The sequence below is a fragment of the Dipodomys ordii genome, unplaced genomic scaffold (assembly GCF_000151885.1).
Source record: "Dipodomys ordii isolate 6190 unplaced genomic scaffold, Dord_2.0 Scaffold39, whole genome shotgun sequence".
Lineage (NCBI taxonomy): Eukaryota > Metazoa > Chordata > Mammalia > Rodentia > Heteromyidae > Dipodomys > Dipodomys ordii.
The window spans coordinates 1,104,379-1,248,557 of record NW_012267255.1 but is presented as its reverse complement, the minus strand read 5'-3'; the positions used below and the strand labels follow the sequence as shown (position 1 = coordinate 1,248,557).

The 144,179-nt window shown below is 33.7% G+C and overlaps 1 protein-coding gene across 1 annotated transcript; it reads left to right on the top strand.

The window, feature by feature from the left end:
- Window positions 1-31,435: 31,435 nt before the first annotated feature.
- Adgrl4 (adhesion G protein-coupled receptor L4) lies at window positions 31,436-140,246 on the top strand. The gene is made up of 16 exons (XM_013018370.1): window positions 31,436-31,551; window positions 32,878-33,027; window positions 79,391-79,543; window positions 85,464-85,613; window positions 85,992-86,062; window positions 87,608-87,787; window positions 87,890-88,073; window positions 89,812-89,928; window positions 95,063-95,262; window positions 96,967-97,140; window positions 98,293-98,496; window positions 101,108-101,328; window positions 101,455-101,521; window positions 137,530-137,621; window positions 139,120-139,288; window positions 139,629-140,246. Exons 1-16 carry the CDS (start codon window positions 31,530-31,532, stop codon window positions 139,689-139,691), a joined length of 2,217 nt encoding a protein of 738 aa, XP_012873824.1. The 5' UTR covers window positions 31,436-31,529; the 3' UTR covers window positions 139,692-140,246.
- The last annotated feature ends 3,933 nt before the right edge of the window (window positions 140,247-144,179 follow it).

The window sequence follows — 144,179 nt, the reverse complement described above, 5'->3', positions numbered from 1 at the left end:
CAGGAGGCTGAGATCTGAGCATAGCAGTTCAAACCCAGTCCAAGCAGGAAAAGTCCACAAGACTCTTATCTCCAATAAACCACTCAGAAAACCAGACGTGGAGCTGTGGCAGAGTGCTTGCCTGGAGCTGAATAGCTGAGGGACAGCACCAAGGCCCAGAGTTTATGCCCTGCAAAAAAACAAGATGATGCACAGAGGGGTTATAGTAACATAAGTCAAGTAATAAGTGCATTTCTTTTGGGACAATATCATCCCTTCCCTTGTTCTCTCCTAATTTTATGTTCCTGTCCCCTGCCACAAGTTGCATAGTTCATTTATAACATAGTGTCTAGTATCAGTGCTGCATTACTTCACCCTTTGTCCTTCCATTGCTGTGCCCTTCTTACCCTACTAAAGAAAAATAAATGAACAAATAAGAAAAATGTAAAGATAACAAAAACAACAAAAAGCCCTCTTGTTTCCATTTCCTGAAATTTTGATAAATATTATTTTATGTCATCAGAAGCATGTAGGCATTGTGCCTTTGTGATCCTCCCCTAAGACTATGAATTTTCACTGTAAATTAATATTGATCTAGAAAAAGTCAAATTGTTTTTAGGTTTTTGAAACAATTCAAAATACAAATTATCTAGAAAAAAAATCTAACTTTTTCATTGGTAGCCATCTTGTGTGCTATTCAATGTTTTACTCCTGTTCTAAATTTAAGAGAAAACCAGACACCACAGAATTGACTGAAAATTGTGCTTTTTGTTTGGGCTTCAAAATGAAAATGCATGGGAAGTTGACTCAGTGGTAGAGCGCTTGCCTCACATGCAGGAAGCCCTGGGTTCGATTTCTCAGCAGCACATAAGCAAAAAAATCTGGAAGTAGCGCTGTGGCTTAAGTGGTAATGCGTTAGCCTTGAGCTGAAGAGCTGAGAAACAGCGCCCAGGCCCAGAGGTCAGCCCCCACGACCAACAACAGCAACAACAAAAAAAAACATAACAAAAAAGAAAGAAAGTTCATAATAAAGCCTTTTAAAGTTATAATTATTTGTAAAGGAATTACTAAAGTGCTCAGTTCATCAAATGCATTTTTCAATTTTTATTTTTATTGGAAAGGTGATATACAGAGATGTTACACTTACATAAATCAGGTAATGAGTACATTCGTTTTTGAACAGTGTCCCCTCTTCCTTCATTTTCTACCAGATTTTTCCCTCCCACCCTCCCACAAGTTGTGTACTTCATTTTCAATATAATGTCTACTGAGTAGGAATGCTGAATTATTTTATCTTTTGCCCTACCATTTCTGTTCTTAGACTCACTGTCCCCAAATCAAATAAACATATATGCAAGATAAACAGGACACTAAAAATTCGCACAGTGAGACCAAAGGAGAAGATATTTAAGAGAGAATCACAGAGGCTCAATAACTATCTGCATATGATCATATAAAATGATGCTTATCAAAATGAACTCCAAGAATTGGAAACAAGAGGTTTATTTATTTTACTTTTTGTGTTTTTTTTCTGTTTTACCCCTTTTGCCAGAACTACTTTTTTAAGCTTTACATTGTTGGTATCAAGATAAAAGCTTGAAAAGTTTCAATAAAGATTTGCTTTTTAGGACTAGAGTCAATTTTCCAACCTTATCTGTGTTTCCCTGCATTCACAGAAGCCCAAAGCAACCTCCACCAAAATTAACTGATTGTTTTTGGAAAATACCAAATGTAACCCCTCTTTCCCTAATATAACTTTTGTGATAATTTCTAAGAATATGTGGGATCATGAGAGGATACATTCTAAACAGCTAGAGATTCTGAACACGGGCTTCTTTTATTTTCATGATTTTTTTTTTAACTCAGGGTCTCAGGCTTGCTAAACAGGCATTTATGTCACATCCCAGCCCTTTTTGCTTCTGGAGTTTTTTTATATAAATAAGTTTTTTATTGTGAAAATACTGTACAGAGGGGTTAGAATCACATGAGCAAGGTAATGAGTACATTTCTTATCAAGCATTGTAGCCTCCTCCTTTTTTCGACATACTGTCTTGTACATCTCATTGTTTCAATGGGTCCACCTGTATCTCTATTTAAACAATTTGTTTTTTCCCTTCCCCTCCCCAAATTATACCAACATCAAATACAGTGAAAACAGGGGTTATACCGTAGGGGAGGGACATACAAAGCAAGAAAAAAATCACGTGGTACCTTATAAATACGTTGTTTTGTTTTTTATATGAGAGAATAATATCATAATGAGATACACCACCAGAGGCATCCGGCTGTTCTTCCATAGCATATCCATGTTTTGATTCTTCTGTATTGGTTTCTTCTCTTTTTGCAGTGTTTTTCATTATTTAACCTTCATTTGATAGTTTTCTTAATTGGTGTTTTAGCTGTCATAGATAGATGTTTTATTTCAGTGTGTTATTTACTGGTGCTTTAACATTTCAATAAAGTATAGAAATCTTAATTTCATTAGATTCTTTTACACTTCAACCTTGAAAAAATAATTTTCTCAAGTATTTGAGCACCAACACAAAGGGTGTTAACAATTTTGATTCAATCTATTCAGTGTGAAAGAAAGGTTGTCTATTCCTTATCCTGTGCATACCTATTCTGATTGTCTTTCCATTCAGAAACTCTCAACATCATTTGTATTATTTACTTTTCTACTTAAATTTGTTATGCCCTTTTTCCTGGCATCATTGATTTCAGATGAATAATCAGAAATAATTTGAGGCATTGTACTGCATTAAATTGAATTGCCCGTATATAAATATACATATGTGCATATATACCTATTGTGTAGTTAAACAGATATAAATTAAGAGTAATTCATCGTTATTCTAGCAGTAGGCTTTGTTACCCTGTTAAATATTTAATCAACTTTCTGAAATTATAACTTTCTCCAGATTGTGGATATTTTCAAACATTTTTGCTTCAAATACTTTTTCAAATATTTGAGGATTTACTATCCTCTCCTTCCATGAATACAAAGACATGAAGATTAACTCTGTTGTTGTTTTCAGACAGTTATTTTTTTAATGTCTTTCTGATCTTCAGATTGGGAAATTCTATTGACCTGTTCTGAAGTTCAATGATGCTGTCCTCTGTCATCTGCCACCTAATATGAAGCCCATTCAGTGACATTTGTCAGTCATTAGCTCTTTCAGTTCTATGTAATTCTTCTTGGTAAATTCTTCCTTTGGTGATAACTCTAGATTTTTCTTTGGTTGTAATACAATTCATAATTGATGAGGCATTTGTTATTATGGCTGCTTTAAAATTTTGTGAGATAGTATCAAGATCTGATATTTTGAAATTAGTGTCTGTTGGTTGTATTTTCTCATAGCATTTTTCTTCTTTTAGTCAGAAATAAAAAAAAACCTTTTTTAGAGAAATCATTGGGAGAAATACATTAGAAATGGAATAAATTATCCATTTAGGATTACCTAATTTTCTTTGTAGACAAAGTGTGGATCAGCACATTTTTAAAACTCATTATGATAAGCTCAAAGAATATGCAATATTAATTTAAAATTTTTAATCCTATAAGGTATTTTATACAGTTTCTAACTGTTGGGAAACTGGTTTTAAAAACTACATTTTAAATATTTCATAGTATTTGATAGAAATAAATTCTGTCTATTTAAGTTTTTCTATTGAAATTGATTATGCAAGTGAATATCTAATTGAGTTGAATGATGAGATCATAGGTTACCTATTATACCATAGACAACTTCTAATTGTCTCTTCCTACTTCTACCCTGAAACAAAAATCAATTCCCTAATTTTACTTTGGGAGTAAGTGCAAGAATTAAATATACATACACTGGGTATAGCTGCACTTTTCTAGATGTGGCCCAATCATTTCTATAGTGGCTGTGCCAACTGATTTTCCACAAGCCCTACTTGAGTTCCTCTTCCATATATATGTGACATTACTGTACAAATTTTCCCTTTTAAAAAACCTTCATTGAGGTGCAACGGTTAACCTCATTGTGCCCTGCTTACACTCTCTTGTAAACCCAAGGCACTGTAGACAGCTGGATAATAGCTCCACTTTCCTTATTCCTGGTGAAAATTTCCATTAACCATAATGCAGAAATTCCAAAACATCATTACTTCTAGATGGAATTATAAGGTCAGCTCCTATTTGAACTCTATTGCCATTAAGGAGATAAGATATGAAAAGCTCACATCTACAGTGTTTCATTGCTGCAGGTGTAGGATGGAAACTCAAACAAGAAAAATATCTGAATGTTAACCTTCTGTCGCATCTGCCAACCACTGATAAAGAGTGGGTGGAAGATCAACTCATCTCCCCTTCACTACTTGGAGTTCAGTGTCTTGAAAACATTGTTTTCTTTGTAATCTATTTTCTAGTATCCTGGCAAGAACATAAGCCTAATCTCTGTTCAGTCTATCTTAGTTGGAAAGAGATACTTGAAATAAATTTGAAATCACTGGTTTCTTAAAAGATAAATTTGAATTGTCTTAAATGAGTGACAAAATCTACCTTACTTACATGCAATTGTATGTGATAATTTGGACAGAGAATCTGAGTAGATATGTTTTTGTCTCAGAATTTCAAATTTTATAACTTAGACAAGTCCTCAGTAAATGCAATCCAGTCAACATCAAATTTAATTTTGTCTAGAGTTTAGTTAAGCATTATAAATAATTCAAAGAAAAGATAAAATGGAAACAGAAAAATATTAACTGTAAACTGAACATTTTATTATTTATGTGCAATTGTGGGTATAATCTATAGTTTAGTGAACAATATTAGAACAGCATAAATTTCTTAATTTTTGTAATGATATTGTGGTTATATATGAGGTTGATTCAAATAAGCCTTGTGAAGGGAATTCAGAATTTTCACTTACAACTTGTATACATTCTTTGTGCATTTATATTCATCTCAATGTAAAACACCTGTAGAAAACTAAAGCTAGATCCTTATATATCACCCTGCACCAGAATCAACTCCAAATGGATCAAAGTCCCCGCAGTAAAAGCAGACACCCTGAAAACTTTACAGGAAAGAATAAGAGAAACTCTAAGACGAAATTTTCTTTAAAAAGACTCAGAAACACAACAAATCAAAGAAAGGTTGGACAAATGTGATTGCATGAAACTGCAGAGCTTCGGCAGAGAAAGGACATAGATAACAAGATCAATAGAAAGCCCACGGATTGAGAGATCTCCACTAGCCATACAACAGACAAGGGTCTCATATCTAAAATACACCTGGAACTCAAATAATTAAATCCTCCAACAACAAAACCTCAAAGAAACAAATGCACAATTAATAAATGAGCTAAAGACATAAGGAGAGACTTCTCTGTAAAGGAAATAAGAATGGTCAATAGACACATGAAGAAATGCTCAACTTCTCTGGCCATAAAAGAAATGCAAATCAAAACAACCTTGAGGTTCTACCTCACCCCAGTTAGAATGGCTATAATCAAGAACTCTAATAACAAAAGATGCTGGAGCAGATGTGACTAAAAGGGAACCATACTGCATTGCTGGTGGGAATGTAAACTTGTCCAGCCACTCTGGAAAGCAGTATGGAGGTTCCTCAAAAGACTCCACATAGAGCTCCCCTATGACCCAGCACTCCCACTTTTGGGCATTTACCCAAATGATCACAAACAAGGCCATACTAAAGCTACCAGAACAACTATGTTTATTGCAGCATTATTTACCATAGCTAAGATGGAACCAACCCAGATGCTCCTCAGTTGAGGAATGGATCAAAAAAGAAGTATTGCAATAATAAAAATATTAACATGAGATTTTTATACATAAAACAATGCCCTACTAATATGTCCAAAATGTCATGTAAAAATAAATACGTTACAACTTCTGTGTCAAAAGAAATGTATCTTAGAAACATCCCAATCAAGTAAAATGTTTTTAGACTAATATATACACCTTGGTGCCCAGTGTGTGAGGTTCAAACAAGCTATTTAAATTTAAGTTACCACTTAACTTAGGGAAGTAATAAGCAGATGAGTCAAATAAAAAATATTTTTCTTAGAAAAAAAAAGAAAATGTGATATTTATATACATACACATATATATCATAAAATTCTATGCCTCCGTCAGAAAGAATTACATTGCCCCATTTGTTAGGAAATGGAAAGACTTGGGAAAAAATTACATTAAGTCAAGTAAGCCAGGCCCAAAGAAACATAGGTCTCATGGTTTCTCTTATTTGCAGTAACTAGTATATGTCTAGGACAAGCAGAAGAGGTCAAAAGCTATGTACATATGGCCATATAAGATGATGCTAAGCGAAATGAACCACAAGACAGAGACACAAGAGGTTTTATCTTTCTTGCTGTTGTTTTTAATGTATTTATAATGTACTATGTGATTTTTTTTGTTTCTTTTGGATGTTTCCCTCATGGTTTATCCCGTTTTCACTGTATTGGATTCTGGTGCCTGCATCATGTATATACATTTTTCTAATTTAGAGAGGGGAGGGGAAATAACAAAATGCCGAAATAAGGATCCAGGTTGACCCACTGTAGCAATGACATGTACAAGACACTATGGTGAAAACGAACTTTACAACTTCCCGGGTGGCGGGAGAGGGAGGATTTGGGGAGGTTGGGAGGGAAGGGATGGTAGGGGGGAAAAAAGGAGGGGGTAACAGTGCTTGGATAGGAAATATACTCATTACCTTGCTCCTGTAACTACAACCCCTCTGTACAGTATCTTTACAATAAAAATATACATTTAAAAAAACTGTTCCCTGAATTCTTAATATCAGATCCCCTAACTGGAAAGTTTAGAGTCATCCCCATTCTTAATTCCACTCCTTACCCAATTAGTCATCAAAACATGTTATTTTTAACTCCACATTCTCTTTTGCTTTTTACAACGGACTCTTTGCTCAAAATGTTGTTAGGTCTAGCTTCAATAATTATAGCAACCTCTACATCAGCTTCCTAATTCTATGTCTGAGAAGAACTTAAATGCTTCGTCAGTATGTTGGCTTGTACTAACTCACATCATCATTTGACATTTTCTTTGTGTTTCTTCATTGCAATATATTTCACTTGAAAAGTCAGCTAACTCTTTACAGAATGTCTTTGAGACATGAATATATAGATGATAGATAGATGATAGACAATACACACATATAAACACACATATATATAGGAATCTGCAAATTGCTCACATATTAAGATGATAATGCATCATTACTTGCTAGGTGCAAGTAGTCATAAATAATTGCTTTGAGGAAGATTATTTTACTCATATATTTTATGTTCATAGATTTCTTGTAATTTCCTTACATAAAAATAGTCTCTAGTGGTATCACTGAAACCCAAAACACAAGAAATCCTTCAAGCCAAGTCCAAATTTGAAGTGGTCTTTAATTTCTACTTTATTCAATGTAATATAACCACACAGGGTGAAACCTGTTAATTCTTATTTTGCTACCTTCAGTAATTCCTTTAAGCTATACAGCTATAGCACTGCCTACAAATTAATCCCAAGTAAAATAAGTCAACCTTAAATGATTGAATTGCCTTCCTGCATAGCTATAATTACAACTATAAATGAGTATACCCACAGGTACTTGAGTAGAACTAAAGCAAGAAATGTTTCCAAAAGAAGATTTTTATAACCTCAATGGCAAGAAACAATAGAAAATGTTTAAACTCATCTGTGACCTTTAAAATACCTACACAATTTTGTCACATTTTAATGTTATTGATGAGAAGGAACCAAAATATTAGCATGGTTCACAGCCATTTAAATTAACAGCATTTCTGCAGAAGCGTTGTCCTTTACAAATCACTAATTTAACATGTCTAAATTCCTAACTACTACTTTATTTATTTTTACATGCAAACAGATACCCCACATTTCTTCACTTAGACGCAGCCATAAGATATCTTAAGCTTTTGATCATGAGCTGAGGATACTTTTCTGATGTTTGGTTAGATGTTTATAAGGCTTATAGAATGAAAATAAGGATGATATCTTAGTAAATTTCCTAGTTTGCAATAAACAGTAAGATTCAATAACCCCACTCTCAGTTTGGATAAAGGGGAATGGTGGATAACTAACTGAATTATCAGAATTGACTTGGTATTATAACTGTTTTCATAGTTTTGGTTATTTCTTGCTGGGTTCCATTAAATGGCATAGCCCTTGTTTCTTGATAGCTTTGTTCAGTAAGGAAAATCTATATTGGGCCTTTAAGCCTCAACTAATTGCCAAGGGATAAGGTTAGAGATGACTGAGGATCTCTGCATATTTAAATATTCAGAAACCAAAGAAGGAGGAGGAGGAGGAGGAGGGGGAGGAGGAAGAGGAGGAGGAGGAGGGGGGAGGGGAGAGGGCGAAGGAAGGGGAAGAGTAGGAGAAGGTGGTGGAGATGCTGGTGATGGAGGTGGTGGTTCTTGTTTACATCCCAGATAGTTTGCCTGTTCACAGGAATGTTAACTAAGAACCTTGGCTTTCAATATTTAAAGTGAATGATCTGACTCTTGCAGAAGAGTTATTCTGCAGTAAGGGCTGTGTGTTCTCCAAGCACTTCTGTTTCAGTTCTGGGGGCACTTGGCATAAGTACCCTCCACTATTATTTGCAGCTTGAGTATACACAGCTGGAATGGCAATGGATTTGTTATTTGTAAAACATCCATGAATTTCACCACAGGCCTTCTACCAACGTGGAAGCATCTGTGAATCAAACTGTTGCCCAGCTGTTCATCCACTACCTGCAGGTTCTCATAGTAGAAAGTCCCTGGTAAGACTGCTGGTTACACTACACTGCCAAGAAGTCTATACAAAATCGCTCCTCTTGCACTACCCTTTAATGCACAAACACCCTCAAAGATAAATCCTTACGATTCTTTTTTTTTCCTCTTTTTAAATTATGACTCTGGAGTTACTGCCAGACTTTCTTGAGCAAATCTTCATTTTCATTTGAACCCCTTTAGCTTCCCAATTTATGAAAAAGGTTCTCCCTTCCAGGCAAAAAACACCTGAGTACTTGCTTTCTCACACAAAGAATAGAGAAATTTTCCATGAAAGCAAGAATCAAATGCTAACTAGAATAAAAACAAATGCCAGACTGAAGTTGTTTTAGGCCTTATCTTCAAACGCACAATTGCTTCAGGATCCTTAAATAAATAGCTTTTCTTAAGTCTCAGGAAATTTTCATTTCTTTAACAGTGACACACATATTTTAGGTTTTAATTAAGAGCTTTGAATGATAATAATTTATACCATTGTACCACTGTACTTTTAAAAACAAATTGCATGTATAAATCACTTGGTAAAGGGAATGTAACAGCTTTACTTCAGAAAATGGAAAATAGCAGACTGTCTTCATGTTTAAAGCAAAGTAATAATATGCCTAAATTTGCAAAAGAAACTATTATTTTAAATTAAACATCACCTAATAACTACAGAAAATGAATGATTGATTACAAAATTTGTCATTTCAACATACTTTTACAAAGGTTAATGAAACGCATGCAGTAGTTTGCTTCAAAGTTCAGACATCATCAGTGATTATATTCTGTTTAATAGGCCCCAAATTTCATTAAGATGTAACTAACTGCTGTAATCTATGAGGCAATAGCTTTCTATTTTTTTTTCCACTTTAGAGATCTAGAATTCCTTAACAAAAATTTCAGTGGTTTTCTCATTTAGAAATTTTTCTCTTATGTGTTTAGCTTTGTTAGAATCTAAAACCTCCATGGCTAATATCTTGAGAGCCTAATTCAATAAACAGCTAAAAGCAAAGAGGACTAGTAGTGTGGCTCAAAGGGTAAAGGTTTTGCTTAGCAAGCTTAAAGTAAGAGGTCAAGAAAGGAAATCATCACGGCACTGGGAGTTCAGTGTTTCAAAGCACTCAAGGGGCCTGGGTTAAATAATCAGAAACATAAGAAATCATCCATTAAAATGTAGAAGAGTAATTGTTAATAATTGATATATTCAAAACAGGAAGGGATAATAGTTATTGAGTTCAAAGGTAGGAAAGGTTAGATGTAGCCCATCTACTCTGTGGCTGATTATTGATACTACACATGATTTCTCCAAAGAAATTAAAAATCTCTTCACTATTTTTATTCTACTTCATATTGCTGCTTTATAGTCCTTCCCAAACTCAGTGACCACTAACGTATTTACTAGATAATGTCCACCCCACCCACTCACATTCACAGAGAATTTCTCTATAATTTGTGATACTACTTGACAAGGTCACAACTGAAACATGGTCTTATATGAGGTCCCATAACTGCTTAAGATGCTTTTTCATATAACATATGCTTTTAATATTTAGTTTTCAAAATGCCTTGTTTTGCAAATGGCAATGTATTGTGTGAAAATTAAGTGGACTAGGTACCTTTTTATTTGGCTTTAAGATTGAAATGTTATATAAATACTTGCTAAATATAGTCAACATGTAGATAGTTTTGCTGGAAGGCATTCAAGTATATTACAGAAGTATAGCTGGGAAATCCAATAGTTCATTTAAAATAGATGTCCTGTAGACAGAACAAGAAGTTGTACATGTAACTCCTGTCCTCAAACTCTAGTATTTCTGGAAGTAAACTTCTTGAGAAAGGATTAATTTTGTATTTTCTGGCTCTTGGTATTTTTGAAAGCAAAGAAAAATTATTAGTGATCTCATTGTTTCTGTCAATGCTACTAACACAATTGCCACTACTTTAAACAAATTCCAAAACAACAAACAATTTCAACTGGTTAACAAGGAATTCGCTGGAATTTAGAATTTAAAAAAAATCAAACAAAACTGATATAAACCTTTCTATGCCCTCATTAGTATACAATAAATGTAGAAGAGTATTTATCTTTCCAGGTAACTACTTTCCCAGTGAGAAGGAATTTCCTTAGTTTAAATTACACAAAAATCACAGAGTTGGCTTACAAGTAACATTATAAGTATAATGCAAGTTTCTTTGACACTAACCTTGTGTTCAGACCATTCTTTCACTAGGGTGCCTAATATATGGGCAACCAGAATGGACCATTAATTTTTGAAGGGTACTAGGATACCATTTAAATCCCCAGGAAGCAGCAACTTGCCAGCTCTTATACAAACTACTGGATGAAGAGTTTAGTCTTACAGAGCCTTTTGTAGACCTTCACTTATTCTGGAAACAAGTTATGTTTTTAAAGTTTCAAATAAATATCACTGTCATTTAGTATTTGAACTTGTTTTGTTGTTGTTGTTGTTTGTTTGGAAAACCAAACAAACCTGTAACCTAGTATGCTGTACTCAATGGCCTTTTATTGTGGGATGTTTCTATGGTAGAATAAGATAATCATCCTGAGTAAACAGTCAAATTATGATGGCAGAGTTTCAGGAAACACTATATGTTTACTACTGAAACTAAGTTTATTTCAACACTCAAAACCTCTCTAAAATTGATATAATTTGAATCCCTGAGAGTATAGCTAAGAAAATATAAGTGAATGTGTTATTATACACTTACTTTTCAAATCAAAGTACATATAACAACTAAATTTTCTTACCAAAATGGCAGCAATAACAATTCAGATTCATTGAGATTAACTTTATTTGCCCATGTAGACTTGAAATATTTGCATAAAAAGATCAAACCGAAAAGAAAATGTTTTGGAACTTGAACACAGGGCCTAATGCTCTCACTTGGCTTACTGGCTCTGGGTTGATGCTCTACTACTTGAGCATTCTTATGGCTAAATGGAGATGGAGTCTCAGGTAATTTTCTGCCCAGGCTGACTTTAAACGCCATCTTCCAACTCCCAATCTTCTAAGTAGCTGGAATTAGAGGTGTGAACCACCAGCACATAGCTGTATTGGGAATTGTTTTTTAAGTTTGTAGAAATTTTCAATTACAATACTACTAAGAATGCAGAGTTTATAACTGTTATCTGGTAGTCCTGAAATGTAGCATTTCTTCTTGAGCTTTGTGGGGTGTTTTTGTTTGTATGTTTGTGTTTGTTTTACAAATTATACTTCTCTAGATTTAAGACATACACAATGAAAAGAAGAAGGACTAGAGGAAGGAAAGAATGATCAAAGAATTGTGGAGAGACAGAGCCACCAGGGAAAACACAGTGTCTCCTCCTCCTGTCTGATGCATTTTTTTTCTGGCTAAATGGAGGAAGGATAAGCAAAATAAAATTAGATGATTATCTATTTCCAAAGGACTCCAACATATATTACAACTAATAACTGCTAATGTAAAGCAAAGGTTGAAGTCTCTTACTCCTTCAGCCTTTTCTTCCTCTTGCTTCATCTTCTTTCTTTTTCTTGGTTTTCTGACTTCTCATTCTTCAAATATATTTCCTCCTGTGGTAACCAAAGGCAAACTTAACATCTGAAGCACATTATCTTGCTGATGAAAATCTTCTGCTTATTAATTTTAAGAAAACAATTATCTGTACAGTTGGAAACTATAAGAAACATACAGGGAATCACTGAATCATACTTTTATAAACAATGGTTATTGAGTGATCTGTTGAAGGATAGTAGAATATACATTTTGAAGATAAATTGAAAGTAAAATTAATAAGAATAGGAAACTTTAAGCAGGGCACTTAAAATTAAGTTGGACTATATGATTGTAGTTTAAATAAATATTTCTTGAAAAAGAATTATGGTGTTTGGGTGATGATGGTTTATATATATCAATCATCTTAAACAACTTAGGAGGTTAAAAATGAAAGTATTATGACAAACAGTACAGTAGATTCTATCTCAGCAGAAAGAAATTAGGCACAGAGATACATAAGAGGTATGGCTTAGTGGAAGTGCAGCAAATAGGAGTTCAAACCCCAGACCTGTAAAGAGAAATTCTTAGTATTTAAAAGCATTTTTCTGATCGTTGTATTTCAGATATTTCTAAATCTAACATTGAGAACCTAATATATTATTTTTCCTTCTGGAATGAAACATAAAGAATAATTGCTACTTTGTATGGTTCTTTCATTTTTAACTTTGGGAAGAAATTAAAATGTCTATTTTTATTTCTCTTTATTTCTCTAAAGTTCTTCAACTTCTGCCTTCAGTTTGTAAACATTGAGGGATAGTGCCTATAAATATTCAGCTACTTGAATAAATTAAGTCCAAATACACTTGAAAGATGCTTTGATAATATTGCTTGTGAGCTGATGTTCTTACTAGTTTATGTTCAAGAATGAATTCATGTCGTTTAAACTAATTTTCGAAATGCTTGACCAAAAAACAATATCTTGTACTCAAGCTGTCTTATACTCAAGACCACATTGTTCACAGGAATGCACTACTGGATTTTCTAGTAGAGGGTTTTTGATCATTATAAGAAGCCAGACTGTTTTGTATACCTTGTTAGACAAAAACCATGAATATTAAGCCGTTATTTTTACATTAGCAAATTTTCCCAAAGTGGGTTTTTATCATTTTAAGACATTTTGTTTTGTGTGTTACTCTCTTTTTGTCTAATCACCTCTAAAATTATGAACACTACAAGAATAATACATGTTGAATAACAAAACAGCTTGAAATATTCATAACTAAGAAAGCAACTGTTAAATGTTCATAAACAAAGTTGTTTGGAGACTCCTTTATTAATTTTTAATTTATTTTCAGTCAATTCCTTATTACTTCCAAATTCCTGTAGGGGATTCTGTTAATTAGTCATGTGTAAAATATTCATTAAAACCAGCCTCCTATTTTCTTCTTTTATTGCAAATTTACATTTCTAATCTTATAACCAGAATAAATGCCATTGGGTAGAGGAAACACATTAGTTTTGATCAGCTACTTAAAATAAGAAATTCATACAACAAAAAGATATGGTGATATAAATTAGACTAATATCGAGATATTATATTGGTAGCTCCTGTTGTTAAACTAAAAGGTGTTATCTACTCAGATTTGAAATTTATTCAACATCACCTAAAACACTGTTTGAAATCTAGTAAAATAATATAAAATTATACGTACTTATCATGTTCCCCTTTAACTTTGTACATTAAGAATATTTCAAAATCAGTAGTGAGTTTGTATAGGGATTGAGAGTTATTCTAGAGTAGCAATTTTCACATTAAATTCTAATCATCGCTTTGCATAAATTTTGCTAATGTACTGCTTACATTCTTTACTGTTTTCTGAGCTTTTAATTATTATTTTAGTTTAAAATAATCTTTCTTTTAAAAATATGCTATTTTAATTTCATTCTACAAATAGTCATATATATTAGTGATATATATATATATAGAGAGAGAGAGAGAGAGAGAGACACTGATTTTCCCATAGCATGAGAAATCATTACTAAAGCATTCAGAGATATTATTCTAAAAGAAATATTTGCCAGAATTGTGAACAATGTTTCCAGTGTATGGAAAGTTAATATAAGACTAAACTTTTTCTGTATAAAAACAAAAAAAGAAAAAAGCCAGGAATTGGTGGCTCATGTCTGTAATCAATCAGGAGACTGAGATCTGAGAATCAAGGTTCAAAGCCAGCCCAGACAGGAAAGTCCAATTGACTCTTATGTCCAATAAACCACTCAGAAAACTGGAAGCGGAGCTTTGGCTCAAGTGGTAGAGTGCTCACTTTGAGCTGAAGAGCTGAGGGACAGCACTCCCCGCCCAAAAAAAGAAAAAAAATGTGTTTTCAGATACATCTCATACTATTTTTATGACATACTGTAGATAATCTACATAATCACATCTGTTCTAGAAGACACAATCCAAATGTTATGACAAAATTTTAGTATGTGAAATACAATTGTTCACTGTTATTATACTAAAATTTATCTAATCCAATTATCATCTACAATAATTTCACCATTTTGATTAGGAAAATAGCACAAAATTTAGTCCATAGTAACACACACATAAACTAATCTAATAGTCTACATTATACTATTTCAGAAAAGTTAGTTTACCATTCCATACTGGTAAAGAATCCATGCTATGATTTTACAATTCCATGAGCAATCTTCTTCAATGCCAGAATTACCTAACTTAAGTAAAAACCTTTAAGAGAACTTAAAAGTTTTATCTCATCTTGAATTTGTAACTATTCTTGGCTATAAATGCTTTCTACGATTCAGTTTTCAAATCAATTTCATATCTATGATGATGGGGTTGTAAGTTCTGGCTCAATTCTTCCTTTTGGGCAAATCTTTGAATATGGTTCAAATATTTTAGGTAGACAAAAAAAATCCTGCTTCATTTCCAAATTGCTCTGAGGTTCCCTTAATACATCCATAGCGCATGAATATTTATGCATTTCTGTTATCATAACCTAGCAAATTATGCCAGCTCCCCATGTTCTACCTATAAGCTTAAAAAATCGTGTCTACCATTGTTTCTCAAAATGGCTTAAAATCCTTATGTAAGTGGAAGCAATAAATTTCTACTCATTGTTCCTGTAGAAGCAATAATATTCTTTCCTGAAGATATCATTAATGATGCTAAGTGTTTTAAAGGAATTTCTTAATAGCTGTGTGTCTTGTACAAGAGCAATCTGACAAGTTTACATCCATTCTCAATTGTGCTGGTATCTCTTTGAAAGAACTAGTAACCAGTCTTTCTCAAATGTATAAGAATGCTATTTTTCTGAAAATATTCTTTCTTGGATCCAAAGAGAATTTCAGATGTAAGCCTTGACTCTCTTTGAGATAAAATATCCCCACAGAAAGAGCTTCCCACTTTAGATACTGCCCTATGCAGCTTTTTTTTTTTGCTCTCCCAACATTGTACTCCATTTCTACAAAAAAATTTTTTCTTACTTTTATTTGAAAGTACTGACACTTCAAGAATAAAGAACATTGGATTTTACATTATTCTAAAATGTGCCCTCCAAACTTTTGTAAGTTATTAAAACAAAATGATAGCAACTTGATGATCAAAATATGTTTTGTTTTTACTGTAGAATCTAGGAAAATAATTTAAAACAAATTTCATAATTGCTATAAGTACTTTTTTCTTCCAATAGATACAAATTTCAAAAATTACTAATAAAGTTAATGATGCCACGCAGTTATAAAAGAATCTAATAACTCAAATACCATGACTGAAATTATTAGTGAGTAAACATATAGAAATTATGAAATGACCAGCTTCAAAAGCAGGTAATAGATTTTGTTTCTGTATTTACATTTTTAAAGAATCAATAATTCAAACGCACATACAATATCGCAGAACAATTAAAATCATGATAGTGTGAGGTTACACTGCTGGGATTTCTTCATTGTGAATACTATTTTTTTCACTTCATTCGTATATACAAAATTCAATAGTATATACAAAATTATTTTCTAAGCCAGGTACCAATGGCTCACGCCTGTAATCCTAGCTACTCAGAAGGCTGAGATCTGAGGATCATGGTTCAAAGCCAGCCAGGGCAAGAAAGTCTGTGAGACTCATATATACAATAAACCACCAGAACAACGGAAGTGGTGCAGTGGCTCAAAGTAGAATGCAAATCTTGAGCTGAAGAGTTCAGGGACAATGTCCAAGACCAGAGTTCAAGCCCCACAACCGACCCCCCAAAAAATTATTTTCTAACACCTATTCAAACACTACTAACAACTTATGCACAGAAATCATCAAAAATATATGGTTCTAATTTTAACACTGAACAAATTTTATTCACATTGAAATATACTTTTTAAGATAAGATTCAAGTTGGAAAGGGAGGGTTTGGAAGAGAATCAAAGATTGAGAATTCATCATTGCAGAATGACATTTCTTTTGACAACATAACTCAATTGCGGCTCAAAAAATAAATCATTTATGATTCAAATGCTGTGAATATTTATTTAGTGTCATACCTGTCATTTGTCTGACATTTTTCCCCACAGATAGGGAAGTTTATGGTATATCTCTTAGTATACAATCAAACTATTTCCTGCTGGCAGAAAATCAAAAATAGTGAGTAAAATGAAATGGGCAGCAAGTGTGTCCCGATAATCAAAAGTTTTTATTTTTTTTCCTGGTACCTTACGACTGGCCTTGAAGCCAAACTTTTGTAACTCAAGTGCAACGTGAGAGAATTCTATCCAGCCAGTAGGTGGGTTTGTTTTTTATGCGGTTTAATAAAAGAATCAAAGTCTCAGCTATTTCTAAAAGCGATAGACCTGGTGGTCTCAAACAATCTCTGGTGCTTATATGGTCATGACTGTCCTGACTTTTTGTTGCTGTTTTTTGTTGTTTCTGTTATTGCTGTTTTTGGAAGACCTAGAACAGAGACTAAGTAGGAATTAGAAGAGCTTCTAAGAAATTAAGTTCGAACAGACACTACCAGATTCTAAGTAGGAATTAGTCATATATAATTCAATTACAATTTACTTACATTTTAGAACTGTTCAAATTAACTTCCCCAGATCTTCACTGACTTGGATTTAATCATGTCATTGGAGATCGGACACAATGTCAAAATCATTGTGTTGATGCTTTTAACAAAACATTAGCACTCTTTAAAATGAAGTAGTAATTTCTAGCTCATACTCTTTTGGCAAGGATTGACAGAAGTTTCACATATAAATTACGCTGTCAAATAAAGCTTTATTCTTATATATTTGATTACAGTGCTGGTGGTAGCGATTATTTTTGGCCACTTTAGCCAGATATATTTCCATCCAACTTAAATGGATTTTGTGTAAACTATTCTGCATTAACCAGATAAAATGTCTAGATTTATCAGAGAATTGAATCTTAATGGAAATCTGCTGACAAAAATAATGAAATCAGTATACAAATCAAGTCACTATAATAAGGTTGAATATATAGGGACTTCAGGACCTGCTCATTCTATAAATCTTATACTTGATTTTCTTACATCTATGAAGCATAGGGTACTTTCATGTGGCAACAAAATTTTGCATTTATGAGCAGAATTAGAAATTGGGATTGTTCAATAGATTGTTAATAAAATAATTATTATATAAAATTGTGCTATTTGAATCTCATATTATTTGGCATTGTTGTTGCTGCTTTTTTTGCAAGTATCTGGGCTTGAATTCAAAGCTTTATTCTTTCCTGGCTTGCTTGTTTGGCTGATGCTCTACCACTTTAGCCATATCTTCAGTGCAGCTTTTTGCTGGTTAATTGACAATGGATCTGTTGGATTTTTCTGCTCTCACTAGCTTCAAATGGTAAGCCCTGGAATCTCAACCTTCTGAATATATATCTGAGCCATCAGAATCAGGTTTTGGTTATGGATTCATGATTTATGTTATTTGATCTGCTTAATTCAAATAATCTTCATTCCCTCTCCAAAAGTCACTAAGGGAGACAGGACAGTCATTACCATTCCCACTTTATAGATAGTGAAGCTCATGATATATGAAGTCACATTGTGTATAATGAATAAAAATGAGATGTGCTTCCCTAGGTACAGAATCTATACCTATATTATTCTGCCGAACAAGAAACAATTTCAGGGTTAGCATAACACATCTCCTATAAAGGAAAAATCCACTGATCAAGGAGAAGATGAATTGCTACTAAAAATAAGTGTACCCATGTTTTAAGAGATAGTCTGAATTGTTCAGAGATTGAAAAGTTTGATTCCAGGGAGTAATGTGTGAATGTGAAAAGTTAACTCTTCCTCATTAAATATGTTAACAAATGGTAGACACATTATTATGCATTCAAGATTTCAGATCTTAAATATGTCTCCTTAGCAAATTGTGTTTGTATTTCAAATATAATGTTAGAATTGAAAATATATATAATTGTAATTTCAGATGAAACAGACATAATATCAATTTACATGTGTGAAAAATGGAACCCGGTAACTTGAAGGATAGATGGGGTTGGAAGACTAAGAGAACTATGGAAAGAGTAGCATTGATTAAGATACACTGAACTCACAGAATGATACCTTGAATTAAAATGCTTTTGTACAACTTTTTAAAAATAATAAAATATAAATTATTTTAAATGTGATCACTTGAGGGAAGCTCAAACAATATTAACTAAATGGTAATCTAGCCATAAAACCTCTAGAGGGGATGGGAATGTAAGTTTAATCACAGGCATATTTTATTTAAAGCAAATTGGTTCATTTAATAAAAATATGTTTACTCCTACTAATATTGATTGCTTTTGATATATTATTTTAGTCAAAAGAATAACAATTTACAAGGCTTTTTGCTACTATATAAAGAAATATTTTAGAAAGATTTTATATTCATGAATTTTCTGATAATAATATGCTATCACTTTAGATATTGTTCATAATATTTGAAATACAGTGATAGGGACAATATATCATTTGTATGTCAAATATTTTAACAGTTTTTACCATATATTACTATCCATGGGAAAACATTGAAATGAATTGTGGGCAGTAAAATGAAGACACAATAAAACTTATTTACTTCATTGTGCAAGCTCAATTTTGGTGGAAAGGACATGACAATTTATATAGTTTCTTTTTCTTAGTTTCGTGACAGCAAGGATCTACCACAAGATTATTAGCAGGCAAATAAGATTTGCTAAAAATAATTTTTTGCATGATTCAAAACTTACTCCTGGATGGACCTTATATCTTCAATAAATGGAAATAAACACTATATCTTCAATAAATTGAAATTGCTTTAATTCAGAGCCTGAAGAACATCACCACTGCATTTGAGTATTTATTTTTAAGAGTTATGATAAATTACTATGATAAAAGTTATTGAAGCATTATAACTTAGAAAAATCATGAGATAAATGGAAAAGACAAAGATGAAGTGGGGGATAGAGAGAGAGAAACAGAAAGAGAGATGGGAGAATTGAAGAGAGGGAGAAAAAAAACATCCTGATGCTGTAATAAACAAACTTGCCCCTATGGCCTTGAGTTCATTTCATCACATGCATAGAGCAGCTTTTCAGTTGATGGAAGAAGAAGTAATTCACAGGTTCCAAAGATTCTAGTCACACTCCCCAGAATGAAGTCTGGCCTTCCTAAGAACTCTCTGACAATATGAACCTTGGCAGAACCCATGTGGAAATTTATTTCATCTGTTTTCATTTTATACTGTCTATCACATACATTTGATGACTAAATGAAAAAGGAAAAAATGAAATTCTACCATATGAATTTCTACTAAATATCATTTTAGCTATCGGCTGTCACACCTGCTATTTGATGCATTCCTGGCAATTGACATACTTACATATTTTTGCCACCTATACCATTTTCTGAAGCGTTATTTATTTTGCAACAAATCCAATTTGTTGAAAGTTTATTCAAACATTTTAATACATACTAAATGTGTGTGTGTAATTTTTTCCGTCTAAATGTATAAAGTATTGACTAATGTGTCTGTTTTATGCTAAAATGTGTGTGCATATTTTTTTTCAGTCTGAATGTTTAAGGTATTGACTAATGTGTCTGTTTTATGCTAAAATGAGTCACTATTTTTCCAGGATAAGGTTTAACAGCTCTGCAGACTTTCTTTAGAAACATGCAGGTCAGCACATGTGCTCAGATTTGCACACAATTTCAGGAAGTAGTGAGGCTCTCTGATATCTCTTCATAAGCCCCTCCCAAATCCTGAAGCTCCATCAAAAGTCTCCAGTCTGTCAGAGACCTCCAAAACTTTATCGTCACACTCATATACCTATTCCATTTTTAACAATCCCCAATGTAATATATAATCCATATTGGATTATTCTCTTAAATAAACCATAAACATATAAAAGGCAAGATATAAAAACTGAAATAGAGATGTACTGAGCAATATCTGATTGGTTACTTGTTGAGACAACTGCACAGCATCATTATCTTTATTCTTGAGTGAGTTCATAAGTGATTATTATATGTTTCACAAAATGTTATTTCAAAAAAGGCTCCTTGTTGTTTTATGGCTAAATTGTGTAGGAATGATTTAACAGTCACTGATTTTACTCTTCACAATATTTCATTCTGGAAACATTCTACTTCCAAAACCAATATCTATATGTCACCATAAAAAGATAGCTTATCAACTGACTCCTGACTGGGCAGATTTTCATTAAGCTCCAACTTCTTGGTGAGAAATTCAAAACAAAAAAAAATAATGCATATAGGTTTTGATTTCATCTTTCAGTTTCCTCAGTCATACTCAGCCTTAAATAATCTCTAAACTATTTCCATTTATTTAAATATTCATGAGATTAAAAACTTTAACTATACATTAAGATGTGTGTATATATATATATATATATATATATAAAGATTATCTTCTGGATTGCTTTAATGTTCTCTTTGGCACTCTTAGCTTTGTAATTTTAAGAAAAGAAAATATAAAAGAGAATGTCTACCTACAATGATATTCTCTTTTGGAATTTTCTTACTAAATATTTTCAGTATTTAGGCTATTTTCTTTTATGAAAAAATATGTGTCATACATTTCTCATCATTCACTTCTAATTTATGTAGATCATGTCAAGTAATATATATCTATATGAATATTTGGTATCAACCTTCCTTTATATCATAATGCTCAGTCTTAAATTAATTGACTTGACAGTGTACCACCTAAATTTCCTCTGACAGATTGTTTTAAAAACCTACTACAAATGCTCTTTTTCCAAGTCAATAGAAAATAGGAAGTCCTCATCAGCCACAAATAATTACTTCACTGTGCATGAACGAGCCCCATCCCCACCCTTGCATTCTGAGTTCAGAATAAATCCTGGAAATAGAATTCATTTTGCCATAGAATAATAGCTACTTTGACATTTCTATATTTAGCTTACTTAATCTTGTTAGCCATAGAAAAAAATAAAAAGACTGATCTAATCATCCTCCTATTTGAATGACTTCATAGATATTGACTCCTGATATGAGCCCATGCCTCACAGGCCTACTCTGTAAGGTTGATAGTCTGTGTGGTGACAAAGTGTTTGGGAACGGAAAGTGACAGATGTAAGGCACATTAGCGAAATGAATAGTCACTTCTGCCCGCCAGTTGAAGCACTTTTATCACAGCAATTTATCATGAACAAGATGGTGATTTAAGAGCAAACATTTGAAGTGCAGTACATATCGCAAAGCAAGTGAGCAAATTTGAAATTATAGCCACTAAACTGGTAACCAGAAACTTTTTAATGTAGGCACATTGCCAAAACATTTTTATCACTGATTTTAATATTGTGAAATTAAACTTAATCTCTTAAAAGGTGAATAAGCTATGACAGAGATATTTCTCAATTTTCTTACACAACCAGGGAAGATATCTTGGTCAAGAATTGGAGGTACTTTTATTTTTTTTTAATTTAATTTGCATAAGTTAATTATTCATTATTATTTTTACAACACACATTGTAACACACTTTGATCAAATTCCTTACATTTATATTACTGTTTCTCATTTTATTTTGTTTATTTATTTAGCTTTTATTTATTTTTTAAATTTTATAGTTATGTGGTCTTACAAAGGAGTTGACATTCAATAAAATAATATATGAATACATGCATCTTAATCCCTTTCACCATTCTCCCCAACCCTCCTAACCCACTTCTTCACTCAATTTTCTTAATTTTGTAGAATATGAATTGAATTTTATGACAGCATTTCCCATCCATCCTGGCAGTATTGTTTTTTTAACACATTAATTCACACAATGTATTGGCAGTGATTAATAATTCATTCAACAATTATCTGAAAACATGCTTATAGCCACTTATAACTAGTTTCATTCCAATTATTTGCTTTTATAAGAAATGGTATTTTAAAATTTATGTTAGGATACTAAGATTAACAAGTTCTCTTAAAATTTTATAGAGCCAAGGAATTAATATTTATAAAGTACATTATAGTTTCTACTTTAAAGGTGTTAAATTTTAAAAATATACGGTTCCAATAAAAAAGTAATGTGTGAAATTTATTGAACTAAAAACTACTTGATCTTCATGTGTAATTAATCATAGGAATTATATTGATAGGGATTGAAAATAGCCTAGCTCATTGCAATTCAACAAGAGTTAAGTGATTTGAATACTTAAATGAGAGACCAACTTGTTTAAGCAACACTAACCTAAAGAATACAAAAATACATAAACATAAAAGTTACATTTTCTTATATTTTATATGTGCTGGCTCTCTTCTGAGTGGATATATCTCTAAGTACTTAAGTTTAAAAGAGCAAATACCATGGGAAGCAGAAGAAAGATACCGGCGTTGGTTTTAATAGTTGTAAAAAAAAAAAAAGCTAGCATCATTTATTCATATTGCACTGTTCCTGATATGTTACAGTCTTATTATTAAATGTGAGAAAGGAAAACCACATGTACATAAATATAAACCCCTAATTGAGGAGCACTGCATATATTCTCTGACCAGTGTTATTCTTTTTTCTTACCCAGAAGAAACTACATTGTTTGTGCAAAATTCCCTTGCTTTTTATTGTTCCAGTACAAATCCTCTATAACAGGAGTTGTATTTGGAGACTTAACAAATGTTGGCTGCTCCCTTCTGCTAACATCATTTTTTCCCCTTTCTGTATTGTTTCTAAGCTATATCCGCTTTTATTTGTTTTATTTTGTTGTATTTTGTTTTATGTGAATATGCTTGTTTACTAGCATTTACTTAGAAATATATATTTACAACTGTTATATAGATTGTTTTAAGTGGTTTTGTTTCTGTTTGTTTTACAAACAGAGTTGCTTTGATCATCTTTGTTTTGTCTCCCAGAATGAATGTCTAGGAACTTCTTGACTTAGGCCTCTGTAAACAGAATTAATGAGTTACAAGTTATTTTATTTCCCTACCATGATCTGCTAAAATACAAATTTTCACTTGACCTACACCCACACTAACACAGGGATCTTCTGGTTTCTATTTCTGCCAAAGAGAGAGGCAGCTACATATTTAGCTGTTAACATTTTTGTTTGACTCTGGCATAGCCACCCATGCCTATAATTGCAGGACTCAGGAGGCTGGAGCAGGACCAAGAGTGTGGCTTTAAGTAGAGTAAGCAGGAAAAGCTTCATTCTTTTTTTCCATCAAATCATTCTTTATTCTTTAGCCACATCTTAAGTAAACTCTATAACCTTCTCTTTACTTTTTTTTTATTGTGAAAATACCATACAGAGGGGTTACAATGCTTGTAAGGCTTCATTTTAAGGTGATTTTTAAACATATACCTGAAATCAACATGCAAAGTGCCTGTACTGAGCAGGTGACTTGAAAGTTAATTGGGGAATATTTTTACACAAGATATTTCCAAATAAAAATATCTGAGGAGACCAGCACTGGCCTTAATGCAGGAGCACAGGAGTTGAGAAGCAAAGGAAGTATAGTTATAGCAATAGAAATGACTACACATTATTGTAGGCCCTGGGAGTTAGCAGATGGGCTTAGGCTGTCACAAGATGGTTCTAAGCAGGGTGGTGTCATATGATGTCCATTTTAAAGGGATCACTCTGGTGCTATGTGAGGCACAGTAAACACAAATACTCCTAATAATGGGAGCAGAATTAAGAAAGTGATGGAGGAATCCAGAAGATGGCTACTGATGGCTTAGATCACTATCAAAGAGATCTTGTCTACAAAAAAACATTTGATCTTCAAAGGATTGGGGAAAACAGAGCTCACAAAAATGTAAGAATGAATTTTTCTCTCGTGTGTGAGAGAGAAGCCAAAAGTGATTGGAGGATTCTATTATCTGAGTAATAAGATGGAACTGCTCTGAATTGAAAGTGTTGCATTTCAGTTTCAGATTTCATCTATTTGGGGAGGGGAGATTGTTTGTTGTTTTAAATAATGAAAAGATTCAGAAAACTGTTTGGAAAAATGTCAGCTATATGTATGTGTGTGTGTGTGTGTGTGTGTATGTATGTATGTATGTATGTATGTATATATATATATATATATATATATATATAAAACCTAAATGAGATGATCACATTATGGTGAAAGGTTTAAACATAATACCAGAAATACAAATTGCTATGTTCCCAACCATCTTATTACCTGGACACTTCTGTCACAGTGCATAGTGCATAGTTTCTCCACAGCAATGAAACACAGAAAACAGCAATGGTTTGATTGTGACATCACAGTCCTACCATAAAAGCAGGAATACTCAAGGACAGGGTCAGGAATGTCCTTAGAATACAACTCAAGATCTGTTTTCTCCAACCTCTATATATTAACACATTTCCTGCAAAGTAATTGATGTGGAACAGTGATATGCATGGGAGTTAGTCAGAATGCTAGTCAGAAACCAGACCAAGGAAGTGAATGTGTTTAGCCAAACAAAATGGCTTAGAGTTGCTTAATAGAATATCATGACATTTCGTGTAAAACACAGCACAGATTTTTCTATAATTGATATTCAGATGTTTTCCTGACAATAATTGGCCAAGCTACTTGGCGACTTGTTGAGGACACCCTGGAAAGAGGAAGTTTGTTTTCCTGTTGCTCCAACAGGAAGAGGTGGATCTACTTCATCAAGATGCAGTACCAAACTATTAGAACACAAACGTAAAAAGTGGAGTAAATTAGTACACAATACTCTTCAAAGTTGAATATCTATAAATAAAAGTTATGTATGTATTTATATGTGTATCCTCATACTGAATTTTGAGGGGTTAACAAATCTATTATTATTAGTCACAGACAATTCACTTTTAAACTACTCATTTAACAATGAAACCACAGGCTTTGGGATAAGCTCTGGGCACTGACATTTACTGGTAGATGGCATTGCACACATGGTTCATTGCTGTGTCTTTTCAGTTCTATTGCAGTATAATTAATTAATAAAATTACTTTAGGAATAAAACATGTTATTTTGATATACACATGTAATAGCTAATTTAATTAAATTGATTAACATCTATCACTATACATGATTACTTTTTCTGTGTGTTTGTGGTGAGAATACTTAAGATCTACACAGAAAATTTCAAGGAAGCAATCTATTATCAGTCATGAGGCATTATTGAATGACTGGTTTCAGGACCTATTCAAATAGCAAAATCCATTGATACTCTAGTTCCTCAGTGAAATGATGTGGTATTTGCACATATCCTATGCATACCTTCCTTTGTAATTTAAATCATCACTAGATTATTTATAATATCTTATAAATGAAATACATGTAAATAGTTTTTATATTGTATTATTTAAATCACGCTGCACATGTGAGTATACAAACTTTTATTGAGTATGGAACTGCAGTAGGCTCTGTTGTTAGCTCTAGTTTTCATGTGATGCTAGCTCTCCTGAGTTTGCTCAGCCTCCATAATTGAAACAGCTACCCTATGTCCGGCATTCTGTTCTTGATCACCACCATTATACTCTGTTTTTAAAAGTCTGGCTTTATTAAATTCCACATGTGAGATCATAAACTCCTTGTCTTTCATATTTGATTTAATTCAGGTAGTCTAATGTCCTGTTTCATTCATATATTCACAGTAAAATAATTTCCTTCCTATTTATTAATAACAGTATGTTATATCAATTTCATTTTCAGATTCAGATTCATTTCTAAAATGATAGTGCATATTCATCATATGTGATAACTGTACATTAATTTTTGTCCACTGGGTATTTAATGTACTTTACTGTAACTAGGGCATTATGAGTTTTTACTATCTGGTAATTTTATTGAAAATACTAGTATATGTACAATTTTGTATCATCTTTATAATGCAAGAACTATTTAAAACAGTATTTGCAATCATTCTAGTACTTCAGATTGTATTTAATAATCAGTACATAACATTTTAATAGTTTTATGGCATCCTATTAGCTTTATAAAATCTGTATGAATTGACTATACAGTATAATTAATATGAAAAGCAATTTAATTATTAATCTATAAGTCTATCCTGATCTATGCAAATAAGTATAAGTGGGCAGATAATATTTTAGAGTTTTAAATCTCCTTTTAGAAGTACAAGTTTACTCTAAATTATAAACATCCCAAATTATTAGATTATTAAAAAATAACAAAACTGATACAGTTTAAAAGTGCAGCAAACTTCCATCTATTCCTGAAAAAATTGTAGAGTAGGACATAGAAACATTTCTTTGTAGCAGAAAAAAATATATAGCTTTCTATCACTGAAAGAGTTTGCAACTCAGGAAAATCCTAACTCTTAAGTTCAAAGATCTCAAGATTATCAACTCAGTGACATATTAAGATGAAGGAATTAATGTATTTGGAGTTATTTAAAACCTTGTTTCTGCATCATTCTATTGTGAGTCAAAAAGCTTTGTCAGCATTGGGGAATAATCTAAAGAAAAAAAAACTATTCATGAGTTTACATTAATAATATCAACCTCTTCTTTAAGAAACCTTTTATTTTTTTAAAAAGTATCAAATACTTAAAATTGAGGTAGTTTCATGTAATAGTTATATTTTAATCAGAGATAACCATTTTAATTTAACTAACAAATTAAAAAGCCCAAAATATGCAAAGAAGTTCAAAATGCACAATGAATTTGAGTATAAAAGATGCACTAATAAGCTATGATCTCCTAATCAATATTGAAAAAATGTTTATTGCTTCTAGTATTGTTTGGATCCTTAGACATCAAAATAAGTGAAAAAAGTAATAGACATTTATAGACAAATATAGTTCGTTCCCTTATAGACCATATTGACATAATCTCCCATGGTAAGACTTTAAGATATAGGAGTAGGCACCTTTTAAGAAATTATTAGGATTCTACCACCTTCATAAATAGATTGATCAATTCACATAACTAGTAAGATAAACCACTTATCTTGGGCCAGTTTGTAGGTTTCTTGCAAATTCTTCATCTCTCAAGATTCCCTGAGCCACAATGAGGTTCTGTAACAGCAACATCATTGCCAGAATTGGCTCTATGTCTCTTAAACAAGATCCATGGGACAAAACACGGTAGATCTTGGTATCCGCCATATAGGGTTCTAAAGAGACTTCCATTGAGGAAAAACTAAAATATTCAGGATTCTTCAAGTTAAATAGTTCCAGTTCAATTTTGCCTTATGTACGATAAGTTTGAGCGTCCATCACTTGGAACTTCATGGAGTAGACAGAGATACAGAGGATCATGGTTTGTCATCAAGACCTGCATGCCTTAAAATACAGATCGCTAATTGAAAAATTGAAAAATAACCAAAGCAAAATGAACTGAAGGCAGGGATAAGCACTGGAAACCAGGAAAAGATGAACATTGCATGATGAACATGAATTAGGACACAGGTTTTGAAATTAAGCAAGGAAATTAAAAACATTTTACATTTTATTGTTTCCTGCACTTTAATTATTGTGTACTTTTTATAGACTACTAATGATAATACCTCCCATGACTGAGTCACATGATTCATAGTTGAGTAATATAGTAATAGGCTCAGAATTGATAATATATAATGCATTTGTTATCTTGGCAAGTTCCTTTACTTTTTAAAGACTTCTTCAGTGCTGTGCAATACTCAGATCAACCACAATGTTTTGTACCATAAAAGCTTTCCATAAGGGGCTGGGAAGGTGGATCAGTGGTAGAGTGCTTGCCTTGCATGCATGAGGTCCTCAATTCGATTCCACAGCAACACATAAGCAGAAAAAGCCGAAAGTGGAGCTATGGCTCAAGTGGTAGAGTGTTAGCCTTCAGCTGAAGAGCTGAGGGACAGCTCGGGCTCAGAGGTCAGGCCCCTGGCCCAACAATAAAAAAAAGAAAGAAAAAAGTTTTACATATGACAATAGGAGATATACTTTAAATTCAAATATCACTGTTAGGTGTGAGCATTTTATTATGACAGTTCTACAAAATTAATCTATACTGTTGACAGCCTTATAAGTCCTTCAGGAAAATAAAAAAACAAAACAAAGTAACGGGATGATAGTTAGCCATTCTATTGACAAGGACAGTAGGGAAATGGAACAAAATTAGTATATTTACAGAACAACCTCTAAGACCATAATCATATGGTTTCTCTCAAATGGTATAGTAATGCACCACAGAAAACTGTAAACAAGATGCGTCTCTTCAACCTTATCAATCTTAGCTCTGAAAGTAAAAGCAATGCATAAAATTAATCTCAGCTGGCAAAAAAGGAAAATAGTCAACAGAGAATTGGCAATTTTAGTGATATGGATTATTATTACGAAGTTTTCAAAAGTTATTTCTTTGAAGTAAAAATATAATATTGCTCTCGAAAATATGGCTTTGTAGTGAATATGAGAAGGTACATTGTTAATGATAGAATTCTATAAGGAATAAAAATAAATTGAGCAATAATTATAAAAACAAATCTGACTATAGTCTTTTAATGGAAATATCAGCATTTTATCTAATACAGACCAGCTAATGAACACTTGAGATACGTTTTATGTATCTTACTTGTTTATAATCAACATCAAAAGTGCCTATATTATAGAAAATGTGAACTACTGATACTGGAATCTTATTTTTATCTTCTAAATTAGTTAGGTAAAATGAAATTTTGTGTCATTTGACATTAGAATACTTTCAATTTAATACAACAAAACAGAAGTCATCTCTTTTTTGCATCAAAGCTAATCTTCATCCTGGCTTTCCTGTCAATAGTTCTAAACTTTTAGTACTCATACAGCTAGAAGACTTTCACAGTCTCAAATATGTCCTTTACAATCTAAGCAAACATCAAATTTTGACCTTAGTGACCTTACCAGACCATCAATTTGGTTCTTATCTAAACCTTTCTAGATTGTGCCACAATCTTCCCACCCCTAACATTCCTACTCATGTTGAAGCTGTTGGCAATTTTTGGGACTACTCTTAGTCTATTCTTGCTCTTTTGTGGTTGATATTGCCTTAAAATGTATGGTTTGGACTGTTGTTGGAAGTTTCCCACTGAATTACTATCTGGCTTAAAGAAAGAGAAAAAGGGGGAAAAAGGAAAGAAAAATATTATCAAAAATATGTTATCCTATCACAGGCATTCAAATCATCCCTTCAAACTTCCGTAATATTGCTATTTAATGTTCCACTTTCTTGGAGTACCTTTCCAAGGGCAGTACCACTCACTGTAGAATGAATATAGTGGGGACTTACAACAAAGCAGCCTACCTAGAAATCAAGACCAGCCACATATGCTAGGTACCACACTGAGAAAAGTGCATACCCACTCTGTGACCCAAATGATTCATGTACTGTAGAGTCAGTCTCAGTAACTGTTTTTCCCATCTCAAATTAAGCTAGAAAATGTCTAAGAAAATGCTGTCAGGAGTCAGGGAGATATGTCTCTATGTAAGTACTTGCCCTTTGTGTCATTGTGACTTTTTTCAGTTGTTGTTCCACTGTTTTGTAGCTCCATGGAATGCAGGGACCACAGCTGTTCATCTTTGGGACAGTGCTCTCTGTACCAAGTAGATACAGTCAATATTCAATGAAACATAAAATTAAATATTAAATTAAATGTTAAATTAAACATAAGGATGTGGCAAAGCTGTGCCCAACTAGTTAGAGCAACAATGACTTGAGCTGAGACAGGGCATGAAGAAAAACACTTTGCTTTAAATTCACTTTATTAACACACACAATATAATTTCTTCAACTTATATACATCAGTAGTCTGGATTTATGTGTCCAGTTGGATGAATTTTGGTAAAAGCATGTACTCAACGCATTCATCATCTCAACTAAGATAGAATATTACCATTACCTGTAAGTTTTTCCTTTGTGCCTTTCTATGATCTGTACCCCCAGCTTCCCCTAAAAGCAGGCAACCAACCATCTGCTTCTGTCTTTGAAATTGTTATGCCTGTCAGCTATTTTTAATATTTTAGCTAGGATCATCTACATGTTCCAACCTGAAATGATATTTCTATAAATCAAACAATATAAGGAACATACAAAAGGAAAATGTATGCGCCGGATAAATTGTTCTGGAGATTAGGATCAAGACCCGCTTTTACTTCAAATTTTATTTGAAAAAGAAAAACAGTATTTAGTACTTCGTTGTTTGTTTTATTCTGGAAACCTGGCATTATTGTTTGCTGGAATTGTTTGGTTGGTTTGATTGTTTTTTTAGTTGTTTTAACCTCAGCTCTAATCTTCACACCTTAGGAGCCCCAGTCCTAGCAAGGTAAGTACTGAAATGCCTGGACTCAAGTTTCTGGTCCCATTGTTTTTAATGGATATAAATTAAGCGAATAGAGAAGGCTGTATTAGGGACATTTTGGGTGCCAAGGAGGGTCCCTAAAGCCTTTTTAGTTGTGGATGCTTTCCCAGGACAGGCACCCCCTAGGCTTGGGAAGAATTCTGCTCATTGGTTACAGGCTGCACTTTGGAAGCAGAGCCCAGGATATGGGATTCCTACTTTGGGGTGGGTCTGCAATCATACTGGTGGCCACCCTGCAGGGAATGGAGCCCAGGTGGCCTGGGGAAAGGGGCTGGTGGCCGGACATGGCCAGCAGACTCTGGGTTTGACACATACACTCTCACACAAAAGAGGCCGGAAAGTGTCCCGGAGGAAACCGGTGAGTCAGAGGGAACGGAGCCGGGATCCTGCGGCGCCCGCCCAGCCACCCAGGGAATAGACCCGCACTGCCAGCCTCCCACCACCACAGCTACCGCCACCTCGGCCACCGGCCACCACCAATGAAACTCCTCCAGCTCCTAGGTGAGTGCCTGGAGCCCCTGGCCCCTGCAGGGGTGATCCTTTGTAGGGAGCAGGATTGTTTTTACTCCCTGTAGCTCAAGTGGCAAGTGTGTTTGGCAAAAGACTAGGAGGAAAGTCAACTTAGTATTACTCAGGATGTTTTTCCCCCTTGGCCTTCCAACTTGGGAGCTGAATAATCTAAGCTCAGGACTGTTGCCTTTGTGTTCCTCTTAAATCCCTCAAACTCTCCAAGTCCCAGACTTTGATCTTTCTTGCGAACTCCCCCACCAAAACTTGGGAAATCCAAACCATTAACCACTTGGGGGAGGTTTCCTTATTTAAGGACATGGCCTGCCTAGACTTTGGGTTCAGGAAATATACCACCAATTTGATTGTGCTGTACAGAAAGAAAATAAATCACATCTCTGAAGGGGTATGTGTTCTGGTGTAGATGGTGTGTATATGTGGACTATGTGTAGTCTAATATAAGCCTGACATGGAGAATTTAATGTTTAAGAATCTCTTGGCACAAGAGAAGGACAATTTATCTCAAATGACTGTTTTTGGAACAATGACTTAACATGATTCATAGCTGTTCATCCCCAAGCAGGCAAGGAACGTCCAATGCTTTTTCTTATCTTTTCCTCACAGTCTACACAGTCTCATTTCCAATCTTATTTTCAACAATTCCGAAGGAAAATTTCTTTCCTTACAATTCCGTTGGTTGTACTTGGGTGATGTTTCAGTTTCTGAAGGATCAGTCTTTACGCAACATGTTGAATTGTGCTTTAATTTCCCCAAATTCAAGGAAGATCTAAGAGAATTTTGTTAGGAAAATAAAATAAAGAATTAATCTCCTGAATTGATTGCATCTTTTCTCGTGGATGTTAAATATTGTTTTACAATAACATAAAAATTTGACTTTGAAAGAACTCCATCTGTAATCTGCCTTGCTTTTTTTTTTAGAAAGTAAACAAGCAAACGAATAAATAATTCTCAAGGAGACAATTAGCATCTGCTTTTGAAAAGGATTTCACTTTAGGGCAAAGAATGATGTTGGATCATCATGAGACTATGGTTTTAATTATCTTTTATGAAGCTGGAATTTTTACTGTATTTTCCTTAGTTGAAATTTTCTAAGTAACATTTGAATTTTTTTTAAAGGGCTTTAATCATTTTGCTTGATTGCTATTGTGCTATTGTATAGGTAAATACTCCCTTGGGAAAATTTTATAATGCATACACTTAGATGTAAAGGAAGAGAATATTTGTATTTATTGAACTCTAACTCAACAATTTGGAGGGAGAAAGTTTTTTTTGAAAAGATGTATTTCTTTATTTTATTAGTGTGTTTCTCCACTTTGTTGAATTGTTCCCATACTCAAAATTGCACCAAAACACCCTGTCTGCCAAATGCAAAATGTGAAATCCGCAATGGAGCTGAAGCTTGCTACTGCAATGTGGGCTATTCAGGAAATGGTGTCACCATTTGTGAAGGTAAACAACCTGCCTTACCTCTTTTGATCTTATTGTAAAACTAGTCTGATGAACTTTCTTTTCTGTCCTCCAGAAATTATTATGTTTTAGGTTAAACTTTTAGAGTTCATGCTATGGAGAAAAATAAAAGCTGAGCAGACAAATAATGAGTTTGAACTTCCTATATCAAAAATTTTTATGCTTCACTGCAGATGTTTTTATATGCTTTTTGGTGTGAACATTAACAATAATTCTGTTCAAGCTGGAAAACCCAGGAACAAAGAGCAGAGTCAGGGACTGTGAGAACAAGAACAGAAGATTCTTGAAGTCCATTATATACTGATATATGAGATACTCAGATAGTTTTGGTGTTTTACTACCTACACATAAAGACAAAATTAAGAGTTCTGAGATTTTTCTCATATATACTGTAAGTGTAGAAAATGGAGAGAGAGCAGGCCTATAATACACACACTCGGAGAAGACTGGGGCAGAAGAATTGTGACATAGGAAGATCTTGTAAGAAAAAAAAGAATAGAAAGAAAGAAAAAATAGAAAAGGAAAGGAAAAAGAAGGAAAGAATGGAAGGGAAAGAAGGGGAGGGGAGGGAAAAAAGAGAGGGGAGGAGAAAGGGGAGAGGAAGTGGAAGAGAAAGGAAGGAAAGAAAGAAGGGAAGGGAAGGAGGAGTATGAAACACAGAAAGAAATCAATTTTGAAAAGACATTCTTTTCTGAGGTACATTCTTTTCATAGAACTGTTTGAAATAACATATACTTTTTCTAACTAAACCAGAAAATTATTCAGTGTAACAATTGCATATACATAGTTCTTTATAACATAAACAGATTGATCTCATGATCCAATTTGAAAGCATCTTTTAAAAGATGAAATATACAGTATATATTGACTAATGCTCATCATAATCAGATTAAAAATGAACAGCAGAGCTATGGTTTGTTTAAGAGTGCTTTAGAACAAATGTTTCTGTCTTTACATGCAGCCAAAATGTGTAATCTACTATTGTGTAAGCACTACATAACTCTTTCCATAAACACTTATCAATTTTATTTATATTTAATTGAATGGCATAATGGAAAGTTAACAGCTGACTGATCTTCAAAATATTACATGAGATATATTAATATGCCTCACTTCAAACTGGACCATAGTACTCTTTGTTTGCTTGTTGTTTTTTTTTATGGTTGGTTTGTTTTAGTGCTAGTACTAGGGCTTGAATTCAGGGCCTCACACTCTTGCTTAATTTTTTCTTCTCAAAGCTGGGATGCTGCCATTTGAGCAATGCCTTCTCTTTCAGCTTCTTTGCTGGTGACTTAGAAGAGTCTCAAGGGCCTTTCTATCTGGACTGGCTTTAAACCAAGATCCTCAAATCTCAGCCTCCTGAGTAGGTAGGCTTGTAGGCAAGAGCCACCAGCTCCTTTTTTTCTTTTTTTTTTTTTCTTTTTGTTAGTCGTGGGACTTGAACTCTGTGCCTGGCTAGCACTCTACCACTTGAGCCACAGTGTCACTTCCGGCTTTTTCTGTTTATGTGGTACTGAGGAATTGAACCCAGGGCCTCATGCATGCAAGGCAAGCATTCTACCACTGAATCACCTTCCCTGCCCAGCCACCAACTCCTGACTACAACGTTATACTTCTTAAGCAATAATGACTTTTTACTTAGATATTTATCATTAGTGTCATTATTAAAGTCAATAAAGTACAGAAAATGTTTTTTATTAGGGGACAAACAGTACTTTCAGACCTTTGAATTTATTTCTTTTCTCAAAATAAAATTTGCTCTGGGAATTATTTTTAAGTTTATATTAAACTTAAATTCCTCTTCAACTTAAAGAATATCACATGTTCTCCTTTTTTGTCAGTCACAGGGCTTGAACTCAGGGCCTGGGTGCTCTCCCTGAATTTTTTTGCCTCATGGCTAGCACTCTACCACTTTGAGCCACAGATTCACTTTAATTGAAAGGTATACTAAGTTCAGGTGAAATAAGCTGCAATACAGTGTACAAAGGATAGCCAGTCGTAGTTGTTTTATTGTTTGTTTGTTGGGTTTTTTTTTGGTCCATTGTGGGGTTGAACTCTGGGCCTGGGTGCTGTCCCTCAGCTCTTCAGCTAGCGCTCTACCACTTGAGCCACAGCAATTCTGACATCAAATATCTGAAATGAAAAGGGCAGGTACTTCCTTTGTTTATTATTACATTATTGCTGATAATACTAGTTTTGATGGAGGTCCAGACAATAGTCTTTTCTATGTGAGAGAAACAGGATCTTGAAAGCTGATGTAGATTTTCCTGCACCCCAAAACTGAGTGGTAGAGTCAGAACTCAAAAACTGAGATTTCAGCCCTCTTGGTATTACTAAACATCAACATATTTCTGACTGGAATAATTAGGGTAGTCCAAGCTTTTGGAAAATTGGTAGGAAAAGGTCATTTTAATAAGAGTTCATTATTTTAATAGCTATATTGACATAACAGTATTTTCGATTATCTTGATGTTGATGAGCATTATACAAAAGGAATGGAAAGTCAGCACAGTGCTTCACATCTAAACTCCCAGATACTTGGGGAGGTGTTATCAGGAAAATTCTGATTCAAAGAAAGCCTGGGCAAAAAGTTAAGGAAATCAGTCCCAATAGAAAGCCAGCCACTGGTGTGCACCCATAATTCCAACTATGTAGGAGTTAGATAGAAACATCATATTCTTCAGCTAAGCCAAGGCAAAAGTGCAAGGCTAGATCAGAAAAGAAATAACTACAACAAAATGGACTCAGGGACAGGAATGAAGTAGTAGAGCAATTGTAAGTGCAAAGCTCTGAGTTCAAATCCCAAAACCAGAAGGAAGTCAGAACAGAAAGAAGAGTGGAAGGAAGAAGGGGAAAACTAAGGAAACGGAGAAAATTGTTAAGAAAAATATTAAGATACATTTAAAAGTTTTGAAGCTGTTGATGATATTTGACTCTAAAAAGAGGTCATTTTAGTTTTGAAACATATATTTCTCTTGCTATTCTTTATGGGTTATTTCACTTGGTAAGAAATTTTCATCAGAATATAGGAAGTGAGAGATGGCTCATCTTCCAGAAACTTTATGAGTATCTAGAACATAATATTGTTAACAGTGACTGTAACATGACCTTCACTGTTGTTCTTTAGAATAAAGTGAGCTATAAGAAGTCACAAAGAGGAATAAGTGGAAACATACAGCAGAGGGTATGTGGATCTGAGAACAGATGTGAGAGATAGTCCCTCTACTGTCAGATAACACTTACTACATACAGGAGACTGTGTTGGGAGTTTCATGGAATTAGAGTGAGAAAAGCCATTGCTCCAAGGATAAGGGTAGGAACTGTCAAATATTGACATAGCTTTTTACATAGGTATAAATGTCTTTGCATAGCTTGGAACATGACTATTATGAAACAACATCACAAGGAAAATAATAAGGTCCTGATAGCAACACTGGAAAAGACACATTTTCCATTTCAAAAGCAGTTTTCATCAAAATCTAATAAGCATAGGCTGTAGAACTCAACTGGGAAAAAGTTATAATGAACTAGAGAGCAAACCATATCACAATAGTGGCCAACGAATTATAAGACTTGACCTGTGGATTCAGAATGTGCATGATGTGCCAATTCAAACAATTCACAAGAATTGCTGAGGACAAACTTTTACTTACATAAAATTTATCCCTTAGTAATAAAAAAGTGATGTTCATCAAAATAAGCAAACTAATAGATATCAGAATAAATGTGAGGCATACAAAATGTGTGTGCAGATAAGTGTTATGTGTATTTGCACATCAGTTCACATAATTAACTATACTTTCTAAACTTTATAAGTAATAATTAAAGATTTCAATATTTAATGAAGTTATCATTTCCACAATAGAAATGTAAATAGAAATGTATTCTGTTTATTTTAGTACTGCATTTCTATACTATTTCACCTTTAACTATGATACATAGACACACAGGTTAAACAGTTCTAACCCAAAGATCTAAAATATAAAATGTTCTACCATCAATAGCCTTTTGAATGCCAATGTGATGTCACAGTAATAAATTACACATACTCATATGATATCATACAATACGTTGGAGATCACAAATTACATTGCAATTTTATAGCTGTGGAACTTCTGGGAAATAACATACCAAGAATGAAGAATGAACCAAAACTTCTCAGTTCAGATAACCAAGGAGAAGCAATGTTTCACAATAACCTCTACACCTCTCCTTTTATTGTCTTAAGCCTTCCCATTGGGCATCTTTTCATACATATTTCAGCTATCATTCTTTGCCAGTTCTCATAGTTCATTTGAAACTTTTCTCATCCTTGTACATTTTATACTTTCTTCCTACCTATCACTGTTTCTAGTTTATCTTACCCCTTTTTATTTTGTGTCTTCTTTTTGAAGTCCTCAGAATGAATTGGCTTTTGATTTTTTGGTAATACTTAAAATATTTGAAAAGTTGAAAAATACATATTTCAATAATATTACATATACATTTTGGTCCATATATAATATATACGGTGAAAAATTCCTTCAGATTTTTGTGAGTACATGTATTTTTTGCAGTAACATTTCAGAGGAAGTTAATAAGTGATAGTACTAAATATTTGGAAAAGTACAAACTCCGATATGCTTCTAGATGCTGATGTATGAAACATGTTCATGTCTTGTACTTGTGTGGGGTTTCTTACATAGGACTGGAAATGCAATTTATTTAGGAAAAAAATTATCTAACTTAACTCAAGACTTCCATTCCAGGACACACAATTTCTGTGAACCTCATCCAAACAAATCAAGTGCCTTTGCCAATTCCACAAAATTATTTCCATTGTACTAGAAAAATATGACCTCTTTCCTCTTCTCAAGAAGGGTTGAACAACAGAGAGAACAAAACCTACCATAATAATTTGGTGGAATTTCCTCAAAAATATCCACTCTGGAAGATTACAAATTTCATGAATTATTGAAAGAAACAAATCAAACAATAAACTATTGTGAAAATATTATGCTAAAAAGAATAAAGGGAAAGGGGTTTGTGTCATTTGAACTTTTCTGGTCAGTTCCAGAGTTTTATAAAGACCAACTTTCCCAGAACAGATTTTTCAGTGTCAGTGTTGCAAAGTCTCAGAAAAGTTTCACGTTTACTTTTTTGTTGATCTTACAAGGCAATGAAACAATTAATGACATAATAATTAGGTATCTCTTTTTTATTTTTTAAAATTTTATTTTATTATAAAGATGATCTAAAGAGGGGTTACAATTACATGAGTAAGGTAATGCGTACATTTCTTGTTGAGCAGTTACCCTCTTCTTAGATAGTGGTTCTCCCACTATCTAATTAGGTTTTCTTAAGACTTTCAAAGGTTTAGTATGAACACATGATTTTTATTTTTTTTTCTTTTTCTTTTTCTTTTCTTTTGGTCGAGTGGCTTGAACTTTGGGCCTGGGTGCTATCCCTCAGCTCTTCAGCTCAAGGCTAGCATTCTACCACTTGAGCCACAGCGCCACTTCTAACACATGATGTTTATTTCCCATGATTAATTATCTCAAATAATCTATGATGAAGCATCATAAAATGTTTCCTTTCATATAAGCATTAGTTATTTTTAATCATGTTCTTATTAGTAACATTGTGATGGATTTAATGCTTGTCTAAAACCAAAAAATTAGTATTAACTAATAGCACAGTGATGAAACAATCAGTAATCCAAAATTCTATATTAAATCCATTTTAAATTATATGCTTCACAGTATATTTTTAAGTTCGGCATCAGAAATACTATCTGAGTTAGGATGCAGAATTTTTCCCCCCAGGTGAAAATATTGCTCTATTTTAGGCTAAACATCAATTTACAAGTTGAACAGACAAGATGATCTTAGTATATAAACACATGCCCTATAATAAGTGTTGATGGTAAAGGACCAATGCAATAAAATGGAATATTATTTTGTATAATTAGATTTTATTTTGCATGCAAAGTGAACATGGGACCTATGCCACCTAATAGTTTCAATTTAATCATCTCTTCAGTAGTTGCTAAGATATTAAATTAAGAAAAACGTCATATCCTGAATGCACAAGGCCCTGGGTTTGATTATAGCACTGTAAAGAGAATAGGAAAGGGAGAGGGAGATTAATGGAGAGGGAGGGAGAGGGACAGGGAGAGATGAGAGAGGGAAGAGAGAGAGAATTATATCACTTGATTGTGAAAGCTGAAAAATTCTAGGCTATCTGCCAGATATAGAACCAGAGAAGCCAGTAAGATGACCCAGTTTTGCTTTGTTCTTCATTTGTTGAGATGAGGTCTCTCTAACGGTGTTGACATGACAAGCTCTGAACCTCAATTCTGACTTCCACTTTCCAAGTAGCTAGGATTACTGGTGTGAGTTGCCACGCCTGTCTTGCTTTGTTTTTTATAGCTCTGCTATTGGATATGTTTTAGGATTTCAGACTACTCTTCAGAACTGGAGACTTTTCTTTGTTCTAAGAATGTCAGTTACCAACGTTATGTCCCCTTAAAATCCCCTTACCAGCCTACTACAGAGACATGATTTTTGCAGTAAATTATTTGCCTACTATTTAAACTACTTTACAGTTATTTTTTTCCTAAGTAAGTTTCAGATTTATAGTTTAATAAAAAAAGGTACTACTGAGGTTAATTTTATTGCTCTCTGTAAACTAAATAATATTCTAAGCACTTTACATGTATTTGTGAATTTAATCCCAGTAACACTCTAAAGTAAGGACTAGTATATCATTTTGTGGATTATGTATGGATTAAACAAAGAATTGCTTCAAATAGTTCTATAAGGTAAATCTACAATAAAGGAAATTAAACTTAACCAAGGTAAAAATAAATCATATTCATTCTATATACACCCTATTTATTCTTTCCTCTACAATAGTATAAGAAATATATTAAAACTTTCTGCCTAGTAAATGCCCTGAAATTAGACTGTTTGTAAGTTTTAATATCTTGATGAAATTCACAAATGATTAATAGCTGTTTAACTCTTTTCTATCTACCCATTAAGCCAAGTGAAATGACAGTAAAAGAAATAAATCAGGGCCTGGAAAGTATCCCAAGTGGTAGAATCCCTTGAACTCAAGGCCCTGAGTTCAAATTTAGTAGCAGGACAAACAAGAGGAGAAAGGAATCAGTGGGGGATAAGAGGGAATAGGAAAAGGGATCAGCGGTAGGCCATGAGAATCCACACACTAAGAGTGATTCCTTCTGCAATCTATAAAAGTGAATAGCTGCTTAGTGCATATAGGGGCAGGTACAGAAAAGTGCATAAGAGCTCAAATTTTAAAAATATACTTCTATCATCTATGTAGTTGTACAAAGGAGTTGTCATTCAACAAAGTAGTATATGAATGCAAAGATTTTTGAAAAATGTCGCCCTTTTCATCATTCTCCCCCATCCCTACCCACGCCACCCCTACCCTCAATCTTCTTTTTTGTTGAATTGTTATTGTAGAGTTGGTATACAGAGGGTTATGGTTACATGAATCAAATAATGAGTAATGAGTACAATTCTTTTTTAACCATGTCTCCCCTTCCATCTCTCTCTCTCTGCTGGTTTTTCCTTCCCATCCCCACCCACAAGATATCAAATTCATTTTCCACATAATGTTTAGTGCATATTACTGTTGTATTTGTTCACTCTTGTTCTACCTTTTATGTGCCCCCCATTATTCTCTCAAAAATAAAGTAATAAGATAAAAGGAAAAGAAAACAAGACTGCGACAATGGTAATTAATAAATGTCCCTTGTTTCCTTTTTTGGAGTTCATTTCATAGAATACTATCTTATATGATCATCTGCACATAGCTACTGATTCTTTGTTCACCACTCCTATGCATATCCTCCTTTGGCCCCAGTGTGTGAATTTCTAGATTCCTATATAATTTATCATGCATATATCAATATTGTGCATATAGTTATAATATATAGATGTATTATTTAAATCAGTCAGTGTGTTTACTTGTAGATTTATAGGCACATTCTAGTTACCACAAATCAGGGAAATCATATAGCCTATGTTTCTTTGGCTCTGGTTTACGTCACTTAATATAATTTTTTCCAAGTCTTTTCATTACAGATGGTACTACTATATCATTCTTTCTGATGGATGAGTAAAATTCCATTTATATATATTCCATTGTATATTTTGACATTATATATATAACTGAATTATAATCATCAATTAGAATTATATATATATATATATATATATATATCACATTTTCCTGATCTACTGAGGGATATCAAAACTGAGATTTTTAGCTGGGTGCCAGTGGCTCATGCCTGTAATCCTAGCTACTCAGGAGGCTGAGAGCTGAGGATCGAGGTTCAAAGCCAGCCTGGGCAGGAAAGACATAAGACTATTATCTCCAATTAACCACCAGAAAAGAAGTGGAGCTGTGGCTCAAGTGACAGTGCTAGCCTTGAGCTGAAGAGCTGAGGTATAGGACCCAGGCACAGAGTTCAAGCCTTACCACTAACAAAAACAAAACAAAACAACAACAACAACAAAACCTAAAAACCTGAGATTCCAGGAATGTGGACAAAAGGGAATTCTTTTGCACTATTAGTGGGAATGTAAGCTCATTCAACAGCTCTGGAAAACAGTGTGGAGTTTCCTTAAAAGACTAAACCTAGGAGAGCTCTATGTGTAGTCTTTTGAAGAACCTCCAAAGTGGTTGAACAAGTTTAGATTTCTACCAACAATACAATAGGGTTCCCTTTTGGCCACATCCCCTCCAGCATCTGTTATTAGATTTCTTTATTATAACCATTCTAACTAGAGTGAGTTGGAATCTCAATACTGTTTTGATTTGCATCTCTTTTATGGTTAGAGAGGTTAAGCATGTCTTCATGTGACTATTGGCTATTCTTATTTCCTCTTCAGAGAAGTCTCTCTTTAAGTCTTTAGCCCACTTATTAATCTGGCTATTTTCTTTGAGGATTAGTGGTCCCTTATTTGCACTAGTCTACATCTAGGACAAGCAGAAGAGGTCAAAAGCTATATATAAATGCCCATATAACCTGATGCTAAATGAAATGAATCCCAAGATAGGAACACAAAAGATTTTATCTTTCTTGTTCTTCTCAATGTACTTATAATATACTATGTGATTTTTTTTGTTTCTTTGTATGTTCTTCCCCCTTGGTATAACCCCTGTTGTCACTGTATTTGATTCCAGTGTCCTACATCTTGTATATACATTCTAATTTGGGGAGGGGAAGGGAGATAACAAAATGCTGAAATAGGGATACAGGATGACCCAATGTAACAATAAGATGTACAAGACACTATGTTGAAAATGAACTTTAAAACTCTGGTGCAGCGGGGGAAGGAAGGGGGGGGTTTGAGGAGGTGGGGAGGAAAAGGTGGTGGTGGAAAAACAAAGGCGGGTGTAAGAATGCTCAATAGGAAATGGACTCATTACCTTGCTCATGTAACTGAAAACCCTCTGTACAGTATCTTTACAATGAAGAATATTTTTTTTTAAAAAAGACTAATCATAGAACAGCCCTATGACCCAGCAATCCTACTCCTGGGTATTTATTTACCCAATGGACCACAAACCAGGCCGCAATAAAGCCACCAGTATGAGCATGTTCATTGCAACTTTGTTTACCATAGCCAAGATATGGAATCAATCTTCTTAATTTTGTACAAAATTCATTGAATTTTGAGTGCATTCTCCCCCCTTCCTTTCTTTATTCCTCTATCCTCCTCCTCTTGATCTTCTCCCACACACTTTCAATGACCCTTTCCTGGTGTTTATTTTGTTGGGCTGTGAGTTAGCTTTTCTAAGGAATTGCATAGTTTTAGTTCTTACCTGAATCTACCGTATTTCAGTTAATGAACTTATGTATACTTGAATACCACCTCAAAGGGTAGTGCATATTTATATAATTATATATTAATTCTAGCTTCTACATATGAAAGAAAATATACATCTTTTTTGTCTCTGGGACTGATTTACTTAATGTAATTTATTTCCAGATCCTCGCATTTCTTTGCAAATAGTACAAAATCATTCTTTCTAATGTATCAGCAAAATTCCATTGTGTTTATACACCATATTTTCTTGATCTATTCATCCACTGAGTGTTATTTAGGCTAATTTTTTACCTTAGCTGTGCTGCAATGAATGTAGCTGTGCTAGTAGCTTTACTGTATCCTTGTCTGTAATCTTCTGGATAAATTCCCAAGTGAGGAATTGCTGGGTCATAGGATAGTTCTATGTTTAGTTTGTCAAGAAACCTCTGTACTTCTTTCCAAAGTAATTGAATAAGTTTTCACTCTCAACTATGTACTAGGATTCATTTTTACCAACATCCACACCAGCATCTATTACTGTTCATATTCTTGATGATGTCCATTCTAACTGTAGTGAGATAGAATTTCAGTGTAGTTTTGATTTGCATTTACTTTATGGCCAGAGTACCCCATTGTCTCAAACTTTTTTGTTTAAACTCATCTAACTTGTTTCATTATAATAGTGCAAGTATCTCATTTTCCCCATTCTTTTAAACTGATCTCTGAAGCTGGCAGGATCAATGCAGGAGATGTTTTCACCTACTCTTCAGATTTCTCCTTAGTCGTAACCATTGTATACCACAATTCTTCATGCTAATTCAAAATGTAACCTTAGATTTCTCCCAATATTACCAAGCAGATGCACAAATCACTAAAACTTGGCATATAAATGAAAACTTTTTTCCATGCTTTCTCTGATATCTTCTTACTCCTCTAAAATAAGTTTTGGGGTCAGTCTTCTTAGCACACTTTTCTTTTACAGTGCTACAAGGTAAAGCATTGAAAATGATTAATATGAGAACATTATATTGGAATCACTTGAACAATTAAAATGATTTGAAGGCTATAAAATCATAATTTTTGCATTTTCTTAGCTATTGGGGATGTTTAATCATGTTTAAGATATGTGTGCTTCAGAGTATTTCCTCTGAATCGCATGTAGGTATCCACTTTGGGAGAAGGAGCATGATGTGACATCATAATAACGATGTAACTACTGCTACAAAATGTTATCTCATGAAATGTGTTCTTGTGTTGTAATTGTCAAAGAATTTCTGAGTGTTTATGGTCAGCATTTGCTCAGCGAGGCAAGTACTCTCTTCTGGAAGAAACCTATAATTGAATATTTGTCTTTTATTAGTAGGTATCAAAATGGGGCAAAATAATCATTAGCATGTGTGTTTGGGAAAGAAACTGGGCTCTTTCACTATGAAGAATGGTATTGACTGAGAGGTACTATCTAAATGCTGTACAATATCACTTGTCTTAAAGGCCTTTAAAGTTTATTAATTATGAATTACTGTGTTTTGCATGTTGAGTGATTTCATTTTATTTTATATTATACATCTAACTGATGTACATTTTCAGAGTTGGATTGATTTTCTGGAATTCTAACAATGACTAGTTCTTGTTCTAGCTTATATCCTCTGAAACTATCAAAGTATCTTGGATCCAATATACTAAATGTTACAGTTCTAGTGTTTCTTGCCTATGGTAAATTGATTAAGACATTGTGAATGATGTATTTCTACTTGCATGAACTAACCAGGCACTTAGCTTTGGGGTGAGGTTTACATATTACCAAGGCTGATAAAGCTGGACAACCTAATCCTGTAAATAAAGTCTCATCCCAGATATTTTGCTACAAATAAAGAATACCTATTATAGCCCAGGTGAAATTTTACATTAATTTGCACATAAAAATGCATGTTTGGTTCCTGCATAATATCTTTGTTTTTCTATTTTATGTTGTATGGTCAACTATGTAAGGCTGAAATTTAAATTATTTATTGGACTTTTTGAATATGTTCAAAGTTAGGAAGCAGCATATTCTGAGGTTCTGTCAGATGTAACATTGGCAATAAAGTCCTCAGCTGTTCTTCTATTTTTTCACCACTTTGATTTGATTATTCATAGTCTTTAAAAGCCCTGACAATTAAGAAGAGTGAGAAAAGGTAAAGTTAAAGGAGGGATGTGTGACAATGTTAAAAGAGGTGACATCAATCAAGGTATTAATAAACAACTGTTAAATGGCACTGCTTTGTGTAACTACTAAAGATAATATAAAATTTCTACTCCTCCTCTGTATCTACATCTCATTGTCTCATTCCTTCAAGATTCACATAGTGGTAGGCACCAGTTGCTCACACCTAATTCTAGCTACTTGAGAACAGGAGGATAATAGTTCAAGACCAACCTTGGCAGAAATGTTCGAGACTATTCTTCACATATAGCTAGGTATGGTGGAACATACTTGCCATCCTAAGCTACGTGAGTACGATATTGGGAAGATCAAAGTTCTGGGCAGTTAAGATAAGTCTTCAAGACTTCATCTCAATGGGTAGAAGCTGAGCATGTATGTCCATGTCTCTCACGCTAGATATGATGGGAAGCAATCCCTAAAAATTTATAGTAGGGGAAATACAGTCCAGTGCACACACCCAAGCAAGAAGTGAGACTCTAGCTCAAACAAAAGTAGTACAGAAAAAGGGGTAGATATGTGGCTCAGTAGTAACGAGCACACGGAACTGAGTTCATACCACAGTATTGAAAGGAAATCTAAATATAGCAATGTTGTAAGCCAGGCACAGGTGGCTCATATCTGTAGTAATCCTAGCTACTCAGGAGACTGAGAACAGAGAATCAAGGTTTGAAGCCAGCTGGGGCAGGAAAGTCCTTGAGACTCTTATCTCCAGTTAACCACCAGAAAACCAGAAGTGGCTCTGTGTCTCAAGTGGTAGAGCATGAGCTTTTTAGCTGAAGAGCTCAGGGACAGCTAAATTCAAGCCCCATGACTGACCAATAAACAAACAAATAAATAAATAAATACAACCCATCCATGTGATTTTTAAAATTCTAATCCCTGTTTTCACTGTAATGCATTTTTACCTCCTCCTTTATTTTTCCCCTACCATCCTTTCCCTCCCCACATCCCCAACTTCCCCCTCTCCTCCCTCCCTGAAGTGGTAAAGTTCCTTTTCAACATAGTATCTTCTATATCTCATTGTTACAAGGAGTCATCCCTTGTCCTTATTTAAGCATTTTGTTATTTCCCTTCACCTTCCCAAATTAGAAAAATGTAGAAACAAGACTCAAGGCACCAGAATCAAACACAGTGAAAACAGGGGTTATACCATGGGGGAAGAACATAGAAAAGAAACAAAAAAATCACATAATACATTATAAATACATTAAAAACAGCAGCAAGAAGGATGAAACTTCTTAGGTCCCTATCTTGGGGTTCATTTCACTTAGCATCATCTTATATGGTCATATGTACATAGTTTTGACCTTTTCTGCTTGTCCTAGAAATATACTAGTTATTGCCAATAAGGAAAACCATAGGACCTATGTTTCTTTGGGTCTGGCTTGGCTAAAGACTTAAAGAGAAACTTCTCTGAAGATAAAATAAGAATGGCCAATAGACACATGAAGAAATGCTCAACTTCTCTAGCCATAAAAGAAATGCAAATCAAAATAAGATTGAGATTCCACCTCACCCCAGTTAGAATGGCTATAATCAAGAAATCTAATAAGAACAAATACTGGAGGGGATGTGGCCAAAAGGGAACTCTGTTGCATTGTTGTTGGGAGTGTAACTTGTTCAACCACTTTGGAAAGTAGTATTCAGGTTCCTCAAAAGACTACATGGAGCTCCCCTATGACCCAGCAATCCCACTTTTGGGCATTTACCCAAACAATCACAAACAAGGCCATACTAAAGCTACCAGCACAACTACGTTTATCACAGCTACATTTATCATAGCTAAGATATGGAACCAACCAGATGCCCCTCAATAGATGAAGGGATCTGGAAAATGTGATATATATATATATATATATATATATATATATATATATATGAATTCTATGCCTTCATTAGAAAGAATGACACCGCCCATTTGTCCATTTGTTAGGAAATGTTAAGGCCTGGTCTTCTATTTTTGAGGCTACCTGGTCCATGTCTTTTGAGAGTCTCAAGAGTCATGTTGACTGTGTTAGTTCTTTCTGGATGTTACATATCCATCCTTTTCACAAAAGTTCTAGAAAGCATGAACTCATTGAAACTTAGAAAAGTAAAATCATTGTTTTTAGTCATATTAGTATTTCCAAAGCTTTTACATTAATTACAAAAGCCAAACTTTGTAAATAGACGAAGCTGTATGTATTTATCATTAAAATATTGAAAATGACATTTTATCTTCTGTACATGAATGTGTACAAAATAAAAGGCTTCATTTTGTTACAATTGGTCCCAAAAATATTTTGTTATTATCAAACTAAATTTGACTAAATAGAATAATAGACCATAGACAAACTGAAATGAAAGGATTCTTTTTCTTCATACTTTTAAATCACTTAGAATTTTAGTACTCTCAGTATATAAATAAGCTTATGAAAAGATATTGTCTCTATCCCCCCAAAAATATTTTGTCTAAATACAATGGAGTTTTAGATCCCCAAGTATACTTTATCTCTCACTACATAATTTGTTTTCACTCTATTTAGTAGTACTAAAGTCAAATAAAAGTTCACAGGTTTAGGAGAACGTGTGGGAAATGAGTTGATGATCTCTGATTTCACTTCCGGTTTTCTGGTGGTTTATTGGAGATAAGAGTCACACGGAGTTCGTTTTTCAACATAGTGTCTTGTACATCTCATTGTTACAATGGGTCAACCTGTATCCCTATTTAAACATTTTGTTTTTTTCCCTTCCCCTGCCCAAGCTAGAGAAGTGTATATAAAAGATGCAGGGCACCGACATCAAATACAGTGAAAACAGAGGAGGAATATACAAAGAAAAAAAATCACGTGGTACATTATAAATACGTTAGGAACAATAGCAAGAAAGAAAAAGACTACTTGTGTCCCTATCTTGGGGTTCATTTCACTTAACATCATCTTATCTGGTCATATGTACATAGCTTTTGATTCCGGGTGGCTTTGAACCTTGATCCTCAGATCTCAGCCTCCTGAGTCGCTAGGATTACAGGCGTGAGTCACCGACGCCGAGCCTCTCTGAATGTTTTATCTCAGCTAATTTCTATTTCCTGTCTGTGTCAGATATGATCTTGTATACTGCTTTTTAGTCAACCATCAAACACCAATTTAGTCCCAAGGATCAGTAGTTGCAATACATTTGTATGTGTTAGTCAGCTATATGGGAGACTATCACTGGGTATTGAATTTCATGCACTCACATACATGTACCTAACATTTAGATTGTTAAAAAATTGAAAAAGCATCAGAAAATTGGGATTTTTCTAAATATGAACATATTAAGGAACTTTCAAAATTAACTTTTGAAGTATTTTATGTTCTTTAACTATTTTACTCAACCACCATTGAGCCTAGATGAAAATTTCTAACTTTCAGTGACTGTAGTTTCCGCTGTAGTCATGAAGATGGTGAGGGGGAGAAAAAAAATATGTGGATAACAATTGGAATACAGAGAAGGAACTCCAGCATCGAAAATAGATGATGGTATTTTATATTCAAGTCAAAGAGTTTTCATTAAAAATGTCATTACCTTGAGTGTCATTGGTCAGACAAGCTCAGTTTCCACAAGGTTCTTTTATATGGTATTTATTTAAAGGTAATGCTATTTTCCATCTTAACATAATTTTTTTTCTGAACCTTTAAGTTTCAGGCACATAATTTATATTACCTAGAACTCCAGATTAGGATACAGCCTCTTTACAATTGTTTAAAAGTTTTCAAATAAATGACTGGAAGACAGAATGCTGGAATTATTTAAACCTTATACTTATTCTAAGGAAGAAATTAACACTTTAGTCTTTATTTACCATGGAAAGAGATAATGACTTTCCTTAAGAAGATTAGAATCTATCCAAACATTGTAGGCTAAATATAGCATACAAAGCCTTGTGCCATTTATAAAAATACGATCAGGGAGAAAACCCAGGGACTGAGTTTCTGCAGTTCATTTTTTTAGGTACACAGATTTAATTTAGAGATTATGGTTTGAAAATAAAATTTACTGTATGAGTGTTTTTGGCTGATAAGAAATTGATTTTGTGACCTTGGTGCACATTAATTGAAATATCTGGCAATGTGTCTTGACTAGGTTAAAAAACCAAAATTACTTGGAACCATATTATTCTTTCACATTTAACTCCCAAGTAAAATCACTGCATTACCATTACAAGGAAGGAAACTTTTAGCTAGTGAATGGAGACTAACTCATCCCCCTTCTATTGTATAAAATATAGTTTTATGTAACTAACATTATGATTGGTTGTCTTCCTATACTGAAGGTGGAACCCTATAATTTATTATGTTAGAAATTAAATATAGTATTTTATATGTTCTAATATTTTAAAATTATATTTACAAAATCATAAATGAGAAAGTACATGTTGTTGAGCATATGGAGACATAAATCAAGATTTTCTGAATCAATTATATTTTACAATATAATTTTTAAAGTTTTAGCTAAAAGTATATCCTTAAGTGTCAACCTACTTCATATAATCTAAATGCCAGCTTTTTCATAGTTTTTTTTTATTCTGACTGTGTTAGCATAGGGGAAAAAAAGATTTCAGAGAAGAATTCAAAACCATTTGTAAAAGCTGCCCTCCAAGATTCTCAAATGCCTATTCTCCATGAGATATTTTGGGCTACATTACTCAAATTAGTCATCTACACAATACATTTTCAATCTATTTGCTTTTTGTATGTTCAACATCAAATCAAAATAGAGACCTCTGCACATTTCAGAAGGTCCAACAGTCAGTCCATACATGTCAGTCTGTTGAGGGATGTCATATTTTTAGCTCTCTACTGAAGAAGTACACATCTGGGTCATACAGAACTTAATAGCAAATATATAATTGAGGTCACATTTAGCAATTAAGATTGGAATTTAGAAAGAAATGTGAAATCTTGTACATTTTTGATAATTAAAGTTGACATGTGCTGGCAACTAACCAAATTCTGATGTGATTAAACGGAAACTAAGATGATTCTAGCACTTGCTTGGTAGTTTTACTTTTGTGGAAAAATTTGGTATTCTGAAATAAGAGCATTACATGTTTTTGTGTATATCAGAAAGGTTCTTACACTAAGTTTCCTAGTGCCATATGGAAGATAAGTCCTGAAGATTATTTCTGGACCTTTATCAACACAGAAACCTATTAAGAATACTTTGAAAAACTACAAGTCTCTGTTGCATATGCAATGCAGGAAGGCAAACAGATGCTTGATTATAGCATTATGTTTGTTGAACTAATGTTATGTTCATTACAGCAGTTTCATAATGGAATACCATGTGGAGAAGAATGATCATTTAAATGTGCTTTGGATTCTGAATTTCAGTTTATTAGTAGACAAATATGCCAGAAATTTTTCAGTACAAGCATTAAGTGTTCTTTTATAGTCAACAACCTCTTAATACTTATCTGGAAAAATTCAGATAGTTGTTTTAAGAATAAACAAGTGTAGTGGTCATCTAAATATAAGCAAGATTTTAGAGAGAAGTCCATAATACAAATTACTATGTTGAGAAAATAAAAACTAAATCTTATCAATTATATAAAAGAAACCACTGCTCCCTACTTGTGGTCCATAGACCAATAACTACAGTTAATGCCTTCCTAGTTGCAGATAACTTCCTGTATTAGCTAGTGAAATTATCCTACAAATAGGCAAACATGACACAGGTAGAGATAGAATTTAAAATAAAATTGTGGTACATGTGAAAACAAAAAATATCATTATTCTTTTTTTCAAAGTTGGTTCCAATAGAATAGACATTAGGTTGGAGCTCTAACACCAAGGTATGAGCATCAGCATTTTAGACTTACAAGATAAATATTAATCATTTCAATCAATATTGATCAAAACCTGATAAAAAATAACCCTGTGTATACAGAGTAGGAAGTAGAATTACAGTTTATCATGAGAGACAAAGTCATAAATGATAGATCTCTGCAAAACTGATTCTGGGTTCCATATCCACTGGTTGAACATAGTTTTAATCAATCTAAAAATAATTTTGAACATTAAAGAACATTATACAGCCAGTTTCTGGTTCATATCTGTAATTCTAGCTACGTCAGAGGCTAAAATCTGGAGGATTATCTTTCAAGGTCAACTCAAGAAAAAAAGGCTGTTAACTAGTAAAACATCAGGATGGGAGTCTGGCTCAAATTAAGGTATGCCAGCCTAATGAGCAAGCAGAATAAGCACAAGGATCTGAATTCATACCCCAGTAACTCAGAGAGTGAAAGAGAGACAGAGAGAGAGACAGAGAGAGAGAAATAAAACAGTTAAAGTATTTAATTATAATGGTAGCCATAGAACTAGGCTTCACTAAATGAGCAATTTTACAAATATAAGCCAGTCACTTCTGTTGATAGACTTACTCTGCCCACCTCTCAAATTTTGTGAAACCAACCCAAGATCATTTGACAGAAAGTCTGTGCAAGTGTTGCATACATAATAATGACTTCTTTATCCAAATTTTACAAACAACATTGTGATCACTTAGCATATATGGAATGAATATTTATCAAATTAATTAGCAAATATATGAATATCCATTAATATTTTATTGCTTAGAAACAATAGTGTTTGCATGAAAATTTGAGCAAATTTGAATATTAGAAAAATGTAGGTATTTTTGCATGACTTTCTCTCACTGAAGTAAGCTCTTTAAAACTATATGAATCTAGACAAATTATAGCTATATCTATATATGAAACTTCCTTTGCTTATTATTTTGCAATTTTAAAAATGACTTGAAGGATACTATGGATAAACATATTGCAAATATATATGTGTGTATGTGCATATATACATATGTATTATATATTTATTTATATGTATATATGTAAATATGTGTGCATACACATACAGATACATATACTCATACATATATACACATACATAAATATATTTATTTTATGTGAGTGTATATATATATATACATACATACATACATGGATACCATGAAGACATTTTTGTAGACTTATAAGGATTAAATAATAGGTGCAATTTTGAGTCAAAGACTAAAACTTGTGGTTTTATTTCTCAAGTAATCCATCTAAATTCCAGGTAGATTTTTAAGCTCAGAAAAATCATAAGTCTATAGAACAGCTTTATGAGACAGCACTTACCATGACTTTTATGCCTGGGTGAAATGACTTATATTTCTTGACAATAACTATTGAGAGGAATGATTAAAACTACTCCATTATGTCTCTTTGCTTCCATAACTGTTCAAGTATTCGTAGGTGTAGCATCTCATCCTGAAGAAAGATTTGGTTGGAGTGAAAATATGTCAATACACTTTCATTGGATTCAGTAAAATTTCCGAGTGATGGCCCAACTTAGATCAACTCAAGTTGATCAAATATTTACTGATGACATTTTAACTCTATATAATTTCTTAGAAACAAACATGATTTGGATGTGTTTACTTCTTTACCTGTGTTCCCTAAGGGTCCATTGTGATGAGGTATTGGTCCCCAGGGTGGTATTATTAGGAGGTAAAGGATGATTAGAAGCCTTAAATCCTGGGAGACAGTGTGTGCTTAAAACATTGTGGGACCCAAGTCTCTTGATGACTTGTCCTCCAGAGATGTAAACTATTCCCACACATTTGTGTTTACCATTTGTGAATGCTGCCAGAATGCTTACCAGAACTGAGTTAATCAGGGACTATACCGTTGAGCCTCCTAAAGTGTGAAAGAAGGAAACTTAGTGTCTGTATAAAGTTAGCTGCTCTAAATGTTTTATCATCGTAATGTAAAGCTAACAAATAATACAGAAACTTCTCCAGCAAAAAATAGTAAGGATGCAAACATGAGCCAAATTAAGAATGGAAAGACAAACTTTGGAAGCTAAATATCAACTTTATGTTCTTAATTCTTAATTAAATTTGAGACAGAGTCTTGCTATGTAAACTAAGCTAGCTTTGAAGTCCTGATCACCTTGTTTTGGCCTTCATAATACTAGGACTACAGATATCAGCTACTACATACAGCCCAACTTTACGTTTCAAAAAGGTAAAACAGACTTTATATGCTTGGAAAATGGTAGAAATCCTTATGTGAGTTTCCTGAGACTGAATCTATTATTATTTTTCAAACTCTCCTTTCAAAAAAAATTATTATCAAGGAAAGGATGATCTATTTAACTTTTCTAAAATTTTCTGAAATAAATTATGCAAACCATTGGTATAATTACATTTGTTTTACACTATTTTTGCTATGTAATTTGGCAAGAAATTATTAAGTTATACTTTAAATTGCTTTGCTTTTAAAGTTGTTAACTTATAATTCTAATACATTATTTATTTCTTCCAAATTTTTCAATATTATTGAATTACAGGAATAAAAAATGAGATTGCCATTTTAAAATGCTTTAAGTAATAACAGTATAAATAATGTCCTATCATTAGTCTAAAGATCCATTCTATAGTTAACATAGATTACATTTCTTAAAACATAAAGCAATAAAGTTAAATCAACTTGGAAGTCTCCACAATAATTTGTCATTTATAAATTCATGTACCACGAATTCAATACATATTTGAGTAGCACTTACAATACTTCTCTACGTTAAATAAAAAGACGCACACTGCATATGTTGCTTCTACAAAGAGAAAGGAACAATAAAAACAAAATTATACCGAATGAGTACTTAATGATTTGAGTGGTCTGAGTGTCCAAAAAATATTCATCATGAGGCAATATTGAAACTGCGTGTTGAGCTGGAAATTGGCTACATAAAGCATGTGTTTAAGTCTAGAATGGCGAGGGAAAGACTGGTCATAGTATTGATGGGAGATTTTGTGAATGAGAAAGAAATGTGAATGCCAGGAACAAACAGATATAGTATGTAAGGTGTTCTAGTATGTAAGGCGCTTCGGTGAGAACTCATAGATCTACAGAGTTGGTCAGCTACCATGTTATGTGAGATCCTGGATATTTCTCAATATCTACATTTTGGAAACCACACTAGCTTCTACAAGACAAAGAATTGGAAACTGGGAAAGTATTGGTGATGGCCCATAAAGAGATGGCTATTTTATTGTTCTGAGAGATTGCCATACCAAAAAACAACAGGCTGAAGGTGTCCTAGCTACTCAAGAAGCTACAATCTCCAAGTACGCAGAAAAATATCTCTGATTAAGCTGAAAGAAATAGAAACAGAAATGGAGCTGTGACTCAACTAGTAGTAGAGTACCAAACATGAGTGAAAAAGCCAAGCAAGACAAGAGCTCATGGATTTGAATTCAAGCCCCAGTACTAGTATGAACACACACACATACACAAAGGACTTATGAATATGCTCCTTCAGAAAGCATTCCAATCATTAGAAATACAGTGAAAATAAACCTCATTTTAAATAATGTTGACGAAATTTTTATCTTAAAATTCATCAAATATTTTCAAACTAAGAATTCAGTTCATTAGTCGTTAGTTTTATTTCTATCTATCTACAACTACTAAATATCCCAAAGTGGAAATATATAAAATATAACCAAATTAAGGAGTCTTACCAATTTTTTCTAAGAATGGAATTATTTAAATATATTTTGTGTTTTGTGGTACATATTCTCCTGTATCTGTGTGTGTGTGTGTGTGTGTGTGTGTGTGTGTGTGTGTATGTGTGTGTCCATACTGGAGCTAGAACTCATGGCCTGAGTGATGGTTCTTAGCTATTGTCTTAAAGCTGGCTCTCTATTGTTTGAGCCACAGCCCCACTTTTGAATTTTTAAGAGTTAGAAATTAACAGTCCTATGGACTTTTCAGTCCAGGCTGGCCTGAACCTTGATCTTCAGATATGAGCTTCCTGAGTAGTTAGGATTACAGGAGTGAGGCACTGACACCCATTATTTTTGCTGTAGTTTGAAAATGAGTGAAACTGCTTATGCACGTTGGTAAAAATCCCATGGCAGCCATTTATATACTGAGTTAGATGCCATTTTAATTATGTATTGAGATGGTAACTCCTGTGTTTTCTGTTAGACAGTGGTTTAGATATTGAGATTTGCACCATTTTAAACTAAACTTCTTGCTTTAAAAACTTCATCTGAAAGCAGACTTTTAAAATAACATTTACATCTCCTTCCAAAATCTCCTGTTGAAAGGATAGCATCTTGCCACGATACATCTATTTTTATTTCATGACATACATATTGAAATGAAAGTGTCTTCAAAGCATCTTACTGCTACAGAACACCTCCCTTATGGTCAAACCAATTTTACAGTCTTTATCCAACCTCTTTTCATATATAAAGATATATATATATATATATATATATATATATATATATATATTTGAAGGTTTAAATTGAGATTGTTTATAGATATTTCAAACAGGACACCAGCTGTTCTTAGTTTTGATGAGTCAACAATACAATATGGAAAACATTTGAATTTGAATAGCAACATAATTTCCATTTGGATTTAAATTTCATTTTATTAGTTGAAAAAGATTCTCTCATACTTCAACTTTTGATCACTTGATTTAGAGAAGAAAAAAATGAGCCAAGTATGGCTGGTCATGCCTCTAATCTCAGGTACTTAGAAGGTAGAGATAAAGAGAATTTTGACTGGAGGTTAATCCAGGAAAATACAGTATAATAGTGAAGTAAACCTGGAATTTCAGCCGTTCTGAAGGCAAACATAAGATTATGAAACATCATATATTTCCTGACAAAAGGTAGAAGACCCTGTGAAAGAAAAAACTAAAAAGGTTGGTAGCATGGCTCAAGTGGTAGAGTAGGTATGAGAGGCCTTGAATCCAAATTCTAAAGCAACAACAAAAAAAGATGAAAAAGGAAAGAAAGAACAAAAGAATGAAAGAAAGAGAGAGAGAGAGAGATGGAGAGAAAGGAAGGAAGGAAGGGAGGGAGGGAGGGAGGGAGGGAGGGAGGGAAGGAGAGAGGGAGGGAGGGAGGGAGGCAGGCAGGCAGACAGACAGGCAATGGATTCTTTTGAAAATTAGCATCTCTGTTGCAGATATTTTGTCAAACAACCAGCCCAATTGTCATGTTTTTACTGTAAGAATTTAAATGTAAATCACACTTTTCACATATTGCTTGAACCTTGCCATTCCTCTAGTCCGACCTTTATGGAAGTTTTCATACATAAATCTTCTCTCTGGTTTTCCATCTTAGTCTAAATAGGAGATGAGAGGCTAAAAAATAAGCATTACCACTGGGAGAAACGAATTAGTTTATAGGCAGAACTAAAAAGTCAAAATTAGCTGTTCTTGCTAATTCGATCAATAGTAAATATGCTTTGGTTTATAAATAAATATTTTAGAATGAGTCTTTACTTTTATAAAAAGTACATGTTCTTATCACAAACCATAAAACAAATCCCCAGCCTACCCTTTAAATTTACTTTTATAAATTTAATTAAAATTAATCAAGCTGTCTATGTATGAATACCCATAAAAAATATTACAGAGAATGTTGCAAATAGAAGACAGACAGATAGACAGAAAGACAGATAGATAGGTAGATAGACAGATAGAACTGTTAGCAAACTGGATTATTACTCACATCTTTATTACCCATTTTATCAACTCTCATTTTACTAGGAATTAACAGGAAAAAAAACTTAAATTCAAAAATTATTATCATTGAAGATTTTAAGTTTTAATCACAAGAAAAAATAATTTAAATATAACTCCATATGCAAGCAAAAATAATATATATATATATATATCCACCCTATCACTGAATGAGTCTTAACTTTCAGCAATTCAGAGAAGCCATTAAATACTGAAAAATTCCTTAAAAGCCTTTCAGAGATTTGATAGTCTAGTTTTTTATTTTATCTTAATATTTGACAATATGTCAAAACAGAAATTCAAAAAAAATTACAAGTCATCTTATGACCAGGAAGGCAGCTAGCCCAAGAGAAAGCCATTAACCCTGCAGATGTCAGAGGAGAAAGAAGAAATTACCTTAGTTACTTAGTTATGCTGATAAATTAGTAAGCCATGTACTCCACTGCCTACCTGGTACTTTGTGAAATAATTATCATGGGTCAAGCCATTTTGAAATGAGCTTTCTGTTACTTACAACCAACACTTTCCATGATCTATAATTTAACTCCCTATAGTTTTGTGTTCCCAATTGATCACATGTATGACTTGAATGTAAGTTCCCAAATTGGTGGGAATTGCCTTGGAAGAAGAATTTTAAAGCAAGGGATTGTAAGGACTGATCAAAAACAGCACCTGTATTTTTAGAATGGGGTGTCTTGGAAACTGTTTTGGTGAATGGAATAAAACTTATATTCATAATTCTGTAACCATTTGAGGAGTCTAAATCAGAAAATGTCATACTTAATCCCTGACTGTCCAGCCAACACAACAAATATTACCAGAAAATTTAGGACAGCTAAATAACCTCGATTCTTGTATTTGACAATAGAATAATTCAGGCAACATGTGCAGCATAAGTAAAACTGATAGGAAAGTTTATGAGGAAACAAATAATAGAGAAACAGAGGACTTGCTACAGCCATGCCATGAGAGTTGAGCCAATTCTGCCTTTTTGGCAACCTTTCTTGGTTGTGAGGATTGGATGGCTCTCTGATTAGTGGTCTTCTTTCTGTTTCCTGTAAGGTTGTGGTGCCAAAGATTACTTTCCCAGCCTTAGATCCTCACCCTTTTTACTTCTTTCTTTTTACTTCTTTCTTTTTGTAGCTTCCTGTTCCCATTTGCATGTCAGGCATGATGTGGGGCTTTTGTTTTGGTTTTCTTTCTTTTAGTGCTTGTCTCCAGGCTTGAACTCTACACCTGGGGCCTATCCTTGAACTTTTCTGCTCAATGCTAGTGTTCTACCTCTTTCCACTTCCTGCTTTTAACTGATTAGAGAAAAAGAGTGTCAGGAATCTTCCTGCCTAAGCTGACTTTGAACCATGTTCCTCAGATTGCAGCCGCCTGAGTGAGCTAGGACTTAGGTAGCAGCTACCAGTGCCTGGTCAGGTTTTGATTTATCACCATAGCACACTATCTACAAGCTTTAAAGGTCAAAATTTCTTGTCTGTATTTCTATTAGCCCCATACTAATTCTATAAGGAATAAGCAAAAATTCATAAATAATATTTAATTAAAATACATAAGTGAAAATATATGTAGGGCTCAAAGAAATTTTTTTCATCATATTTTTCAAAAGATCTAAATGGTAGGACTCACAACTAGCTATGAGGCAGATTAGAAAGGAGACTATGAAAAGAGATAACTTGGGCCTGAAAATGAATCACCATAAATACTGAACATAAAGTGAAAATTTACAAAGCAAGGTATCCTGTAATTATATCAAGGACATTAAGAAACAGAAAAGAGTATTTAATAATTTAAGTCCTTAAAATTGTATTTACTTTTAGTTTTACATTAATAATTACTCAATGCATAAGATAGATATATTTAATATTCTTTGCAGCCTCTTCTGAAAAAAAAGAAGAAAACTAAAATATGAAGTAGAGTTATTTGTGATTAGAATTAATGTGATACAACGTGGTCATATATAAAAAAATTATCAATACTACAACAAATACTACAAATAATGCCAGCTAGTATTTACTGAGGATATTTTCAGTGCAATAGCTTTTGCAATTGGCTCATATAACTCTCATCAGTTCTGCAAGGTAGATGCTTTTATTGTAAGATTTTACAGGTTAAAAATAAGTAGAGTATTACTTTTTATACTGTTATTTAATAAGTACATAATAAAAAATAGACATAATCAATTCATGGATTTCATAATAGCTGGTATTTCACATATTATTTTCACCTCTACTATTATGAGCATTTCATGTTTATTTTATTTTATTCATATAATTATTCATATAATTCATAATTATTCATATAATTACATTATAATTTGGCTATTTGGGGGAAGTACTTACTTAGAGAGAGGAATGGAAATTCAAAAGTTGTTATATAGAAAAGTTAATGTCTTGTAAAAAAAAGTCCCAGTTGTACCAAGTATTGATTTGATTTTTGAAAATACATATTTAACCTTAGAAAAAAAAGTACTTACAGTCCATTAAAAGGCTACACTACATGAGTATGCAGTATTTGCTCACATGTAGAAAGATGAACCTGCGGTGTTGGAGCTTCAAAAATAATCATACAATAAGACATAGGGTCAAAGTATAAAGAAAACATTTGGGTTACATTTGGAGACATATTTTAAGGTCAAACATGTTAAGTGTACAATGCATTACAAGAACTTGTCATAACTACATTCTGCAGATTTTTACATTGCAAATTTTCGTATATTTTAGATGATTTAAATATGAAAAATGAGCTATATGACCTTTTTAGTTTATTCCAGCTGTGTAATTCTGTGAAGAAATAACCTCTTTCTTCAGAACTGCTCACAAATTCAATTAGACTGCAGTCAGTACTCTCAGTGGTAAACTAGTGACAAAGATTTCTTCTGTTTTTTTGACTTTATTAATAAAGTTTTAATTTCTATACAGCTGTAAATTTTTCTTTTTCTACATAGAAGAGGAACAGACAGGCATGATGCCTATGTGCATCTGATCACACAAAAAGTGTTTATTGAAATGAACTCCTGGAACTGAAAACAAGAGTTATTTTTTTCTTTTTTGCAGAATTTTTCTTTTCTTTTTGTACTGTTTGTTCATTTTTATCTCTTTAGGATTGTTAAGGGGAGGCACAGAAATGGAGGGACAAAGGGTGAACAAACGCAGCAATGTTACTCACTGGACACTATGTCAATTTTATATAAACTATACAAATTGTAGAAGGGGACAGGAAGGAAAATCTGGGAGACAGGGAAGGAGTAACATTGTCCAAAAAGAAATGTACTCTTTACTAAACTTTTGTAACTATAACCTTTTTGTACATCATGTTTACAATAACAATAAAAAGTCATTTCTTTATTTTTTAAAGAAGATTAAGTAAAACTCTTAATTATAGAACTTAGCATTGTTTTGCAATGAAAAACTCAAGTGACCTCAATTTATAAGATTCTATAGGAGAAAATACTACTTTAGTTTTGGTTTTACTACCGATCATATTTCTAGTCCTAACTAGAAATGTATTAGGCACTAGAAAGAAAAGATTTTTTTTCATTAGAAAGGTCTAATAAAAAATAAAAAGGTGACTAAAACAATTTGGATCTCAGAATTAAGAGACAACACATGGGAGAAAGGAATACTGCTGCTATACAAATCGGTGTGTGTGTGTGTGCGCGCGCGCGCGCGCGCGTGTGTGTGTGTGTGTAGATGTCTGTGTGTGTGCAAATCAGAAGTCAGAAAGGCTGCTGGGAAATAAAGCATGAGCTATGACCTAAAACATTAGTTTTCTGTATTCGGTTTTTTTTTTCTGTATTAGTTTTCTGCATTAAAGCTAGGTCTAAGAGCAAGTAATAGCTTAGAGAAAATACACCTTTAGCAATCCTAAAAATGAGCAACATGAGGTTTTTTTAAAATCTCCAAATACTTAATTGGTCTGAACTACTGGCTACAGAAATGGGAAAAGAAAAAAGGGATGAGGCTGAAAATGGATATAAAGGGCCTTCAACTTCATGCAATACAGAAAGTCAATTTTGAAAACAAAGCAGTTTAAAAAGTAGTAGTATAATTTATTTGAGTTAGGGAAGGGAAGGGAGGGGAACAACAGAATGGTGAGGCCAGGAAAATTTTGAGGAGAAACCAAGGCAACAGCAGTATATACAAACAATATGTTGGAAATAATCTATACAACTTGGCGGGGGGTTGGGGAGAGGGAAAATAGGAGAAAAATGAGAGAAGGGGTAACAAGTTTGACAGGAAATGTACTTATTACCTTATTTATCTAACTGTAACCTCCCCCCATACATCACCATGATAATAAAAATAAAATTAAAAAGTACTATAAAAGCATTTATATTGTGGGGGGATGGGGGGAGGATGGGAAGGGATGGGAAGGGGAAACAAAGGAGGAGGCTACAATGCTTGATAAGAAATGTACTCATTATCTTGCCCATGTAATTGTAACCCCTCTGTATAGTATTTTCACACTAAATTTTAAAAAAGCATTTACATTTTGTTTAGTAGTTATTCTTAAAGATAAAATAGGGTTAACCATTTATATATGACCATGAAAGCCCTAGATTTGCTTTCTTAGGAAGGCCACAATAGAGAGATAACAGGAAGGGTCTCCTGAAGGTTATGGTGGATTTTTGGACACATTGACCATTTATTTTCATGAAGTCTGACTTGTAACAGATTCTAAAATTGCTGGTAGTAATCATTAATGACACATACTTAACAAGTTTAGAATAGTTAAATGTGGAATATTGGCCTCACATTATCTATACATTTATAGCTGTTAAAATGGAGAAGAAAAAGAGAGAGACTTTTGGCATGAGACTTAACTTGTATTCTAGTTATTCCCCACCTTTTTAAAATTGGAAAGTTCACCTCATTGTCTCAAATTTTCTAACTGTTGAAACAGAACTAAAAAAATGTAACCTACATGAATTTTCTTGGAGGATCATTGAAACAGTGTCTGTAAAGCCCTTTAAAGATTCAGCATTAGAAATGTTCAACATATGCTATTCTTTGTTCATATTCATAAAATGTGGTGAAGTTTCCTGGGGAATCAAGTTTATTATATGTGTTGAAGAGGATAGTTGCTACAAGAGGATAGTAAGGAAACAAATATTTGGCAACAATTGCCCGAGAAATTACTCAAGGGGAAATGGAGCACTGAAAATTCCCTTCATCTACCTGGAAAGGGTAACTTCATATTTTCCATGGTCTTCTGGGTAAAGATAAAGTATTTGATTTTTAAGGCTTTAGCCCACTTATTTATTGGGCAGTTGCTTCTTTGAGGATTTGTTGTTGGGGGATTTAATTTTTTGAGTTCAAGTATATTTTAGATATGAGACCCTTGTCCGTTGTATGGTTAGTGAAGATCTTCTCCTAAGCCCTGCTTTCACTGTATTTGATGTTGATATAATTTGTGGAGGGGAAGGGAAAAAACAAACTGTTTAAATAGGGTTACAGGTGGACCCATTACAACAATGAGATGTACAAGACGCTATGTCGAAAAACGAACTTTACAACTTTAGCGGGGTGGGGGATGAAGGGTGGGAGGTGGTAGTAGGGGGGTGTGGGGGTGGGGGGTGGAAAGGGAGAAGGCATGGTATGGGGAAACAAAGGAGGAGGCAACAATGCTTGATAAGAAATGTACTCACTATCTTGCCCATGTAATTGTAACCCCTCTGTATGGTATTTTCACAATAATAAAAAAGTATTTGATTTTTATAGTGTTAGTTACATCATAATCTATATATGTATAAAACAAGAACAATCTTATGTGTAAAATGTTCAATATGTCAATCAGTAATATATATTATATATAAGATATATTATATAGACTTACTGACAAAGAGAGACTATATAGAGAGACTGTACATATATATAGTGTATATAGACTATAGCTTATACTACATATAGTATAGAGTGTATCAAACTATATATGTACTATAATATATAGATTATGTTATATATAGTATATTAGTCTTTCTACATATATTATAGTTATATAGAGTATTTATCGTCTCTCTCTACATATATTTTAGTCTATATAGTGTATATATAGTATAGTATAATATACAGTATAGTTTATATATACTATATATAACCTGTATATGTATATATATATATACTACATATATATATATTTTATATATATTTTGCATTATATATATACATTTATAGGCTACATAGAAAGAGACTCTATGTATAGAGAGAGATTATGCTGAGAATTGAACTTAAGGCCTTGCAAGACAAGCACTGTACCACTTGATCCATTACTCCAGCCCATTTATATATTGATTATTCTCAAGGTAGGGTCTTGCTTTATACCCACTCTAGCCTGGACTGAAATCATCCTTCTTACTGAAAACCTTCTCACTGAGTATAACAGACCCACATGCTACTACATCCAGCCTTTAGTTAATATGAAGTCTTAATAACCATCCCCTGGCCTCTACCTCCCAAGCTAGTATTACAGGCTTCAACCACTGTACAGACAATGGCAATTCTTTATACAGGGCAAGGAAATTCCTTTAACTCCAGAAATCTGGAACACACAACAATAGGCACAAAGATTACTAATTCAGAAATATAGATGATTATGAGTTACTTTTAAATTGAAAGGCATCTGGAATGCTGAAATTATTGAGTACTTTGAGTTGGGTTCAAAAGCCAAGTAGAATTTATTATAATTTAATGGGTCCTTTTTTATGTGCTCAAGGTAAATAAGGAGAACAGAGTGGGAAATGGTTATAGATATTATGTGACTACAAAATTTGTTGTGAGTGCTATTAATGTGAATAATAATTTAAGTACAGATACATACTTGTCAATTTACTTTTTACTTAATGCATGTATATTCTTATCTCAGGATTTATATTTCTTTCTTAGTGATTTCTATAGAAACACCTGCTAGGGTTCATTGACTATTTTGATGGTGTTGGAAAGGACCTTGTCAATTAATTACAAGTAAAAGTGGTATGAGACCTGGGCAATAAATTTTATTTACGAGTGTAAGTTTATGCCCAAGTTCCCATAGTGCCGGATGAAAAGCAGCAGCCATTCTCCGAACTTCTCCCGAGCATACCTGTGTTAGCTCTGCACACTTGTCTGACTCTGGGCTGTAATTTTGTTCCATCTGGCTCTTTGTAGTTCTTTGCACCAGCATCACATGGTCTAAATGAATGTGAACTTACTTTCTAGGAATAAAGTCATTCCACCTTGTTTTCTTCTACTCAGCCTATATTAGATGTACATCACCTTGACAATGAAATTAAAATAAAATTTAAAAAATAGTATATTAAAAACATATCTCTTTATAGTTTATTGAGGTATAATTTCCTTACAACAATATTCACTGATGTTAAATTTATACTTTGTGCATTTTTAAAGACATCTAACCAATACCATAATTAATATCTGGAACATTTTCATCACCCCAAAGGATGCCTATGAAATTTATCATAGTCAGTTTTAGACAACCCCCAAATGAGGCCTGAGGCCACTGACTGATTGTCATCAGCCTGTGTCTATTTCAATTACAGAGAATGTCAGCATGGTCTTTTTGTGATTTGGAAGAATCAGAATTTTATTTCTTTATTTTGTTATCCATATTTTTCAGTCTCATTACACATTAACTCGATATGCACTGGGGTTGTTGTTAGCTTATTATGAATAAATCTACTATGAGGATTTATATGCAAGCCTTAGTGTGGTCACGTATTAATATTCTTCTCAAGTGGAAGAATAAATGTTTGTTTATTGTGTAAAGATGTATTAAACTATATCAGGAAGTGACAGAATGTTCAGCAATGTGGTTCAAACATTTGGCTTCCCCTTACAGCATGGAAAAGCCTGTATGTTCCACATTCTCATTCACAATCTATAACTTTTAGCATGGTATTTACAGATAAAATTTCTAAGTACAATTTTGCCAGTACTGTTTGGAGTTTGATCTCAGGACCTCCTACCACTTGCTAGATGAGTGCTCTACTACTTGAGTCGGGCTTAAAACTCTATTTTGCTTTAATTATTTTTCAGATAGGGTTTCATTGTTTGGGACAGAGGGGCCTAGTGTTGGCCTTGAATAGCATCATCCTATATATAGTCCTCTCCATACCTGGGGTTAAAGGTGGGAACCATTAGTCCTAGGATTTTACCTGAGATAGTTATCACAGTTTGCCAAGACTGGTCTCAAACTGTAAGCCTCTTTATCTGCACCTCCTGAGTAGCTGAGTTTGTACACATGTCCCATCTTACCCAGTCTTAATCCATTATTTTACTTATAAGCAAAATAGTCACTAAGAATTTCTCCGAACTGAATGCAATCTATGGATGTTCTTGTGCGTATACATATTTGCATTACCAGTATGTATGTGTATATATGCATATATATGTAGATATGTATGTATTTGTATATTAATGATAAGAGGCGTTATTTACCCTGCAAGAAAGAGCAAAAAGGGGTTAGGAAGGTAGCTCAGTGGTAGAGTGCTTGCCTCGCATGCATGAAAGCAGAAAAGGCTGGAAGTGGCTCCATGGTTCAAGTGGTAGAGTGCTAGCCTTGAGCTGAAGACCTGAGGGAAAGCACCCAGGCCAGAGTTCAGGCCCCACAACCAACAGAAAGAAAGAAAGAAAGAAAGAAAGAAAGAAAGAAAGAAAGAAAGAAAGAAAGAAAGAAAGAAAGAAAGAAAGAAAGAAAGAAAGAAAGAAAGAAGAAAGAAAGAAAGAAAGAAAGAAAGAAAGAAAGAAAGAAAGAAAGAAAGAAAGAAAGAAAGAAAGAAAGAAAGAAAGAAAGAAAGAAAGAAAGAGGGAAGGAAGGAAGGAAAGAAGGAAGGAAGGAAGGGAGGGAGAGAGAGAAGGAAGGAAGGAAGGAAAGAAAGAAAGAAAGAGAGCAAAAATAAATTACATTGAAAAAGAAACAGCAATTGGACAGTAAAAGTAGTTTCTTGTTTAACTCTAAAATATGAACCAGAATTAAGAAGCGATTTTGAGGGGATGAGTTGGGAGGAATGAGGGAGAATGATGAAAGAGGTAATATCTATAAAGATACATTATATTTTTTAAACTGATGTGTTGAATGATAGCTCCTTCGTACAGCTCCTTATAGTTAATATAATTTATAAAAATATGAATCTATTTTTAATGTATTGAGGCTAGCTCCTAACGGGGGGAGACTAAATTGGGAAGGAAAACAGAGAACGAAGCAGAGCAAATGTGATATTTGAAAGAAAAATGCAAATGCTAAAACCTAAGGGTACCACCTGTCTGGCTTCCCTTAAAACTACAGAAATATGTGCTCTGCAGTTGAATCCAGTCAGATGTTCCTAGCTGAGTGAGAGGGCTGCACCTGCTGCAAGCAGGGGTAATCTTACCCTCACTCAAACTTCCCACGCTTTGCGGGAGGACTGGGGCAAGCAGCTACACCAGATGGAGTTCTGCTGTAGTACAAAATACATTTGCCCAGAACCTTACACACATGTCTGTTGGCTAAGAAATCATGTGAAAGGTCTTGAGACTGGAGAAATTAATCACGAAATTGAACATTGCCCCATCAGAAAGCAGAATTGCAGAGATTTGACTCAGACTTTACCAATAAGGAAATTACATGCATGTGTTGTTTTCCACATCTGTCAAACAATAAATTGAATTCTCACCATGTTCCCTTTGTAGTTCAGTAAAGGCATGTCAGTGTATTAGTTCTAAATGTAGACAGCAGTGAAATCATATAGGTTGTTACAGGAATAAAACTATTGACTCTCTGTAAGCTTAGCTACTATAGAGTCTGAGACGAGTTAGTTGTTTGAAACCAGCCCTGGCAGATAAATCCATGGGATCCTTATCTCCAATTAACCAACAAAAAACTGGAAGTGGCGGTGTGGTTGAAGTGGTACAGTGCCAGCCTTGAAAGAGCCAAACAAGAGTGTGATGCTGAGTTCAAGCACCAGTATGGCACAAATAAAAAAAAACAAGCACAACAAAAATATTATTTCCTCTGGCTTTCTTTTATGATGGATCCTCCTTGAGTTTGGGATTTTATTCTTTTTCCTTCTATTTGCAATTTCCATAAATTCTAAATATATACGGGAAAGGTCATGAATCAATAGCAATTATGTGATCTATTCATCTTAATCTTAGAGTTCTGCAGGATGTGTAAGCTTTTGAGCTTACTTAGTAAAGATACTCTTATAAATATTGAGTCTTAAGTATTTATAGTGGCATAAAGTCCAGTCAGAACTTTTCAGTATTATCATATAGGATGGTAATAAATACACACTTTACATATGCAGAAGTAGGATCTACACATACATAATTGTGAGCTAAAATTGACAATTAATTTATCCACAATATTATTTACATTAGTGTGCATCGGCACACTTCACACCCCATACTGTTTGTACATCTGTAATCATATTGTAATCAGTCTGTAATCACACCCCATACTGTTTGCATCTGTAATCTATAAAATGGCTTGTAGTAAATGAAAATAGTTAACACTTCCTTTTATTTTATTTTATTTTATTAGTTTATCTATTTTATTGTCAGTACTGGAGACTGAACTCAGCCTTCTTGCTCTACTTGTCACATGCTCTACCACTTGAGCCATGCCCCCAAGCTATGTCTTCATTAATGATTGTCAAGGAAGGGGGGTCTCAATTATTTTTAATGCCTAGCCCAACATGGCTGCTATTTTTCCTTCTTTTGATCGGTGTGGATGATGAAGAAGGCCCACTGCACTCTGCCATTGTGCCTTGTTTGTATCTGGGATAACAGGTATTAACCACCATGCCCAGCCATTGGTGGAGATGGAATATTGTGAACTTTTATGCTGGGCCTGGCTCCAAACCAAGATCCTTCAATCTTCTCCATCCAAATAGCTAGTATTGCAGCCCTAAACCATTAAATTTTGCTTAATTGTCCTTAATCCTTAAAAATAATCCTACAACAGGCATCCTTACTTCCATTTTATTCAGGTGAGGAAAAAAAGTCAGGATCAAACTTTATTCTTTATGGCAGCTCCTCAATCAAAACTCCAAGCAACAGCTATTGTTTTAGTTTGCTCACTCGCTTGATTTGATTTTGTTTAATGATCTGAAAAATGAGGGAGGGGGATCAAGGTCAACAAGAAATGTACTCATTTCCTTACTTATGTAACTGTAATCCCTATGTACAACACCTTGACAATAAAATTAAAATTTAAATACAAAACATAAACCTTAAAATAATTCTTTTGACACCATGATGATTTGAGATTATGTAAATATTCACTAATATTTTTAGTGTGAGCACAATGTCTAGATTTAGAAGTCAGCTCTGACCCACTAATATCATGTCCTTGTATGAACTGTTTAACAACTCTGTGCTTGTAGGATTGCCATCTATAAAATGAGGACAGTATTATTTCAAAGATTTATTTTTCATAATCTTTAAGTGATAGCTAATTTAACCTAATATCTAACTCATACATATAAATAATTTCTTACTCAAAGTAAGAATCTCACATTCTTTCCAATAGTTGGAAACCTTTAAAATAAGTTATTTAAAAGAAGTTTCTGGTTAAGATCTGTTTCTGCTAAATAATTTTATTGTTTGCTGCAAAATCAATGACTTGTGAAATAAATATTTTCCACCATGTTTTTCTCAAACTAAATTTGATTACTTGGCAAACAATCCCCAATAATTCCCACTATCAAAACATAGTGCTCCAAATACTTGTTTTCCTCGCATATTTTTTGTTTTTTTTGTATATTCCTCCCCCATTGTATAACTCCTGTTTTCACTGTATTTGATGTTGGTGCCCTGCATCTTGTATATACACTTCTCTAACTTGGGAAAGGGAAGGGAAAAAACAAAATGCTTAAATAGGGATACAGGTTGACCCATTGTAACAATGAAATACACAAGACACTATGTTGAAAATGAACTTTACAATTTAGGTGTGCGGGGCGGGGGGAGGGGAGGGAGTGTTGTTGTGGAGGTGGGAGGGAAGGGATGGTAGGGGAAAACCAAAGGAGGAGATAACAATGCTTGATAGGAAATGTACTCTTTACCTTGCTCATGTAACTGTTACCCCTCTGTACAGTATGGGTTTTTTTTTGGGTGGGGTCCGGTCATGGGGCCTGAACTCTGGGCCTGGGCACTGTCCCTCAGCTCTTCAGCTCAAAGCTAGCGCTCTACCACTTGAGCCACAGCGCTACTTCTAGCTTTTTTCTTTTTGCTTATGTGGTGCTGAGGAATCGAACCCAGGGCCTTGAGCATGCAAGGCAAGTGCTCTACCACTGAGCCACCTTCCCAGCCCTGTACAGTATTTTTACAATAAAAAATGTATAAAAATGAAATGATGGGCTAATTTTTCACCTAAATTTTATCCTCATAAAAAATCATTGTACAGAATGTAGTTTTATTTAGTCATCTAAAGGTGGTTGTTCCTCAAACATTTTAAGTCATATATAATCTTATCTTTTAAATTAAAAAAGAATGTCCCAAAATGTATATATGCATCTTACAGGAAATCTGGGCCAGATAATCATAAATGAGGAATATATTTCTACACTATGAATTAAGCAATTTTGTATTTTTAATGCTAGAAACGCAAGTCCATTTAAAGGGACTATCTCATTTATTGCTGGAAGTAATTCTGCACAAAGTAAAGTTTCAGTGTTAATATGAGAATTTTATTTGTGAGGAAAAGCACACACATGATAGAATTAAGTGACTTGCTTAAAATAAGGAATAATCAACTGTAAATAAATCTAGGACTGAGGTTAATTTTCCTGATTTAAAGTCTGCATAGTTTTTATTATATGAATCATCAGAGCTGCATTCTGATGATATGTCTCCTTCCTCCAAAATATCTACAGCAGGTCATTAATCAGAGCCAAGAAGTGTCCATTTGGACAACAACTATGCACAGCATAACTAACTCCATCACAATCCATCTTTAAAAAGGAATTTGAAAGAACCAACTTAGATTCCATGACATGAAACATTATAGGAACAGAAAACACTCCTTTATTTTGTGAGCTTAGCAGTATCTCAACTAATAAATTGACTGTCATCTTTGCTCAGTGTGAAGATAAGAGGGATGAGAACGTGCATATGTCATCGTGGTATTGCCAATTTGCAATGAGTCTACTACAAAAAACTATTTTACTTTGATGGATGAAGTATTGTCGAATGAAAGAATTTACATGGAAGAATTGTATTATGTTTTCGAATGGCATTGCTAATAGGGGAAAAAATAAATATAAAAACATTTTTAAGTAGACACTAGGAACACAGCCTAATAAAAACTGCCTGCAATTTCCTGGCTCTTTACCTTTCTTTTGCATCATGTATGGGGATGTAAAGTTCTTAACTATAAGGTTATGGTGTAGGCATAAGATCTGCTTTGATCAAAAACAGTGGAGGAAATAAAAATCAAATACCTTTGAGACTTCAGTGGCTTGTCATAAAAGACTGATACTGGATATACTGTGTAGTAACTGTATATTCTGAGCTTGAAAAGCAACACAGCGATAAAGAGATGTACATTTTATGTAATATCAGAATCACTCAGATCTTGAACATTCATTTTCAAGCAGAACCAAGTTTTTTGATCAGTCTCCTTTGCACATAAATGTTCTTATTTGATGTTACATAATGAGTTCTATAATCCCATGTTGTGTCAGGTCAGTGGTTCAGAAAATAAGGCATCATGCCTTTTTTCCAGGGTCTGTACTATTAGTTAAATCATCTTTACAAAACTTATCATCCCCAACCAATTGTAAAAGGCTAAAGACTTTTGGAGGAATGCAATTTCTAACTGATCTTCTAGGTAATTATTTTAGGGCTGATCATCTGATACCTGATTACACTCAGAATAATTTCCACTTTAAGTAGCTATAAATTACTCACACTGTTGTTACCATTGAGCAACAACAGTGTTTTAAATGAATAACTCTCCTAAGAATTGAAGAGATGCCCATATGTTGCTAATAAGCCCCATAAAGCAGTGGGGTTTCTCTAACGCCTTAAAATTATGTTTTGGGGTTTTGATTAGGAATTCAAGATCCAAATCTAATTTTCTACAGTGTCAATGTTGGTCTAAAACACATATATCTGATGACATAAGATTTTGGAAACTGAGCTATGCCAAAGAGGATCCAGAAAGATGTAGGCACTCATGAAAAATTCAATGTTCATACACAGTATTTTTTATGAAGATTGATAAGGTATAATGAAATATGTTAAGAGACCGTCAGATAACTCCACAACTACATTATTGCAATAGTCTTATTTGATGCTTAGTAACTGCTCTTATCATGTCACTATATCATAGATATAGCATACCTTTATCATAGATATATATGCATAGAACAAACCAGAGTATATGTGTACAGCGTTCAGTACTTTCCAGTTTGAGACATCTACAGGTGATTTCGAAACAATCCCCTCTTACAAGCAGGGATGACTACACAGCATGTTTATAATTGCATAGTCATTGTCCACTCTAATTCATATATGTAGGTATCAGTGCTCACATAGTTCAAACTTTTTTCTAATTTTCTCTAAAGATATCTGGCTTATGAAGTCATTGTTACTTAGGTAGAATTCTATCTTGAACAGTTCTCTAATACTGCTCATGAGTGATTGACTTGGAGTCTGTGTATTTCTACAAATTTACTAGAGTTGAAGAAAGAATGAGTGGGACATAGACATTTTATCTCAGAAACTTACACCACAAGTTATTCCACTGTCTTTAGATCCTGCTAATGAAATTCTGATAAATACTCTCTTTTTCCCATGTGAACTAGCAATATTTCTGCAATTGAAATTTTATCAGATACCTCTATCAATGTTTTGATTTTCCTTATTATATATGTATCACTTCAATGATTAGAAAAAAAGTCAATAAAGGTAGTTTTTCAAATGTAACATTATTACCGCCACTGAAATACAGAGAGACTCTAAGACCACTTTTCATCTTAAGTATTACTTTTCATAGGTCCAAAGGAACAAGAAAATTTTCAGAATCGTTGATAGCTTGAAATAAATGTATTAGGATTTTGTCCTAGTATCTGCATTCAATGAGTAAGAGAAGTTGTTTCTAGTATATAAGAAAATAAGACTTTTTCCCTTTTATTTACCTCCTCCACTTGTATCCAGTTTGCTTATTTTTATAATCTGTATGTATTAATAGTCTCGACAAAGATCAGAAATAATAAATCAGTATACAATGGAAACATTTTCTCGAGTGCTACATTTCCCTCAGAAAACAAGTATTTGCAAAAACAGCAGCAGCAATCATTCTGTGCATGTATTGTTTGCTTTGTCCTAGTCAGAAATCCTTTTCAAAACCTGATCCATCATCAAAGTCATATTTCTCCTTTCAAAAAATCTTGAAATAATACTTGCTTTTTCAAATAGCTTAAAAATTACATTTTCACTTTTTAAAAAAAGCTTAAAAATAACAGTAAATCTCTATTATAAACACTTTTTTTCTTGTGTAGAGGGCATTTCCTTTACCTTGAAAACTGTAGTAGCTTTCCCTTGGTTGGTCTAACTTATTGTTTACTGAATCTCAGGACTGGTTACATCTATGGTCAAGGAAACATGATTTACGATGTGCACTTTATAATCTACAATATAAAGGTGGAATGCACTTTTATCTTTAGAATTGGATTTATTCTTTCATCTTCCTTGTTCATCAATTCTACACGTGTGACTACATACAGGTGGAGAATGTGTTTATAAGTGCATCATACTTGCATTTTCTCTTGCACTTAAAAATTCATGAACAAAAAAATTCCACATAAAAAAGAAAGATAGAATTCTGTCCTCCTTCTGTCCCTTCTTTGTCTTTTATAGAGGATAGTAATGACATTAGTTCTTGTGTGGGAACAATAACTCTAGTACTTGACACATTCCAGCTTCATTGTAGTTCTCTTATTTTTCTGTCCCTTCTGCTGACCTTTCTTTCCCATTAACTTCCATACCTTTATATTTGCCTTGGTATTCACCAGAGATACAAACCATAGAAAGTACAAATATAAGATCATGATGACTTTTCTAAGCTCATTAGAGTACTAGATAACAGAAGAAAGTTTCCAATGCTACTACAAACAAATGAGCCCAGCAGTCTGAATTGAGCATGAAAAAAAAAAAAAGCTTTCTGTGTTGCTCCACCTTTGACACAGAGAGTCTGTTTCACAGGGACTCGCATAATGGTTATAGTCATTTTAGCGTTCAAATTTACAGAGCAACACTGGCAATCATGTCTGGAGGGGAAATATGTACCAGGATGATGTTGCCGTTCAACTTCGGTAGCTTTCAAGTTTTTATCATCAATTTTAGCCTAGCCAATAATATTGCAGTGAGAAAAAGAGAATAGAATATTTTCACCTTGTAAATTATTTTCCCTTATCTTCATTCAATAGATTCGGAAATGCGAATACAAATTAAAATCATGATCAGATTTTTGAATACTCAAAATGTCTTACAAAACTAATAAATTGTGCTTTGTTGTGCCCAGAAAGTAATGCAATCTTACTGGTTTGTTGCCAAACATTAGGATACCCAATATTTCTCTTCAAATTGGATAATTAGATGAATATTATTTATCTCTTAAATACAATGGACAAAGTATACCTCATTCAGCAATGTTAAAAAATATAACTTTTTCTTTAGAACCAGGAAGGAAGTCTACATATAAGCACTGGTCCAAGACATTATGTATCTACCCCTCTCAGATGACGATGAGGCATAAGAAAAATAGAGACACTCAATTATTTTGTTATTGAAATGATTACCTAAGTAAAATGTGCTATATAGCAAAGCACTTGAAAATATGTCCCCTCTTCTTTCAGATTGTTGGGTGTAAATTTACTGATCCAATTATTGATATAAATGCAAGATAATGAGTAACTGTCACAAGAGCACTCTGCACAAAATATATTGAGAAGAGGAAATTTCACATCTATGCATTTGTTTATTATTTTAAACCCTCCCCTTGTGTTGGGCTAAAGTATGTGAAACTCTAAGCATTCTCCCGTTAATGTGGAAAGCAAAAATATATTTGAAAGGTTTTCTTTTTTCCTTTCTCTCTGCTCTCATATCGTAGCTTTATTTCTATGAACTTTATCATTATTTAGTGAGAAAAAAGTAAACCAGCAAAAAACACTGTGTGAACAATAACAACCACAAAACAGAAAGGCAAAACAAGATACAGTAATAGGTAGAGCTCCATTTATTTAAACTGGTATTGAAACAAGAATTAGAAGGAGCCTGAGTGTTGGTCCATGCAAAGACAAAGGTACAGGGAAAGAGCTGGCTTGCCCAATTGCATGGGAGCCCGAGGAGTACATTGTTCTGGAATCTGATATCCTCTGAAAGGGAAGGAGGGGGAGTCACAATACATCAAGCAATAGCTCTTCCTACATCAATTGAGGTGCCTTACTCTTTGCAAAAATGAACTCACTGTCAACCCATATAAAACTCCTTGTTGACTTCTTCACTCCTGGTAACTGGGTTAATTTTCCACTAAATCTTGCCATGTCAGAAACTGAAACTATTTTTGTTCTTCTCCAACCAATTTAAATGTCCAAATTAATCTCCAAGACACAGTGAAATTTCAGAAGTTATTTTATAATGGAAATTTTAAATAGACATATATCTATCATCAGCATTTAGCCATCAGCCAGATGGCACATGTTTCAACTTTTAGGATATTTTCTCTTACCCAGTTTGCTGAATTTCTCTTACCCAGTTTGCTAAATCTAAGTATCTGTGAAGTATAGCCTATTTATTTCTTCTTGATTCTGCTTTGGCTACTTCAAGTCTGGTAATGTTCTATCACATCAACCCAAATCTTATCTAGGATTCAAAAGAAGTTTTGAAATGCAAATCTAATCCTATTTTTCTGCTAGATAAAATGTACTGATAGTTACCCTTAACCTATTAACTATAGTTCCAAATTCTTGGCATCGGTTCACTGATTTGACCATGGCTACATATACAGCCTCTTGCCCTAAAGTCTCTACCTTCATCCTAGTGCTTAAATAATATAATTATTTTTTGGAGAGAGCTGCTTCCATTTGTGTATATTCTTTCCCTTGCCTAAAAGTGTTATAGGGGCCCATTTTCTATGCCTCAATTCCTATTTGCACTGAGCCCAAACTTTACTTTCTCTTTGAAGCCTTCTCTGCAAATAATCTTCACCTTCTTATCCTAAAACCAAGCAAAGGACCAATTCCTTTGTATGAGTTGCCACTCTATTACTAGAGACCACCTTTATGTAGTAGATGTCCTATTTTCTAATCATGTGGGCCATTGTGTACCTTTACCAATAACCATAGATCCCACAAAACCGGGACCAAATGCATGTCTGTGTTCCTGTCATGCTCACTTCAGCACGCTAAAGAAGCAAGAAATTTGGGAGAATGCCAAATATTTCTACATATTAACAGCTTTTGTTTGTTGTTTGTTTGTCAGTCATGGGGCTTGAGCTCTGGGCCTGTGCAGTGTCCCTCAGCATTTCACCTCAAGATGAATGCTCTACCATTTAAGCCATAATGCCACTTCCGGTTTTCTGGTGTTTAATTGGAGATAATTGTCTCACAAACTTTTCTGCCCGGGCTGGCTTCGAACTGCCATGCTCAGATCTCAGCTTCCTGAGTAAATAGAATTACAGGCGTGAGCCACCAGCGCCCTGCTTCTTGTTGTTGTTTTTAATGTACTATGGGTTTCTTGTTTCTTTTGTGTGTTCTTCCCCCTATGGTTTATCCCCTGTTGTCATGGTATTTGATTTTGGTTCCTAGGTATTGTATATACTTTATCTGAATTAGGGAAGGGAAAGGGAAAAACAGAATGGTGAGACAAAGGACAAGGAGGAAACCAATGCAAGAGCAATACTCACAAAATGATATGTTGTACAACTTGGGGAGGGGGATTGGGATTGAGGGAAAGTAGGAGAAAAATGAGGGAGGGGGTAACAAGTTCAACAGGAAATGTACTTATTACCTTACTTATGTAACTGTAACCCCTGTGTACATTACCTTGACAATAAAAACATAATAATTACTTCCCAAATAAAACACATTTTATACTTAACCAAAAAAAGAAATAGTGAACTCTATTAAAATATTATCTATCAAACAAAACAAAAAGAGTTTTTATAGCATTTTTCAATTTATTTCCAATTTATATTATATGGTATTTTTCAAGGAGCATCATCATTTACATATATATTTCATAAACCCCAAGGAAAAATTAAATGCAAAGTTGAGATGAGTGGAAAGTATGAGTTATAAATTTGACTTGAATATTCAAAAGGACAGCACAAATATTTTTATTTCTCTCTAATATGCTCTTCTAAAGGAAATTTCTCCTTGAAGATTGGTTATTATGAAGGTGTCTATTGGAAAGTTTAAAGCTATTTAAGTAGTTCATATTTATATATTACTTCACAAAATAATTTTGTACCTAACTTCCTTATCTTTAGGGAAGAGGAGAGGTTACTTTTAGATAAGTGGTATTTTATTGAACAAAATTTGAGTAGGGCCATGAGGGAATGTGTCTATAATATAATATACCTAATCTGGCATATTGGGATAATAGGAAATAGTTTTATTTCCAAATTCTTGATAAGGTCAGATGCCAAAATCCACATAGTATGGACAAAAACAGAAAAACCAGTGTCAACTGTTTTTTGTTTTGTTTTGATTTTTTACCTGTTTACATGCTCCCCAAGAGTAATAAAATTATACTGGAGTTACTTAACATATTGCTATATTAACTTATTTTTTGAACCAGGTGATGTTACTGGCTCATTTTCATGAACTCTGACCAATACCACAAATGTAGTGAGTCCTTTCCATCTTTGCAAATCAGTTTTATAGCAATCTTCCACCAGGGAGAAAGGTCTCATCGTTTCCTGAATTACCAATACTGATCTGAGAACAGAGTTTCTTTTAAAGTTTAATGGAAACTTCTCCCTGTATTCTGTGGAGGGAGCCAAATTTAGAAATATAAATGAAAACTTTTATTTTAATAAAAACTCAATTATATGCTGCATGTTAAGTTGCCTTTAGAATGTGAACTCTGACAAGAGGGCATAGATCTTGACTTTTTGATGAATTTTTACTTATTTCCCAGTGTAGATGTTCACATTTGGGAACTGAGAAACTCTATAAATATTTGAGTAACTAAATGATTAAATCAAACCCAATGTGGGTGAAATATTTTCTTTTACCTGATTTAGGGGCTTATGTTCAATTTATGAGCACTCTTCATTAATTTTAATAAACTCATTTAATTCTTATTGTATGCATTCATGGGCATCTATACTCTTGCTTTCTGAGTATGTATGTTTATAGAGTCATATGGTGTTCCATAATTATTTATATGGAATAGATAGTATGTAATATTATCTATTCAAAGATATAAATTTAGTATGTCTGTAGTAGATATTCAAGTATTAATTCTTCAGTAATTTTTCCTAATATATATTTTATATTGTAAAGCTACTGTACAGAGGAGTTACAGTTCCATGAAAAAGGTAATGAGTTCATTTCCTATCGAGCATTGTTACACCCTCCTTTATTTTTCCCCTTCCTTCCCCTTCCTCCCCACATCCCCAACTCCTTGCTCCCCTCTTCCACCTCCCCCAAAGTTGTAAAGTTCGTTTTCAACATACTACCTTGTACATCTTATTGTTACAATGTTTCCAGCAATTTTTAATAAGACTATTCACAATTTATCTTACTTTATTGTTATTTTTAGAAACTTTCCTCTGTTTCTCCAAAATTCTATGAAATGAAATGGAAGAGATGCAAATGCAATGTCAAATACTATTTGAGCACAATATTTTAAATACTGTTTTGTAATAACGCAGATACTTTAAAGTGTATTCCATGCAATGCAACCTTCTAGATTTTGACATCTTGCGATGTCAAACTTTCCACTTATCTACCTATATTGCCTATATTGTACAGCTTTTGAGAGCTCATCCTTTTTTTCTTGTTTGTCGAAAGTTGTTGCCCTTTTGGGAGAAGAATTTCAGGGCTCTTTTCATATTTCTCAGCCTTTCAATTTACCAAAGGATAAACCAGGCCAGAGGCTAGGGACTAGAATTTCTTCACAGGTGTTAGGAATTTCAACTCAACATGACAATAAGGTAGCTATGTCAAGGGAGAAAAGTCTAATACCACACCAAAAAAAAGAAAGAAAGAAAGAAACCTTCCTAATATTCAAGGCATTTTCCAAACCTAACCTATTTTAACAGTTATTTTATGATCATTTCTCTTGACGATCTCCAATTAGGTTTTCTATATGATCAGAAAAGCCTCAGCCATCCTATGTATGTACGTTTCTCTTTTTTCTTTTAGTTCTTTTTCTCTGTGACTTACTAGTAAATTATCTGTCCTATATTGTTCAGTGTAAATCTTCTTAATTTCCCAGTGCTTCCAAAGCAAACAAGCAATAATTTGGTGGCTTATAAAGACATAATGTTTTCTCACCCATAGCTCTGTAGGGTGGAAATCTGGAATTAAGGGATTAGAAAGGGCCATGTTTCAGTCAGAGAGCATTTGTCCTGGCCTCTCTCTAGCTTGGTAGTCATTATGAGCTCTACTTGGCATTCATCAGGTGGCAACAACATTATTTTAGTCTCTACTTCCCTTCATAATACCTTTCCTCTCCCTCTATTCTCAGTTTCCATTATTTTATGTAGTCACCAGTCAGTGGATCAGGACACATGTAACTTAGTATGATGTAATGATAACTGCATTGCATCTACAAAGATCTTCTTTCCAAATAAAGTCACATTGTAAAATTCCATGGAGAGCTGGGAAGGTGGCTCAGTGATAGAGTGCTTGCCTCACATGCATGAGGCCCTGAGTTCGATTCATCAGCACCACATAAACAGAAAAAGCCAGAAGTGGTACTGTGGCTCAAGTGGTACAGCTCTAGCCTTTGAGCTGAAGAGCTGAGGGACAGCACCCAGGCCCAGAGTTCAAGCCCAACAAAAGAAAAAAGATCGACAAAAGAAAAAAGAAAAACAAAAAACTTCATGAAATTATTATTTGAACATAGCTTTTTGAGCCACAATTCAACCCACCACAGAGTCTCATGCCTCCCAGAAATATTCTTTCTCTCTAGACTACATATTTACTTAGTGTAAATTACAAACTAATTCACTTATTTGATGGATAATAAGCAGTGTTGTCTGATTTGTAAAAAGGATATTTAACATACCTATTCTGATATACTATAAGATTACCATAGTATGGGCATTGATACAATTCCTCAGTGTTTTTGTGCCTGTGTGTATATACAAAGAAGGAAGGAAAAGGAATTAAGGAAGGAAATCCCCAGATTCATAATCATATATAAAGATAGACCCAGTAATGCAAACTTTTCCCAGGAAACAATAATAAAAATAACTATAATATAATAAGAGCATTTCAATTTGTAATTTTTACCTGTGATATGCTTTGAATGGTTGTAGAGCAAATTATAAACTCATAATTTAACATACATATATTATAATATAAATTCAGTACCTATGCATAGGCATTTCCTATTAAGATATCCTGGTTTTCTTTGCAACTGCATAGATTTCACATCATAGACCATGCAAAGAAGATAAAAATTTTAATACCTACATTATCTTAAACTAGTTCATAGTCAAAATTCTAAACTGATAAGAACATAATAGAAATTCATGAAAATTTTGCAAAATGATGTTTTAAATTGATATGTCCACAGATGATAATGAGTGTGGAAATTTAACCCAGTCCTGTGGTGAAAATGCTAACTGCACTAACACAGAGGGAAGTTATTACTGTATGTGTGCCTCTGGGTTTAAATCCAGCAGTAATCAAGACAAGTTTATCACTAATGATGGGACCCTCTGCATAGGTAAGTTCAACTTTTGAGCTTAAAATTCTCTCTTGTTTATTTTTTCTAGTGACTAAATAATAAATGTGGAAAGAAATTCTGCTGCTCTCTGATTATACCCTAGTGATTAAATACTTCCAGAAATATCACTTGCTTCTTTATTTCTCCAGTGTTATATTATGGATAATTTATTCAGGGAAACAAGAAAATGATTAGCAAATTTATTGGAAACCAAAACTTTTACTTTGATAATAAATGATAAATCATGATAATAGTTTCAAAATATTAATCAGTGTACTACCACAAATATAATTTTTATGACTGATAATCTAAATTGCTTATAAATAAGCTAATAATTTAATCACATACCCAAGGTAGATATGGGATTGTAAATTAGGATTCTATGTGTAACATAGGAAAAATATGCTGCTTCTACTCTACATACTTAATGAATAATACAGATAAAAGAGGAGTATTCAAGTTCATCTAGATCACAAAGCCTTTGTTATTTTCCCAGATACATTTAAGCAGTAAGCTAAGAAGAAATCTGCTAATATGCACATTAATTTATGCTAATTTTGGAGTGTTCAAAGAAAAATTATCAGAAAAATTATCAAAGAATAAATGCTTCATATTTATTCTGTTGCAAAAACAGGATATATGGGGCTGGGAAGGTGGCTCAGTGGTAGAGTGCTTGCCTTGAATGCCTGAAGCCCTGGGTTCGATTCCTCAGCACCACATAAGCAGAAAAAAAAAGCCGGAAGTGGTGCTGTGGCTCAAGTGGTAGAGTGCTAGCCTTGAGCTGAAGAGCTGAGGGACAGCACCCAGGCCCAGAGTTCAGGCCTCACAACCGGACCCAAAAGAACAAAAAAAAAACAGGATATATGTTATTTGCCTCATCTTATCCTCAAGAATATGAAGGATTACTCTAGGTTCAAACACTTAAAATGAAACAATCTTATGTATTGGAAGCCATTGTTATTTCCACAGGATACTTAAGTGAGTGGTCCATTTAAAATTCACACTGACTCATGCAATATGCAATATAGTAGATCCATCTTTGCAAGAATATAAAAGATTTAACGGGTAAGAAAGCATAAGAAAATATTGAACCATAACCTTTAGTAGCCACATCTAAGTATTTTCGTGGAATGTACCATTGTGATGTATTTAAAATGTAGGAATCCATGAAATTGTTCCCAGAAAATATATAATAATGCTCTATTTCTTCTCCTCAAGACTATATTTTGTTGCTAACCTTACAATGTTATATAAGGCCATTAAGGTTTAATAGTTAATTTATCATTGTGTAAGTTGTAGGAGAAGTGCTGCTAGTGAAAGAATCTAGTTTGTGATACCTTGATCACCGTAATCCAAACCTATCCAATCCATGTAGCCAATACAAAACAATACAATACAATTCTAACTATTCTCTTCATTTCCTAATGCAGCTTGTCTCTAGAGGACACCATCTGATCAGGCTTACAGTTAATTTCCCTCAGTTCACAAGAATCTGTACTTCTGTATTTATATTTCTTACATGTAAGAATTTCTACTTTAAAAATACTGAATTGGAAACAACCAAGAAAACACACACACACAACACACATACACCACACACACACACACACAAACACATACACACACACACAGATGATTGACTGACATCATTTTAAGGGAGTAAACAATCCGTTACTTAAGACTTCTTCCAGTACTCTTTCTACTGAAATACTGAAGGAGACCCCTAAATTTTTGGTAATTCCCTTCTCAGATATTTTAAGTAATAAGTAAACACAAAAACTATATCAAAACTCAATACCCAGTACTGAGTCCTTCTGTTTTTACCTGTTAGAGTTTTTCATTTTTCTTTCTTTCATACTTTCTTTTTTTGATGGATTATTCAGTGAAAAACTCATTCTATAAAAAAGGGTTATTTTCACCAACTTTTGTTTTCCTTAAGGATTAACTTCTTCTGAGAAGCTGTACAACTGCTTCTTTTTCTTTAGCTCTGTAGCAATTTTCCTTGCATGCTATGATAAACCTTAGGGAATTTGAACAGAGAACCAAAATGTGTTTTCTTTTTACATTTGTATACCACCATGCAATATACTGCTTCTCATTTGAAATTTAGTTGCTTTTTAAGTTTAATGTGTCTAATAGTTATAGTCATTAACATCTTAATAAATAGAAAATGTAGGATGATTCCAACTTGGGAAGAAATGACCCAAGCAAAATCCTTTATCTTCAATCCATATTCAAATACTATTTTCCACAGATAAGGTAACTTTTGTCATAAAAGCTTTGGATGAGATTTAGTATTACATATATTTTTTCTTTCCTTAAAATCACAGATGTCGAGATCCAATGAGACTAAGTTCTTGACAAATAGTTCATCCTATTAATGAGAAAACAGGAATTCAATAAATAAAGAGATTTTACTTCCTAAGGCCAAGTGAATAGAAACTAAGAATTCTGTCCTTTCTGTAGAACAATGTTTACTACTTACTTGCATTTGTGTCTGTGTCTATCTTGAGTAGAATACGGTCTCTCTTACATAGAATACAGTTTTTTCCCTGGCTTCAATACTATTCAAATTGAATTTTTTCTATGCAAATTATTTCTAATAATTAATTTTTTTGTCAATCCTGGGGCTTGAACTCTGGGCTTGGGCGCTGTCCTTCAGCTCTTCAGCTCAAGACTAGCGCTCTACCACTTGAGCCACAGCACCACTTCCAGCATTTTCTGTTTATGTGTTGCTGAGGAATCGAACTCAGGGCCTCATGCATGCAAGGAGGAAAGCACTCTACCACTGAGCCACCATCCCAGCCCTAATTAAATATTTTATCTTTCTCTGCAGTATGCGTTACCCATTATAAAATCCCTTTATTAAGATCAGTTATAAGTAAGTAACCAAAACCATTACATAATCACATTTTTAGAGATGATAAAATGCTACTGTGTTGGATAAATGTAAATATAATAAACAAGCATAAGATTTTTAGTGAAAAATAATAAATTACCTGAGATTTTAAGAATGTGTTTGAATTTAGGAATACTGAGGTATTTTTATAAATTCAAATGATAAGTTTGCGGTAGGCAAAAATGAGTTATTAAATCTGATCTATCAGTCTTAGCCTGACTTAAATAATTGCATAGCAGCAATTTTGGAGAGCAAGATAATTTTTTTTATCTCTTTTGGCTTTGGGAATAACCAGAACATGACAACCTAGAAAGAAATTTCATCATTAGTTTGTATCTCCAAATGTACCTATGCACAGGCATCTGAAATTAAGAAAGTGTGAAACATGAATATATTCACTGGTCCTGATTTTTCAGTTAGAAAAAAGGTAGCTGCTATAGTGTAGGTACTACTCTTATTATCTTCACATCCACCTTCAGATTTATTACCAGACAGAACGTTTTTGAGTTAGCTATATTAGTTGAGGTATTACCTAACATTACACAACTGAATAAGTAAGAGAGTTGAGACATTAATTAAGGTCTTCTATTTAGCTAATCTAGTGCCTTTTCTTGCAGGAAATAGAAACAAAGTAGATTTATAAGGTTTAATCCATTTATGTCCTGCAAGAGATTCCCAGAGTAGACAGCATGGATCTCATGCCAAAATAGAAGTCAATCATTTTTTTGTCCCATCTTAAAATGGAATATGTTTATAAGCCTTTCATCTTCTCCTTTTGCTACAAGGGCAAAAGGTAGGAAGACAGCAATGTGAGGAAAGTTAAAGCTCCCTTGACTGCCTTGGCCTACAACCAGTAAGGCTGGTCAATCTGGCATTGCTGTGTTGAGCTCAGTAGCTTCCAAGAAAGCCTAGCATGACCATATCAAATTCAGTAAGCCTCATGTTCACATCTTAGTAAAGCATTATAGAAACAAAAGTATAAACCAAACAGCAGTTAGAAAAATACTACTTTGAGGAGATAAGTATTATTATTTCAGATAATGTTGAGTCTGAATATCAAAGTTTACATAACACTAATCTTAAATTCTAACCCTGGATACTGGTACAGCAACTGTTATTATGATTAGATCACTTAGTGAAGTAAAAATCTGCAATATCTACTGAGTCTAAGTTGCTGAATTAGCAGCATGATGAATGAGTAGAGGTGGGAGGACTTGTGTTATCACAGGAAAACCAAAAAAATTCTCCAAGGTAGTGAGTGAAGCACAGGGAGAAAATGAAATAGAGTCAAATATTGGCACCAAGATTGTGTATATTGAAGCCCAAAGCCCAAGAGAGTGGATGCAAATTGAATTTATAAAGCAACAGTTTTTATGCTGTTCAGAGATTGGTTTGGGGATAAAGTTCTTATGAGTGTTTCATATTCAAATTGTCTTAAAATTTAGATAAATGAACACCTTACCAGTAGCCATAGATAGTATCAGGAACAATAAAACATGGATACAGGGATATATTGCCTTGCCCACATATTGCTTTTGATACTGCATGGCTCTACTCAAAACTTCATTGAGTAAATTTTTTCTAGTTGGTATGCACAGTGCCCTTCTGGGGAACTCATCATGGCTTTAGTCCCAAGTTGATCCTCTTCACTGATTTCATAAAAAATAATTACCTGAATTTAAACTGCAAGTATATTTTAGATATTCACCCCAGATTGTCATGCTACTCTTGATGTACTGTCCATAGTCTTTTCCCATAGTCTATTTTCAGCCCTTTGTTTTTGTGAAGTGGTAGCTTCTGAGTATATGTGAAACTAAAGGAAAGTGATACAACGTTGCTATAATAATGTTCTGCTTCTTTAAAGGTAGAGCACTTGGATTTCTGGATAGCCCAGATCATGAGGTAGATAGACTTAGCAGGAGAATAAGGAGATTTCTAACCCTCATTCATTTGTTAATGGGCTTTTAAAATCTAGCAACAGTTCTCTACTTGATGAAAATTTAAGAATGTAGCAAAAAGATTGTATAAATTCTGCATTTTTCTATTGTATGTTAGATGGTTTCCTATTCCTTCATTGAATTTATTTCTAAGTGTGAAATTTGAAGAATTTTAGGTAACAAGTTAGATGAAATTTTAATTGGACTTTGATAACTCCTTTCTCTAGTAAAGAGGATGAAGTCAAGTTGTAAATTTAAAATTATAGATTCATTTATTAATCTCATAGATATTTTGAAGATAACAGAGCTAATTTAGACACAAAATGTGTCTGTTAACTTAAGGTAATAATCTAAATACTTCAGTGACTTTTCTTTTTTTCTTCAGTTACTTTTACTTACTTTAAATCCAAGCTAAGTATTTTTACAGCATTTGAGTTCCAGGCACACTTCACTAGAGTATATAAATATTTAAATTAAGTATGTATATGAGCTTAAAACCAGCATTTGTATGGTTATCAGATATAAATAAAAGCGACTCTGAGACTTAGTTACTGTTTAGGGTAATGCATGCAAAGAATTGAAATTTGAAAAAAGTGAGATAATTTTTCATCATGCAGATTAGATAACAATAGTTATGATTTAGCTTAAAACCAGAAGACAAATAGTTTGCAGTATATTTTGAAACCTGAGCTTTTATTTTTGAGAACTACATCTTATACCATCAATGATATAAATGATTTTAATGAAATTGTTGAAGAATCATGCTATTCCTAAAGCACTTGGAATTGGTGAATAACTAGAATAAATATTCTTTCAAAATGGATAGGCTAAATTGTGTGTGTATACATATACACACACTATATATACATACATATATGCACACAAATACATATATATATTTATATATATGCGTATATATAAGCATTATGTTACTAAGAGTGCTCTTCCTTGTTTTAAATGATAGAATTTTCCTTGTATTATTGTGAAGTTTTATATGAAACTACTATGCAATGTGCATATGTTTTCAACAAGGTATCAAATATGGGAGCACTAAATTAAATTTTAATTTTGTAAATATTTCCAGATATAGATGAGTGCAGTGAATCAGTGGTGTGTGGGGATCATGCAATATGTGAAAATGTGAATGGCGGGTTTCACTGCGTCTGCAAAGATGGTTATCAGACAGCCACAGGGAAGTCTCAGTTCACACCTGATGATGGCTCATCCTGCCAAGGTATTTTTTTTTATTCAGTTCTATGTATTATCAAAGAAGGATGTGAAAGGTTTACTGTACATTTTTAAAGAACTGTACTTCCACAAAGAGTGCCTACCTTCTTTCATTATTAATTAAAATGAGGATATTGTTTATTTACTAGAAGATGTAGTCAGCATGTTTTATGAAGTCAAGATTCATCTCCTAATTCTTAATAGCATTTTGCTCTATTTTCAGTAAATATTATGCATTTCAAAACTGAAATAGAAACTCAAATGTTAAGAATGTGTCTTTAATATTTAGGTGGGTAATCAAAATCACTGGCATCAGTATGATCAGCATAAGAAACCAGAATACAAATGGATCAGGAAAACTTACTGTCATCTCTTTTCTCTCTAGAAAATGTGGATGCAAATTGCCATTTGGATAATGCCTGTATTGCTACAAGTGTTAAAAAAACCTTACAAAAAGTAAGTGAATTAAAGTTTATTTTGCCTTTGTAGTCTCAATTATAAAGTCTTACAATATTATATTTGAAAAGAATAACTGGCAATTGAACTTTCTGTAAAATTCAAACTCTTCAAATACAGAAATCTAACTATTATGTTCAATTCATTGATAGAATTAATTTGAAATCATCTAAAATATGGAAGGAGACTTTTTTTAGAACTAATATTCAATTTATACAAAACAAACTACAACAAACTAATGAATCAAAATGGCCAAGTGTTTAACACAGGAGCATATTAACAAATAGAAATAAGAATAAAGTACCAAATAAAATCAAGATATAGAAAAATAGAAAGTGCATCTACTAATTTAGGTGGTATGCAAAATGTCCTTCCAAAAATATTTTCTGTGTAATGTGTTTCCCTAGCTGGATTTTACTTTTTTAAAAGAATTTTATGGTAAAGGTAATATACAGAGGGGTATATTACCCCTCATTTTATCCCAGATTTTCCCTCCTGACTGCCCTTCCCCCAAGTTGTAAAGTTCATTTCCAATGTAGTGACTAATGAGTATCACTGGTGAATTGGTTCACTCTTTGTCCCACCATTTATTTATGATATTTTACTTTTGTTATTTCTTCATTGCTAATCATATTAAAAATGCTTTCAATATGTAAAGTTATCAAATAAAAATGTGAAACTATTCTTTTGGACTTAAGACTCATTCCTACCTTTAAAGGAGACATAGTTGAATGCAACTAGATTTGGTGAATATCTCAAAAAGTGAATAAAAGCCGGGTGCCAGTGGATCATGCTTGTAATCCTAGCTCCTCAGGAGGCTGAGCACTGAGGTTTCAAAGCCAGCCCGGGGAGGAAAGGCTGTGAGACTCTTATCTCCAATAAACCACTAGAAAACTGGAAGTGGCGCTGTGGCTCAAGCAGCTAGAGCTCACCTTGAGCTGAAGAGCGCAGCAACAGCACCCAAGCCCAGAGTTCAAGCCCCACGACAGACCCCCCCCAATAAAGTGAATAAAATAGAATATTTATAAAATTATTGACATGTGATTCAAAGTACAAATCTCAAAGCAACCAGTAATTATTAGCTGAAACAAATGTCCATTTGATCACACAGTAAAGAATTATTAATTTCTTATCATTTGGTTCAAGTTATTAAATCATAATTTATTACAGAGAGAATAAATATTTATTAGTATTAAACAGTTCAAATATTAAGATAGGCTCATTGGTTAGAATATGTTTATGTACAGAAGATTACAAAGTTACTTTAAAAACTACTTTTGTAGCTTATTTATTCAAACATGTTCTTTGTCTTCTTGAAATAACCTCTATGCTTTTCTAGTTATTTGCTAATCCATTGAAAATAAATTCAAGTTACTGTGCTGAATGCTATGGTTCAAGTTTAGTCTGGTAACTTATTTACATATTAGGACAAGAAAACCAACTTTACAATAAATTTATCATATATACTTTCTTCTAAAAAAAAGAAAGTCCAAAAGAACTCCAAAAGAAATTCTTTTTCCAATTTTATTTTGGATTTTATTTTAGATGGGGCACACAGATGACCCTGTGACTTTGCTACATCAAATCTATAGAAATTCTGGGACAGAACTTTCACTGATGGATATAATTACATACATAGAAATATTAGCTCAATCATCTTCATTACTAGGTCATATGAATAAAACTATCTCAGGCAAGCACCTATCTTCTAATTCAACTCTCACTGTGAGTATGTTGATCTTTAACTCTTAATATATTTTCTTTACATTTGTGATCAGTGTGAAACTCCAATGTGTTTTAAAGACTTGCTTTTTTTAAAAAAAATAGGAATTTGTAAAAACCATGAATAACTTGGTTCAAAAGAATACATTTGAAATTTGGGACAAATTATCAATGAATCACAGAAGGACTCGTCTTACAAAACTCCTGCATACTGCTGAGCAAGCTACCTTAGGAATTTCTCAGAACTTCCAAAAGACCACTCAGTTTGGTACAAATTCTACTGATGTAGGTAAGTTGTGAAAGTCAAAATTTTAAAGCAATAGTGATTTCTAAATAAGTCATTCCCAAAAGATAGTGGAGAAATTATTTGAAAAACTGTTGGTTAGATTGATAGTAGTCTTATGGGAGGAGTAATGAATGGTGGCTCATATTATGAAAGCAATATGAATAAAGTACCATAGTGAAAAGGTATCTGCATGGGTTACCCTTCCTGTCATGTCTATCTCTCCCTGTTTAAGAACACAGAGTATGTTACTCCTGGGTTATTGTTACTAAGTCATTTCTAATTTGTTGGGATCTACCATGACCAATAATAGTTCTATCTGCTACAATATATTAATATCTTAGTTTCTGAATTCTTTGTGTTTTGATAACATGAAACAATCACAATAGTAAATTAGAAATTATCCTGTTTCATGCAATTCATTCTTTTCTTTCTTTTTTTCTTTTCTTTTCTTTCTGGTCCAAGGGCTAGAACTCTGGGCCTGGGCTCTGTCCCTCACCTTCTTTGGTTCAAGGCTAGCCCCATACCACTTGAGCAACAACTCCACTTCCAGCTTTTTCTGAGTAGTTCATTAGAGATAAAAGTCTCAGAGGCTTTCTTGCCCTGGCTGGTTTTGAACCTTAATCCTCACATCTCAGCCTCTTGATTTAGCTAGGATTACAGGTGTGAGCCACCAGCACCTGGCATCAAGTCATAATACTTTAAAAATTCAGGATCTTGGTTGGGCCTAATGGTGTATATCTGTTATCTCAAGCTACAGGACAAGCGAAATGGCTAGGCAAAATGTGCCTGCTGTCCTATTGGCAAAGAGAAGCACAAATAGGAGTATCAAAGTCCAGGCTGACCGGGATGTCTATATACATACCATCTCAAAAAAATAGCCAAAACAAAAAGGGTCTAGTGGAGTGGTGCAAGTGGTAGAATGCCTGCTCAGCAAACAAGGTTCCCTAAACTGAAACCCCAATGTTGAAAAAAATCAGAAATGTAGTGTAAATTGAGGATGTCTATAAAGTTATTCTGAAGAAACTGGATATATTTTATGAAATAATCATTGCATATGTCTATTTCACTTTCTCTGTGATAGCTAGAAGTTTTACAACAATCTTTATCTTATCAAGATTCACCACTTGTTAAATTAAGGTTAGAAGCATTGTGATATACATATATATAAATTTACCTGTATATACTTAATCGTGTATTACATATATATTTTATTTACAAATTTTATTTACAAATTTATATATTTATTTATATTATAATTTATATATTCTATAATATACATGTATTTATGAATATGTATGTATATAAGTATACATATATATGTAACATTTCTGTTTCTGTATTTATAAAGTAAATATATAGTATGTAAGGAAATTGTTACTCGAGAATTTAATTCAATTACTCTTTAGGTAGAAATCTATATTTATTTCATGCATACTATACTTGAAGATGTAATAATTACATCTCATTGTTTAGTAATTGTGGCTCTGAATTCATGTATATTTTGTTTTTTGTTAGCGTCAGTAAAGATTAAACCATGGTGCTATAGAAAAATGAAAAATTTTAAACTTTTCAACTTAGTTATACATAATCCTATCCAAATATATTCATAATATTTATTCTAATTGCCATCTATTAGCTGAAATATAATGATTGAAGGAGTTTTGTCTATATAAATACTTTGATAATACATGTTGATTAAAATAATTTCAGAGGATTTATGATTTTTATGGTTTTGTTGCAGCTCTCAAAGTTTTCCTTTTTGATCCATATCACATGAAACATATCCATCCTCATATGAATGTGGAAGGAGATTATATAAAAATATTTCCAAAGAGGAAAACTACATATGATTCAGATGGTAGGACTTTAAACATCTTATATATAATATACCAATGAATGTGCAATACTCATGTGTTCAATTATATCATGCATATCTATAACTGACATGGGCCTTTCTATAGAAAAAGTACTTGATATCTATATACAGAATATTTATACATTAATTGAAATTTTCTTTCTGATACAAATACCTAAGAAGACTTTTAACTGAAAATATCTAGGTACTTACTCTTAACCATTAAACCAAATTTGTCATTGGGTGGAAAGTAAACTGAGATAATATGTTAAAAAATAACTATTGTTTGGGGTTAGACATCTCATTCCACTTGTCATTTCTCAGCCTTTCAACAATAAACTCTTCAGTTAATCTAAAGCACCATTTTTAAACTTTTGAATGAGAATGCTATTCTAGAAGCCAACTTCATGGGCATGCAATACCCACTGTGGGATGCATTTTGAAGCTGAAGTGCAATGCTAATGAGTTTGCCATCATGTATGTCAGCAAGTAGTACAGAACCAGAACTAGAAAGGAGGTAATTAACTAAGAAATCAGCCCAACCAGCTTTTCTTGTCACTTACCTAGAATTTAATATCATTTAATATAACTATTTACTTATTCTCTTGAAACAATATGCTAAGTAGAATGCTATTAGGAGAATTTTTGTTGTAACTTCTCAGAAAGGTAAAACTACATTATTTAGGAAGACATAAGTTGAAATATTTTCTCAAAGAATATAAATTTGGTTATAAATATAAAAAATATAAAATAAATGCCAGAGATCTCATAGACACCATATCATCAAATGATTATTTTTCTTTATGTCCAAAAGCATATACACATGCATTCTCAGGAGAATTTCTTTTTATTTCACTTTGTTTTGTTTTATTTTACTTCACTGGTAAAATTTTTTTTCTTACCCATCAATGTTATCCTCACCACTTTTTTCTTACCATTTCTTTTACAAAAGTAAGCAACAAATGATTATCAAAGGAAAATGACTGTCATGTTGCTATTAAACTCTTAACTCTTGTTCTATTACCATATTCTAACCAATCAAACATACAGAAAATATTTAAAATCATATCTGAAAAAAATCAAACTTGAAATTTTAAAGACTACTTGAATAGTGCTTAAAGTTGAGGGAAAGATATTGAAAATACCTATTAGGGTGACAGATGATAAAATTGTCACAGAACTAATACTTCAAATAGATACTGTCTGTTTGTATGGTAGCTTTGTTATATTTAATGATAACACAAGCAAACTGACATATTTTCAGTGACAGTAATATATGCCTTCAAAAAATCAAAATGAGAAAATATGTTTTCCTCAAGGTTGGAACTTAAAAGTAAGGGCAAATTTTACAAACCATTCACATCTTCTGGATGTTGTCTACAAGTGATTTTACTTATTGAAGAAATTCATTAATAACATTCATTTTTTAAATGTGCAAATGATCCTCTAAAGAATCCATTGCATTGACTGTGATAGAAACATTGTTTCTAGAATTTAGCATGAAGGAAAATTTATAATCTCTTTCTCCCTAATACTTTTCCGGTAGTTTGGACAATAACTTGGAATTGGATTATAGTAATATGAATCTTTCTTAAGTTCATTTCAAAGAAATATAGATAACAAATTAAACTAGCTAAATCCAAAAAATGACTGCTAAATTAAAACTTTTTAATAAGTTTTTTATTGTGAAAATACCATACAGAGGGGTTACAATTACATGAGCAAGGAAATGAATACATTTCTTATCAAGCATTATTTCCTCCTCCTTTGTTTCTCTTTACTATCCAAGCACCCCTGCCCCTGCCCCGCAAAGTTGTAAAGTTCATTTATGGATATATTGTCTTGTATATCTCATTGTTGCAATGGGTCCACCTGTACCCCTATTTAAACAATTTGTTTTTCCCTTCCCCTCCCCAAATTAAACCAACATCAAATACAGTGAAAATACGGGTTATACCATGGGGGAGGGACATACAATGCAATAAAGAAATCATCTTATAAATATGTTAGAAACAATAGAAAGAAAGAAAAACAATTTGAGTCCTTATCTTGCATTTCGCCTAACATCAACTTGCCTGACTGTTTCTGCTTGTCTCAGACATATACTAGATATTGCAAATAAGGGAAACCCTGGGACCTATGTTTCTTTGCACCTGGCTTACTTCACTTAAAATAATTTTTTCCAAGTCTTTCCATTTCCTAACAAATTGGGCAATGTCATTCTTTCTGATGGAGGCATAGAATTCCATTGTGTATATATACCACATTTTCTTGATCCATTTGTCTACTGAGAGGCATCTAGGTTGGTTCCATATCTTAGCTGTGGTAAATAATGCGGAAATAAACATAGTTGTGCTGATAGCTTTAATATGGTCTTGTTTGTGATCATTCGGGTAAATGCCCAAAAGTAGAATTGCTGGGTCATAGGGGAGCTCTTTGTGGAGTCTTTGAGGAACCTCCATACTACTTTTCAAAATGGTTGAACAAATTTACACTCCCACCAACAATGCAGTAGAGTTCCCTTCTGTCCACATCCCCTTCAGCATCTGTTGTTATTAGAGTTCTTGATTATAGCCATTCTAACTGGGGTGAGGTGGTATCTCAATGTTGTTTTGATTTGCATTTCTTTTATGGCTAGAGAGGTTGAGCATTTCTTCATGTGTCTATTGTCCATTCTTATTTCCTCTTCAGAGAAGTTTCTCTTTAAATCTTTAGCCCACTTATTTATTGGGCAGTTGTTTCTTTGAGGATTTGTTGTTGGGGGATTTAATTTTTTGAGTTCTAGGTATATTTTAGATATGAGATCCTTGTCCAATTGTATGGCTAGTGAAGATTTTCTTACAATCCATGAGCTTTCCTATTGATCTTGCTGGCTATGCCCTTTGCCATGCAGAAGCTCTGCAACTTCATGCAATCCCATTTGTCCAACTTCTCTTTGATTTGTTGCTGGCAAAATTGTTTAATCACTTGTAGAAAACTAAAGCTAGATCCTTATATATCACCTTGCACCAGAATCAATTCCAAATGGATCAAAGACCTCGGAGTCAAAGCAGACACCGGGAAAACATTTCACGACTGAATAGAAGAAACTGTAGGTCTCCTTGGCACAGGCCAAAATTTTCTTAATAGAGATTCAGAAACACAATAAATTAAAACTTTAACAAAAGAATGTGTTAGTTCTGGAGTGGAAACTCTAGAATTTTAGCAGAGCTATTTATATTAAGTAAATGCTAAAGTATTTGTTCTATTCATTGAATCATAGAGTACCTTTTATCTAGAGAAATATACTACTAAGATCTAGAGCACAAATATTGTAAAGAAAAAATGAGGAAGTATGAACCCCTAATTTTGTGATAAGGCACTGATTATGGTAAGGAGGGTTGAATCTACATGAGATCTAGAATTAGTGACAAATTTTAGTATTCACAAGAGGTTCAAAATGCTGAGATTGAACACATACTGAAACAATTTTCCCAAGGGTGATCAAAAGAGATTTTAGAGCATTTTGAGGAAGCCCTTGTCCAGAGTAAAACATTGATAAGGATAATCGTTTATCTTTAGACAGGATAGTAGTAATTGTTAGAATTTTTAAATCTACCTTAATTTGATGCTTCCTTTGATACTGGACCCTCTCCAGTCTCTGAGAAGTCACAGCCCCTTAAACTTGATATTGGTTGATTTAAAAAGTTTTCAGGCTGGGCACCGTTGGGTCATGCCTGTAATCCTTAGGAAGCTGAGATCTGAGGATCGCAGTTCAAAGCTAGCCCAGGCAAGAAAGTCCGTGAGACTCTTATCTCCAATTAACCACCAGAAAAACTGGAAGTGGTGCTGTGAATCAAGCCGTAGAGCACTTTCCTTGAGCTGAAGAGCACAGGGACAGCACCCAAGCCCAGAGTTCACACCCCATGACTGGCCAAGAAAAGTTTTGAGGTTCTTTGCCAGAGTTTGATCTATGCCCAACAAATTTTAGAATAATTGTCATAACTAGGAATCATAGTTTCACTACTGTTACTATGTTAGACTCATGTCCATTTCTTTCTTTGACAAAAGTTTTCAAAGGAGCAGAAAAGGCTTGTACCAGTGGCTCATGCCTATAATACTGGCTACTCAGGAGGCTGAGATCTGAGATCAGAGCCAACCTATCTGCTCATGTTATCTCCAATTGAATGGGAAAAAAAAGAAAGTGGAGACTTGGTTCAAATGAGACTTCTAAGTTCAAGCTTCAGAGCCAAAACAAAAGGAAACAGAAACAAGCAAATTAAACAAACAAGAAAGCTGTAGACCAGAAATATGAATTAAGTAGTGCACCTAGATTAAACAAAGCTATCTTCTGGTGTCTTTTCAAATTAAGATACAGAACATGAGTAGCAGCAACACTCGCCAACTCCTGCCTTATCTAATCATACAGAAAGAAGACTACTTTTTACTGGACTGCAGAAGTTTCCAGTATCATCATAATCATTTTTGACAGTGGGATCAATATTTGTATCCATAACTCTGTAGCTTTATGGTCTAATATACTACATCTGAGGAGTACCAGGGGATTATATTAATGATTTCATCCCAAAGCCATTTTCCTTCTGGGGACTGTATATGTTATTAGTACTATTGTTGTTGTTGTTGTTGTTGTTATGTTTTCAATATTAAACAGAAATCCCTGCAGGGAGCACAAAGTTAAAGTCTGTGGCAGGTCCCAGTCCATTCAGTTCTTGTGTATAGTTTCATAGATGGGTAATTGTTACGCTTAAGTTCTCTAAGTCACATATGTGCACATGGAAGTAATAACTCAAAATGTTCTTTCAGAAGGGGATTCACTCTGGTTCTTTATTAAGATTTAGATGTAGACTTATCTAGGACTAATTTTCTAACTATAATTTATTGTAGTGAACATAGAACTACTTTTCTCACTACAGTTTGTTATAGAGAATGGAATGGAGGTTTGGTTATGAAAGGCCAGTGAATATAAAAGTTAACCCAGATTGATAATGTAGCATGGGCTTATTGAACATGGACTCCATTTGAGTCTTCATGTGACTTCTAAGAGTAACATTTCTGTCTGTTTAATTTTGTGTTAAGGGCTTACGTTTGTTCTTTAGGGTTCCAAAAATTTCACCTAATGTACTTATTTGATTGCTAGGCAATGTTGCAGTTGCATTTTTATATTACAAGGGTATTGGTCCCTTGCTTTCCTCATCTGACCATTTTTTACTGGAACCTGGTGAAGACATTGAGGAGGAAGAACAAGTCATCTCTTCAGTAGTTTCTGCCTCAGTCACCTCAAACCCATCCACCCTGTATGAACTTGAAAAAATTACATTTACACTGAGTCACATAAAGGTAACTTGTTTTCCTAGAATTGTTAGTTAAAATTGTAATATTCCCAGAGAAGGGAACTTCTGCTTATTTGGGTGTTCAACATACAGCTTTCAAATCAAACTAGAAGAACAGAATGGTTTTGACCTTTGTTTTTGTTTTCTTTCACAGTGCTGAGGTTTGAACTTGAGTATTTATTCATGCTATTCGTAGGTTGTAGATCTCAACTAACATTTCTATAAAACATTTGATTCCTATGAAGGTCTGGCGTGGTGGTTCACCTATAGTGTCAGCTTACTCAGTAATCAGAGATTGGGAAGATCAGAACTTGAGAGCAGGTCTGGCAGTAATTTAATATAAACAGTAACTTAATGTATAAAAGGAAAAAAACTTTATGTAAGCTAAGCATCATGGTGATCATGGTGTACCCCTGTAATAACAGTACTCTAGAGACTAAGCAAGACGATTAAAAATGAAAAGAAATATACAAGGAGAGGAGAAAGGAAGAAAGGCAGAGTAGATAGGAGAGAAGAAAAGGCAGAGGGAAAGGGATAGATAGAAGGAGAGGGAGAGGGAGGAGAACAGAATCGGTAAATATTACCTCAAATCAGGGCTGGGAAGGTGGCTCAGTGGTAGAGCACTTGCCTTGCATATATGAGGCCCTGGGTTCAATTCCTCAGCACCACATGAGCAAAAAGAAAAAAGCCGGAAATGGCGCTGTTGCTTAAGTGGTAGAGCACTAGCCTTGAGCTGAAGAGCTGAGGGACAGCGCCCAAGTCCTGAGTTCAGGCCCCACAACCTGACCTTAAAAAAACAAGAAAACAAAAAAACCTAGACAATCATAAACATAATCTTGAGAAAAATAAAATAAAATTTTTCAGAATAAAAATTAATTTTTGCTTATTGCTCATATTTTACTGTATATTAGTGCACATATAAATATAAATATTCAGTAAGTAATAAATATTTATGTATTAATATATATAATATGATATATATCAAAGATATATGATGAATATGTTTATAATTTTTTTGTCAGTCCTGGAGCTTGAATTCAGGGCCTGGGCACTGTCCCTGAGCTCTTTTGCTCAAGGCTAGTACTCTACCACTTTGAGTCACAGCTCCACTTCCTATTTTCAGTTGGTTAATTGGGGATTAGAATCGCATGGACTTCCATGCCCAGGCTGGCTTTGAACCCCGATCCTCAGATCTCGGCCTTCTGAATATCTAGTATTATAGGCATGGGTCACCAATGCTCAGCTCATATTCTGTTTTTAATCACATAAAATCTCATTAATAATAAAAACTATCACAATCCTGTAACACAATATTAATACAATTGCTGAGATATAAATTTCAATTTCTATCCTAAAAAATTCTTAATTTAGGTGGGAGCCTGTGACTCATACCTGTAACCCTAGCTACTCAGGAAGCTGAGAGCTAGTGGACCATGATTCAAAACCAGTGTCGCTCTGGCAGAAAAGTCAGAATGATTCCATCTTCAGTTAGTTAATAAATATGCTTGACCATAAATATGGCTCCAGTGGTATAGCAAGTAAGACAGGCTACAATGCAAGCCTCTAAGTACAAGCTATAGTGTGGATGCAAGAATGAAAGAAAAAAAAGAGAAAGAAAGAAGGGAAGGAAGGAAAGAAGCTTTAGTTTATTCATATTAACTATATGATGCAATAGAATACATTTTTCATCAGTAAAATGTTTTGTTTTCAGATCAAAGATAAGTATAGGACTCAATGTGCATTTTGGAACTACTCACCTGATACCATGAATGGCAGCTGGTCTTTGGAAGGCTGTGAACTAACATATTCAAATGAAACCCACACTTCATGTCGTTGCAATCACCTGACACATTTTGCAATTTTGATGTCTTCTAGTACTGAAATTGTAAGACTATTTTCCACTTCATATTATCAAATCTGCCCACCTGTGTTCCTTTCTCTGCTCTTCACCTACGTCATCTAAGGAATAGTTTTATGTTTTTCTTTTGTGTAAATAATATTTAATATTTTTGTAAAACTTCAACATTATCTTTCTTTTGGTCTTTAATTTTCTTCCTGTCTTCTAGGAAATATGTAGTATAGATCCTAGGTTTTTCTAATCTAGAATTCTCTAATCCTTTTCTAGTTTCTATATATTGTATGAAATATACATCTGTTAACTAGTAGTTTTTAATGCTGCTTTCAAAAGTCATTTACATATTATAATATATCATGGAATTTAAGGGAATTTGCATATGTAGTGAAACTGTTTTTACCTATGACAAAGTACCACAAAATATTTGATGGCCAATGAATGTTTTAGCATATTTGTAATTAATATCATATTTTTAGCAATGTAGAAACCCATAAGATTTTCAAATATGAAAAATATCTTTTAAATGAATATCTTACCAATATATATTTTAGTAATATCCTACAGTATGCAATTACTTTACAATTTCTTATTTTATAGCTGTATCATAATTTTTATTAGATTGGACTTTTTTAACTTCCATGCATACTTAAAATTCACTGCTAAGTATATTATTTAAAGTAATGTCAATCACAAAGATTATTATTTTGGCTTAAATAAGACTGAAGCAAATCTAGTCTGTATACAAAAGTAAATACTAACCAGGGTAGAATTAAACCAACATTTTCCATTTTAAAGTCTCTGAACTATACAATTTTGCTCTTCTGTATATTCAGCTTTTTCTTATACCTTTGTTTAATGTATTTTAGATGAATTGCCACATAGAAATAACTTGGACTTACCACTGATAAATCTGTTTTAATTAACCATTTCCCATTACAATAATGAATTACCTTTCTAATATCACAAAAGTGATGACAATAACGTTGCTAGGCCACACAGTAATATATACTATGCTTAGAAGAAAATCCCAACTTTCAGCACCATTTAAGTGTCACATGATTTATATCAGACTTCTTTGGATATTGAAGATGTCCAGAAAAAAAAAGTACATTACACATTGTAGTTGCTTTGACAAGTTAAACTGAATTATCCTCTTATAGCTTTATTATTATTTTCCCTCAGGGTATTAAAGATTATAATATCCTCACAAGGATCACTCAACTTGGAATAATTATTTCATTGATTTGTCTTGCCATATGCATTTTTACCTTCTGGTTCCTCAGTGAAATTCAAAGCACCAGGACAACAATTCACAAAAATCTGTGTTGTAGCCTATTCCTTGCGGAACTTGTTTTTCTTGTTGGGATCAATATAAACACTAATAAGGTAGGTAGCCATCTTTACTCTTCTCATTTTCTCTGTTTTGTACTTCCCTAAATATGCATATCATAGAAGCATTAATTATAATGAAGGGCTTAATGGGCAAGCATACAACATATTTTCTTCCTAAGTTATTTTAATGTAATTTCTAAGTTTAAATTTGATACTGCTAACATATCTAAGCAGCCTATATATCAAGATAACTAATCAAAAATATATTTCCTTATGAAAAATTACTGGGAAAATAAAAGCTTCACAACAAATTGAAGAAATACTTCCTTTGTTTTCAGATGAGCATTAAACAAAGACTAAGGAGAAATACAGTTTACATAGGATAGAGACTAAGCATGTATCTAGGACTTACAGGAGGAAATATAATAATTAACCCTACCTCTTCTCTGCACTTTCCTCAGATACTCAGTTCTTATGATTATTGATCCAGGACCTTATTAAATCATTACATATTATATTATGTAGAATTTTCCTAGAATGAGGCACTAAAATGGGATGAAATCTATAATAAATCTGCAAGTGGCAGTTGTTTGAAAGAGAATATGGCCTTGACTCCCACAGATAAGATGCAGTTTAACTCCAAGTGAAAGAAAGAAGAAAGAACTAATGCACCCTGGATCAAACTCACACCTCCATCTCTTTCCTTCATTCTTTCTCCCCTTCTTCATCTACTTTGTTTTTGGTGCTAGTCCTGGAGCTTGAACCCAGGGCCTGAGTACTGTTTCTGAGCTTTTTGCCCACTTGAGACACAGCCTTACTTCTAGCTTTTTGGTGGCTGAAATCCTCAGATCTCAGCTTCCTAAGTAAGATTTCAGATGTGAATCACCATCACCTAGCTTTTCCCTTTAAAAATATCAACAGATTCCAATGATCTAGATTCATACATGAATATAAATACTTTGACCACATTCACTCTCATTCACTTTTGTTAATTGTTCCTCTCCACCCACCTTCTCTGCTATCATTACCCCACCATGGCCTGTCCAGTCATGCTTTATTTTTTCATTTGTTAGTGTACATTAATCAAGCAAAGGGCTCTCAGGAGAAAAAAAGAAAGGAGGTGGAAAGAGATTAATGCAGAATGAATATTATTGAAATACATGGTATTGACTTGTGAGCATAATACAATGAATCACTGAAAACTATTAAACAATAGAGGGTAGGGAGAATGCAGAGACAGCAATAGATAAGGTTCCTCTAAACAAATTGTAATAATGTACGCCCATAAGTGAAGAACTTTACAGAGCACTACCATGCTAAAGAAGGCTCATCAGAGCTGTCAGCTGTCCTTCTGGAAATCCTTGAACCAAAGACACCTGTCAGAGGAGTTCCCCCCATCTCTCAGGAACAGGGAAGCCTTAGTAACTCTCTCTACTCAATCACTGGCTGCAGCAGCCTGTGAGAGATGTATCCACAGCAATGGAGTTCATAGCAGTGGCAGCACTTACAGTTCTGGATTAATGGCAGTCCTTGCAGTCAAAAACTGAAGAAGTGTGTTCTCATGACCACAAAACATCTAAGTGCCTCTTTATTTTCATTCTTCCTAGAAATATTTCAAGGACTAAAACTAGAAATCAGTTATCAAAGTTTTCTTCTACAATAAAGCATCTATCTCAAATAGTAGAAACTGGACTATAAATTCCATATCTGTGTTTATGTTTTGCAGCACTATTTATGGCACTTCTCAATTTTATACACAGTCCACAATACTAAGAGTCTCTTTCTGCTTCTCAGATTCCTCTCACCATAGTCTTTGCTTTGTAACTTTTTCTTTGATGTGTGTATTTGATAGAGCTATCAAATCCTGCCATCTTCTATACTGTATTTCTGCTCTTACTAAAGTAGCCTTCAAATTTTGTTTGTCCAGTGATCATTCTGTTTCTCAACCTTAGATGTTACTTCCCAATATATATTAGAATAAAATTGTATTATTCTTGAATTTTATTCTATTTTAGTGAGTGGTATGAGGATGGATATTATGCTGTCTCTCCAATGATGGGTATAATTAGTTCTAACAATAGGGAACTTTTCTTGTTTGTACTCTTCCTGTAAGCCTAAGTTCAGTTCTAAGTATTCAAAAACTCAGAAATAGTGTTTATCTGAAAGTCATCTCAATTTTACTCAATAATCTTATAACTTGAAGCAATCATATAATGAATATTTTGGTAAAAATAAATTATTTGCTTTGTAAATTCAGTTTTATCACTTAATATATCTATTTTAATTTTTATCATACTATTATTACCAACAATGTTCATTCTTTGATCATAAGTAAAAGAGAGTGGATATATCTCCAAACTAAAATTAAATTAGTACATGTTCACCCCAAGATACCATGGTTTACATGTGAAAAATCCCATGTAACATAAACTATACTTAACATGACACATCTTAGTAGCTTAGTTTTATCACATGATTGGTTAAGGATAAAACAGTTCTTTAAAGTCAGAAGTGTAGAACATTTTTTAAAATGCTAGTATGGAAGGAATATTTTGATGTGAAAAATCATGTTATAAAATGGTTCAATATAATGAGGAAACACAAAAGCTATGTTATGATACTTTTAAAGAAACAATTACTTATGGTCTCTTTCTTTGGTTCCTAGCTCTTCTGTTCGATCATTGCGGGGCTGCTCCACTATTTCTTTCTAGCTGCCTTTGCATGGATGTGCATTGAGGGCATACACCTCTATCTCATTGTTGTGGGAGTCATTTACAACAAGGGATTTTTGCACAAGAATTTTTATATCTTTGGCTATCTCAGCCCAGCTGTGGTAGTGGGATTTTCAGCAGCCTTGGGATACAGATATTATGGCACCACCAAAGTGTAAGTGAAGATAATTCTTGATCATTTGAAGCACAATTCTGAATGCTCTTTGCATGTCTTTGAGAATGTTGCTTTGTTTAAGTGCATTCAAAGTATTTATGGGTTTATATTTTATTTTCTTTTCAGATGTTGGCTTAGCACAGAAAACAACTTCATTTGGAGTTTTATAGGACCAGCGTGTCTAATCATTCTTGTACGTATATATTCATAATAATTATTAATAGTCCAAAGAGTTCTGATTAAGAAGTGTTTAAATCAGGCATTATACTGTAAAAAAGGTCTTGGAACATTTTGCAGTATATAATTTACTAAGATTTTACCGTATATTATTTATTAACATCTTACACATGCATTGTGATTGAGGAAAACAAACTAGCTTACAGATTCAAAACCATTATCACTTATGAAGGAAGATAGATTTTTGCATAAAATAGAATAAATCACTTATCAGGGATGTTTCTTTATCCTGAAATACTGAGAGTATCCCAACAAACTGCTAATCTGGCATTTCAAATATTTAGGTTACTTAATCTTTTATCGATGATCAGCCATCTTTGAAGATTAGACTGTCATCTTCTCAGTTTTATCATCTTTATGTACCCTGTCATCATAAAGTGATTTTAAGCTGAATTACAACATCAGAGACAAGAACCTACTATTTCTCGTGAGCAGACAAATCATATATTGATAGTCCTGTTTCAGCAAGGAAGAGGGCCTTTTAATTCTTACTGAAAGTGGTTTGAATCCTGCAAATTTGGCAGGTATTATATGTTCCATTCTAAATAAAGGCATTTTTATATGTTTCAAGAGCATTTCTAAGTGCTGAAGGTTTTCAACAGTCATTTAGAATATAATAGTCTGTCAATGAATCTGGGAACTCTGACAAGATTCTACAATGGAATGAATTGTTACCAGAGGAATTGGTACAACATTTTGGGCAACTATGTTCCATATGTTTTGACCAAAAGCTAGTCATCTTTTTAAATTATTTTAGGTTGTCCTCTTTTCCCTTGAGTGCTTTATGGTTTCAACGGAGCAACTCAGTAGAGAAAAAATTGAATTGCAAAGCAGAGAATTTTCATCAAGCTTTATTTTATAATGATGTGGTAAAATCAAGTACATTCAAGAATTATACTTTCTAATCATCCCAGAAAATTGCTTCTAATTCTTACAATTGATTTAGTAAATAAATTGCAGTCACTTGTTAGATTTCAGCTAAAATAATGGGAATTGATTGAGTGCCAGTTTTCTAAGCCTACATAACACATGTATCTTCATTGGTGGCTCTGGCACTAGTATTTCATGTGGAGATATATTTTAAGTCTTGCTTTATTGAGCAAACCACGTCTGAAACTGCTTTGTACAAGTAGATGTATTTTGAAATAATGATTTTTAGTATACATATAAACAAGAAAAGGCAAAAATGTATGCTAGGGACAGAAAAATCGAAATACTTTTCTAAAGTAAGAAAGGAAAAGTTTATTTAAAATGATTTTAAAATATCTTGTAGTAAGGTGTGCAGACATTAGATGGGCTTATCTAAAAACCAGTCTTGCAAACTTTAACCCTGTTCTCATCTGGAATTAATGAATCCATGTGTCTTTGGTACAGTTTCCGTATGATATTCCCAGATTACCCAGAAGGTCAGGCTGTTTACAAAATGGGTAAAGCATTTCTGTTTCCCCAAAATTTAAATTCTGCTCTATCTATTATGTCTTCCAAAATATGAGAAAATCTTAATTTCTCAAGGAAAACAAATTAACAAGTGATTCCTATTATCTGCTAATATTCATGTGTTAAGAACTATATAATTGTATTACATGATGATAAGTGGTACTTTTCCTTTTGTCCCAGAATAGTACCAAGTTCAAGTGAAAAGACTGTAGGTTCCTTATCAAATATTTGACCTTGAAAATTTCCAACAAATGTTAAGAAGAGGCATTATGAATAGATATAACCCTGTAAGGGAAGCTTCCAACAGAGATAGCTATGATTGAGGAGTGCTTAACTTTTAGGGAACACAGCAATCTCAGTAACTTTTACTTTCCCTACCAGTGAGAAAGACAAGCAGAGCTCCCACACCTGTTGAAGTCGATAGGAGCAGAAGTAAAGAAAAGGTTTTGTATAAAGTAAAAATCAGAGGAAAATGATCATCCTGATCCCAAAATATATAGTGGGGCTTGTATAACTTTCATATCTCCCTGGTATGTAAGATGAGCAAAATACTAAGAGCACATCACTACATGATTTTTTGACATATGCCTTTCTTATTCAAGACCAAATAGAAGCATTGAGACTAGCACCTTTTTTACTTAAAGTTTCCAAAAGGCTATATGTTTGAAAGAATATCAACAGCAAAAATAGCATATAGTGTGGCTAGGGATCAAATGATTGGACAACATGTAAACACTTCAACTATTCTAGGAACACAAATACTGAGAAAGGATATCCAAGCATGGTGTAAGCCCAGTACCTCTGAGACTGAGTAGGAGGAGTATAAGTTTGAGTCCTTGCTGGGCTAAAAAAGAGTCCCAATCTTAACCCTTAATCCCAAAAAGAGAATAAAAGTAGAAACACTAGAAAGCTAAAAAGAGTTGTGAGCCTCCTCAATATAAATGCATTTCTAAGAGCATGGGTTGAATGAAGACTACAGTTCCAAAGAGGGCATGAAGGCAGAAATGAAGTACTACTAACACCAAAATGAACATATTTGAGCAAGATGGAGTCTATCTCATACGTGAAGAATATCCATAGTAACAGGAACTACTCTACACTAAAGTGGTGTGAATTCTACCTCCACTCAACCGCCAACAGAGTGGTTTCTAGCCCTGGGAGGAGAGCTTCTACATCTGGAGAGTAGAGACAGGATCCCAGAACCAAGCCATCTATCCCACACTCATACGCATTTCATTCAGACAACCTAGAGTCCAAAATTCTGAAGAGGAAAAAGAAGGATAATATAGATTTCTTTTGAGTTTAAAATTACTTAAAGTTATGCCAATGCCATGCCCAGAGTAAAAATATCATTTTTTATATTAAAAGGTGTCTATTTAACTAAATGAGGTTTATATCTTCAAAACTGATTATTAGCCATTTGGGGAGAAAGCAATTACATGCTGATTGGAAAATCACCACCTTACCTTGGAAACATGTTGGTAGGAAAATACAGCCAATCATTGTATAACATTTCCCCTGGTGACTTGGGTGGCAAATACAAAGGAAGACAAAAGAAATGACAAAGACTAAAAGAACAGTATGTGATTAAATAAAATATGAACTGGGGTGATGCAGAAGCAATCACTAAATGCAATTGGAAGGCCAAGTGCTGGTGGCTCATTCCTGTAATCCTAGCTAATCAGGAGACTGAGATCTGAGGATCAAGGTTTGAAACCAGACCAGGAAGAAAGTCTGTGAGATGCTTATTTCCAGTTAACCACTAAAGGCCAAAAATGGAGATATGGCTTAAATGGTAGAGTCCTGGCTCTAAGCAAAAAAGCTCAGGGTCAGTGCCCAGGCCCTGGTTACAAACCCCAGGATGGAAAAACATAAACACTTCCCAGAGGTATTTAAAAAGTCTTCATGTATTTAAAAAGTCTTCTATGCCTGCTTATGGAATATCAAGAAGCACCTTTGCTTTTAATTTTGATACAGATTGGGCAAGGCATTAAAATGTGAACTTATATTTCTACCACGCAATTCTATGATAACACCAGATCCTTTAAGAGGAAGATCTAAAGAAAAAGCATTGGAAACCATAAGAGTACCTGAGATACACTAAAATATTATGATAGTTCCATTACAAAAAGTACTCGAGAATTATGTTTCATATTTTAAGATGCTTTGTATTTTTATATTTGTAATTTTATTGTCAAGGTGTTGTACAGAGGAGTTACAGTTACATATTAACATAGTGAGTACATTTGTTGTCCAACTTGTTACCCTCTCCCTCGTTTTTCTCCCACTTTCCCTCTTTTCCACTCCTCTCCCCAAGTTGTACAGATCATTTCCAATGTATTTCCTTGTGACTATTACTGCTGCATTGGTACCTCTGTGTCTTTTATCTCACCATTTTGTTGTTCCCCTTCCCTTCCCTAATTTATATATATATACACACACACAATACTCAGGGTACCAAAATCAAAAACAGTGACAACAGGGGATAAACCACAGGGGGGAAAACACACACACACACAAAAAAAAACAAGAAATCACATAGTACATTTAAAACAACAACAACAAAGAAAAACCCCTTGTGTCCGTGTCTTAGAGTTCATTTTGCTTAGGATCATCTTATATGGTCATATGTACATAGCTATTGAGCTATTCTGCTCATCTGATAGGATTATTCTAGACATATACTAATCATTACAAATGAGGCAAATCAAAACAACATTGAGATTTCACCTCACCCCAGTTAAAATGGCTATAATAAAGAACTCTAATAACAAGAGATACTGGAGGGCATGTGGCCAAAAGGGAACATGAACATACTGGTGGTAGAAGTACACACTTGTTCAACCACTCTGGAAAGCAATTTGGAAGTTCCTCAAAAGACTAAACATAGAGCTCCCCACTTCTGGGCATTTACCCAAATGATCACAAACAAGGCCATACTAAAGCTACTAACACAACTATGTTTATCACAGCATTATTTACCATAGCTAAGATCTGGAACCAACCCAGATGCCCTCAATATATGAATGGATCAAGAAAAATGTGAGGTATATACATATAAATATATTTATACACACAATGGAATTATATGTTTCCATCAGAAAAACTGACACCACCTCATTTGTAAGGAAATGGAAAGACTTGGAAAAAATCATATTAAGTGAAGTAAGGCAGACCTAAAGGAACATGGTCCCATTGTTTCCCTAATTTGTAATAATTAAGATGCTCTTATTTTCTTTGGGTAGTTATAAAAAGAAGTTATCATTTAATAGAGCAGTTTAGGAACACAGTGCCTCTTGATCACTGTCACCCCTTTTAATATTCTCACGCATCCCTCCAAAGTCATCCCTTCCTTCACTTTTCTCAACTTTTAGGTTATGTATTATATTTTTTGCTATTTAAAAAAGAAATTTATATATACAATGTATCTTTATCTGTACCATCTCTTCAACATCTTCACCCATCTTTCACCCCTCATTTCCCTTATTTTTCTCAGTTCTGTGGTATATATAATGCATTCTTGCCTGTATTCTACTCATTTCCCCCACTCATTTTTCTACCCCTCCCTTTTACCCCATCCCCTCCACTTTCAAGTACCCATTTCCTAGAATTCATTTTGTTAGCCTTTGACTTAAACTTCCTAAAGAATTACACTATTTGTGTTCTGTATAGATTCTATTATACTTCAGTTAATTCATTTATAACTGCTTAGGTGCCACCCAGTGTGCTTAATTCTAGATTTATAGGAAAATTCTAGTTCCCACTAATGTAATAGAAGTCATGCAACCTGTCTTTCTCTGGATCTGACTTACTTCACTTAATATAATCTTCTTCAAGTCTTTCTATTTCCTTCCAACGGGTTCAATATCATTCTTTCTGATGGATGATTAGAATTCCATTGTGTATATACACCATTTATCAATTGAGAAGCATCTGGGATAACTTCACATCTTACCTATGGTAAATAATGCTGCAAAAAGCATGGTTTGGGTGGTGGCTTTAGTGTGGCCGTGTTTATGTTCTATTGGATAAATGCGCAGAAGGGGAACTGTTGGGTCACATGTACTTCTATGTTTAGGGTTCTGTTTTTTTGGGGGGGGTCCAGTCATGGGGCCTGAACTCTGGGCCTGGGCGCTGTCCCTCAGCTCTTCAGCTCAAGGCTAGCACTCTACCACTTGAGCCACAGAGCCACTTCTGGCTTCTTTCTTTTTGCTTATGCGGTGCTGAGGAATCGAACCCAGGGCCTCAGGCATGCAAGGCAAGCACTCTACCACTGAGCCACCTTCCCAGCCCCTATGTTTAGGTTTTTGAGAACCTTCTATACTGCTTTTCAGAGTGGTTGAACAATGATCATTCTAACAGGGGTGAGGTGGACAGATCACAGAATGGGAAAAGATTTTTACCAGCTAGCCAGCAGACAAGGACCTAATATCCAAAATATGCTTAGAGCTCAAAAAATCTAATCCTCAAAAATAAACCCTCAAAGAAACAACAGCCCAGCTAATAAATGGGCTAAAGACTTAAAAAGAGACTTCTCAGAAGAAGTAAATATGGCCAACAGACACATGAAGAAATGTTAAACATCTCTGGCCATAAAGGAAATGCAAATCAAAGCAACATTATGATTCTACCTCATCCCAGTAAGAATTACGTTTTACAAAACCATCATCCTCCAGGCCAGATTGTCATTGTTTCTCAAATTATTTATGTCTAAATAAATACAGCTCTATCTTGTCCACTTTTAAAGTTAAGCATTTGCTATCCCTCAGTAAGTTGCAATTTTTTAATTTTAATAATTTTAATGTTTTAAAAATAATTTACTGAGTACCTACTACTTTTAAAACGTATGAATATAAATATTTGATCTCCTTAAAAAACCATTTTTAATGTGAGTGTGTACCAGTCCTGGGGCTTGAATTCAGATCCTGAGCTTTTATGGTCAATGCTAGCACTCTACCACTGGAGCCATACCTACATTTCCAGTGTCTTGATGGTTAATTAGAGGTAGGAATATCATGGACTTTCCAGCCTGGGTTAATTTGGAACCACAGTCCTCAGATCTCAGCCTCCTGAGTAGCTAGAATTACAGGCCTGAGTCACTGGCACCTGGGTAATCCTTATTTTTACTATACCTGAAATTTGCTTCAAAAATATTAAGTGGTTGGCTCCAAGCATATAAGTCTACATGTGAAACTTAGGGATAGTACATGAATGTATTTCTTAACCTAAATCTAAAATCCAACTTTCAGTTTATATTGACTTCCTTTTTATTTGCCATCAACCTATCTTTCTTCTATATTCTCTCTTATTTTGAGTTAATCTAGGCAGCATAATCTGGACCAACATAAATTCAGGTCATGTGATCTATTAATAACAAGATAATATGTTGATTTAAAAACCTAAACATTCTGAATGTATTAACACATTTTAATTTATTATGTAAAAGACTAACCACTATGTGTTTATGTTTATATTTTATGTGTGTATGAAAGAGAGAAATAAACAGAAAGGGGAGAGAGAATGAGAAAGGGAATGAGATTGACAGAGAAATGGAGAGAGAGGTACAAAGAGAGAGAGATTGGTGTCATTTTAAAGTAAAAGAGCCCAACGCCAGTGGCTCACACCTATAATCCTAACTAGAAGGCTGAGATCTGAACATTACAGTTCAAAGCCAGCCTGGGAAGGAAAGTCCATGAGACTATTATTTCCAAGCTGGGAGTTGAGCTGTGGCTCAAGTAGTAAAATGCTAGCCTTGAACAAAAGAAGCTCAGGGGCAGTACACAAGCCCAGAACTCAAGCCCCAGGACCAGAAAAAAAATGAGGTATGGAGAGTATCATTTGCCCAATAACCACTATTACTATACTTGGGCACACATTCATGGGCTTCCATTTAGTGCCTCCAATCTTAGTTCCATTGGTGATAGCCATAGTCCAAATACCTAAGTGCAAATACCTAAGACTGATACTTAAAGTTGTGCATAATTTTGATTAACCCTGCCTTTTTTACAGCACTCACATTGTATTTCTATATTACAAACTTCATCTTTGTTAGAATATTTTATATTTCTTGGATATATTCTTTTGCTTTTTCATTTACAATCTTATCCCTTATGCCAAGTTCTGCTACCTTGAATACTATTATCAATCATTGCACAAGTTTGTAACTAATGCTTCCATCATATTTGCTGGTATTTGGATTCTAACCCTTTTTAAAGACATTTTAAATTTTATATTGTACATGACAATTTTGTGTATATTATACTAACCTTGGTCTTCTTAAAACATAAAATTGGCTATTATGTCCTCAGTAATTATCTATGAAACTAATCATTCCATTAATAAAAGTATAGCAATTTATGAGACAGACAATCCATGTGATCATTCTGAAGTTGTTTACTACTGTGTATAATATGTAAATAAAGATAATGTCAGCCCAATATAATACTAAACCAAAATGAAAAAATCTTAAGTAGCATTCATTTTTAACAATGAAAAATTGAAATGCCCAGCAATTTGATTGATGACCCTATGACTTTTTTATTCTTTTTATTTTAAAAATAAAATTAAGACAGATTTTATAACCAGCATATCACAGCCAAAAATAATATGCAATATAATGCATATAAGATCAAATATAGTATGTATGCTCATATTCATATTCTGACTTTCAATTTACTAGTGATTATGTAACAGCATTAAATTATATCAAGGCATATCTTGATATAATTGGTAATTGTATACTTGAATCTATTAGCTTGTATAGTTTTTGTTGAAAGAATTCAGCATTAAAGATTAAAAATGTGAAAGAAAATATTATGGAAATTATCATCAGACTGCAGCTTGGCAATACCAATTACAATATAGAATTTGTTTTACCTCTATACTCTTTGACAGAAATAAATAACTAAAATAGAGAAAAGTCAGAGACTTAATAAAATGGCATTTATTTTCTAGAATAAAGATACAATCTAAGTGAATCTTCAAATTTAAATATGGAATTAGCAAAAAATACTTGTTGCCTTAAGTGATTGACAAGATTTCTCTCATAGCTTTCCCTGAATAAACCTAAGAAGACATACCCCATACTCCTATTTTGTGGAAAATTTACAACCACTTCCTTTCTTACATTGAATTACTGCATTTTTTCCATAGAAAAAAGAACTAGCAAATGGAATCTGATAGATTTTAAGAACAGAACTCTGGGGCATGCCTAGCTTGGAAGTAAAATGTAAAATGCCTTTGAGACAATATATAAATGAATAAGAATGAATTGGTTCAACACTGGTGGCTTTTTCTGCCCCAAGGTATGTTGTTTCAAACAAATATTCAAGCTTTTAATCTATTCTGATAAGTGTTAACTACTTAGATGTTTGAATAGCAACATTTACTGCATTGATCATCTGAAAGTATTTCCTCAGGTATTGACTCATTAATATTAAGAGTCTCTTGAAATCTGAAAAATGAACCAGTGACCCCATTGATCCTATCTATGTATCACTGCATTTAAATTTTATGATTGTGACTACACATGAAAAGGCCTAGCCATGCTTTTGAAAAAGGGAACTGTAGAAGAAAGAGTCGTCTAATCTTTGTAAAGCAAGCTGCAGTCTGATGATAATTTCCATAATATTTTCTTCCACATTTTTAATCTTTAATACTGAATTCTTTCAACAAAAACTATACAAGCTAATAGATTCAAGTATACAAATATAAAAAAGTTTGTAAAAATAATTTAACTTTTAAATAAAAATGGAACTTTTCTACAGATACTTTCAGGATTGAAGAATTGGATTTGCTTGATTGAAGCAAATACTAATTAAGCCATGTCCAAATAAGGCATTTTCTTTAAAATTGTGAACTTTCATTAGAATGCAAATCAAAATGGTTATAATTGAGTGCTACTGTGTTACTATTCTTATCCACTTCTTTTTAGATTTGACCAGAGTACCACTCATCTTTAGTGGTTTCTTCTAAGGATGTCCTCTCTAATTCTCTTTTTACCAAGAAATGCCTAATAAAACCTCTTAAAAGTTAACCTCCTATCTGACAGACTAAATCTATATCTGTATATCATGTGTACATTCATATTATATTTTATGATATATTTATATTGCATTAGGTGCAAAAAATCCAGTATTAAAAGAAATGAAAATATCATAAAACTATGTGAAGTAAAAGGTGAAAATTTTATCCTAAACATATGTCCTTGATAACTAACAGCTTCTTTCTTAAATATTAACCTTCATCCTTCCAGATATTTGCTTTGTGCATATATACTTATATGCATACATACATATTAATATATATATGTATACATCTATAAATACATATGTTGTTACAGGTTCAAAACTTTTAAGTGCCTACAGGCTACAATATATTACATCTTGCTCCACTAGAAAATACAGTTCCACCATTTTATTACATATTATGAGTGCACAGTATTTAACCTTTCTCCTATACATGCGTAAGTATTTCCAGTGTTTCCTTATTACAAATAATATGGCACAGAGAATTGTTTGAAAATGATTCTTAGATGTAGATTTTGAAATTTACATATCAATCTGTAAAACCATTTCTTCAATTATCAATAGATCAATGACGCATGAGAAGGTCTTTTTCTCTAATACTTATCACAACATGGTATATTCTCATCTACTGTGATGTACCAATGACTACACTGCAATATATAAATCAATGAAAGGATTATACTGAGTCAATATTTCACAACTGTGATTCAGTTGACACTTTGGACAAAATCTTTGTTGTGAAGACTGTCATGTATATTGTAGGAGCTTAGCAACATCTGTGAATTGTTTCTCCTAACTAGATTCTGTTAGCACAGCCATTCAGATATGACAAACAAAAATGTCTTAGGACAAACTAAATTGTCCTTGAACAATGTTATTCCCAGTTCTTTTAGTTGGGAACTGCCAATCTAGACTTGTATTTTAAGTAGCCTACATATGAATGCATTTCAGAGTCTTGAACAAATAACACATTTTAAAACATTATAGTCGGGGCTTGGGCACAGTAATTGAGAGGGCCTGATTAAAGCTATATTAGAAACATTACCCATTTGAATTTTAAATATTTTGAATGACAGTATCAATGTTTTCTTTATACATTTTAATTTAATGTCACATTTTTAAGCACATGTATTCATGACTTTTGTAAGTCACTTTAAGTGTGATACACACACACACACACACACACATATATATATATATATATATATATATGCATTATATGCTTCCATCAGAAAGAATGACACTGTCCCATTTGTAAGGAGATGGAAAGACTTGGAAAAAAATTCATATTAAGTGAAGTAAGCAGATCCAAAGAAACATAGGCCCCATGCTTTCCCTCATTTTTAATAATTGGTGTATGTCAAGGATAGTTCTAGCAGATGAGCAGAATAGCTCAATAGCTAGCTACATATGACCATATCAGATGATCTTAAGCAAAATGAACTCCAAGACATGGACATGAGTTTTTCTTTGTTGTTGTTGTTTTAAATGTGCTATGTGATTTCTTGTTTCTTTTGTATTTGCCCCACTATGGTTTATCCCCTGTTGTTACTTGATTTAAAGGAAGGGAAGGGAAAGGAAAGGAAGGGAAGGGAAGGGGAACAACAAAACGAGACAAAGGACCAAGGGGGAACCAATGCAACAGCGATACTCACAAGACAATATTGTGGAAATGATCTGTACAACTGGGGGGGAGGGGTTAGGGAGAAGGAAAGTGGAAGAAAAATGAGGGAGGGGGTAACAATTCAACAACAAATGTATTAACTACCTTACTTATGTAACTAACGCCTCTGTACAATACCTTGACAATAAAACTTTTTTAAAAGGCACTTCAATATTTAAATGTTCTTCTATATTCTTATAAAGCATTCAGTGACTGTCATACTTAACTTGTTTCGTTATTTTTGTCTTTCTGAAAAAATAGCTAGAATTATTTAAAAGATAGTCTCAAATATAGACATGATATGTGTAATTTTAAATATATTCTTATATATAGGAGTTATATTTTTACTCAAATACCTTCAAAGATATCATTTCCACAGTATTGTCTTGTGAGTATTACTGTTGCATTGGTTCCCCCTTGGTCCCTTGTCTCAGCATTTTGTTGTTCCCCTTTCCTTCCCTTCCCCTCCCTTCCCTTCCCTTCCCTTCCCTTCTTCCCTTCCTTTCCCTTCCCTAATAAATGTATATACAATACCCAGCGTTCCAAAATCAAGTAACAACAGGGGATAAACCATGGGGGGGGGGCAAATACAAAAGAAACAAAAAATCACATTAAAAACAACAACAACACAGAAAAACTTCATGTCCATGTCTTGGAGTTCATTTTGCTTAGGATCATCTGATATGGTCACATGTACCTAGCTATTGAGTTATTCTGCTCATCTGCTAGAACTATCCTTGACATACACTAATTATTAAAAATGAGGGAAAACATGGGGCCTATGTTTCTTTGGGTCTGCTTACTTATATATGAGAGATACAAAAAATATTTTTAAATCTCCTGGGTCTCTTAATCCCAATTGGAAAGAACCAGGTAAAATAAATAAAATCATTAGTTTTTCCCTCTAAAACTAGCTTGATAGTAAGGAATGTTTTCTAAGGACATATGAAAAATAAAAAAAAACATGAAGTATGCTGGTAGACTAAATCAGTCATTAGCATCATGTTCATTTTATCTCATATAATCTTTTAATCTTTATAAAAGTTTTTAATGTATCTCAGTTAATCCCCACAGACACATTTGTAGCACATGAAAATAAAAAGTAGTAACGTCATTTAGCAAAACATAAATGTATTACTTGATTTTCATACTCTGGCACTATCATCTTGACTTGCCTATTTATAAATATCCAGAGGGGTCTATATTTATCATGTAAGAAATACATTCTTTCAAAGGATTGATTTCATGAAAGTAAATAATGTACTTTAATTTGTGGCTAACAGATAATACTTTTAAGCATTTATTCAATGAGATTTTATAAATTACTTAAATTTATCCAAGAGCACAGTGTGTGCATTCTGCTCATTTTTAGATTTCTAATCTTCCTTCGAGTGTATTTGTGTATATAGCATTTTCGAAGTTGTATACAAGTGTGAACCTTTCTTTGAATTAGTACTCATTAGTATTTACATAATTTTTTATTTTTTAAAAATTTTACTATAAAAGTGATGTACAGAGTGGTTAGAGTTACATAAGTCAGGTAATGAGTACATTTCTTTGAACAGTGTCTCCCTCTTCCTCATTCTCCATTTTTCCCCTCCAGACTTCCCTCCCCTCAAAGTTGTATAGTTCATTTCCAACATAGTGACTAGTGTGCTTCATTGCTGAATTGATTCATCCTTTGTCCCACCATTTCTTTGCTTCCCCTTTCTCTCCCCAAATCAGACAAACTTATATGCAAGACAAAGGCTACAGAAATCAGAAACAGGAGTAAATAAACCAAAGAAAAAATGAAAGAAGAAATTAAAAAATTAGAACCGCAAACAATACAATAAACATTTCTCTTACTTCCATTTCTTGGAGTTCATTTCAAGAAGCATCATTTTTATACGATCTTATGCACGTAGATATTGATCCCTTGTAGTCCTCTCCTAAGAATATCCTCCTTTGTTTTCATTGTGTCTATGTTTAGACTGCTGTTTAATTAATCCTGTTGAGGTATAATTATTTTTCTTTTACTGTCCACTTGGTTTACTTGTAGATTTATAGGCACATTTTAATTATTTCAAGTGAGGGAAACTATGCAGCCTGTGTGTCTTTGGTTCTGGTTTACTTCTCTTAGTAAAAAAAAATTATTTTTTCCAAGTCTTTCCATTTCCTTACAAATGGAGCAATGTCATTCTTTCTGCTGGAAGCATAGAATTCCATTGTGTATAAATAGAGCATCTGGGTTGATTCCATATCTTGGCCATGGTAAACAATGCTGCTGTGAACATGATCATGCTGGTAGCTTTACTGTAGCCTCATATCTAAAATATATTTGAGCTCAAAAAGTTAATAAATTCCCAAAAACAAATCCTCAAAGAAATAACAACCCAATTAATAAGGGGCTGAAAAACTTAAAAGAGAGTCTTTTCTGAAGAAAAAATAAGAATGGACAAGTGACACATGAAAAAATGTTCAACATCTCTGGCCATAAAAGAAGTGCAAATCAAAACAACATTGAGATTCCATCTCACCCCAGTTAGAACTGCCATTATCAAGAAAAGTAATAATATCAGATGCCAGAGGGGATGTGGCCAAAAAAGAACATTACTACACTGTTGGTGGGAATGTAAGTTGTTCAACCACTCTGAAAAGCAGTGTGGAGATTCTGCAAAAGACTAAACAAATGTAGACATTCCCTATGATCCAGCAACCCCACCCACTCCTGGGCATCTAGCCAATTGAGAACTCTTGTACAATAAACTTCCTGTGTTTATCAAATTCACCATCTATCTTTAATATGCCCTGTAAAGTAAAAAGTAGTCATTCTGAGAACATGAACTGCCTGTAGTGCTCTCTCTTGATTTCTTTCTCTTATGAGAACATGGTTCAATTTAGTTTCAAAATTTCCCAATTATAGAAAATTTTAAATCTTTTAAAAATTAAAAAGAAATGTGCTCATTAACTGACTTATGTAACTATACCCCTTCTGTTCATCAACATTTTCAATAATATTTTTTAAAGTCTAGCCACTCAAGAGCTGAGATCTAAGGATTGCTGTTCAAAGATAGCTCAAGCAGCAGTCTTACCTCCAATTAATAAGCAAGGGGTAGAAGTGGAGATGTGGCTCAAGTAGTATAGTACTAGCCTTGAGTGAAAAAGCTAAGAGAGAACACTCAGGCTCTAAGGCTCGGAGTTTAAGCCCACTAATGGCACCGAAAAATGTCTTAGAAAGCATAATTTTAATAAGTTGGAGAACAATTCTATCATTTCTTTTTCTTCAATTAAAAATTAACTTGACAGTTACTTTTGAATTCAATCGCACCAGTTCTACCTTAGATTAATGGGAATATTCAAATCATTTATTTTATTCTTACTAACCTATTTCCTCATTGATTCTGCAAACCTATATTTATAAGAAACATTTTTCATCATGTATGGCTTTACAAACGAAGATTCATCATACAGTTTTCATTGTGACATTAAAATGAACAGTTGTGGTAAATGCTCCTCACATAGCTTTCCTAATTCACAGTTGACCTCTTTTTTAATGTCTGTGATCAATTAAACTTGATTATAAAAAGAATCCATTTACACTAACGGGAGTCATTTATCCCTAATGTTTATAAGTTATCAGTTTGTTCCTCCTTGCTTCTGATTTTATTTGATAATTTACACTATACATCTCGGTTTCTTTATCATCTTTCAAATGATCTATGTCTAATGAAATACTTTTAAATCATAATTTTTAAATTGCAGTGTATCATTAAATCAATGGTAGAATAAAAGGTATCTGAGACAAGTAAGGAATGCTTTCTTCAAACTTTTATTCATTTAATGAATGTTTTCTGAGCATTTTCTTTTATGATTTTGTTTATAAATTTTTATTATCTTTACATGGTTCTTCATAGTTTTCAATTCCACATATCAGTTTATGAGTACACTGTAGTAAGTATATCATCTATGAACCAATCATGGCTCTAGAGTTGAAAAAAATTCATCACTGAATAAACAAAGTCTATTACTTTTTATCCGTTATTATTGACTAAGAGTCAGTAACAACCATAGTCTATATTTTTTTAATTTAATTTTATTTTATTTGTGAACATACTTTACAGAGGGGTTACAATTACATGGGCAGGATAATGCGTACATTTCTTACCAAGCATTGCAGCCTCCTCCTTTGTTTACCCTTCACATCCCTTCCCAGCCTCCCCCCTCCCCCCAATACCAACCCTTCTCTTTCCCCCCTTTTCCCCCCCCCGTTGCAACAATGAGAAGTACAAGTTGTCATGTCCATAGTCTATATTTTTGTGAATTAAGATTTATTTAAATACACGCACACACATTTGTTTACATGTTATCTAAAGGCAAATTTGAGTAGTTGTAAAAGAGAATATATGTCTCTCAAAACCTCCAAAATTTCCTATCAGGCTATTGACAAAAAGTGTTTACTGACTGAAGAGACTGATGCAAGAAAAAATTAGCTATTGTCCTCCATAAAATATGCCAGAATATTAGATTCATTATGAATGACTCTTGTATCTATAATATTCTATATTTAACACTTTGCAATGTAGTTATTTTTTTCATTTCCAAAAACTTCTTTAAAATAGAGTTTGACTTGGAAAATTTAATTCTACCCCAGGATGAGAATTACCTGTGAAATTATTTACAGGAATGTTAAATTCTGGACTTGCTTTTCAATTATATTCATTTTAATATTTCTCTTGCTGAAATTATTTCAGAACAAAATTCCTTATAAGGGAAAATAATTCTTTTTAATAATGAAGGTCATGACACAAAATAAAAACTGCTATATAAAGTTCTAACACCTTAAGATGTCACTTATAGGTCCAATGAAGCTATATCTCAATATAATGCTTATACAACTGTTGTGTTAAATGTATTATTGGACCCTTCAGATATTTAAGAAAATCTGGAAAAATTAAATTTTATGAGATTACAATAAGTAATGTTTGTTGGAAAGATATATTAGGCACTATTCTGAGTGCTTTATATTATGTAATGTTGTACACATGCTAAACATGTGAAATAAATATAATATTTCCCATGATTTTCACACAAGGATATTTTTAATGCAATAATTCAAAAAATTACTGAGTTAGTATCTGGCATGGAATTTGAAATGTTGTTCTAGAACTCATTTATTCTAGTTATTTTAGAGATACAGCTGTTGTTTTCTTAAAATTGTTAAATGAATATGTTGGAAATGATCTGAACAATTTGGGGGGACTGGGGGAGGGAAAGGGGGAAAATGAGGGAATGGGGTAACAAATTAGACAACAAATGTAATCACTACCTTATTTATGTAACTGTAAGCCCTCCATATATCACCTTGACAATAAAAAAAAATTACCAATAAAAAAAGAAGTAGTGATCCTTCAACTTTTAACTAAAAGGTCTTTCAGTTACAAAGTATATTAGCCAGGTGCTGGTATCTCATGCCTGTAATCCTAGCTACTCAGGAGGCTGAGATCTGAAGATCACGGTTCAAAGCCAGCATGGGCAGAAAAGTCCATAAGACTCTTATTTCCAATTAACCACCAGCAAGCTAAAAGTGGAGCTGTGGCTCAAGTGGTAGACCCTTACCCTTGAGCATAAAGAGATCAGGGACCCTGAGTTCAAGCCTTACCACTAACCAAAAAAAGAAAAAAGAAGAATGTACATTACTTCAACCATTGTATGTTTTCTTCTAGAAAATGTGTAGTATAGTTGTTACTTTTACATGCTACATTATATTGCATATAATATGTATATTAGAAAACATATTTGAAATTTTATAAAGAATGAAATATCAGGCCAGTGGCTCACACCTATAATCCTAGCTACCTAATAGGAAGAAACCTGAGAATTGTGATTTGAAGCCAGCCTCTTCAGGAAAGTCAATGTAAACTCCAATTAACCACCAAAATAAAAGCCTAATGTGGAGCTATGGCTCACATTGTAGAGAACTAGTTTTGAGCTAAAAGCTCAGAAACAGTACCTAGATACTGAGATTAAGCCCTAGCACCATTACACATAAAAAAGAATGAAGTATTAATATTTAGCCTATTTTAATGATACCTCACTAAGGTATCATTTTTGAAATATAGTATTTATTGTACTTTTATTACAGCAATACAAACATATAAATGCAAGGTGAGTGTCTTTTTCTGCTTGGTTTTAGTGACTACCAGAGTTACTACCTCATAAAGAAATATACATTAAATATCCATAATTCTCATCTCTGTGTGTCAGAGCTACCTCCCTGTAAATGCTAATAGCCATTCCCCAAAACCTTATTATTGCATTTAAAACAGTAATTATTGAAAGAGATGTGCTTAAGTGTATAAAGAATCCACTTAAATTTGACACTATCGCATCTTTCTAGTATTATTTCAATCAACATCCATCACCATGATGAACACTTCTTGCCTTTGGTCATCTGTGACTTTTAAACTAATCATTCAATAGAGTACATTAAAATACATTTCTGGGAAGTAGTGCTGTGGCTCAAAGTGGTAGAGTACTCAAAAAGAGCTCAGACGGCCCAAGCCCTGAATTCAAGCCCTTTGACTGACAAAAAAAAAGAGAACTGATTTCAGGGAATTTTTTAGGATATAATTATTAATTTACTAATAAATATTGTATTAGCAAGTTAGATTCTTTTTAAATTTTTATTTTATTTTCATTGTTTTTATCAAGGAGATATACAGAGGGTTTACAGATATGTAAATCAAGTAATGAGTACAATTCTCCTTGACCCATGTCTCCCCTTCCCTCTCCAAATTTTTCCCTCCCATCCCCACCCACTTGATGTTCAGTTCATTTTCCACAAAGATTCTAGTGAGTGCCTCTGCTGTATTTGTTTATCCTTTGTTTCACCTTTTCTGTGCCTCCCTTTACCCTCCCAAATACAAACAAACCAACAAACATAGCTAGCTATTGAGACTTTGTCAAATACTCCTATGTCCATCCTCCTTCTCCTTTGGCCTCGGTGTGTGAATGTATAATGCCTACAGTCCTAAATAATAGGCCATATATCAGTATATATATATATATATATATATATATATGTATATATATATACATACAATGCTATATAGATATATATAGAGAGAGAGAGAAAGAGAGATACATGCACACGTGCACATTGTGTGTTACTTGTAGATTTATAGGCACATTCTAGCTACCAAAAATGAGAGAAATGAGAGAAATCATGCAACTTATGTTTCTTAGTCTCTGGTGTACTTTGCTTAATATAATTTTTTCAAGTCTTTCCATTTCCTTAGAAATGTACAATATCATTCTTATGGATGAGTATATATATATATATATATGTACATATATACATACATATCATATTTTCTTGATCCATTCATCCATTGAGGGCCTCTGGGTTGATTCCACATCTTGGCTCTGATAAACAATAATGCAATGAACATGGTTGTACTGGTAGCTATGGTGTTGTTAGTGTTCTATTGGATAAATGCCCAGGAGTGGAACTGCTGGGTCATAGGTTAGATATATATTTAGTCCACCAAAAGAGATTTCTAAGTATGTATTAGAGAATTTAGAGAAGTTATATATTAATGTGGTATAATTTTTAAATACAACTGAGAATGAAATCTAAATTCATACTTCACACTGTCATCCTAATAATTGGCAGTTCTGAATAAAATTTTATCAAATTTAATTAGATTTTCATAAGTTTTAATCTGGTTGCTTTGCAGGGACTTTTTCTATATGAACTTGCAACCTAATAAGCAAATAAACACACTCTAGAAGTAGAAAAAAATGCTAGCTTTGATATTTGTCTTATTTTTATATTCTTTGTCAGTGTTGATTTTAAACCATGATATACATTTAAATATCTCAAATCTATCTATTCCATTAGTTACTTTATTAAAAGAATGTAATACAATATGACTATCCACAGAACAAGCATGCACACATGGTAGGAAGTTTAAAGACTACAAAAGAGGTGAGGACCTAATATCTTTCAAAATACCTTATATCATTCCTGGGACCCTATCTGATGTGTCATTCATGTTTTAAGCATTTTTCTTTAGAAAATATGAACTAAAATTCTACAATGCTCTTTATTTTGACATCATACTTTATATATCAGTGAAAAAAAACCTAAAAACAACAATGAAACAACAATTGTTCAGTAGGATGTGAAAATGTACCATGTTCTTTGATCTTTTGACAATTGGGAACAGTGAAGACACTGATCTCTAGCAGATGATTGTTTGAATAATACATTAATTCCTATTCTCCGATAGTAAGACTTCATCTTTAGTATGTTGGCCAGGTTTAATGAACACTAATACCATTAATACTATATATCTAACTGGATCACTTCTACTCTGTGTGTGTGTGTGTGTGTGTGTGTGTGTGTGTGTGCGTGCGTGCACACATGCACACACATGCACACAGGTACATCAGTCCTTAGGCTGGAGTGCAGGGCCTAGGCATCCCTGAGCTTTTGTGCTCAGGGCTAGTTCTCTGCCACTTGAGCCATAATTCCAGATCCAGCTTTATTTAGTGGTTATTAGAAAATAATAGACTCATGAACTTTCCTGCCTGGGATTGGTTTTGAATTCAATTTCAATTCTCAGATCTCAGCCTCCTGAGTAAATAAGATTATAGACATGAGTCACCAGCATCAAGTCATACTTCTATTTTAACCACTTCTAAAGTGAAATAATCATAGGAGTCATATAAACAAATGTCAACATAATTAAATATTGGAGTTTGCAGTGTCAGTAGATTTGTCCTATTTGGGTCCTTCATCTACAATATGGTAGTTTTGCAAAGTGCTTGGGAGCATAAACTGTTTAATAGGTATTAGATTTTTCTCTGCTTCTTGGGTCAGTTATTTAACCTTTTTATGTTTCTGTTAAAATAAATCTGAAAAACTTTGATACAATAACATCAATGACAATAATAACATAATGGTAATAGAAGAACACTTAAAAGTTGGTGTCAGGGTTAAATGAATATAGAAGACTTAAACAAGCATCTGTCACATAGAAAGCACTCCGTAAATATTAGTGTTCAAAAATATTTTTATCATTGCCTGATAAAGCACATGTAAAATGGTATCCTATCCAAAAACAACTGTTGCATTTCTCAGAAGGCAATGCCTGATGGGAGAACACTGCTGTCTTCTAAAGCATAAATCTCAAGAGATGAGTGTAGTACCATGAAAACTATAAGGTCTCAGAGTAAACTATTAACATCATCTCCTCTGTGATTTTTAGGTTCTTGAATCTATTATATTTTCAGATGTTTCAATGTGTTCCAGTTAGTATTTTGCATTTCATATAATTGTAGACTGACCTCACACCTCTGCAGTCTGCTTCCCCCTGAGCTAGGTGTTGGTGACCTCAGCAGAGAGCTATCATTCAGCTCTATAGATATTCCCAAAGCTGTAAATTCTGAACCAAGTGATAAGGCTCTTAATGTTCAGGGAGAGACATTTGCCAACAATGTCATGTACATTGTATCATGTACATGATAAAATATTTTCATCATAATTTGACAATAAGTCAATAAATACCATGTCATCATTTCTATGAATGTACCAAATTTCCATTATTGCTATTAAATACCTAAACTTTGCATATTCAACTTCTAGCCATTACTTTATTAACCAAAGTTATTTTGTAAGTACCAACCCTAATAATTTTTTGGCAGAGTTTTATCAGACACACAGAGGGCTTTCACAGGGGGAAGAGTTATGCCATGTCCTGACAGTCTTTTCTAGGCTCCATCCTTTCAGGTGCTTTTTCACCCACTATAGTTTTAGGGCACTTTATCGCCCTGGATATATGCACATATGTTCAATTTCCACAAAATTTGGAGCATCTGAAAACCTCCCCCCTCTTCTTTTGTGGTCTCTTTTCACACTAATAGATTAATGTACAAGGAGGGGACACATGCTTGAGGATTTTGACTAAGAAGTCAGTGTCCCTAATTAAAATAAAGGTAAAAGATGAATTTGAAGGTGTAAAAAGTAGAGGGAATGCTGTAACATGCTTTTATTAAAATATTGTTCATTATATTTCTGAAATTGAACTATACTGGCATGCTTTATTTGTATTGATTGTATCTGGTAGTTCTATGAATGAAGATATTATACAAAAGAAAATGTGATATTTACTTGAAAATGCAAGCCAAATTTATACCTTCCTAAAAAGAAAGTCATTTATTATTTATAATTCATCTTTAAACACACATATAACCATTGCAGGACTGGTGTTTATTCTCAGATCCATGAACCTGCTAGGCAAGTGCACTGCCACTTGAGTCATACCCACATCCCTTTTTGCTCGAGATTACTGTTTAGATAAGGTCTCACATTTTTTGCCTAGGGCCATCCTGGATAACAATCCTCCTACCTATATCCTCCCAAGTAGCTGGGATTATAGACTATATCCACTCTGCTAGATATTTACTTCAAGAAATATTGAAGAACCATGTTCTGGTGTCTCATGCCTGTAATCCTACCTGCTTCGGAAGCTGAGATCTGAGGATCAACATTCATTCCAAGCAGGAAAGTCCATGTGACTCTTGTCTCCAATAAACTACTCAGAAAAAAAGCAGGAAGTGGTGCTGTAGCTCAAGTGGTAGAGCTTTAGTTAGCTTTGAGGATAAAGAGGTTCAGGAAAAGCTTCCAGGTCCTGAGTTCAAGTCACAGGATCATCAAGAAAGAGAGAGAGGAGAGAGAGAGAGAGAGACAGATCGAAGTATCGTCTACAAATAATCAATGAGTCTTTATATAGGTGCCTATACTTTAAACATGTGGAGCATTAATAATAAACATTAGTATTTAATACTTAAGTTAGTATTTATTATATATTGGAATATTTTGGTTAAAATAATGAACATTATAGGAAAGGTCAGCATTTATGCTTAATGTTTATATAAAGTATTTACATGGTACATGTATATCTATTTACATATACATGTATATTTTCATGTTTCTCCCATTTATAAATGCTACACTGAATTAACACAACTTAGCAGCTTATTACAACACAAAAGGTATCATCACATAGTTCCATAGACCAGATATGGTATAGTATGACTCAGCTGACTTTTTTGCATAATTTATCTGGGATAAATATAAAATATCAGCTCTTTTGAAGGTGCTGGGTGGTTGAGAATTCATTTCCTATGCTTTCAAGTTGTTGACCAAGCTTATTTCCATGTGATTGTAGAAGTAAGAGCCCATTTCTTTATTGGTTATAAAACAGTGTGGTCTGACAGCTTGTCAAGTTTCATTCTCAGTTTGCCAGATTTCCTCAGAGTCTCTAACATATGACCCATTTGTCTTCAAAGAAACAACTGTTGGAGCCTTCTCATGCTTTAACTCTCTGTGTCTCCTTTTCATTTAGGCTTCATTTAATCACATCTGCCCAATTACTTCTGTATTAAGTGCTAACATGATTAAATTGGGCCCAAAGGGAAAATTTAGGATCATCTCCTTATCAAAAAATTGATAACCTTATTTTTATATGCAAATTGGCCTTTTCATTATATTTTTGGAGGAAGAAAATTATTCTGCTTGACATCCATCCAAACATGCATGATACCATATGAAATTAGCATTACCTGTATGCAGTTATTTCTATTTTCTTTATTGTGTTAGTTTTCTGTATCCTTTGTCTTGTATGTAAATTTACGTGATCCATAGAAGGGAAAGGGAATCACAGAAACTGAAGACAAAGGATGAACTAATGCAACAATGATATTAACTAGAGACTATGTTAGAAATGAACTATACAACATGGGGGAGAGTGAAGTAGGAGGGTAAGAAAGAAAAAAGGAAGGAGGGAGGGGTAACAGTGTTTAAAAAGAATTGTACTCATTACCTTACTTATGTAAATGTAACACAACCCCTCCCTCACCACCCCCCACCCCTGCTCATCACCTTACAATAAAATATTAAGAAAAGAAATTAGCATTAAAACTAGGGCATTTGAATCAACAGAAAGAAAAATGCAAGTCATACTTTATATTTGATTCGAATTTGAGTCGTGGACAATTAATAAAGCATGGTTTTTGATTCTGTGACTTCACTTTATAATTGCTTTGCTCTTCTGACAGTGATCTAAGGTCTGAAAATGAATGGCTTTTTTCCTTCCTGGCATTTGGTCCACTTGTAAAAAGCTGTCCTTTGTTCAAAGTAGAAGCAAGTTTGTCTTGAGGAGTTAATTTAAAGGCAATAAAACTATTTGGAAGGACATACAGATTGTGATCATGGCATATTCTTAAATGGAGCAGATTTCATTTTATATACATGAAAATTTAAAGTAAGGTCTAAAAGGGCTGTAAGAGAAAATTTCTCATTCTTTTTGGTGAGATCTGACATCAGCATATAGATGGCTTCATCAATTATTGAGAAAAGGCTGAGAAAAGAAAAATGATTGATTGTGATGCTTAATTTTGAAGTCTAAATTTGAAGCCCTTGGATTCAATGTACCTGAAGGTCTAAATCCTTCAGTTAGCTCTCACTCTGTCACTGGCTCATCCATTTAAATTTCTGTTTTTAAAAAGGACACTTAAAAAATTTAACTCTTGTCTAACAACAGAAAGTGTGCTAAATTTTGACAAACTACATATATCTGAAGTTAAGAAGCATATTTAATTAATTTAAGCATATATTAAATTAATAATATATTTCTGTTAAAATATTGATTTTTTCTAAGATTTAAGAGTTTGTGGCTTTACATAGCTTTTTTCTATCATTCTTATATGTTTTCTGAAATGCAGCAGTAAGCACTTTTCTATCTAAGGTCTCTATCTTGTTTATTTCAATGAAATTATTATGGACACTTCATTGGTACTCTAAAACTGTTTTAAAGAAAAAGTGAGAATGAATGAAAGTTCACTTATGTCATTGATCACCTCTGTACTAGACAATTATCCAAGAAACAAGAATTGTACTTAAAGGAGCTTCAGGACTCATTCAGAAAACCTATTTTAAGACTAATAGGCATTGAGGAAGGTTAACAAAAGGAGCCTAACGGGATAGGAAAGTCATTGCACAGAATTCTAGCAGAGAACTTCATACACATCCAAATGATAGGCCCATTCAAATACAAGAAGCCTTTAGAACCCCAAACAGACCAGACCAGAAGAAAACATCCACTGCCACATTGTAATCTGCACAAGATCAATAGAGACAAAGGAAAGTATCCTTAAAGCTGACAAGGAGAAAAGCTTAATTACCTATAATGGAAAAACCAATTAAAATAACTAGATTTCTCAGCCAAGACTATGAAAGCAAGGAGAGCTTGGAACGCAGTATGCCATGCCTTAAAGGCAAATAACTACCAACCAAGAATATTGTACCCAACTAAGCTATTGTTCATAATCAAGGGACAAATAAAAACCTTTCACAAGAAAAAACTGAAACAATATATTTACACCAAACGAGCATTAGAGAAGATATGATGTGATGAATTACATTAGTTGATTTGCATATATTGAACCAGCTTTGCATCCCTAAAATCAATCCTTTTTGATCATGGTGTATGATTTTTTTGATGACTTGTTGAAGTCAATTGGCCAGAATTTTGTTGAGAAATTTTAACATCGATGTTCATCAAAGAAATGGGTCTATAGTTCTCTTTCTTTGATGAGTCCCTGACTTGTTTTGGGATGAGGGCTATGATGTCTTTATAGAAAGAGTATGGTAGTGAGCTCTCACTTTCAATTTCATTGAAGAGTTGAAGGAGTGTTGGTGTGAGTTATGCTTTGAAGGCATTGTAGAATTTAATTGTGAACCCATCTGATCCTGGGCTTTTCTCGGATGGGAGGTATCTTATTACTGTTTCTATTTTGATGCGTCATATGGGTCTGTTAAGTTGGTTTAAATCTTCTTGGTTTAGTTTGGACATATCAATATTTGCTAGAAATTCTTCCATTTCATCTAGATTCTTAGACTTATTAGCATAAAGATTTGAGAAGTAGTCCCTTATAATGTTCTGAATCTTGGTTGTTTCTGTGGTGATGTTTCCATTCTTATCTCAATTTGTTTATTCTTTCTCTGGTAAGATTTGCTAAGGGTCTTTCAATTTTGTTAATTTTTTAAAAGAACCAACTCTGTTTTTTGATTCTTTCTATAGTTTTTTAGACTCTAATTAATTTAATTCTGAGTTAATTTTCATTATTTGTTTCTATTAGATTGGAGTTTGGCTTGTTGCTCTTTTTCAAGGAGCTTCAGATGCATCATTAAATTGCTTGTTTGAAATCTCTCAAATTTGTTGATGTAGAAACTCAATTATAAATTTTCCTCTAAGTACTGCCTTTGCTGTTTCTCTGAGGAGCTGGTAATTTGTATGTTCATTTTTGTTAAATATCATGAACATTTGAATTTCCTTTCTAATCTTTTCCGTAACCTACTGGTAGTTCAACCGCGTGTTGTTCAGCCTCCATGTGTTACAGGATTTCCTTTGGTTGTTTTTAGTGTTGAATTCTAATTTTATTCCCATGTGGTTTGAGAGAATGAGGGCATAATGTCAAAGTTTCTGGGTTTGGTCAGATTTGCTTTGTGACCTAAAATGTGGTCTATTTTGGAGAATGTTCCATGTGTTGCTGAGATATTTAAAGATGTAGTACATATGATATTGGCAGAGAATTGGCCCCATACCAGCAAATTAAATAAATAGAGTAAGAAATGATGAGGCACATCACCTAAGAAAGTGGATAATATGGCAGGAACTACCAAACATTTCTCAGTATTAATGGACTTAACTCTCCAATTTAATAACATAGATTGACTACTTGGATCAAAAGCAAGATCCATCCATCTGTTGTCTTCAAGAGACACATCTTGCCCACAAAAACATATTCTAAAAGTGAAAGGCTGGACTATGATCTATCAAGCTAATGGCCTCCATAAATAGCCCCCATAATACCAGATAAAATAGACATCAAATTAAAATTAATGAGAAGAAGAGACAAAGAAAGACATTACATACTAATAAAAGTATCTCTCTTACATGAGGATATAACAATTCAAAATATCTATACGCCAAATGCTGGAGCACCCAACTTCATCAAACAAACACTACTTACCCTTAAAACACACAGATCCAAACACATTGATTGTTGGTAACTTTAACAGACCACTGTTGCCTCTGGATAGATCAACCCAGCAAAAACTCAACAGAGAAACCTCAGAACTAAACAATTGCATAGACCAATTAGACTTAACAAACATCTACAGAATATTTCATCCAGCAGCATTAGAATATACATTCTTCTCAGAAGGATATGGAACATTCCCCAAAAGATCCCAGTTTAGGTCACAAAGCAAATCTGTGCAAATTCAGAAATATTGGAATTATTCCCTACATTCTCTCAGACCACAATGGAATACAATTAGAGCTCAACGCTAAAAGCCATCATAGAAAATTCTGAACTCATGTAGATTGAACAACACATTTTTTTTTTGTTTTCTTTGTTGGTCATGGGGCTTGAACTCTGGGCTTGGGCTCTGTCCCTGTGCTCTTCAGCTCAAGGCAAGCACTCTACAGCTTGAGCTACAGCACCACTTCCGGTTTTCTAGTGGTTTATTGGAGATAAAAGTCTCACAGTTTCTTGCCCAGCCTGGCTTTGAACCGTGATCCTGAGATCTCAGCCTTCTGAGTATTTAGGATTATAGGTGTGAGCCACCTGCGCCCAGCTGAACAGCGCATTGTTGAATCACCAGTGGGTCATTGAAGAGATCAGAAAGGAAATTCAAATATTCATGATATTTAACAAAAATGAACATACAAAATACCAGCTCCTCTGGGACACAGCAAAGGCAGTACTCAGAGGAAAATTTATAGCTTTGAGTTCCTACATCAACAAATTTAATGATGTGCCAAAGCTACTTGAAAAAGAGCAACAAGTCAAACCCCAATCCAGTAGACAGAAACAATTAAAATTAAATCAGAATTAAATGAATTAGAGTCTAAACAAACATAGCAAGGGTCAATAAAACAAAGATTTGGTTCTTGGGAAAAAATTAACAAAATGGACAGACCCTTAGTAAACAACATAGAAATTTCATCTCACCCCAGTTAGAATGGCTATAATTAAGAAAACAATAAGAGATGCTATCAGGAAATATGGCCAAAAGGGAACACTACTGCACTGTTGGTGAAAATGTAGTAAACTTGTTCAACTACTCTGGCAAGCAATATGGAGTTTCCTCAAAAGACGAATCATGTTGCTGGCTGATAATCCTAGCTACTTAGGAGAGTGAGATCTGAGGATCGCAGTTCAAAGCCAGCTGGGACACGAAAGTCCGTGAGAATCTTATCTCCAATAAACAACTAGAAAACTGGAAGTGTCGCTGTGGCTCAAGCAGTAGAGTGCTCACCATGATCTGAAGAGCACAGGGACAGCGCCCACGCCCAGAGTTCACGCCCCACAACCAATGACAACACCAAAAATAATGAATAAACATGGAGCTTCCCTATGACCCAGCAATCCCACTTGTGGGCATCTATCCAATTGACCACGCATCAGGCTACATTAAAGCCAGGCATGAGCAGGTTTATTGCAGCATTGTTGTTTATCATGACCAAGATATGAACTCAACCCAGATGCCCGTCAGTGGGCAAATGAATCAAGAAAATGTGGTACATATACACAATGGAATTTTATGCTTCCAGCAGAAAGAATAACAGTGGCCCATTCATAATGGAAAGACTTGGAAAAAATTATACTAAAAGAAGTAAGCAAGACCCAAAATCATAGGCCACATGGTTTCCCTCATTTTTAATGATTAGAATGTGCCTATAAATCTACAAATAAACCCAGTAGACAGTAAAAGACAAAAATTATACTTGGACAAGACTAATTAAACAGCAGTCTAAACATAGACACAATGAGAACAATGGAAGATATTCTTAGGAGAGAATCACAAGGGCTCAATATGCTTATCAAAATGAACTCCAAGAAATGGAAGTAAAAGGATTTTTATTGTACTGTTTACAGTTCTTTTTTTCTTTCTTTTCCCTTTTTTCTTTGGTTTATTATCTTCTGTCAGAGTCTTCTTTGTGTCTTTGGCTTGTATATAAGTTTATCTGATTTGGGGAAAGGAAGGGGAAACACAGAAATGGTAGGACAAAAGATGAACAAATTCAGCAGTTAAACCCACTTGACAATATTTTGGAAATGAACTATACAATTGGTGGGGAGGGATGACTGGAGGGGAAAAACTGGGAGAAAATGAGGGAGGGGTTACAGTGTTCAAAAGGAAATGTGCTCATTACCTGACTTATGAAACTGTAATCCCTCTGTAGATCACCTTTACAATAAAATTAAAAGAAAATTAGCTCTATACTTTAGTGGCACTAACAATGAGACATAAATAATCAGGGTAACCTAGATGATAAAATAATAAAGTCTTCTTTATTTAAGAATGTATTGTGTTAGTTAAGCACCTAAGGTGTGGTCCTGCTCAGGGCTTTTATTCTAGCTATTGGCTTCCAGGCCTGACTTTCCAAGCAGGAATATCTGCAAGACAGTTATCTCCAATTATCCACCAGAAAGCCAGAAAAGGAGCTGTGGCTTAAATAATAGAGTGTTAGCATTGAGTAAGTAAGTTCAAGGACAATACCTAGGCCCTGAGTTCAAGCCCTGCCAGCACACAAAATGCTACACAGAATTTTAACTTGATACCTATCTCTAAAATATATAAAGTCCTGTAACCTTAAGTGATACTGATTTTTATATATGATTTATCACTCTATCAAGAAAGAATTTATGGTAACATAATTTTCTAATGAAGAGTTAGTGCAACCAATATAAAAGAAGTAATTAATAAATATAGTAAACATATCTACATCATATGAGCCATAGTAATATAATACTAAGAAAATTTGGGGCAACTCAAGTAAACTATTCTTATTTTAAAAGAATATTATATGAGTAAAAATTATTTTTATAAATGTTTTATTGTGAAAATACTGTACAAAGAGGTTACAGTTACATGAGTAAAGTAATGCGTACATTTCTTATCAAGCATTGTTGCCTCCTCCTTTGTTTTTCCCCCTAGCATCCCTCCCCCCCCACCTCCATAAGTACACTCCCCTTCCCACCCCTCACCCCTCACCCCCACCTAAATTGAAAAGTTCTTTTTCAACATAGTGTCTTGTAGATCTCATTATTACAATGGGTCAACCTGTATCCTTATTTAAACATTTTGTTTTTTCCCTTCCCCTCCCCAAATTATACCAACATCAAATACAGTGAAAACAGGGTTACACCGTAGGGGAGGAACATACAAAGCAAGAAAAAAAAATCACATGGTACCTTATAAATCATTATTCTGATATTTTTTCTATCAAAATTTGTTCTAATGTTTGTTAAGTGGAAAGAAAGACTTACTCAAAACTACAAAATAGTTGTTAACACCATGGCAAAATGAGAAATTGGCTTAATTCTGAAAGCAGTAGACAACTGTGGATTTACAGCAAAAGAATGATTGAAAGAAATGGAGCAATTTTTAAGAAGAGACATGAAGAGTTGGTGTTTAGTAAAACTGGCTTGATAACAGTCTTGCTAAAAGAAGACTTGAGATATCAGAAATCTGATTAGATTCTAAGAGTGGTAGATATCGGGGGAACTTAGTGTCCTCCCTAACAAATCTCTATACAGAGATTCTACAGTCTACATTTAGTTAGGAAGAGGGCCCTGGAAATCATGACTTAATTTTTCCTAGGAGAAATTCTTCTTTCAGTTTTTAAGAACTAAACTTACCAAGAGAACAATACTTTGTGTTTTTCATTAAGTCATGTCATTAAAACCAAGGTGATGAGGGAATGAGTATTAGTACACTTTCAGAGCCATACAGCTGCCTGGAATGTGACAGTGAAGGATGGAGAAGACCTGAGGGAAGAAGTCTAGCAGAGACCACATTTCACACCTTCAAGACCTGTAAGAATTCCAGATGAGACAGCCATTGGAGGGTGCTGAACACAGAAATGGTCTCACAAGTAGTTTAAAGAGATCTGTCGGAAGACTACGATGAGATAGGATGTGATAGATCAAAGGAAGGCCTGTACTGCAGCTCAGAGATAAGTGCGCAAGCTTCTGTAGAATCTCATGGGGGATTTCATGGTGTTCTCTTTCAGGGACTATGAATGAATGTTAGGAAAAGTGTCCTATTCTAAAAATAATTTGAGATAGAGGGGAGAACGTATGCTAAGGGGTAAGCAAGCTAAGCTACAAGAATAAGAAAAGCTTGCTTTAAGATAGCTAAGATCACAACAAAATTTTCTTTTTTAGGGAAAAGCCAACAGTTCAGTATTGACATTTTTTTAACTCACAATGCTTATTACACTTCCAAGCACAGTCAGCTAGGGACTTGGAGTAGATAATACTTGGAACCTTTGGATCTGAGCACCTAGGCACTGAGTGAACATAAGAAGCCCAATATTTTCTCTCTGATGTCCTCCCCATCAATGCTGACTTTCAATGCTGGCTTAGAAATTACATTATAGAGCAATGTCACCAGTGTTCTTTTAATCTGCTATGCGATCTATGACAGGCCACTTACTGATTTGTACCCTTGTTCATAGATATGATATCTCCTCTTTGAAGAAAAGACCTATCATCCATAAGTGATTTTTGAAGGAAAGAATAAATAAAACAGTATTGCACTTCAGTTAAAATCTAAGTGATATATGTTTATATCTACCCAAGCTACTACTTCTCAAGCTGCTCTATTTCTTCAACTCTTCTTCCAAAGGCAAACCACTTCCTCATCTCCATTAAATATTATGGACTCATATCCAGGTTCTTTTATTTCATATATTACCTTCTCCACTTCATTCTTTTTTTCTGCTGATGCATTGTAAGTCATCAAGTTTTGTAAGAAGTTCTGGGAAATCTAGTCCACCTCTATTCTGTCTCTTCTACTAGTCCAAATTGTAAATCAATAGCATACTCTGTATGAAGGTTTATAAGTATCACTATAATTTTTGTTTACTATTTCTTTTCTTAATAGAATCTATGAAAACAAAAAAGTCAGCTCTATTAACATGTATGTACCAAGCCTACACTATTGTCTCAGACACTTAGCAAACCCTTAGAAAACACTTGAACAAAACTAAACAATTGACATTTATATTATTATTCTGTATAAGTAATCAATATAGTGTACTTTTTGGCAATATAAAACTTTTAAACCATGCTGGACCCCAGTAGTTCATGACCATAATCTTAGCTACTCAAGAGGGTGAGAAACATTGTTTGAAGCCAGCCTTGGCAGGAAACTCCCTGAAACTTTAATATCCAATTAGCCACCAAAAAGCTGGAAGTAAAGCTCTGGATCAAGTGGCAGAACGCTAACCTTGAGCCAGAAAGGTCAGAAACAGGCCCTGAGTTCAAGCCCCAGGACTTACAGAAAGAAGGAAGGAAGGAAGGAAGGAGAAGGAAGGAAAGATGGAAGGGAGGTTGGGAGGGATAGAGGGAGGGAAAAAGGAAGGAAGAGAAAAAGGAAGGAAGGGAAAAAGAAGGAAGAAAGGAAAAAGGAAGAAAGGAAAGAAAGCAAAAAGCATATAAAATTTATTGATAAAATGTTTTGATCTCTTTTTTCTTACCTTTAGAAAAAAATGAGCTTATGAAATAATAATTAGTCTCCCACTTGCCTAGAGCATCTGGTTTTTATAAGTATATAAACATTTTCCCTCGTCACAGGAACAATGAGCTTTCCAGCTCTGTATCTCCCCCAGGGAATATTTCTTCGTCCCTGTTCACAATTTTAGCATATGACACAGAAGATCGATGTACAATGTACATGCACTTCTGAGATACCAGGCAATATGAGAAAGTACTTTTCAAAGTCAGTGTTATTAAAAGTAGAACTCAAAGAATTTTCAGTGTTTTAAATTAACTATTTATGTGGGAAAACTATGGGTCTAGAGATAGATTTTGCAATAATTTATTTTATTAACAACTATATTTAAGTGATAACAAGTTTAAATTAAATATCTAGTAAAAATCTGAAGTTTTTTTAAAAAATAGTGGCTGGTATTACATTATTTATTAAATTTAGTAAAATTGAAGTTACTTTGTAACATGTAGTTATAAAGTTAAGTATAATTGTCTTCAATATTAGAAGAAAACCATAGCTATTAAAAAATACCAAGTATCCCTCTTTAGTAATCATTAAAAAGTATTTATAAAATTAAATATCATTAAATTATTATTTCAGCTAATTATTGAAACATAGGAATAGACTGAAGCTGTCAACTACATCAACTAAATATACTTTATTTTCCCTCTACAATTGCTAATGTATTTTTTGTATGAAAGCATTGCTGTAATTAGAATTAATTAATCATATAATTTGAATATTGGACAGCTGGAATTATAAAAAAAAGTCTAAATCCTTAATTTATCTGAGATTCATTGCAAAGAATCTCCAAAACAATTGATAATATGAAGCTCTCTGACCCATAATGTTATACTGATTTTTTTTTTTTTTGGTTGGTCCTGGGGCTTGAACTGTGGGCTTGGGTGTTGTGTCTCAGCTCTTCTGCTCAAGGTGAGCGCTCTATCGCTTGAGCCATAGTGCCTCTTCTGGTTTTCTAGTGGTTTATTGGAGATAAGAGTCTCCCAGGGCTGGGAAGGTGGCTCAGTGGTAGAGCGCTTGCCTTGCATGCATGAGGCCCTGGGTTCAATTCCTCAGCACCACATAAGCAGAAAAAACCGGAAGTGGCACTCTGGCTCAAGTGGTAGAGTGCTAGCCTTGAGCTGAAGAGCTGAGGTACAGCAGCCAGGCCCAGAGTTCAGGCCCACGACCAGACCAAAAAAAAAAAAAGAGTCTCCCTGACTTTCCTTGCCCAGGCTGACTTTGAACCGTGATTCTGAGATCTCAGCCTCCTGAGTAGCTAGGATTAGAGCCATGAGTCACCAGTGCCTGGCTATACTGCTTTTTTATAATTATGCAATTATATTCTGTGAAGCTATATAAATTAATTGACATTTAGAAGAAAGTTTTCTATAACTACAGACTTCAAAATTACTAGGAAGATTTAGATAAAAGATATTATATTTAACTACTCTCATTTCAAAATGGCTTTTGAAAAAATTGGGTTAGTAAAATGCAGTCAACAAAGGGCTAATGTATTATTTCTATAATATTTATATTATTAATTATAATATTTATAGTATTATTTTATTTACTTTAGAATACATTGATATATTTAGAATACACCTTCCTTTAATCTTCTGACACTCCAAATATGCCTTGACGGTTTCAAAAGAATATAGAAAAGAGAAGAAAAACACACTAAACTCTGTGTATGCATTATTCAGTTGGTAATATGAGGTGTAAGTAAAAATTAATATCACTTATAAACTTCAACAAGCATTTATTCCATTGACTGTGAAAGATTCTGAGTTTAAGTCTGGAGGAAAAATATCCCTATAAATAGAAGGCCCATATGAAAGAAAAATACATTCAAAAAATTTTGGCCTATTAATTGAAGTGATTAGTCAAGTTATCTAATTTCCTTTGAATCTTTCTTCCCAGAGTAAATTCTGTAAGTGGTTGAGAGAATTATCTACAAAACAAATTAGCTGTTGTTATTGGATTTCTTGATTATAGCCATATAATCAATCTAGCCATATCTGGGGTGAGGTAGAATCTCAATGTTGTTTTGATTTGCATTTCTTTTATGGCCAGAGAAGTTGAGCACTTCTTCATGTGTCTATTGGCCATTCTTATTTCCTCCTCAGAGATGTTCCTCTTTTTTAGCCCACTTATTTATTGGGCATTTGTTTCTTGGAGGATTTGTTGTTGGGGGATTTAGTTTTTTGAATTCTAAGTATATTTTGGATATGAGATCCTTGTCCATTGTATGGCTAGTGAAGATCTTCATGGTTTCCCTTATTTGCAATAACTAGTATAAGTCTAGGACAAGCAGAAAAGGTCAAAAGCTATGTACATATGACCATATAAGGTGATGTTAAGTGAAATAAACCCCAAGATAGGGACATAACTTGTTTTTCCTTTCTTGCTATTGTTTTTAACATATCTAAAATGTACTATGTGATATTTTTTGTTTCTTTTGTATGTTCTTCCCCCAAGGTATAACTCCTGTTTTCACTGTATTTGAAGTCAGTGCCCTGAATCTTGTATAGATATTTTTCTAATTTGGGGAGTGGAAGGGAAATAACAAAATGCTGAAACAAGGATATGGGTTGACCCATTGTAACAATGAGATGTACAAGACACTATGTTAAAAATGAACTTTACAACTTGGGGAGGGGGGACTTGAGGAGGTAGGCAGATGGGGAAGGAAGAGATGGTAGGGGAAAAACAAAGGAGGAGGTAACAATGCTCAATAGGAAATGTACTCATTACTTTACTTATGTAATTATAACCTCTCTGTAAACTATTTTCATAATAAAAAAAACATTTTAAAAAAGTTATCTATATCTCTTCAAAACAACAGTGAATATGATGTTTTTCCCTTAAGGTTTTATAGTGTTTTCCAAATCAAATGTTTTTTGGGTTTTGTTGTTTTGGGTTTTTTTGGTTTGGTTTGTTTTTTTATTTTTCTTTTCTTTTCTTTTTTTCTTTTGTTTGTTTTATCAGGCTTGGACTCATAACCTATGTGCTGTCACTGAGCTTTTATGCTCAAGGCTAGCACTTGACCACTTTGAACCAAAGTTCCACTTCTGGTTTTCTAGTAGCTAATTGGAGACAGAATTTCCTGTCCATGCTGGTTTTGAACCTCAATCCTCAGCTTTTAGCTTCCTGAGTAGTTAAGATTATAGGCAGGTCCAAATGTATCTTAATGTATATATCAATCCTATCATAGCAATACACCATACTGACCAACCTGTAGGTGTGATGATAACACCTGAAACATTTTTCTGCCTACAGAATCTGATATTGAAGTATCTGCAATTCTGTGCTGTGTGGAGCTTGGGCAGATCTACAGCATCCACACTACACATTGTCTAGCCACTACTTCAACTTCCTTGAAGTAGTATTGCTGTCATCTGTTTCCTTTTGTGCTTTGTATCTGCCACTCACTCCTCCCTTACCTTTGGATTTGGTACAGCCATACTATGGTTTAGGGATTATTTTCTTCATGAGTATGTTTCCATAGCCCATACTGCATATTTTCCATGTGAATTCATAGCTTTATAATTGTTTTTCTGGTAGATCCATGGTCAGAATGAGTTCACCATTTTCCTTTGAGTTCTGAAGACCCATCCCATAGATGGCTAAAAGCATCTGTTACATGTTGCACATTTTTATCCACAGGGGAAGAGAAAGGACAAAGACCACTTATACTGAATTAACTGAATTAGTAAGCCAATAATACCGATGGAAATCTGACCTCTACCTTAGGAATGTCACCAAATAAATGAAGGGAATTACAATAGATACCTAGTGTTTGTGATGCACACACATAGTAGGTACTCAAAAACATGTTAAATGAATGACTAAATAAAAGATTATGTGTTCACCTTCAAAATAAATACCTAGAATGTATACAAATGATTTTCAGTTTTATTGTATAAATCAGCTACAGAGTTTATGAGATCAAGTCTCCAGTAAGTTTCTATATCAGTGTATATTTTGTATATAACATATATTTTATATATAGTGTATATAATACTGTATATAGTTTGTTATATATACACATATATAATATGTGATGAGTATACATGTATATGTGTGTGTGTGTGTGTGTTATGAATTTGTAGATACTGTTTAGTTTAAATCTTTACAACTTATTTATTGCCTTTATGTGTATTTAATTTACCATGAATTATCTCTTTCTGGAAACTAATATATTCCCCCAGGTGAATCTCTTGGCTTTTGGAGTTATCATATACAAAGTTTTTCGTCACACTGCTGGCTTGAAACCAGAAGTTAGTTGCTATGAGAATGTAAGGTAAGTGTTCACTGAAGTTCATTTATTTTAGTAATAAAAATCTTTAATCACTGTTTTGTTATTGTTCTGAGGATTGAATCCAGGGTCTCAGACATGCCAGGCAACCATTCTACCACTGAGCCATATCCAAAAACCTTTAGATTATTGTTTTTGGTTTTTCTTCTTTTTTTGTTTTGTTTTGTTTTTATAGATGATGGTTGTTTTAGAAACCAAATAGGTATTGGTGCTTTCCTTTGTAAAGCATTTCTCTGTGTTTAGTAAATGTTTTTCCCTTGTAATTCCTAGTTTACATGTTGCCAAGATATTTTTCCTTTAACCTTCTCTTCTCAAACTGATTTATTGAGATCTTGAAAGTGGTTTGTTCAGGAAAAGCTGAAGTATACTATAGGGAATGTGGGAAACAACTGACTGTTTGTATTGCTTGGAACATTCTTGTAGTTTCAGTGCCTTCCAGAAGATTTATAGTTTGGATTTACCAGATGTTTGATCGATTGCTTTCTTCTAGTTCTCAACATTCACAGTTTTCATGTGGTGTGCTGTTTTTAATAAAGTTGAAATGAGTCCTTTTCTGAGGCACACTGCGAAAAATCACCTTCTGCAGTGAGGAATGATTGGACTGAATGAATGCAAGAAAAATCATTTAGTTGCTTCATTTTCAAGGCAATATCATCATGGAGAGTTATTGAATATTATTTTACCAAAAGCTACCTGAAAATCAGTAGAAAATACGTTTGAGAATCTGTGTGTGTGTGTTCTTCCTTTAATTCTTAAGAAATTGGTATTCTAACGTGAATGTGAGGTAACTGCATTGCCAAAGCAAGAGGTAAACAAGAAGGCTGGTTTTATAGCTTATGCCTTCTTCACTACCAACCCAGAAAGGAATACAGAAGCCTGCTTTGATGTCAGAAACAGCTACTGCCTCCATCCATATGGAACACTTTCTAGAATTTTCTATGAAGACTTCTTAGCTGACAGATGTATGTCTTCTCCCTGAGAATTCCTTCCACATTAAATCTGAAATCATTGCACATACACTCAGAATCACAGATAAAATATTTTAAGATTAAGTCATTCCTTTTAAAATGACATATATTCATAAAAGGGTGGTGATTTCAGAAGACATCTTGTTCCAGTATGACCAAACAAACTGTCACACAGTTTTGAGCAGTGTCCAACTCATTTGTGGTCTCTGTAGGTTTCTTTTGAAGTGTTTGGAGGGGAATATATGCATTTGCAATCGGTTGTAGGGCTGGAACTCAGAGCCTTGGATCTGTCCCTGTGCTTCTTTTGCTCAAGGCTAGCCCTCTACCACTTTGAGCCACAGAGCCTGTTTTCTGGTGGATAATTGGAAATAGTCTCATAGACATTCCTGCCCAGGCTGGCTTTGAACCTTGGTCCTTAGATCTCAGCCTTCTGAAAAGCTAAGATTACAGGCAAGAGCCACTGGCACTCAGCAATGCTTGGTTTTCTTAACTAAATCATTTAAAATATATTTTAGGTCTTGCGCAAGAGGAGCTCTTGCTCTCCTATTCCTCCTTGGTACCACTTGGATCTTTGGGGTTCTGCATGTGGTACACGCCTCCGTGGTGACAGCTTACCTCTTCACTGTCAGCAATGCCTTCCAGGGAATGTTCATTTTCTTATTCCTCTGTGTTTTATCCAGAAAAGTAAGTATTTTCTTATTATGATGATTTCTGGGCAACACTAAAATCGATAGGAAATTCTTATTCTACCAGCCTGATGACTTCTGCTTTTCATGCCTAAGCACAGTGCATTTTTGGTACTAAAATAATCAGAACATTATTTGTTCCTAGGGGAAATAATACACTTTTAAAAATACTTGCTATTAGGTATGTAATTATAGTGCATATCTACTGGAGCCTATTCCACTATACAAAAAGCTATAAGGCTCTAACAAACAAAAGATGCCAGTCTATTGTGACTTTATAGTAATTTGATGCATTTGTCATGATTACATGTAACTTTTTTTTCTTTTCCTTTTTCAAGATTCAAGAGGAGTATTATAGATTGTTCAAAAATGTCCCCTGTTGCTTTGGATGTTTAAGATAAACATGGAGAACTATGGATAATTACAACTGCAAAGAAACTAAAACCCCAAGTTGTGGATGACCAGAGTATAAAAATCACTTAATCCTATTATCCAGTTACTAGCTCCTAGGTAGTTACACATTTTAATTCAGTTTTTTCAGTTTACTGTATGAGAACTGTAGATTATTAGGTAAGATTATACACCACATAGCTATAGTGTGTTTTCCTACATGTCAAAAATAGTACTGCAGATATTTGGAAAGTAATTTGTTTCTCAGGAGTGATATCATTGCACCCAAGGAAAGATTTTCTTCCTAACACATGAAATATATGAATGTCCTGAAGGAAACCACTGGCTTGATATTTTTGTGACTCGTGTTGCCTTTGAAACGAGTCCCCTACCACCTTGGTAATGAGCTTTGTTACAGAAAGCGGAGCATAAGAGAAAGAAGGACAGAATATAAAACAGGTCAACCGAAATGGCTATTATAACAAAAAGATGTACTTTGAATAAACTTGTTTTTCTGCAAGCTGGATGAGAAAATTATGAGGTAAAAATAAAGAACTGAATAAACATATTGTGTCATTTTGTGAATTATTCTGAACTTCAGTTTCTACCAAGCAACCTACACTTCTTTTTACTACATTTATTTTGCTTCCAATGTAAAAAGATAATTTGCAAATGAAAGAAACAAAGATATCTGTTTTAAATTTAACATTAGATTGAAGTATATGGCATTTCTATACCTGCTTCACAAATAAGTATGGTGAACTTCAGATGCATAATCACTAAATAAATACATGTGTCAAAATATAATATTTTATGCCTTCTAATGGAAATACAGTGAATGAAAATGGAAGCATTTTATTCTATAACCTTTCAGGGTAGTGAAAAGTTACCATATCAAATTAGATTAATATATTTAAGTGTGTAAGTTTTTCATTTTAGATGTACTATAACTCTTATTGCAATAGTACCTTTAACCTTAATGTTTTAAAAAGGGCATTGTAAATATTCATAAAGTGAGTTGCTATTTTTTCTCTTCAGAAAAATACACATTTTAAAACTTTTTTATGACAAAGAAATCACCAGGAAATACAAACGTTTTCACTGGATCTATTTTCTGTCAGTTTTCTACTACCTATTTAAATGTATCTGTTTAAATGTGAGGTTCCTATCTATTCACAAATCTCATTAAATGGAAGATGTAGCCATTTTATTTTTTAATATGTAAATTTTCTGTATCTATCTGCAAAAGTACACCAAATCATTGAATGTTGTGATTTTAAATGAATTTCCCTCTCTGTTAAAGTCTGTTAAATCATGCTCCAAGAAAAAACATGTTATCTAAATGAAACAATCAGGCTACTTCTTGCTAAGTCATTACATTAAGAAATAATCTTGACAATAGCTCTTTTATATTTATAGAACATCCATGATAATAACTTCCCTATATATCCTAATTTTTCTCATGACAAGCTAGTAACTATTTATTGTCATGGTCATTATAGAACAAGCTTGGGGTATATATATATATATATATATATATATATATAATTCCTGGGGCTTAAACTCAGGTTGCTGTTCCTGAGCATTATTGCTCAATGCTAGTGCTCTACCACTTGAGCCATAACTCCACTTTCAGCTTTTTTGGTAACTAGTAGAGGTCAGAATATCAAGGTTTTTCTTGTGCAGGCTGCCTTGGAACTGCAGTCTTTAGATCAGCCTTCTAATTAACTAGTGTTACAGGCATGAGCCACCAGTACCTAGCTTACAGAATATTTTATAGGAATGAGATATTGAAAAACAATGGTTCAATCAATATATTAACAAAACACGGTGGTGGACAGAATGATAGCCTTCCAAAAAAGAAAAAAAAATACCCAAGCCTGTATATTTAGAACCTATTATTATCTTCACTTACATGGTTAAGAGAATGAAGGCTGCAGATGGAATTCATGTTACTAATCAGCTGGCCTTGTGATGGAATAATATTTCCCATTTACTAACGTGTTATGTATTCCAGACTAGATTTATCACTAGGATCCTTATAAGCGGAAGAAGAAAACAAAAGAGTTACAGTATGACTCAATGCATGCGGCATGACAGACTCTACTAACCTCCACAGGCTTTGAATTGGAAGAAGTCCACATACCACAGTGTGATGGCCTTCAGGAGTGGACAAAGGCAAGAAAAGGGACTCTTCCCCAGAACTTCCTGAAGGAAGTCAGCCCTGCTGACTTTGTTATTAGCCTAGCATTACCTATTTTGGGCTTCTAACTTCCAGACCTGTAAGACAGGAACATATGATTTCAAACATTAAGTGTACGGTAATTTGCTAAAGCAGCCACAGGAAATTTACTGCTTTGGCAATAGTTCTGTAGTAGTATCTTTACAGATGAGTTTACTATTCATATCATGAGAGAAAATCCTTACCATGGTTTATCAATTTATTTATTTCTAGAATATTTTTCTTGTGACAAACATTACTCTAACATCTACTTGTTCCTAATATTTGTGTGTGTGTGTGTGTGTGTGTGTGTGTGTGTGTGTGTGTGTGTATGTTCTTAGGGCTAAGAAGGAATTAGTCATCTCCAAACATGCGTTACCCTTGAGTAACATGTATTTATCATTTATCACACTGTCTTGCAAATGTAAGGCAGGCCATGAGCTGAGTTTTATTCTTCCTTAAAAGTAGGGATCTTTTCTCTTTTTGGCTTTTTGAGTGGAAGCTTTGTGTCTTCAGCTGTGTCCTGACCACAGGATTGCTAACAAACATGTCTAATCAGTACTGATGGTCTGGATTTCCAGATCATGCTTTAGGTATTAGATTCTAGAAGCCAGCTTGGAAAAGCCTCCATGCTGCTTCAAGCACAGCTTGCTTAGAAGGAAGGAAGAGGCACCAATCAAAGTAGTGTGGAGGAGCTTTTCCTTTTTTCCACATAGCTGTTTTCCCTTGTGTTATTTATTCCTTTTTCACTTCATCATTGCAATGAGTAGGATAAATGTTAGAATGTCAACACAATCCCCCTAGCCCACAAATTCACTAATAAGACAAACATACAAACTCTGCCTTGTTTCATAAGCAAACGGGGTAGAATCTCAAAAGTCAAAGTTTTCAGTATTTAACCATGCCCTGAGATAATGAAATGGAAAAACACCAAATTCTTCATGTGAAAACTTGCTGTTAGCTACAGAAACAATAGTCCCTTAAGTTCTTAAATGATTGTTTTTCGAAACAGTCTGTATTAGGTGACTAATTATACCTTGCCTGGGGAAAAATTTATTTATATGAAATATGTCAATTATAAGAAATATAAGACATTCCATAAACAAATGCTTCACAGTCCACATTTTGGCAACCCAACAAAAGTTACAAATTTAGGATGGCAGTGATTATTCAAGCCTTTTGTTCCTTCTTTCTTCCTTCTTTCCTTCCCTCCTTCCTTCCCTCCCTCTCTCTCTCTCCTTTCCTCCCTCCCTCCCTCTATTCCTCCCTCCCTCCCTCCCTCCCTCCCTTCCTGCCTTCCTTCCTTCCTGCCTTCCTTCCTTCCTGCCTTCCTTCCTTCCTGCCTTCCTTCCTTCCTTCCTTCCTGCCTTCCTTCCTTCCTTCCATTTCCCTTTGGTGATATTGGGGTTTGAATTCAGTGCTTTTGCCTTGCTAGGCAGGCACTGTTATTTAAGTCATTCCTCCAGTCATTTTTGCTTTAGTTTTTTGATACATAAGGTGTTGATTTTTGCATAAGCCTGGACCATAATCCTCTATTTATGCTTCTCACATTGCTGAGATAACAGATACCACTGTACCCAACATTTTATTGTCTGAGATCAACCTTTATGAATATTTTGCCCTGGCTGTCCTTGAATTGCAGTCATCCTTACTTGCACCTCCCAACTCATTAGGATTACAAGCATGAATCACTGCTCTCTGCTCCATATATTTATTTCTACCCCCATTCCTATTCATAACCTCAACCAGGCAGTTTATTTTAACAAACTCTCTCTTCTATATTATTCATCCTGTTCACATTATCACACTAAAATCACTAAAATGAGATCTCATCATAAAAACACCTTGTTGCTTGAGTTATTCTTTTTAGGAGTTGAATAAAATTCCATATTGAAAGAGAATTATGAATTTCCCAGCTGGTATATAATTTGGATTAATGTGATCATTCGAAGATTCTGATATCTTTCTGAAGCAATGTTATACCTTACAACTTGGTTTTGTTGCTGGAAAGCCAACATAATTCCCCCTAGAGGTGATGCATAGGCAAAGTACTATTATTGCTATGGGTGGGATAAATGGCTCTTCAAGGCTCAGATATTTTAGATGTTGTCTCCATCCCATCATGATACTGAGACCTGTCAGAGCCTTTGAGAAGTAGCACCTAATGGAAAGAAGTTAAGCCAATGGTGGCATGCGTTTGAAGGGGCTAATGGGAGTTTAGTCACCAGCTCTTCCTTGCTTCTATTTGCTTCCTGGGTGCCATGAAGTAACAGAGCCA

Coding starts and splice junctions, on each gene's coding strand:
- Adgrl4 (XM_013018370.1), top strand. CDS start 31,530: ATGAAACTCCTCCAGCTCCTAG. Junction 86,063..87,607: donor TTAAAAAAACCTTACAAAAA/GTAAGTGAATTA, acceptor ATTTTATTTTAG/ATGGGGCACACAGATGACCC. Junction 97,141..98,292: donor TGTCTTCTAGTACTGAAATT/GTAAGACTATTT, acceptor ATTTTCCCTCAG/GGTATTAAAGATTATAATAT.